Below are 142,327 nucleotides of genomic sequence, written 5' to 3'. Positions count from 1 at the left end.
ACTTTAGACAGCTCGAGAATAGTGAACCCCAGGTACAGAGGCTGTCGCATACGGACTATCGATTGAGCGAACTGAAACAAGACTACGTTAGAGCTTAGAGCCCTGAATTGTTTGAGGTTCGGTTTACGCAAGAATCTCAACACTTGCTCCTCGGAAGTTGCTAAGCGACAGTCGACGAACTTTCGTACATTCATACATGTTTTCCCATATACGGAGTTAATTAAACACTTGTACAGGTTACGTTCGAAGGTATTGGTTGCCTGCTTGCGTAGTTCATGATGGAAGTCAACATAGGATCGCAGGAATGGTTTTTGTTTGAACCTGAGCACCCGGTGAATTTTCTCGAGCCGAAGACCCAACTGTAGGTACAACTTTAGACTGCGGTAATCAAGAAAATACTTCTTCTTGTCAAGCAGTGTAATGAGTAATTTCGGTTCTATATCATGCTGTGGGAGGTTAAATTTTTTCATCAGGTCTTTCTGATAATGCGAAAGCAACTCATACGGGACGCTCATTTTTTCGGGCGCGAGCGGTAAATCTTTATGTCATTCGTGGAGCTCTTGTACGTAGGCCAGGTCTACCTCTAAAAAATAACCAACGTCTGCATAATCTGCAACAAGGGTTACATCTAAACCTGCAACCTCTTCGGGTGACAGCCATTCAAAGTCTCCGAATGGGAGTGGTTCACGCATCACTGTGCCATAGAGTCCATTTATGTCCATGTAATGAATTATGGTCTTTGGTTTTTCAGGATCGTACTGATCTGTCCCTGGGACATTTGCAGTGGCCATTCGCGTTGAACACTGGGTCATACCACCACGCAGGCCCCGTTCAATTAACAGATAGGCATCGGGATCGTGGATTAAATCCAGATTAATCCGGCTCATTTTTAGTGCGCAAGACATGCTTAGTCCCGGGAGTGACACGAAATGAAGTGGTTCAATTTTGTGCGTCTCCAACGCCCATATTCGGAAGTTTTGAAACACGTCTGCCAGAAGCAATGCGTCCGTCTGAAGGTACAAATCCGAGTACTCGCCCAGGCTCTTCAGTTGAAATTTTTCAAACACATTTTGCGCATGGCGGTAATCTTCCTCGCTCACTTCTGATCCGTTCAGTTGGTTAAAGAACTGGTCACGTGATGGCAAACAGGGCTCGTCGTAACGTTCAAAAGAGGTAACGTAGTTATAACAGAAAACCCCTTTACGTACAACCAACCTGAAGTAGTCCTCCTCTACGAAAAACTGACGCAGACACCTGAAGTTAGATTCACCTTTGTCACATAGATTTTTCGTCAATGTGTCGAGACTAGCATTGAGGAAGCTTAACGAGTCTATGAAGCAGAACACACCAATGTCTATAGCCTTAAACTTTTGACAACTGGAGGCTATCACTCTGATATCTGTCTTCCGAAGCAGGTGCAGATGAGCTACTATGAATCCGAGGTCATAATTGGCATTATGTGCAATGATGGGCACTTTCCGTGGTATCCGCAGTTTCAGATTACATCCCTGACACAATGATTGGTGAAATTCTCCACTTACGTGATCATGGTCTCGCACTTTCTGCTTCTTAGTGAATGGTTCTTTACAGATGTTACAGTGAGTGGCTTCAGAATGTTGGAGTTCGTCTCCTGGGGTCATTTGCAAGGGCACAGTCTCGTGCAACATCGCATACAGCTCATCATGCAAATTACGCAATAGTTCCATGAAAACGGAAACGCAGTCTGCACCACGGTAAATATGTTTCTTCAAGACATACGAATCGCATGAGCGTATGACGAGGAGACAGAAGGATGAAGGGATGTGTTCCTCGTAGACATTCCCGCCTCCCGAACACGGTGATAGTACACTCTCAAAGTCGTATACACAGTAGAAGGGAACTTCCGACATCAAATGCTCTCCGGCAAACGACAGTGTCTCACCCTTCTTTGGAAAAATAGTCTTGGACACTTTTTGTTGTTTACACATTAGTAGATGATCGGCGAGTACACCCGGGGTGGTGAAACCCATCGTACACCGTTTGCAGTGAAAATAACCAGGTGGTGTGAACAAAGCATTGAAATTAGTAATGAGTACAAAATGGAAGTCAATCAGCAGTAGATCGACATGCTTCTTGCACTGGTCGTCAACAACCTTAATCGGGTAAACATATTTTTCATCTTTGTCATAACCGTACACGTTAATGCTCACATCGTTCTGCTTCTCAAACATTTCTACATCTTTCGGGAACACTACAGGAAACGTCTCTGGAAATACATATTGAGACAGGTATGACCTGTAGGATGAAGCTCTGCGTCTGTAAGAACCCTTTGCAGGATGTAGACCGGCAAGTACGCAAAATGCGAAACACATGTTCTGTTCACTATCCTCGTGAAGGTCGACACTCAGAAGACACCGACACTTTTTTTTCAATTCATTTGGCGATTCAAAGTCGGTACAACCAATGAGCTGTGGCGCGAGACGACCGACATGAAGAATGCAGGCGTGAATTTGAAATAAGAAAAATCCCGACCCTTGCATTTCAAGCTTTTCTAAATTGTTGGTGACTTCAGTGCCTACTTCAATGACAGCACGTTCTACGTCTCGTTCCGACCACAGCGTATGCACACTCGAAGGAATAAATTGAGTGACAAATATGATCTCATCCTCAGGCGTATGTCGACCGAGTTCCGCCTTCAGCAAAACATAAAAGCGTAACGGAAATCCGAAATGTCGAAGTACACCGGCAAGGTAGCGTCCGTTTTCATGAAAGAATGTGCTGACATCCTGCCCGTCGTCGTCTCTGTCATGTAGATGAAGCTCATAGCGGTTGGTATAGTTGCGGAGCGTACAGAGTGTCTCACAAAATGGGATACAGGGTGTTGCAAGGTTATGAACGTTAGCCAGATGAACTTGAAGTCCCAGCGCTGTTGTGTAGTGCTGCCGATCGGCCGGAGGACAAAGGTGGCATGTCACCATTTCTTTTTATTTTTTTACTCGGATTGACCGAACACGATGTCTGGCGAAAGAAGACGTTTCCCCTCTTTTCCAACTCGCTCTTTCTTCTCCATCCAGAGTCCGCTCGTGTTCCTCATGTCTTCGATGTCTTGAGTGCTTAGTTTATGAAACCGAGCTGGAAGGAACACCTTTACGTGCTCGTGATCCTTCATAATTTCTACGTAGACCGCCTCGCCATACCTCGTTTCAATTTTGTTAACATCAACCACATCATACTTGATGTTTTTAGGAATTGTCGCCATTTTTTGAAACTCTCCACATTTCTTTAACTTGTCAAGTTTATGCAAGATCGACGAAGACATGATGCTTACTTGTACACTGATGCAATGATGACGACGATGATCCTTCGGACACGTTGGACCGACTGAAAACAAAAGGAGCACATGTTAGAACACTGCAAAATATTTCATCATTCTGAACACCATACCTCCTCAGAAGGAGGTTCGAGAGTGAAGGAGCTGAGCGTCAGACAGTTTTTATATAAGAAGTTGCCAGCATGGCAACCTTGAGGAGTCTTCTTTTTTTTTTTACATCGTCAACTCTGCAGTCGAACCTACCTTTGCAGTTTGCTTTTTTTCCCTGCAGTTTGCAAGCACGGACTTGTTTATCTAACGAAACGTATCTTGACCAGACTTCATTCCCTTGCACGAAATGACAGTGATAGCACCTTTTAGGTTCGTGACGCCTGCCTCGGTGTCAATTTCAGGGGCTAGTCAAAGTGGGAAATCCACCTTCGTGGCACGACTAATTAAACACAGAGCTGTCCTCTTTGACAAACCGTTCAAGCAAATATGGTATATCTATCTTTATAAGCAGCCGGTATTCGATACTCTTCCTGAAGTAAATTTCAGTCAAGACATCCCTGCAGATCCGGAGAATTATAGCCACTCATTATTTATATTTGACGACTGTTTAGCCGACCGGCAAAGACTCAAAGAAATCTGCAAATTTTATATTGCTGGGTGTCACCACCTGTCAATCACGGCTGTGTTCATCTCGCAATACCTGTTCGTCAACGACCCTTTGTATCGCACAATACAATTCAATAGCACGGCTCTCGTTTTATTTCGTTCACCACGCACTACAGACCAGCTGCGTATGCTGTCCAGGCAGATTTTCGGGCGAAATGATTTGTTGCCCACGATATATAAAGATGCCTGTCAGAAACCATACTCATACTTAGTTATCGACTTGTCTCAACAGAGCAACGATCACTATAAGGTGTGGACCAACATTTTCCCGGATGATCACAGACAGATCGTATACAGGTCATGAAAAGGCTTAACAAACACATTCGTTTCCTTCGTATGATCGCTGAAGCAAAGACAGGGGAAGATCGTTACAACCTGATTCAACATGCCAGCAGGGAACAGCTACGAACAATCAGGGAGATTTGTATGAACCTCTGCAAAGGAAACATCGACGTACCGGCGAAAGTTAAAAAGCAATTGCAGCCTTTTGCAACACCCATTAGGACACTGGCTTCCAGGCAAGACCGTGCAGATGTGAAGAAAGTTAAACGGATTCTTCATCAGTCCGGCGGGTTTTTGCAATTTTTGTTGCCCCCCTTGTTAGGTCTCGTTTCAAGTTTAGCGGGCAAAAGCATCGCAAAAGCAATCGGCATTTGAATAATGCAGAAATACGAGCTTGTTCCCTATCGGGAAAGCACTATTCCGTCGATATTGAATAAACAGGAGCCTGATGATATCAAGGCCAAGGAGATCATCCAGTACTTGCACAAGCTATTGCATCCTCCCGCGAACACATTAAGACAGCCTAATGCAGCAGGTGAGGAGACAAATCATGTGGCATCGACAAGAGAGCAGACACAGATTCAAGCGGACGAGGAGGAAGATGCCATCGTTAATTTTATGAGCAGCGGCTACAAGATGAGAGCAAGCCAATTACTGCGTTTACTAAAACCCGTGCTCGGCTGGAATAGTAAAACGTTTGAGCTCATTGTCAATGGTGAACAAATACCAAATACCAACGTTGTAGACCTTGTTTATTATTTGGTCACAAGAGCGCGAAATGTGTGGCGACCCGCGTATCTCGAGAGGATCCTACCACTATTGGTCAAGCTAAATATACCGACACTTATCGTACATCCATCTCGACTTGAAAAGGAGACTGCAGAGCCATCAGCCGGTAGTCCTACGTTCACACCTGAGACACCTCGTCGACGCATTTCTCCGGTTGTCACAAGAGCGGCTAACAGACTTCGAGAATGGAACCGGTATTGAGCACGTTGGAAACGCAACAGGAACACTGTGGTTACCTTCGGGACGAAAACATTCTGGCGCATTTTCCCGCACGACACAGGAAGAAGGCCCTCGCCATTCTGCAGATGCTAAAGACCGTATTTGCGATAGATGAAGAGGGAAGGATTATCTGTCATTCTCGCGTTGTTCCAAGTAGTTCCGTCATCGAGCTTATAAAATACGAACTGCACAATCGATCGCCCTCTTGGTACAAAGGTGACGTGGCAGCCGTTATAAATGCCTACTTGTCATTCGACGGACTTCGTGTTCGTGGAAGAAAATTGTGCTAATGGCTGCTTACGTGGACGTATACCATCCTGGTGCTCTAGGTGGTGTTCAACGACTCGCACGAGCGATCGGTGAAAAGCCGGCGAAGGTTGCCAAGTTCCTGGAAACCAGTGATGTGTACTCTCTCTTCAGAGAACTTAAGCGACCACGTCAGTTCCGGAAGACCATCGTTTTGGGTGTGAAGGATATATTCCAAATAGATTTGAAAGACCTTCAGAAACTGTCGAGATACAACAAGGGTTTTCGCTATCTTTTGTTTTGTATCGACGCATTTTCTCGTATGCTTGCTGTAGTGCCTGTGCAGAATAAACGAGCAGCGGAAATTATACGTGGACTGAGACTCGCTTTTAGACGTATTGGGACTCCGAGACTGATTCATTCAGACAGAGGTACAGAGTTCACCAATAAGTCAGTCGGAGCATTTTTAAAATCAAAAGGGATATCTCTCTTCCACTCTAATTCAAATACGAAAGCAAGTATTGCAGAACGATCTATTCGAAGTCTTATGACGCCACTTCATCGTGCTTTTGAATATCAGGGACATAAATCGTACTTGAAAATTTTACAGCCTCTAGTCAAAGCATATAATCATCGTGTTCATAGAACTCTGTCGGCACGACCTGTGGATGTCAACAAAGAAAATGAACATTTATTTAGACAAAAGCTCTATCCTACTCCGAGCAAACCCCCAGAGAAGCCACGTTTTCGCGTTGGCCAGTTTGTCAGAATAGCAAAGTCTAGACACCAGTTAGTCAAAAGTTATCTTGGTTCGTTTACGCGTGAAATTTTTGTGGTGAGAGCAGTCAAGATTGGTTACCCGAATACCTATCTCTTACGTGACCAGCAGGAAGAACCTATTGAAGGTCAATTTTATGCAAGCGAATTAACACGTGTGCAGCCTGGAAAGGGCCACCGCATTATAAAAAGACGCGTTCGGAATGGAAAGGTGCAGTACCTGTTGCAACCTTCTGGAAGTCGTAGAAGGACTTGGGTTCCGGAGAACTACCTGCCACCACCGACGACGAAATGACTGGCGATCACTGGTCCGATGTCGAACAGCCAGCCAACGCTGGCGATTCCTGGTCTCAATCGGGTGATGATGTGTGCGGCATGCGGGACGTTACCCAGGATCATCAACTCCAAGGAAAATGTCGCCGTCCTCATACCTGTTGGAATGACGTGTTAGAATGCGGTTCATCGAAGTCAACGGACGACACAGTGCTCGTCGCAGCATTTAAGATAACCAGAGACATTTTCCTGTTGCAGTCCCTGCCTCTGAACCTTCCCGCGAAAAAGACTGTGTGGGAGTCTTCAAAAACAATGTATGCCCGGGTGCACAGGAAGTGTGAGCACCTATCCGACCTCCCGTTCGACCTGGTCTCCGAATGGGGAAAACAGAGGAGCTCAATATTCAGCTATTACGGTGATCGTGACGTCGACGTAATGCAACTGGTGGCCGAAAGTCTATGTATCATGTACTACGCAATGAAGACTGGCTACCATTACCTGGCTGTGTACATAAACGACATGACAATTGACCTGTTGCAAAATAGGTTGTCACCCAAAGACGCTTACCAATAAATATTGAAATCCATGACGAGTTGTCTCATTTTACTGTAGGTCGTCATGGTAAATAGATGTCCTGAGATGTTCTGCTACACCTTGTCCTTTCTGAGTGCTGTTTCCCTGTTCGTTTTCGTAGCTACAACAGAATTTACAAAACCAACACTGAAACAGGGAAAATGCACTACCGTGACTCAGATTGACCATAACATCTACGTCCACCGATATCCAGCTGCAGTAACTGCCGTACGCCTTTGGCTCAGCAATGGTCATCCGACGAGATACGGAGTAAATCTGTCGCAAAATGATACACGTCAACTATGGCATTGCTTGAAAGAAGCAAATGTCGCGCACAATTATTATAACTTCGAGTGCTCGAAGCTATGTGAAATAAGCTTCGAACCCAGGCAAGTAATAGAACGATGTCCCGGCAATGTGTACAATATTGCAAGACTCATTGGGAATGGAAAGCACAGCGGTTACGGTATCACTCTTTCGAAATCGGCTACCATGTCTCTGCTGTCTCATCTGAGCGAAACAATAAAAAGAATTTAAAACAAATACATGCCCGCATTTCATTTAGCTATAAGATACACTGTAACACAAGAAATGGTTTGAAATACTCACATCACTTGGCTCTTACGTGGCACACTCACTGCTGGAAGCTCGTACGTGGCAGACAGCGTATACCACCAGTCGAAAATTCATCTTGCGAGGGCGATAACGGTTTCTTTTTTTTGTGTGTGTGGTTGGTGTTCCCAAAGAGCGTTTGGAAAAAGCCAGACGGGTGTTTCGCGGTTGTGTTATCATACCAAAAGAAGAAGAAAAAAGAGCGCGTCGGCAAGAGGTATCGCATTTCACATGCTGCTCCTGCGAAAGGAGAAGCTGTCCACGATGCATTCACGTGATCCTTCCTTCCCTTGAAATAAAACAAAAATGAAGGGTCTTATAAGCTAGCTGTCGACGACTGAGACCGATCAGACCTTCATCGACGACGCAACTTTGAAAGGATGTGAGTATACCTCTTGTCTTTATGCCTTTTTTTTGTTATTTTTATTTCGAAACCATCACAGCTGGTAACCGCAATACGTAGTCATGCAATGCTTCTCGATTCGTTGTATGCTGTTGTCGCAATGCGCAACACAAGTTTGGAAATGTGTGTGTATAGAACACCTCTATTTTATTGTGATTGTTGTCACTGGGTTATTTACTTCCAAACGTCGTACTCCTATGCAAATGCATGACACAGTAACAGAGACATATCGGAAAGTGGAAAACGTTAACCGATTCTTTGATAATGCTGCTTGTTGTTGTTGCGTGACACCTGATCGAGATTTGAGTCATCCTAGACTTTGTCCTGATTGAGAAGAGCATTCACAGGATGTTTCGTTTTCCCTTTGTTTTTGCAGATTGCTTCTGTACAAGGATGAAGTCAAGCAAGACTCTGGTAATTTGTAACATATCTTTCGTTAGTTGAATAAAAGAGTAGTAAAATAATGTGCTGAAATAAAAAAGGAATATATACAGTGTTGTCTGGTCTCTGATATACATCATTATTTGAGTGTACTTATCAAATGGGGGGAAAAAATCATGCTGTGACGCGGCATTTATTTTTTTGTCAAATGAAACCGTAAGTACAGACGGACAAAAGCTTGAAACTAGAGGGACATCTGGTAACCATTCAAAAACCTGCGTTGACGTTGTCACAGCGAAACTAGCGTGCTGCGGTTTGAAACCGAAATTACAGTCGGTCAATAGCTTGAAACCAGAGGGCATCTGGCAACACCTAGGAATTCGAAACTGAAACCAGAACTACACGTGGAGCAACCAAGCTTGGCGTCCATTCATTTAAAACCGAAACCGAAACTACAGACGGCCAAAGCTTGAAAACTAGAGGGCGCTTGGTGGGAACCGAAACTACCTGGCGCTCTGACGCGGCAACCAAACTAGGTGACGGACTGACGTCAACCCGATCGGAAAAATACTATTAAATGTCATCAGATGTTATTGCCTGTTATTAAATGTCATTTGTGTGTTATTACATGTCATTTGCGTGTTATTACATGTCATTGTGCGTTATTACATGTCATTGCGTGTTATTAAATGTCATTAAACGTGCATCCAGGTGCCCATCAAACACTATCGACACGTGGGTTCCCATTGTTTACCCGAGTTAACCGTTACCTTATCCTGGCGGCGCATGTTATTGAAACCTGGGAACCCATTGTTCACACTATCGATACATGATTTCCATTGTTTTCTGATATATCTTATCGTGCGTGTGCGTGTCGCATGTAACCTGAGCGGCCCATTGTTATAAGATCTTATATATACCACTACTCACTTCCGATGCATTCTGAGCTCCGTGACATCCGCCCCGCTGGTCATGTCGACGCCAGAATTTACGTCCTAGTAGGACTTGAGTCGCTCTACGATCGGTTAAATCGAACCATGGGTCGGTCTTTAGCGGTTCGGGGGTTGTGGGCAGAGACGCGTTCGTAACTCTGTTTTTCTAAGCTTTGATGCCCTTTTTCGGACGGAAGCCCGCGTCGGACAGTTTTCATCTTTCTAGAGTGTACTCGCCTCAACTCGGTGAACGTGGCAAAATTTACTACAGCTGTCAAAGTCTTCTGGTTCTCGAGCTACCGGTTTCCGTGTTTACACTCCTCCCAATACATGGGACTGCCGGCTGTTTTTTCCCTAAAACCGTTTCCATCGCACCTACAGAGTCGTGTTTGACATAGTTTTGAAGCTCTTGACGTGCTCTTTCCAACCGCTTTAATCCCGTAAGCGCGCGACTCTCCGTTCCCCATATATGGGCTTTGGAGTTGGAGGGTCATGGCACTGGCGCCAGCAAGTCTGGCTGACGCCGCTCGGAGACGCTTCCGTGGGTACCGTTTCTTTAGTGCCGTAATCTCGCTTACCTAACGTCCAATTTACTGGAAATTTTGGATGCGTGTTCTTCGTTCTTTGCTCTACAACTTTTCAATTCGCACCTTCCGTCTATTTACTAGAGGTTTTGGCGTTATTCCCGAAATTCCTTAGGCTGACTCTCCTTCTGCAACCTTCGTCCCTGTTTTTATGTTTGAACCCTGTGGGAGATCTGAATCACCTATTAACGGATTCGTGCATTCCGAACACCGAACGGCTAGAAACTTGCGGGATCTTTTTATCTCTCTCCATTCTCGAGTAAGGACAACATGGCAAAAGCGGCTCGTTATACATGTGGGCTGGGGGCATTTTTTTCGATGTCGGTTGTTTGTTGGCGTAGAAATGTGATTGAAGACTTATTTTGACGGGAAAAACGTCCTCTTTCCGATGGCACTGGTCACCCGTACGCGCGACTTTCTGCTTTCTGGATGTAGCGCGAGGAGAGCATGGTGGAGAGCCGTTACAGCCAGCCGGCGCCCTTGGAATTCCTGCAGCTCATTTGGAAGGGAAATCTTAGAAGCGTTCGGACGCATGTCCAGGGAGCTCTCGTTCGGGAAGCGTCTTTCGTCGTAGTTTTGGTGGTTTTGGTGCCCCGCAGTGCTGTGACTGTATTTCATGCCTTACTACCCTATTGAAAAATACTTCAGAAATTTTACGAAAGAAACCTCTCATACTGCTGAAGGAATTTCTATGAGGTTATGAGACTAAATCTTTCAAAATTTCTCTCAGAGTTTCTTACAGGGATCCTGTAGGATACCAGGGAGGATTTCTCACAGGCAGTGGCAATGCAGCTTTCTTACAGGGCTTCTTACAGGGTGGCCTGTGAGGCTTTCTCACCGGATTTCTTACAGGCCCCCGAGACCCGCAAGAAAGCCTGTGAGAAAGTGTAATGGGCCACCCTGCAAGAAACATCCTTTGAAAGCTGCACTGCCACGTATGATAATTGAAGGATCCCATACTTACTTGCTGAGAAGTATTGAGAGTAAGTCGCATGTCGTCACTGTAAGGAATGTTGCAGAACATTTATGGCCCAGCCAATAAGTTCAGAAAGGCATGACCCAACGCATTGTACACGTACTTGAAATGTCCAATGCGACGACCAAGAAATTTCTTCATGTGGTTATGACAAGTTTATGTTTCGCACATTGGGAACGCGTAGGCTTTCTTGCGTAAAAGCATCATCCAATTTCTCGAGACGAGAATGGGTTACGACCACGAACTCGGATCCAATGCGTTATATTGAATTCCAATGGCAGAGTCGGAGCAAGTGGCAGACTCTGCAGCGGCTTGATCTGGCCTAGAGCAAGTCATCCGAATATGCGACTGGAACACTTTTGCCACACTTGGAGTTTAGCCCTGGCCAATCCCCCTTGGTGGATGACGGTCTCTGCAGAGACGGAGGAAGAAGAAGAAGGTACTCATGTTCCATTATAACGCCATGTTTTGCAACATCAAGGTCCTTCTAATCTCCGAACGTTGCCATTGTAATGTCAGACTTATCGATTCCTTCATGAAACAAAATCACCAACGTACAACGCGAAAGACTAGTCACGGCGAAGACGCGTTGCAAAGCGGCCATGTTGGCAAAGCAGAGGCAGGAAATAGGAAGCACAAGTGACACGTCACATAGAGTTCCGGTTGAATCTGCATTCTGAATCTGAACAGAATCTGCGGTTGAAAACTTGCTCCGAAGGCGCTCCGAATCTGCCATTGGAATTCAACATTAATTCCCGCTGGCTGCCGCTTCTTCCGAGTTTAACCTAGAAGAAACAGCATTTTAAAAAGCACGGTTAAAACAACATGTGTGTGCGTGAGAGATAGGCATAGAAATATGTAACATACCGTTTGCCCAAAGCACAGTTGCTATAACCATCTCACTGCATTATACCTTCTGATCCACAGAATACGTGCGAACACGGGTAAAGACGCATAAAGAATGAGAATGCATAGTACGGACGATTATATACCACACACACACGTGCTATATACCTCAAAAGCGACGAAAATCCTGAATTCCAGGCGATATTTGCTTGAGATGCGTAGCTGCGTCCATGCGCTTCATCGTTTCAAAGCAGACTAACTAACTTGCTGGCAGTTGGAATAAACGCTGTTTCTGAATCACGCTGTTTTCTCAAAGAAATCACAAGACCAGACCCCGAATTATCCCACAGGATATTTTCACATTGGTGTGCCTGTGAGGATATGTATACGAATCTGCATCCTTTGTAGGAAATTCTGAGAGACGAAGACGCTTCTGTAAGAAATTCTGAAGGAATGCTATGTTTCTGAGATTTTCTGAAGTATTTTTCAATAGGGTAGTGGAATCTGGACCTGTTTCTGTGTGTGTACCTTGGAAGACCGAAAGCTGTTGGAGTTCGTGAATTGAAGGTTAGTTGTGTGCCTGTAATGCCATGTTTCGTGCACCTTTTGCTTTGTATTCTTCCTAGCGTGTGGGTTCCTATAATTTTATCCGCTCAGTGCGATTATTACCCTATTGTTACCTATTTCCTTATCCTCCATCTGTAATCTTGTGCTCTTACCCTGTTGGTTAACCTGTATCATCACTTAACATCAGGTTGATATCATGTGTGATGCTTCAGCGGCCCTGCTACAGGGTACCGGTGCTCTAAAGATACAAATCTTCCTTTTTTGGTTATTAATTCATAATAACTCAACTTGGGTCATGCATATTTTCCCCGAGTGTGGAAGGAATATGTACAGAATGTAAATAATTGCGGATATTATAACCCAATGTGCATTGTTTTCACCCTGTTCAGGTAATGCCTTACTGACACCCTTGCTGTAGCCCCAGTTGTCATAGTTAATTGATCTTACTGCTAACAAACAAAACCATTGTCTTTGGACCTCAAGTAACAGCATATGTGGGAAGTCTGGTTAACCTGTGCACGAGTTTTGCCATATTTTATGTGACACATAATGTATTATCCCTTGTTAAATCTAGCTTCCTAACTCACTTTATTGTTTCAGATGCCTGCAAGAAATATATCTTACAGCTATCATCTAGCATGATCTGTAAAGGTGTTGAAGACGCTGTACATCAGGCAAGAGTGTGATTGTTCAACAGACATGTCAGAGGAATGATGAACGATATCAATAAAAAATAGAAGCTGCATGATTTGTTATTTCCTATTATACACAGCACAATAGGGTGCAATAATTATACAGGATCACCACGAGAGACTTGGACCTATTTGCATGTAGGACCCAACGTAGGTCCCATAACCAAATAGGATCCTGTTTATATGTAGGATCGCATTTGCATGTAGGTCCCACAACCAAATAGGATCATGTTTATATGTAGGATCGCATTTGCATGTAGGACCCACAATTAAACAGGATCCTATTTGTATGTAGGTTCCTTCATCATCTAGTACCTGGTGTCATAATATGGAATCAAGTAGGAATTTCCAACAGGGGCACATGTGCTACATACCTCAAAAGCGACGAAAACCCTGAATGCCAGGCGGTATTTGGTTGAGATGCGTAGCTCCGTCCGTGCGCTTCCTAGTTTCAAAGCTGACTAACTAGCTTATTGGCAGTTGGAACAAACGTCTCGACTAATGTACGATAGAATATCGTAATGGGTTATAAAATTGATAGTTTCAATAATAACGACAAAACCGAGCAACCATGACAGTTCTAACACGGAATATTCACAAACATACGAAATCGCACGAACTACTTTCCAACACGGACGACATATCACTCTCTGCGGCCCATCAGTTCTTGCTTTATGTTCATCCGATAGGGAAATATGCTTCAAAATTTCTCGTAAGACTGAAGAGAAGTTTGTGAGAAAGTCAGTCCTGTCCCTGTTGGAAATTCCCACTTGACTACATATGGTATTATGACACCAGGCCCTACATGATGAAGGAACCTACATACAAATAGAATTCTGTTTAATTGTGGGTCCTACATGCAAATGCGATCTTACATATAAACAGGATCCTATTTGATTGTGGGACCTACATGCAAATGCGATCCTACATATAAACAGGATCCTATTTGATTGCGGAACCTACGTTGGGTCCTACATGCAAATAGGTTCCTACATACACGCTAAAATGGCGGAATACCAAGTCTCTCGTGGTGATCCCGTATAATTTGTGCACCCTATTGTGCTGTGTATATTAGGAAATAACAAATCATGCAGCTTCTTTCTTTTTTTTTTATTGATATCGTCCATCATCCCTCTGACATGTCTGTTGAACAATCACACTCTTGCCTGATGTACAGCGTCTTCAACACCTTTACAGATCATGCTAGATGATAGCTCTAAGATATATATCTCTTGGAGGCATCTGAAACAATAAAGCAAATTAGGAAGCTAGATTTAACAAGGGATAATACATTATGTGTCACATAAAATGTACTAAAACCCGTGCACAGGTTAGCCAGACTTCCCACATATGCTGTTACTTGAGGTCAAAAGACAACTGTTTTGTTTGTTAGCAGCAAGATCAATTAACTATGACAACTGGGGCTACAGCAAGGGTGTCAGTAAGTCATTACCTGAACAGGGTGAAAACAATGCACGTTGAGTTATAATATCCGCGATTATTTACGTTCTGTGCATATTTCTTCCACACTCGGGGAAAATGTGCATGACTCAAGCTGAGTTATTATGAATTAATAACCAAAAAAGGAAGATCTGTATCTTTAGAGCACCGGTACCCTGTAGCAGGGCCACTGAAGCATCACACATGATATCTTCAACCTGATGTTAAGTGATGATACAGGTTAACCAACAGGGTAAGAGCACAAGATTACAGATGGAGGATAAGGCAATAGGTAACAATACCGTAATAATCGTACTGAGCGGATAAAGTTATAGGAACCCACAAGCTAGGAAGAATACCAAGCAAAAGGTGCACGAAACATGGCATTACATGCACACAACTAACCTTCAATTCAAGAACTCCAACAGCTTTCGGTCTTCCAAGGTGCACACACAGAAACAGGTCCAGATACCACTAGTAAGGCATGAAATACAGTCACAGCAGTGCGGGGCACCAAAACCACCAAAACTACGAGGAAAGACGCTTCCCGAACGAGAGCTCTCTGGACACGCGTCCGAACGCTTCTAAGATTTCCCTTCCAAATGAGCTGGAGGCGTTCCAAGCTCCAAGGGCGCCGCCTGGCTGTAACGGCTCTCCTCCATGCTCTCCTCGCGCTACATCCAGAAAGCAGAAAGTCGCGCGTACGGGCGATCAGCGCCATTGGAAAGAGGACGTTTTCCCCGTCAAAATAAGTCTTCAATCACATTTCTACGCCAACAAACAACCGACATCGAAAAAAATGCCCCCAGCCCCATGTATAAAGAGCCGCTGTTGCCATGTTGTCCTCACTCGAGAATGGAGAGAGATAGGAAGATCCTGCAAGTTTCTAGCCGTTCGGTGTTCGGAGTGCACGAATCCGTTAATAGGTGATTCAGATCTCCCGCAGGGTTCAAACATAAAAACAGGGACGAAGGTTGCAGAAGGAGAGTCAGCCTAAGGAATTTCGGGAATAACGCCAAAACCTCTAGTAAATAGACGGAAGGTGCGAATTGAAAAGTTGTAGAGCAAAGAACGCAGAACACGCATCCAAAATTTCCAGTAAATTGGACGTTAGGTAAGCGAGATTACGGCACTAAAGGAACGGCACCCACGGAAGCGTCTCCGAGCGGCGTCAGCCAGACTTGCTGGCGCCAGTGCCATGACCCTCCAACTCCAAAGCCCATATCTGGGGAACGGAGACGTCAATAGCTTCAAAACTATGTCAAACACGACTCTGTAGGTGCGATGGAAACGGTTTTAGGAAAAAAACAGCCGGCAGTCCCATGTATTGGGAGGAGTGTAAACACGGAAACCGGTAGCTCGAGAACCAGAAGACTTTGACAGCTGTAGTAAATTTTGCCACGTTCACCGAGTTGAGGCGAGTACACTCTAGAAAGATGAAAACTGTCCGACGCGGGCTTCCATCCGAAAAAGGGCATCAAAGCTTAGAAAAACAGAGTTACGAAGGCGTCTCTGCCCACAACCCCCGAACCGCTAAAGACCGACCCATGGTTCCATTTGACCGATCGTAGAGCGACTCAAGTCCTACTAGGACGGAAATTCTGGCGTCGACCTGACTAGCTGGGCGGATGTTACGGAGCTCCGAATTATCGGAATTGCAGACGGAGGCCTGGAATTTCTAACTATCTCGACTACTTTTAGCATTTCCTGCCAGTCGTGAGCGTGCACGTGAAGGGGAAGGATTGGGGAATTCGTCACAACAAACCGCGTCCTGATAGAACAGGTTTAGTCCTAGATATTAAACCGAGAACCCCATCGACACCGCAATGTCGCTCGATAGGGTTCACCCGCCACCTCGACCGGTTACGCACTGCTGTCGAAGTCCGTGCTTAAATAGCACTCAAAGGAATACACGCATCATTGTATGCTTGATGTTTCGTCGACTAGTAATGGGCATACTCTATGCATGTTCCATAAATGAATGCAACCAGTCCATTCAGTTGTTTTCAACCTAAACAATATATCATGGCAAACATGATTGAATATGACTAGTTCGTTCTGGGCCCCAGTTTTGAAGGATATATATATATGCAATCAAATAACCTTTGTTGCTGTGTTAATATAGCACTTCCATATCTCAAAATAATTCCCCACGTCTTCCCCACATGAAACCAAACAGGTCACGTAAGATCTCCCATAGCTCCTTTTTGATGCCTTGTAGGATCCTACAAGTCTCCTGGTAGCCGGATATAGGCAATGTAGGTATATACAAAATAGGACATAAAGGATCCTACATCAATTTGTATAGGATAAATAGGATCGCATACAACCTATTTGGCTTTTTTTCAACAGGGGTATGAATCACGCTATTTTCTCATAGACATCACAAAGTCAGACCCTGAATTATCCCACAGGATATTTTCTCATTGGTGTGCCTGTGAGGATATGTATATGAATCTGCATCCTCTGTAGGAAATTCTGAGAGACGAAGATGCCTCTGTAAGAAATTATGAGAGAATGCTATGTTTCTATGAGATTTTCTGTAGTGTTTTTCAACCGGGCATGCCCAGGCCTGTTCAGTCATGCTTTCCTTCAACGTGTAGTTCTGTTTTTTTTAACATTCTTGTCTTGACAATAGTGCTGCCCTGAATGGGAGTAGTGCTAGAATTATTTTTAATATTTTTGCGATTCAATTAGTTCAGAGAGTAACCGCAAGGGGGACAGGTGCATGGCTTTATTCTGGAGGAACAAAGCGTCATTATTCAGTTACTGCCTGGCTCCCGGATGAGACGGACGTGTCTCGATTAGCTCGTTGTACGTAGCCATTGATGGTGTTAACTTCTGATGATATTTTTTTTCTGTATTCGTAAGTCTCATTTAGTAAGGCTTTGGGAATGAAATGCTTAATTCCTACAATCATCTCTCATGTGTGCAATACTTTTTCTGTTTCCTGTGCAATCACTATAGTAGAATAAAGGGAATAATTGTGGCACAGTGATTCAATAAATAACAGGTCCCCTGTCTATAGCGTACACGTCCTTGAGCCACGCAGCTGCATGTTTGGGTGATGACGTCATATCGCGACTCTATTGTTTCGGGTGGACCTTGTCCAGAGGAGATGGGTTGGACACTAGTGAGAAAAAAAAAACAGTGTAGCCCTCAGACAATAGGATGACGTCACGACCAATGAACAAACCCTGCAGAGGGCGCAAGGATTCACTTCTCTCTTGGACACTGGGGGGTGTGGACGCATTAATTCTGTTCCTAACAATTGCGTTGGCTGTTAGTGGAAGAGCACAGCTTCGGTGGGGTTCCGTTTGCCTCTGATGGGGTGCGGATGTGTGGTTCGTCACTGGTGAATGGTGTGTGACGTTTGTGGTGCATTTTGTGACGAGCGAATTTACAATGAGGAAATGCAGTGTACGTGTCCGATGACTGTGAGTGTCTTTTTCACTGTGTTCAAGTGTTTTTCTGTGTTTGCTTTCCTCTGTTGCCCAGCGCTCGTGCGATTTTTCCTCGTGTAATAGCGCTCCTGACATGCCCCGACCTGCATGCTTTCCTCTGTTGACGCATCTAGCTTTGTATTTTTTTTTTCATTTTCGGATGAGAAAGATTCATGTTGATCGTTCTTGTCTTGACAATGACGCTAGTGCTGCCCTGAATGGGAACAGTGCTAGAACGATTCTGAATAATTTTGCAATTAAATTAGCTCAGAAAGTAACTGCAAGGGGGACATATGCATGACTTTATAGAGGAGCAAAAAGCATTAAAATTCAGTTCTGTGCCTTGCTCTCGGATGGAATGAACGTATTGTTCTGCGCTCCTGTAACTGCCACTGTGGTGGGCTGATGTGTGGTGTAACTAATGCATTCGCTCGTGATAACTTTGTCCCCATTTTGTTTGCGGCTTTCATGCCCGTGCATGTCGGGCGCTGGTTGCTGTTGTCCAGGCATCCCCGCCATTTTCTATCTTCCGTAAAACGCTGAGGGCAAACGCTGTTGACGGTCCCCGAAGTCATCCTCGTCTCTTCTTTGTTCTCAACCGCACCACCGGCGCAGGCTTCTTAATTGATACAGGCGCCGAAATCAGTGTCATCCCCGCATCCGCTGCCAACCGGAGGAGCCATCCATGTACAAACTCACCACGGGACGTCAACGCTACCTCCATCTCGCACTATGGCGAGAAGCTTGTGATACTGTAGTTTGGTATCCGGCTCGTTTTCTGGTGCATTTTTGTTATTGCCGACGTCCCTCGCCCCATTATTGGGACAGACTTTCTGACCCATTTCGGTCTCCTGGCTGACATGAGCCGGAAAAGGCTCGTCGTCCAAGCTGTTACCTTCATCTAGCATACCTTGAGCCTGCCGTGCGCCGCATCCAGCCACAGTCTGAGTTAGCCGCCATTCGGCAAGAGTTTCCAACATTCACTCAACTTCCGGACTGGAAACAACCTGTGCAGCACGACGTGCTTCATGATATTTAGACCCGCGGTCTGCCAGTGCATGTTCGGCCCCGCAGTGGGAGTGGTGCAGCTTTTTTGTCACCGCCAGCTGTGGCGCTCCCCTGTCCAAGTCCAGGTCATCAAGGACTTTCCCTGGCCATATTCCGGCCGGAAGCTACGCGAGTTCTTGGGGCTCAATAACTTTCACCGGCATTTCATCCCCGGCTGTGCCTCTGTATTCCTTCGCTTGGAGGCATTGTCACGTCCTGTAAACGTCGTGCTGACCTTCTCAAATGGTCGCCGTCCGCCTTAAACGCCTTCAAGTGTGCCAAGTGTCCACTTTCTGTTGCGACGATGCTTTCTCATCCCATCACGACGCTGTTATAAGCCTGAGGTCGACGCTTCGTTGACGGCTGTCGGAGCAGTACTTCATGATTTTTACTAACCACAAGCCACTGACCTTTGCGGTCATGTCCTCTGGGAGCCACTATACGCCCCGAGAGATTCGCCAGCTCGCATTCATTGGTCTCCATTTTTCTCTAGACACCCTGGCAGAATTTTAACATGCTGACACTAAATAAGCACGGCTTCGTCTTGACGTCGGTTCTGCTCTGCGCCTTGAAGACGGGCTTATTCCCAGCGACGCCCAGACACTAGTCTGCGATGTTTCCCTCGGGCAGCCACAACAATTCGTCCCAGCTGCTCTGCGCCGCCAAATTTTTGACGCGTTGCATACCCTTGCTCACCCCGGCATCCGCGCAACCCAAAAACTCATTTCATCGAACTACGTCTAGCCACGTATGAAAGCGCAGGTCAAGCACTGCACCGGCTGCTGTCAGCCTTACCACACGGCTCAGATTCATCGGCATACGGGCACTCCCATCAATACCTTCCTTCCGCCCGACGTGCGGTTTGACAGAATTCACCTTGACCAGGTCGGCTCATTGTCACCATCTCAAGACCACCACTATCTACTCACGGTTCTCCACCGTTATACTCGCTGGCCCGATGCCTGATATCACCTCGCCTACCGTTGCCACCACATTCATGTCCACCCAGTGTCTCGTCGGCAGCCGACGAACACGCACTACACGGCATTGCTTATCACCCGGCGTCCAACGGGCTTGTTGAGCGTTTCCACCGCGTCTGAAAACTGCCTCAAAGCTCATGCCAACCCGCCCGCCTGGGTTGAGGCGTTGCCTATAGTTCTTCTCGGCCTCCGCTCCGACTACAAGGCCGACCTGAAATGCACAACCTCGGAGCTTGTCTTTGGCACGACTCTACGGCTACCCGGTGAATTGCTCACTCCGGCAACGGTTGTCAACATCCCCGACCCGTGTGACTATGTTATCCGCCTCCGCGCAGTTTTCGACACCATCCAGTCCACCCCACCTCACACGGCGCCGTCTTCCAAGGTCTGCGTCAATCAAGATATGCAGACTTGTGCCCACGTCTTCGTCCGTGTTGATGGAGTGCAAAAAACTTCTTCGGCCACCCTACACCGGCCCCCACTTAGTCCTCAGCCGCCCCCTCGTATTTTTCACCTTATCCATCAACGGCAGGCAACGCGAAGTCTGCTTGAATCGTCTCAAGCCCGCTTACATCGACTCCCCTTCCTCTTCCTCTCTTGAAACCACCGAATCCCTCGCGAGTACCCTTACCTCTGTACCTCTCGTGTGCCCCCACCGGGATCGTCTACACCATCTCGACCTCGTCTTTCCGTCCACTGGGCTCCTGTCCTACGCAGCTTCCACTCACACGCTTCGCCTACTCGCTAGAGGTGTGTGTGTGTGGGGGGGGGGGGCACCTGTAGCGGCTCTGCAGCCATCGTTATCCGCTGCCGTCATACGCCGGTGCCGAGCCCCGGCCGACGCGACAAATAAATCATTCTTTTCACTGGTCACCTACCATGAAGGTTCTCAATTTCGTTCATGCCTAATGATAACAATACAACAACCATACATTCAACAATACAACAACAATATCAGTCAACAATACAAACTCTAATGCTAACGCATTATAAATGGCAGCATCTACACATTTAAGTACAGATGTGGTTAAGAACTTAACAGCAAGGCTTGCGTCCAACTGTACCCCTTCTAACAGGAAATATGTTGTCAACCACAGGTTAGACAGCACATCTGTTTTATGAAGATGTGTACTACAAATGAAGTGTGAATTATTAAGTCTTGCAACGTCGCGTCAAACCGATAATTCACAGAGGGATGAGTCTTTTCGATGAAGGACCTCACCTAATTTTGCCTATCGGTGGTGAGCATGCTGACTGTCATCCCCTGCTGGAAAAGGTACTCGAGCACCCTTTCAAGTCCTGCTCTCTTGCTCGAGTCAACTTCACTGGACTAGAAGAACATGATGGAATTTGTCGCACGTGATAACCTTTCGTTACAACTTGCACACACAGCACTCACAGACACAGCCAAGCTTTTAAAGATGAAGAATAATGCTGCCACAGGGACCCTCAAGTTGTTGCTGATTTGAGCTGCTGTGGCTGTTTCGTCTTCTCTGTGCACAAACTCAGGCTTCTTCAAACTCATGTAATTTCGCAACCAACTTCTCTAGGAAACTGTCTGGTTTTAGCTACAACCACGGTCTATTGGGTTCAGATTTGTCGTTCACATGCTCATAGTGTGTGCAAGATCGTGCGGACACTTGCCTGCAACTTTGGTCCTTTGGAGCTTTTCTCTTTGTTGTTGCCGAACAAGACGTGTGCCGAATCCGTTTTCAGCGACTTTTCGGGTCCGAATCGCCCGTCAAGTGTAACACCTCGCGTGTCAGGTGTAACACCTCAGGTGTGCCACCTCCTAACATTCTGACGTAAAGTGCTTCGAGCGGACGCGACTGTTGCCTTGATAAGTTCAGCTCACTCAACCACTGGTTTCGTACACATGAAAGCAAAATCGAAAGTCGCTGGTACGTACCAGCACCGTTCTCTTCGTCTAAATTGGATCATCATCGTTTTCCTTCGGGAGGTCAGTGCACCCAACTTTGCCTAAGGTGTCACTTTGTGAGATCTACGATGTGAGAGAGGCGTGCTCCTCGCAGTACAAGCGGGTACGCCAACAACCAAGATGTTCGTATGAAGTGGTGACCACCACCAACCAAAAAATCAATTTTTTTGCGTAAATGCATGGTAATCGACCAAACTATTTTGGAAGTAGATTCAGAAGGCACCAACGTTTGTGCCTGCTCGTGAACAATGAATTTTCCCCAAAGCTGACCTTTAAATGCGAGACGTGACATACTGATACATTTTCCAGCTCGACTTGACAGCTTCCATGTGCATACGATTCGAGTTGATTCGATTCGTTTATGATCGTATGCCATGAGAGCAAGCTTTTTACTCTCTGTGGTGTACGTATGTACGGTTCCCACAAGTTGAGTTGGACTGATAGATAAAGCGCACATAAAACGCCTGCAAGCGAGGAAGACATGTATTTCACGTAAACAGACAAACTTCTACTGTTTTAACGCCCGCTCATGGGGGGACATGTCTATAATAAAAAAGGAGGGAAGCCTGCTCATGGGTAACGTGAGAAGTCAAGAAGGAAAGGGGGAAACGGGGCAAGGTGTGCAAGCAGGGATGGCTGTGTAAGACAGAAAAAAATATGGCAAAATTAACGCGAATCCTCCGCGCCATTTCACCAACAGCGATAGCCGTCGGGTCGACCCGAGACACTACAACATGAGACTGTGGCGTCCTCCGTGAGGTGCGGCGGATACAATTTAGCGCAGGCTTATACAAACGTCTGGTTGAAGCGCCCTCTATGAAGCGGGGCGGGCGGAAGCACTTTTACGCAAGATTATCCCAATGTGACTCTCAGGCACCCTCTGTTGTGACCCTCAGGCTCCCTTTCGCGGGCGGAAGGGCTTTAGTGGATGCTTAGACCCAGTGCTTCAGACATTCTTCCGCCGACTACAGCATCCCCCCCCCCCTTTATACCTCCACTTTAGAGCCACCGCCGTAACATAGGAAAGCGTGACTGATGTGCCTGGGTCCAGTGGCGGCACCAGGGGAGAAGGGTTTGCACGATCACCCCAGAAAATAGCCTGTAAGCACTTTGCATTTCCCACCCTCCCTTCCCCCAGTATGCGGTGTGACAAAGCTACTGCCCTCTCCTACAAGGCAGTGCCTTGTATGCCAAAGGGAGTCTGGCCATTAGGAGGATCCTAAAAAAGAGGCGTGACCTGTCAATCAAACTTAGGCGCATTTTATTGGTTGCCATTTTTCATGGGAGCTGCCATGACACCAGACTTTCTGCAAGATGGAGGATGGTGCTTGGAACGGCGAAGCGGAGACTTTGTGACAAAAAAGTTTCGCAGGCTACTTTAATTTCATACTGTGAGTGTATATCCTTATGTACGCATGTGCAAAATCAGCTTCAACTTTCGCTCGGGCATCATTATTCACGCGAAAATGGGATGTTTCGACTCTAACGTTAGGCCTAGTTTAGACCGCGATACCAAGAAAATAGCAAGAAGCACAACCCTTATACGCAGGATTTTGCATTATATAATTGCACTGTATTTATAGATACATCTTTGCTCATTTTTGATTTGATCTACTTACATTACGCGATTGAAAAATTCATACCGGCAGTCGTCTGCTACGAAGAAGCGCTGGTACCATTGTCCTGGCCAATCGCTTTTGCCAGCAACCATTTCTGCAATTCTGGGCCTTCCCAACATGGCTCTCTCCATGCAGATGGCGTTGATAAAAGTGGGCGCAAAATCCGTCATTTTGGTCTGTCACCAGTGATATCCGTTTCAATCCGAATCAATCGAGTTCCTCCAAAATGGTGCCACCCAGTAAATAAGGGTGAGATATAAGTACTGGATGGATGTAATAATAGACAACTGTATTTCGACCTGTGATTGGCTAGATACCTCAAAAAGTGGGTGGAGCCTCAGGTATAGGCACGTGCCATTAATGGCCAGACTCCCTTTGGCATGCACGGCCCTTACAAGAATAAAAATTGACTTTGTATTGGCAGATGACTGATTTTCTACTGACTCTATTGACCTCCTACTTCCATTGACATTTTGTTGGAATAAATCAATAAATGTCAATTGACTTTCTGGTGGCAACTGGTTGACAGTGTTTCGATTGACTGGGGTAATCACACGTCAATTGGCTTTTGCTTGACAAATGATTGAAATATTTTTCTTTTCTTTTTTTTTGCAGCAATCACTAAAATCGGTAAAAAAAGAAAAACCTGCTAGGTAAAAGGGCAGCGGGGGCACTCATCAAAGACAGAGAAATAAAATTATACAAAAGAGAGATTTTCACAAGCAAGAAAATTTGCTTTCGAGTACACACATTGCAAAACGTTAACGCAACAAATTATTTTAGGAGACAGAACAAGAACGAGATACCTGATTGGCTGTGCCATGTAAATGTGAAAAATTGTGTTCGACATATATAGCTTGTTTAATGAAATAAACTGCTGCAAGGTGCAAAGGAATATACAAAAATATACAAATACAACCTTCAGATTCAGATGGCACGGCCAAGCACAGAGTTTGGTAAGTGTGACGGAAGAAAGGATTTCACAAGATACAAAAAGAACGACATAGCTTGCTCGACGAAAGAGGCTAGTGCAGGGTGCAGAGGCTTATGCAAAACACAATTCTTCACATTCATATGGCACGGCCGGTAAGTGTGACGGAAGGAATGATTTCATGAGACAGAGAAAGAATGAGATTGCTTGCTTGATGAAAGAAACCGGTGCAGGTGTATGACCTCCTGTTTACTAAGGAAAGGGAGAGTATGTAAATTTTATTGAAATCTTTTACTGACACAAGTTGGTGGGAAGGTACGTTAATGTAGCCATCGCTGGGCTTTTCCTGTATTTATCAAACACACACTTAACAATGAGGTCAAGTCACATCCAGCTGGTAAACTTATTCCACAGTAAAACAATATTTACAAAAGGTTCGTGCAATGGAGCCTTGAAACCACCAGCTCGCATGCTTCTACACCATTTTGTCAGTCAAATTCAAACAGAATTTTGTGCAAGAAATTTTGTATGGTACCAGTAGAGAGAAGCTTTGATCAATGAGCAGGCATGGTGTAGCATGTTCACTTTAACGGCAGAAAAGGCAAGCAGCTAGACAATTAACACTGTGAGCACTCAAACACACTGCCAGGCTGTAATGTGCACAGGTATAACTCGTTACCAACAAGCAGTGCCAAACACTTTCGTACACTGATTGCAGGAACAGAGACGATACTGTCCATTGGCTCCACATGTACAAAACGGTTTTCCAGTTGTGGCAGGTCGACACTGCATAAAACAGAGCACTTCACCGCATGGAGCACGACATCAAGAAACAAAGCTGTAGGACAGCTGCAAAGTGCGACGTTGCATTGGGAGCTGCACCTTGTGAATATTGCCGTTGTTCGACCAAATGCTGCACACGATAGCTGTACATATGAGTTTAAACGCTTTGACTTGTCCAATGTGTTAACACAGAACGTAAACCCTGCAATTGTTACCTTCTTATAAAATGTAGCGCCGTCTCGATTGATTCCTTTAGCATGGACTACGATGCCTGAACCTTGATGACATGAATGAACTTTGAGCTTGTACCCCCTCAACAGTGTAAGCATATGCTTGGCTGTTGGGCCCTCTGGTGATAGGGACGATGAGTGCGTATGCCACAGATGAGGTAGCCTCGAGAAAAGCGAATACTTAAACACTATCTGCATGTGCACGTATCTGGTACCGTTAACTAACCGCAGCAGCTGACCGTTGACATTTTCAAATGGGTAGGCAGAATAGTTCCACAGGGGGCCCCATTCTTTTACAGAGTCCACAATGTGCATGAGGAGGTGGGCATTGTACGTCATGTGCTCTCGGCCATACAAATTCTCATACTCTATCAGAAATGAGGACATTTTTTCCTTTACTGTGGTCAACAAATCTATAGGCACAGAGGTTCCCAACAGCATGTGCATCAGTCTAACAAACTTTAACCAGTTTCTGTAGTATTTCTTTGCGAAAATCCCTTTGAGAACGATGGGTGAAAAGAACAAGAGCCAATTTCGCCATTCGGAGGCTTTCCAGTATTCTCTTTGGTGAATAGAACGTGGCAGCCTTGACATCTCCCAAACAGGTTGGAGACCAGTTAGGAGAGTGTCCACATCATTCGCTCTGTCGGCCATGCTGTATGGGAATGTTTTGTGCTTGAACCACACGCATGCTGTGTACTTTACGAAACCGGAACACACAGCATGCATGTAGTCCACTACAAAAAATGCAGGAAAGCAGAAAAAAGACATCAACATGAGTACACTAGAGCCTTTCACGCCACGATACGGTGCACCATCCCGCTGTACCCTTCGAGCATACTTGGAAAAATATTTCTCTGTCCGCAACTTTGCCGGTGGGGCATGATAGGGGTACACACGAGCTGACCCTCTGCCTTTCTCCACAACACAGCCCTCATGTTCACACCATGTACACCCGAATGCGCCATTAAATTGCACAGTGTTCATGAGAGAACATCGTGCAACTGTATCCACACAACAGGCTGCAGGAAACACACGAGAATGGTGCTCCACACCATTCCTGTCTTCCCACGTCATTCCGTCAGATGAAAGTCGGTTCATTTCATCAACAAATGGTCGAAGAAAGCAGTTCATCTCTGGTTTCGATGGGCCGAACCATAGGCCACCGAGAACGATGTGTTCATTGCGTTGTTTCTGTGGCAGCTCGTTCACCATTATCTGGAGTGGCCAGATGGCGAACTTCGAAGAATTGAATACTGGAGCCCCATCAGTATTCCACGTCACTGAAATATCATTGTCCCGCAAAGGAAGTTCGTTGTAGGCTTTGCTCTCTGTGACGTCGCTTACCTCAAGTGACATACTACATCGCACAGATTTGAAGGTTAAGGTCGGTTGTTGGAGTAGGTGCCGCAGCTGTTGCTCAATATCCAGCATTACAAAGTATGACCCGCACTTAATCAGGGCCTGTGAGCAGTGCTCTGTTTCACAGTTTGGGCAGGTGCATTCAGCGTCGACACTGGAAGAGCTTCCAATGTAAGCGACACAGGATGGGCAGTAGAAATGAAAGCTTGTGGCACATCCGCCACCAGAGAACTCCTTAAAAAAAAGATACTTCGAAAGAGGGAAGTCTGTATTCTTGGGCAGGTGAGCCTCGATAATCTTAAGGAGGCTTTCAGTAGCCTCTTTCGTAGCATGGTGCCGCAAGCTGTGACCCATTATCAATAGAAGGCTTTCTGAACGTGTGATCTTGCATCCTGGATAAAGTTTCTCGTCCTGAAATCAACAGAGCGAAAAACATGCAGAAACAGCAAAATTGTCTGATGCATAACTCACTCCAACCAGTCAAACTATAAGAGGCATTTCAATCTGGCCTATCACACCGACCACAGAAAATACATCCACATACGTGGCAGAAATAATACGTATGGCAGCTGATTTCGACAAAAGCAAAATGGTGCTGACAAGGCAGTATTGCAGAATAAAACCTGAGACAAGGAGTATAGACAAGTTATCTGGTCATGCTGGCAACTCATAGTACACATGGTTTCTTATTACCATATTTGCAACATTGTATGTTAACACTCGCCTTTCTTGAAGAAAATGCTAGCATTAACAGAACAGGTACAGTGAGAAGTGAATTACCATGTCATCATGTAACTGGTTCTCTCTCCATGGTGAGCCCTCCAGGTCTGTACATGTAGTATCGAGCAATCCACATGGCGCAGGTGTTGCAAAACGTACGCTGTCGCTGTCTTCTTCGCTGCTTTCACTTTCAGTTGTTGTCGGGCATGCTTCCGATTCTACGACATTTCGATGCGTGTGAAGATATCCTTCGTCCGCTTCACTATCGGTACTACCGACATCGTCGGATTTTACCGCTCCGGTGTGGGAGACTTGACCGACTATTTGCTGGTCATCCCCGGATGTCTCATCGGAAGAGCTGTTCAGGTCTATCCTCGCTTTCTTTTGAGCCCTGTGGCGACTTCGTCTGGGCACGGTGCAGTTTGAATCCCAGCGAAAACGGCCGTAGTCTCCTCGAGGCATTGTTGACGTTCGGTGCCAAACAGTTTCAATCAATTAAAAACGCGCTGCACGCCTGGAAGTGGCCAATGGACTAAGTCCTGCGATTATTTTCGTCAGCGGCATTCTCCTTTCAACCGTGAAGCTGAATACGCAGTCAACATGAAGTTGTCGCCGTTATCGCGTACATCGCCATGACGCCGGCAGGAAAATGTAAACAAATGCTGTCAATTACGATGACAGTTCAGCCGCACAACCTGCTGTTTGCATTGTAGCATTGTAGCCGTGACCACCTATGGATTAGCATGACGTAAGATACCTGCCTACTGTTCCCCAACGACAGCAGGAAAAAATAAATTGAATCCACAAGAAGAAAAAAAGGAAGAAAAAAAAAGAACAGATACAGGAACCGAAACCATATGGTGCAAACGCCTTTCCGTTCCAGCGAGAAGCAAATACCACAGAATAAAAGTGTCTGTTTGTAATGTATTATAATACCTCAGGTCATCACACGGCACAATGACGAATCTTGCACCACTTGAAGTTTCTTTAACAGACAATGTTCAATACTGTGTGGATCTGTACACAATATACAAGAAAGAAAAAAAAAACACTAGTCGTGTCACGCGACGGAATAAAAGAGAGTGTGCGGGCAACATTGGATGGAGAGCGCGATTTTGGTGCTAAGTTTGGTTGGTTTGGTTTGCTTTCTTGTTCTTTGTTCTGCTGGCGTTGTCGTAAGTGGACGTGTTTCCGTGTGGATCGAGCAATGTCGCATATACTTGTGAAGTGGCTCTCGGAAGACAAATGGGACGTGTACAGCATCCGGAAACTGAAGTATGAAAGCATATCAGCAAAACTGTCGGTGGACCCGTCATTTGTGGATCTATTACATGGGAAAGTGGTGCGCGTGGAGTGGGACGCTGACGAAAAACCGGGCAAGGCGTTCATCGTTGCTGTTGGTATGTTTAACACATGTAACAATTTTGTGCTTTTGCAATAATTCGCTTACGCACGCATTTTAGGAGCGGAGAAGGTGGTAGAGAAAAAGAGGAATTGCATCGTGCGAAGACACATGGACGAAGGCTCGATTGAATCGGTAGGTGTCGTATTCTTGCCCTTCGTGTGGCTGCACGTTTTGTCCTCCGCAGGTTATTCGCATGGCAATTCGTTTCTGATCATCGCAAGGTAGGAGTGGCAACGAATTCACACGCTGTTTGCATGGTCATGCGCTGTGAGACCCTGACGTATCCAATGCCGTAATCCAACGACATTACGAGTGTATTCTCTCGTGTTTTGTATTGAACTCCCAGGCGAAAATTTTTTGAACTGGTACCAGTTGAACTGTGTTATCGAACAGGGACCAGTTCAGCCGGTCCCAGATCAACTGGTACCAGTTGGGACAACTGGTCCCTGTTCGATAACACAGTTCACCCAGTCCCAGTTGAGACTGGGACCGGTTAGAAAAAAGTTGTGCCAACTGGTACCAGTTGAGACTGGGACCGGCCAGAAACAAGTTGGGCCAACTGGTACCAGTTGATCGAACTGGTCCCTGTTCGATAACAGAGTTCGCCCAGTCCCAGTTGCAACTGGACCAGTTCAACTGGGACTGGGTGAGCTGTGTTATCGAACAGGGACCAGTTCGATCAACTGGTACCAGTTGGCCCAACTGGTTTCTTGCCGGTCCCAGTCTCAACTGGTACCAGTTGGCCCAACTGGTTTCTAACCAGTCGCAGTCTCGACTGGAACTGGTTGCAAACCTCATTGTTGAGCTGGTACCGGTTGAAGTGCCTTCACTTAGAGCGGCCTGTTCGGACAGAGGTTAGCTTGTATGTAACTGGTGCCCCTTTGTAGGATTGCTGCTCCCAGCAATGGAAGATCCAAAGAACTGCAATGCAAAATTGTATTTTATTTGTAGTCAAACATTACACATATTTCAATGTACATGTAGTGTAACTATAACGTAATTAAATTATAGCAGTAGATGAACTACAGAGTTACATGGAATAGATAATACTTCATGGTTGATTGGTCCCTTGCTTGACTGCCTTGTGGACATCTTGAATCATTCAACAAAGTATTTGAGATGTTCTTAATAGCACATAATGGATCGACATTTTTCCTTTGAGCCCCAGCAGCTTAAGGTTTCTGGAAAGTTGAAAGGGCACAGGTGAATATGCATTCAATTACAACATCTAATTGTAGTGTGTGCCTGGACAGTCACTCAATCTGAGCGGTCGTGGCCCCGGAAAGTACGCGAATCTCTCAACATTTTCGTTGTGCAGTAGTTGGATCTTTCAACTAAGAGATTCGCCAGCTTTCGGGGGCAATGAGTACTACTCTGGCGCACTACGCTAGTTCGACAACATCCGTGGTGTGAAGGATCTAAAACACGAGAATGAACGAAAAAAAAAAGCAAAAACAAAAACATGAATGAAAAAAGTTGCTGGTAGCGTTAACATAAACCGGATGTTACTCGTAAAACGTCATGCATTTGCAGGTGCCACGAATGTGACGCGGAACAAAGAGAAGAGGTTCTAATGGAAGTAATATTTCTCAATGGTGCACAACGGAACAGCACTTAAGTATATAGTACTCACGATATAAAGCGGTCTCCACAGTTGTAGTCAAGCTGCAATCCTATAACACCCACCCGCCGGCCGCTGGCGCTCATTGTACTGTCGCACTGTCGTAACTTGCAGACAAATCATTTAGATTATAAAACCAACGCCTATGTCACAGATCACGCTAAGAACGTAACGGGCAAAAATCGCTGTACAAGCACGCTGCTAAGCAAGCGACCGTTGCACAGTAAACGCATCATTCAACGCGGGAGCAGGAACGCACAAAATACAAATATAAGAGTTCCAAAATAACTTTCGTTAACACTAACGAACTTTACCAAAAATTGAAATATAATTATTTCTACTAATAAAGTTACTTTCTGATCGTTTTTATAACTTCGTCTTGCAATCTTCATATTAACCTGTCCTGGCACTGAAACCGAAACTTCCTCCCAAATATGTAAACGGGTCCAGTTCGAACTGGCACCACCTCACTTCCAGATGCTGCCAGTCCAGCTTGAACTGGTACCAGTCCACTTTCCAGTTGCCACTGTCACAGCTTGAACTGGTTGCACACATTGCCCACTTGCCACCAGCCCAGCTTGAACTGGTACCAGTTCACTTTCCAGTTGCCACCAGTTTGGTACCAGTTGGTTCCAGTTGACCACCAGTTGGTGCGAACTGGGAACGAACTGGTACCAGTTGGCTTCCCAGCTCAAATTTTCGCCTGGGCTGCCAGCGCTTTTGGAGCTAACGCACATTTTGTTGATGCATGTGGTACATTACTACCTAGGCCTCGTCACTCTGCGGTCATGACAAGGAGTTGAAAAAACTGAGAAAGAACCTGAAACGACAAGAAGAGACGGCCTCTGAACTGCAGAAAGAACTGGCCGAAGCACGTTCTTTATTAGGTAATAGGTCCTAGTGCTCGTACCAGATTACTGGACATTTTCCTTCGAACTGTAGTTCCATTGGATTACGATTCAGCTCTTTGTCCCGATCTGTCCTGTTGCAGATACACTATTTTCATCCGTAAGCAGCTACCACATAGCATGGAGACATTGCTGACCGTTAAAGGTTCTATGTCCTGCTGTGTCGATGTTAAAATTATTTCCATTTTCTCTATAGATGCTGCACAGATGGCAAAAAGTCTGCGGAAGCTTATGTCGGAAGTCGGGACTCCACAAGCCAAAAAGCTAAATAACAAAAATAATAACAAAAAGCAAAATAATCTAAGGTGAAAACTGTTTTAAATCCTGTACCTTATTTATATTGACAGTGCTCAAGTATGAGGTTCCTACTTATGGTCTTCGTACCTTGCAAATCTGTTTGCGGTTCACTGGTGACATGCTTCATATTCCACAGGTCGACATTGGTGGGGGCGTGCTAGTGGAGACCAGCACGCTGGCACGTCTCGGTGCACATGACAGCGGATGCCGGTTTGCCAGGGACCTTTTGCGCGCAGTTTTCTCGGAAGAGGAGCTGCGCGGCAAGTCTCTGACAGGAAGGAAATCCAATGCTCATGCCGGCAAAGATGCCAAGGAAGCCCTCGACCCACTGCGTCTGAATGCAGTAATTGGTATGGTGATTCTTTCATTGTGCGTGCATTCTTTAGACTGCATGCACCTCTCTCTATGACCGCTGAGCGCACCGATCGCTGTTTTTTTCTTGCAGGCTACACACGTACAAAGTATGACGTCGCCCCGAGTGCGATCAAAAATAGTCTAAGCAACATGCTGATAAAAAAGTATCCTCTGAGCTAAGCCCCGTTAGCAATAAAATATTTTATTCTGTACTTTAAACTGTGTTGTTTACGTCTGTTTTATTTGCTAGCTTTTTTATGGACAAAGCAAGTTACGCTTTATTTCAGTTGTTTCACCCTTAATGCAGCTTAAAGGGACTAGGAAACGATTTTTTTCTTCGTTTCGTTCGAAAGAAGAGATTTTTCTGAGTCTAGAACCGAAATTTTACTTTCGTCGCGCGAGCGGATTCCTCGGAAGCGAATTTAAACGGAGCGGCGAAGGGAGGACAGCTGGCGCCGCGCCGTGACGAGCTGCCGAGCGGAGACACAACGGGTAACTTGACGCGACCACGGCCGGCTCAGCAACACGTCATCGTGACGTGTTGCCGAGCCGAGGAATCCCGCCAGGAGCATGCGCCGTAAGATCCCGCGTATGCGTTCATCGGGATTGGAAATCTTCATGACAGCAGCTTTCGCGCGATCGGCAGATTTCGGCAGTGGCGGCAGCCACAGCGCGAGCTCGCGGCATTACTTGCCATTGTGCAACACCGGTGACGTAACGGGGAACCGAAGAGCGGTCCGTACAGTTACACCATCGGCAGGGAAATATGCGCGGGAGAGGAGGAACGCGAAAGAGACATCTCCAGCGCGCGCTCCTCGCAGAGTGGAGCAATTTCGTCCGGAAAAATTTGTGGCATATTAGTTTCTCTGCGGGAAGAACAGTTTCCATCGAAAAAAAGTATGGGGGTTCGGGAAATTTCATAGTCCCTTTAATGGTGCATAACTAACCCGTGAAAAAGTTTCCAAAAATCTTTCCTCTTGCATGTATCGACTTATGCAGTCTTTTGGAACCCCCTTAATTGAACATTAACACAAGTGAGCAACTTCGTTCTGAGAAATTCGTGGAGTAGTAGTTCTTCGGCACTTTTTTCAAAGTTGATACATTTACCCTGCAGGTCAGTACTTTGTGAGTCGTGTTGGAAACTAGCCTGTGGGGTCATCAAACTACAAAGGACTCAGTGCCCCATCTTACCCCGTGAACTGTGGGGTAAATTGCTTATTCTGCAGACGTCCACGCTGCTAGCAAGAACGAAGCAGAATACCGTGTAGACATTCACACTGATGAGCCTATACTTGGGGAGTAACATTTTCAGGTTAAATGCTTTTCTCAGATTCGGGGGGTAAAAATCGGGTGCTATTTTTGAATATGTAATTCGGGGAGAAATCGGGCAATTTTAGTGCCTCGGGGACCACTACTTCATTTACTTTTTTTTTCTTTGTGTGTGGGGGGATGACCTACCACGCTAATCCCAGAAGGCGTAGACAGTTCTTGACACACATGGGTGTATTTTTGCGAACGTAAGCGACCCATTCTTACATGTCCGTACTTGGATATAAACCTTGAGCATGAGGACACGAAATGGACGACACGAACACACAGGCTCAAAACCAGCAACTGAGCATTTATTGGGGTCAACCGTCATCCAGACGCAAAATGGGTCAAAGTCATCGGGCCACAGGATGGACAAAATCCTGCAGCGCCCTCGGAAGGGAGACAGAAGGTCTGCTGATGCATCTGCCATTATTGCCTATGGCCACAGCTTCGAGAAAGACGCGTTTCACGACACACAATAGACGTCTCAGACCAAAGAGGTTGGCATGAATTGCAGGTTGAAACGTGGTAGAAAACATCGGAATTCTTACAACCATCCTTCAAATTGCGTTTGTGTTCCCTTAATCTGTCGTTGACACAGCGGGAAGTTTGACCAATGTAAGCTGCACTGCAGGAAAAGGGAATGGAATAGACTACATTTTTTTTCGATTTAATGTCTGGGGCTCTGTGTTCCGTGAGAAAGTCAGCTGACTCTCCTCTCCACATTAACACCCCTCTCTGTGTCATACATCATGTCTTACATTGGTCAAACTTCCCGCTCTGTCAACGACAGATTAAGGGAACACAAACTCAATTTGAAGGATGGTTGTAAGAATTCCGAGGTTTTCTACCACGTTTCAACCTGCAATTCATGCCAACCTCTTTGGTCTGAGACGTCTATTGTGTGTCGTGAAACGCGTCTTTCGCGAAGCTGTGGCCATAGGCAATAATGGCAGATGCATTAGCAGACCTTCTGTCGCCCTTCCGAGGGCGCCTCGGGATTTTGTCCGTCCTGTGGCCCGATGACTTTGACCAATTTCGCACCTGGATGACGGTTGACCCCAATAAATGCTTAGTTGCTGGTTTTGAGCTTGTGTGTTCGTGTCGTCCATTTCGTGTCCTCATGCTCAAGGTTTATATCCAAGTATGAATGTTTACCAGCTTGCCGCCGTTTTATCACTCTTACACGTGTTTCACGTGGTGACCTTTCTTCCTCTTCAATGGAAACGTCACTTGAGGCTTTCATAAATGAAATTCCAGGAGAAATCAGGTTTAATCGGAATTCGTCGGTGGTTAATTTAGGGGGTAATCATTGGATGGAATCGGGATTAACCTGAAAAAGTCACTCTCTTACTATACAGCTATTGTGTGTGAGGTTTACCTGGCGTGTAATATATGCAGGAAGAGGTCATGTCAAGCATTCCCTGACTGACAAGTTCACGAAACTGGAGAAATTGTATCAACAGCATATGTGTTGTTGTTGGCAATAAATATGTCATGTTCCTTTAGTTCATGTGTACAGTTTTTGCTTGATTTTCAGATTTTGGCCGTGTAGTACCGAGCTCCAGAATTTGTCTAATAATGGGGAAAGGTACACACTCCCTTCAAAAGTCAATAAAATTGAAGCCAAAAGTAAATACAAAAAACACTTCGAAGTCAATAGAATTGAAGCTAGGAATAAGTAGAAAGCACTCTAAAGTCAATATAACTGAAGTTAAAAGTACGTATAAAAGTCAATAGCCATTCAATAGAAAACCACGGGCCAAATTCCAATAGAAAACCAGTCAAAAGTCAATCCCATTGCAATTGGTTGGCTATTGACTTCTTAGTGGTTGTTAGTGACCGATATCAATTGAGAGTCAATTGCCAGCATCTTGAAAATTTTGTAAGGGTATGCACGATCGCCGATGATCTCAGTGCTTCAACGTTTTTTTTTTCGACGTCGCAGTTCGGACAATACATCTCCCATGACCTTACTCTTTGTGGATTGACGTTGTGTGGGTTGATGCTCAGTTGCAGAAGAAGGCCCGCCATGTTATGCTGTGATACTCTGTGAGGTGATACGATGCAGTAATGCTCAGTTTCATAAAATAATTGATTGATAAAATCATTGATAAAATTATTGATCTCATGTAGATGGCTTGGGGTGCTCATATTCACTGCTGTGCAGAGTTGGTGGAAATGCTCAGAGAATGCGTGTAAGGCGAAATAAGGTACGGGACGGGAAAAGGTCCACTTGAGGTCCGTCAAAGTCCTCTGACGTACAAAGAACTTGTTCCGGACGCGCGCGACTGTTATTTAACACTTCTGAGTATATCCCAAGTATGTCAAAAAATGTTTCAGGATGTCGTAAGGATGTTTTCATCGTCCTGAGTGTAACGTTACGTGGACGTCCTTGGAACATCGGTGGTTTACTGGGTTAGGCAGTTGGTAAAACAGAAACAGCAGGAAGGCTCCAGATATGGGTGGGGATACTTTCAGCGTTTCACGAAACTTGTGGTTCCTCGGAGCTGATATCTGCTCACAGTGTCTGCATGAAAACTACTAAAGCCTCAAACAGCACAGCCGCAGGTGGGGACTGTTGCCACTTGCTTTTAGCATGGCTGTCAGCTGCCGACGACGAGTGAATGGCGCATTCACTTGGTCACGCCGCTTGTGATAAGATTCCTTGTATCTCAATAGACGAAGGAATGATATAAGATCCACATTTGTTGCATAGAACGTTGCAGAGGAGATACAGTAACGAACGGGGTAGCGCTTCCCTAAAAAAAAAAAAAAAACTAATAGAAACTTGACACTCGGCGCCAGCAAGCGGGGCGTGTCCAGGGAAGGGTAACGGTAATGGTAACAGAAACAGATCCAGATTCGGGATATTACCGAAATTGGAGATGGTGACAATAACGGAAACGGAAACGCATACCACGGTCTTCCATTACCGGAAACAGAAACGGAAACGAAAATTATCGTCCGGTATTGAAATCGGGTAATGGCTATTCCTGTTGTACGATGAAATTTGAATGACTTTTCATTTTATTTTTGTATTTCGGTCACTCCATTCGGTGTAATGCTCTAAATACTACTACGAGGGCATGTAAACAAAGCGCGATATTGGATCTCGAAGGTGCATTCCTAGCTTACCTCGTCCAATTCCTCATAACTCCATGACATCAACACATGACTATACTCCACCATAGCTCAAGTATGACAGCCTACAATTTTTAGTTTTTTTTTTGTTTCATTTCACCGTGGCTATGGCAGTATTATTTACTACTGAGAGCGTTCGCTTATGAATGCGACATTGGATGAAGGTCACACCCATCTTGTGTGTGTGTGTCACACCCATCTTAAGTTGCTGGATTCAAAGACTCAAGGTGACCGAAGACTGAAGACACGTTCCTACATTTTTTTTTTGTAAATCCTGCAAGATGTGCGCATCCCAACGACGTAAAATTACGCGTGTGTGTACGCGTGACACTGAAGCGGCACTTGGACAAAACAGGTTGCGGTCAGAGCCGGATTGACTCTCCTCCAGCAGCTATGTAACAGCCGTTCCATTACCGGAAACAGTAACTGAAACGTAACGAAAGCGGAATTGAAAGGCTGGCATCAGAAACGGATAACGAGAACGAAAATATAGCAGTAACGAAAATGAAAACGGTAACGAAAATACGTCCGTTATCCTTCCCTGTGCGTGTCACATTTCTTCAGTATAACGCGAACTTAGTACAGTTTTACTCCAGTGCACGGGAATAGAGGAAGATTGCGGATCGGAATACTTCTTCGACATCGACAAGTGTAACGGGACTATTTTGTATTCCCACCTGGATGTGGATGGATGCGGGAATATGTGTCCGCTATTCGCTTACTTGCTGTAGAGGAGAATTCTCAGCTTTTGTCCCTACAGTATCGGTCATCCTGCCTATGCATCACTTTGAAGTCCTCAACTCCCCTCTCCCACTTTCCTTTTTTTCTGGCTATAGTCGTGACGATGCCCACTTGAGTGCGGCCAACAACGGTAAGCTGCCTCGACGCCCCCCCCCCCCCCTGCTTTTGTCCTACCCGCGTCCACTCCCCTTCTAAAAAGGAGATATCAGATTACTGAGCTGCCTTTTTTTGTCGGGAGAGCATCGGCGGAACACCGTTGGAACAGCTGCCCGCTCTTTACCCATAATAAAGAGAGTGAGGAGAGAGAGAGAGAAAGCGTGACGGCACAAAATCGTTTCGTTATTGCGCGTAACACGAGCCCTGGCGTCTAAAAGCAGTTCCATGTATCGATTTGTTCCGTCTCTTGTGTCACTGCCTGTAACGGCTCTGGCGTTACAGTGTAGGAACGGAGCCTCAGACAACCACACCCTGGTACGGTCAAGTACGAATAACCTTTTTTCTCTTTCCTTCTTCCTCGTCCTCACACATCCTACATCACATGCCCAGTTTTAAAAGGTGCCGACCCGGCATCGTATATACAATAATTACAGTGGCTACATTACATATACATATATACATTATAGGAGGCAAGAGGCCTCAGGTAGGGCTTTAGTCTTTCAACATGAACGATGTCGCTCCAGGCACAGTCCTCAGGCTCAATTTCATAATTGACCGGAGACAGACGAGACACTATGCGAAACGGTCCGCGGAAGTTCTTGGAGCCCTTGACACCGGTTGGGGGCGACTTGAGGAGCACCAACTGTCCCTCCTCGAAAGTGATGTCCTGACGTCGCCTGTCAAAGTAGGACTTCTGTTTTTTCTTGAGCCAGTTTGATGTTCTCGGCAGCCAGCCTCCTTGCACAGTTCAGCCTCTCATGAACTACGGTGGCGTATGTCGCGGAGTCTTTCAGCTCGGCGAGCTCCTGTCGGTTAAAGACAACATCGAGGGGCAGCACCGGATCGCGGCCGTACACAAGAAAGAAGGGAGACTGTTTGGTGGATTCTTGGAATCCAGTGTTGTAGCAACATACAACATGGGAGATTATGTCTGCCCACTTCTCTCCCCCCGCTGTTGCCAGCGTCATCATCTGCTTGATTGTCTTGTTGGCCCGTTCACAAAGCCCATTAGCAGCCGGATGATATGCTGTGGTCGGGTTGTGCTTGATCCCTCGATGTCGGAGGAACGATTCAGTTGACCGTGCCATCATCTGGGTTCCACGATCAGTGATTATCACTGCCGGGCAGCCGTGCTTAAGGACCAGACGTCTTTCAATAAAGTTCTGAATCGTGGTTGCCTCGATGTTTCTGACCGGCTTGGCTTCGACGAATTTGGTCAAGTAGTCTATGGCAACGACGACAAACTTGTAACGGCGCGACGGCTGGAACGGACCGATGATGTCCAAGCCCACGGTATGGAATGGAGCGTGCACTGGTATAGGTTGCAATAGACCAGAAGAGAACGTCGACAGCTTGTACCTCTGGCACAAATCGCAATGACGAACAAACGTCTTGACATCGTTGAAGACCTTGGGCCAATAATACTTTGTGCGGATGGCCTCGTACGTTCTTCTGATTCCCATGTGTGCGCCGCAACTACCTCCGTGGAACTCGTGAAGTACGTGGTCGATCAGGACTTGGGGCAGGCATACCAAAAACCGTCGGTGAACAGGACCCTGGGCGACTCTATAAAGCACGTTTTCATGCGGCACGAACTTTTTGAGCGCTCTACGTTGCTGCTTCCGAGTACCACTACGCCGTTCAAGGAGATCACGTACGTGCTGGCAAAAGGGGTCACGCTGTTGCTCCTGAAGTAGCGTGTCTGCTGAAATACTGACATCGGTGGCCTGTAGTACAGTGCCGCTTCCGCCCGATGGAGAGGCCCTAGACAGACAATCTGGTGCGTGGTGTAGTCGGCCGGTCTTATAGATGACATCGAAGTCATACTCCAGTATTGATAGAGACCACCGCAGTAAGCGCTGATTTCCCTCTTTGTATTTCAGCAGCCAGCACAAGGCGTGATGATCCGTAACGATGTCAAATTTTCTTCCGATGAGGTACGGACGTAGGTCTTCCAGCGACCACTTCACGGCGAGGGCTTAGAGTTCCGTTGAACTATAGTTTTCCTCTGCCCCTTTGAGTGCTCTGCTGAGATATACAACGGGACGGTAGTTGTTATCCTCGTCCTTTTGTAGCAGCACTGCACCAAGGCCTGACTTCGAAGCATCGGTGTGCACCTGTATGCCGAATGATGGGTCATCAGAAAACAGCTTGAGGACCGGCTCGCTGCAAAGCGCGTCCTTGAGGTCAGAAAATGCTGTTGATTGTGTGTCAGTCCAGCTAAAGAGTACGCCCCTCTTCATGAGGTCACGTAGGGGAGCTGCGATGGCACTGTACCTCGGTATAAACTTACGGAAGTACGATGTCAAGCCTAGGAACGACTGCAGCTCTTTGACATTAGGAGGAGTCGTGAACCCCCATGAACCGCTGCGACTTTTGCCGGATCAGGTGAGACGCCACGCCTAGTGACAACGTGTCCCAGGTATGAAATCTGGGTGCAGAAGAAGAAACACTTCTGTGACTTGAATTTGAGATCCGCAGTGCGGAACCTCTGGAAAATGGTTGCCAGATGTTCCATGTGGTCTTCAAACGTCTTGCTGTAGACCACACAGTCGTCCATATAGACCAAGGCGTACCGAAACTTCGCGTCGTCAATGACCGTATCGACTGCTCTCTGACAAGAGTATGGTGCTCCTTTCAACCCGAATGGCATTCGCAAATACTCGTAGAGACCCCAAGGAGTTATAAATGCAGTCTTCTCGATGTCTTCTGGTTTCATCGGTATTTGATGAAATCCAGATGCCAGATCCATAACCAAGAAGAATTTGCTGCCAGTCAACGCTTGCAGGGCATCTTCGATCAGGGGAAAAGGGTACACACAGTCCTCCGTCACTGCATTTAGTTGCCGGTAGTCCACGCACATGCGCGTTGTGCCGTCCTTCTTCCTGACAAGCACCAGTGGCGATGCCCATGCGCTACGTGAGGGGCGTACTAGTCTAGCATCAACGAGGTCCTTGATCATAGCCTTCACGAGGTCGCGTTGCGCTGGAGACAGTCGCCGCGAGCGCTGTGCTATTGGAGGGTTGCCCTTCGTCGGAACATCGTGGGTTTGGACACGGCAGTGTCCCACGTCGGTTGAACTCTTTGCGAAGGACGACAGGTGCTCTGTGAGAAAGCGTTCGACTGCTTCTTGCTGCACGTGGGTGAGGTCTGCACCAATGTTGACAGGGATATCACCTACATGGAGCTTTCGGTGGCCAGAAGAAGGAACCTGAGCAGGAGGGCACAATTGCTTGCAGCCACTATCCAGAACACTCGAGCACTGTAGGACTTGTTCCAATTCGGACTCGGTGAGGCTCACGGCTTCTGTACCGTGTACTTCTTCAGCAACCGCTACAGTCGCCTGGGCTGGGACCATTACAGGCTCGAACGAAGAGTTGACTAATATTATGCAAAAACATTTCTCTGCCTCAACCAGCATGGGTTCAGCAGTCAGGCCGTAGCGCTGTGACAGCAGGTTTGTGCCACCAATCATGATGGAACCTTTATCACAGGCGACCTTTACCTTGACTGCCTTGCGACACCTGGGTGGTACAACAATCTGTTTGGGTAGCTGGACCCTCTGTGTGACCTTCTTGTTGGTGACGTGGAAGCTGTTTCTGCCCCAGTCAATGACAGCTTGGGATGTTTCCAAGAAATCATTCCCTAGGAGCACTTTGTCTGCTTCTAGGTGGGGCACAACGAGGAATGGATGCAAATACGTCTGGTTGTCAGCTGAGACCTGGACCGTCACTTGGCCATGCACGATGAGGGGTTGGCCGTTGGCCCCTTGCAGCCTAACCGATGAAGGCGCGACGTGAAGTCCGAGCTCCTCGCTTATGCTGTCGTTCATCAATGACCGTGAGGAACCAGAGTCCAGAAGCGCAAGATGAGGGCATCCATTCAGCTCGACCGGAATGAGTTTAGCCGAACCTGCGTGTGTAGTGCAGTGCACTTTGTTTACTACTGATCCCTCCGCGCAGGTGTCGGAGGCATCAGATAGCCGTTTCCCGATGGCTGCAATGGTCTGCCTGCCATGAACCTTTCCTGCCAGTCTAGAAACTCCTTTGTCAACGGTACAGGACAGCGTGAAGCGAAATGCCCTGTGTCTCTGCATTTTAGGCAGACTCGCTGAACTTCAGGGTGGTTTTTCTCCTTGCTAGATGTTTTGGAGTTGTTGGAGCGGCGAGTGTGACGCATGTGAGTCGCCGGTGACTGGACAGGTTTCGCAGGTGGACTCCACTGCTGACGTTTTGTTGCGGGGCTCGCTAAGACATGAGGGCGACCACTGGATGATTGTGCAGTCGAATCCTGTCGGGCGCAAGACTGTGACACGTGGTACGCAGCTTCTGACTTCTCCCGGGTTTGCCTCTTTGCTTTGTCCTGATCGTTGGAGGCGTGAGAAGCAACAAGTCTATCGAATCGGAGGAATGACTCCAGGAGGTTGTCCAGGGAAGTATATTCCTTGTCGAAGAAGTGCTTCTTTACGCTTGAGAGCAGGGACGCGACGATGGCCTCGCACTTGTCACTTTGAGTTGTTGGATATCCGCACTCGTCCACGAGCTCCAATTTACGGAACGCAAAATCAGTGCAGCTCTCCCCGGTGGACTGCGCCGCGGCAAGCATCATCTGCTTCGAGTTGAATTTGTCACTTAGTCCATAGCGCTTGCGGAAGGCTGTTTTCATGTCATCCCATGAAGTTATCTTGGACGCGTTGACATGGTACCTGATCCACGCGAAGTCCTTCGATGGAAGCTTCGATACTAGGAGCGGAATCACGACATCAGAATGCACGTTGTATGACCGGAACCAGAAGTCTGTCTGGTGGATCCAGGCAAGAACATCGCTTCCCAGCCGAGGAACTGCGTTGGCGGCAACAGAGGATATATCCCGCTTAGAGCAAGGTATTGACGCATCCTTCCGCGGATGCGCGGACGTGGCGTGGTTCCATGTTTTCTTGCGCTTCTGTTTTGCTTTCAGCGCGATCGAACCATCGTCATCTGACGCATCTGAAATGTCAACGGGTGATGATGCTCGCGAAGACTGCGAGGAGCAGACTTCCAAACGGTCCAGTCTCTGGATAACTGGTGCAAGTAGACCGCATACAAGGTCGTGTGTTGCCTGGAGGTCTGGGGTATTCACTTGGATGCTCGGTTGAGTAGGTTCCTTCCGTCCCAACGATTCTTTCAAGGCGGTGAGCTGTGCTTGTAAATCGCCGACTCGGTTCCTGAAGCCATCCAGCTCAGTAACCGCAGACTTGAACGCCGCAGCTTTACCGACGTCGTCCATCTCGTCGAAGTTCGCGATGGAACGTTCCATAGAAGAATGGTCCGCCATCTTGGACGTAGGTTTAAGACGATCGGTTGAGAGCGGAGGGTGAAGAGCGGGTGCCAGGGACCGTCTTCCGTGCATCAAGCGATGAGAGTTCGGGCGCCAAGTTGTAACGGCTCTGGCGTTACAGTGTAGGAACGGAGCCTCAGACAACCACACCCTGGTACGGTCAAGTACGAATAACCTTTTTTCTCTTTCCTTCTTCCTCGTCCTCACACATCCTACATTACATTCTCTTCATCGTCTTCCCACATCCTACGTCACACTGCCTCCCGCAGACGACGTTGTTTTTATCCTTTGCACGGAGAAATACGGGACAGTCTACATATCGAACCATGGAATTCTTCAAGGATCGCTACTGAATAATTAACGCTACCGCTATAAAGGAGGCAGAACAGACAAGGATGTACATGGCGAGCGAAATGATGCACGATGACGTAGGATCACGCAGTGCTGCTGATGAAAGACTTCGCGGTCTCGCAGTAAAAGCAATTCCAAATCTCAAAACTATTTTTTATGATTCTCATTTTGAATCCAACATTAGATATAACAAAACTGTGTTCTGAGCGTGGTTATCGAAACAAGTTTGATATAAATTCCGTTCCGACATGTGCTGGAATTCTTATCTTTAGAAACAGGGGGGGGTCGAGAATTCACCATGATTCGGATTGTTAAGATCGTTCTTTCGCAAGGATCTTACCATTGAGGTGAATAACGCGACCACGTCCAATTTCTTTTTTCAGACAGCAAAATTGACACTGGACAGAAATGAAAATTCTAAAGAAGCACGACATCAAGATACTCTCATTGGTATGCATCGCCCTGGGGGCCTTTCTTTACACTCAGATGTTACTGCTACCACTTAGTAGAAGCAGCCTCTCTGGACAAGCAAGACCACCTGAAACGATTGGCACAGGAGGTCCGTCTACTGGGGAGGCGAAGAAGTTCCTCGTAAACACAAGTTCTTGTTCTATTCCCGATATCGACCCTTTCGATGCAAGTATCAAACGATTTTATGCCAAAAAGGATGGGCGACTTTGTCCCGACATTCCTTCGTTCGTACAGATACTCAATCACTCCATACCAACGATTCAGGAAGCTAGATTGCGGGACGTGTACGGGCTGAGTCGCAACAATATTAGCTGCACATACCGCGAGATCTATCGCAATGAGTCTGTGTCCGTGCCAGACGCAGTGCCGTTCTATAAGGACACGGAACCACTTGTGTTTGACATGCCTTTAATTACGGAATATGGCCACATCAAATGTTTCACCCCTGGTGGTAGGATGTTCCACGAAGAGTTCGTCCTCGTCCCCATACTGAAGCCAACTGCTGAGAAGAGGTTGAAAGGAATCGAGGTCAACTTCAACGAAGCGTTCCCACGGCTCAACGTCTTGGTGCTCGGAATGGACTCGGTGTCCCGTATTAACTTTAACCGACACTTACCCCGATCTGGAAAATTTGTTCGAGATGTTTTGAGGGGGTTCGAGCTCTTCGGTTACAACAAGGTCGGCCGAAACTCCTTTCCCAATCAGACGCCGCTTTTAACCGGGCTCTCCGCGGACGAGGCCAAAAGCATGGCGACGAATAAGTTCTTCGACGACCTGCCCTTCGTATGGAAGGAATACAAGAAGCAAGGGTACAGTACATTGTTTCTCGAAGAAACGCCAAAGTACGGTTTGTACACGTGCGACGGCAAAGGTTTTAAACACTCCCCTACAGACTACTATCCCAGGCATGTCGTACAGGCAGTTGACAGGTCGTATTTGAAGAGGTATAAGTCTGTCACTTACTGCGTGGGACCCAAATTGCCAATGACACTATATTTAGAGTATCTCCTGGGACTCATCGATACGTGGAAAGACCAACCATTCTTTGCGTACGCGTGGATGTCCGAGCTGGCACATAATGACCTCAACACTGCGGGACTCAGCGACTCTCCGTTCCTGGATTTTCTCCGTGCCCTCTACGATCGGGGTGTCCTTAATAACACTGTGGTCGCATTCATGAGCGACCACGGACTACGCTTTGGAAGCTTCCGCAATACGTACGTTGGCTGGTACGAAGACAACTTGCCGTTCGCCTTCCTGCTCTTTCCGGACTGGTTCCTCGAGAGGTATCCACAGTACGCTAAGGCGCTTGAAACGAATCAGAGAAGACTAACGACGCACTACGACATGCATGCTACTCTGCTTCAAATGTGTGGCTTTACCAACATGAAAAGGACGGACACGAAGCGTGGGCTCAGTTTGTTTTACGAAGTTCCCGAGAATCGCACCTGTGCTGCTGCGTCCATACCGGACCACTTGTGCACTTGTCTTCGGACATCAACCCTTCCACGAGATCATCCCCTCGCGCATCGACTTGCTAGCTTTGTCTTGAATGAAGTGAACCGCCTAGTCCAGAAAGAGTTCAGCGAGAAATGTGAGGGCTGGAGTTTAAAGGATGTCGTCTCCGTATATCGTTTACATGTGCGAGATAACAGAGAACATAAAGGAACAACTACCCATTACCGAATTAACATTGCTGCTTTTCCAGGCGGACTTTTCGAAGCTGCTGTCAGCCACACCACTGACAGGAGCGAGTCATCGTTCGCGATGTCACGGGAACCAGATCGGATTGATATGTACGCAGCTCACGCTGATTGTGTACGGGCAAATGTGCTAGCGAAGTACTGTTACTGTAAGCTGTTGTAGAACCCATTTTGGAGTGCAGAACTACCACGAGTGCTGTTAACAGGTAAATAATTTAGCAATCACTTGCGACGGTCAGATTCTTGAGAAAACCTGGGTCCTCATCTGGGTCCTTGTGAACGAACTGCAAAATGTGAAGAGATGGACAACTGCGGCCATCAGCGACGTCACAGTGGTCTGGGTAGGCCGGGATGGGGTGTGGACCAATTTCGGCCACTAGAGCATGATATGAGGTGACAACCACTTTTTAGAATGTGCAAAAAAAAAAGGATAGGAAGAAAGTTATGCAGCACAAGTGTACGAAGTTGGGATAGTTTGTGGAGTAAAGATTTCCATTCGTTGTAAGTAAGCAGCCGTGGTGTCAACATCTTGTCTTCTCTATGTATTGCTGTATTCAACAACATACAGGGTGTCCCAGCTAAATATGAACAGATTTAAAAAAAAAAAATATATATATATGTATATATAACTTTTTTCGGCAATAAGTCAATTGCAATATAGCATATGGTGAAGGGCACTCATTAAGAGGGCACTAGCAAACTTCTAAGGTAATATCCTAATTAAGTATCAATAGTTAACTTTTTAATTATAAATGCTACGAAGTCGTCGCAATGAGAACATTTGGTCCCTTTGGGCACCTGACAGCGTACCCGTTTTCAGAAGAAATATCCGTTCGAGAGATCGTCCGCAAAAAAATCTCCAAGGAACATTTTTTTCTTTTTTCTTCATTGCGCATCTTCGGAGACACGTCTTTCCTTCACCCCAAATGTGAGAGGGTGAAAGGACACACTATCGCCTCTTGCGCCTCGGAAAGAGATTAAAAGAAAACAGAAAATGCAACCTAAGAGAAGGGCACTTCCGATAGCGTCACCCGATAGATCTGTTTTTGTTTTGTTTCCGCAAGTTAAAGCTCATCTATGATGCATGAGGCGGCACTGTGCTCCTTCACCCTCTCACATTGGGAGTAAAGGGAAGACGCGTCTCTGGAGATGCGCGATAAACAAAATAAAGAAAAAAACGGTGTTCCTTCTCGAATTTTGAATTTTCACGAATTCTGAAAACAGCTACGGTACCAGGTGACGGAAGAGACCAAATGTTCTCATTGAGACAACTTCGTAGCTTTGATAATTAAAAAGTTAATATATTGAAAATTAATTAGGACATTGCCTTAGCAGTTTGCTGGTGCTGTCTTAAGGAGTCTTCTATAAGCATATTGCCCAACTGACTTAATCTCGAAAAACCTGATATATATATATATATATTTTAAAAATCTGTTCGCATTTAGCTGGGACTCCTTGTATATACGGTATGTAGCGTCAGCCTTAGATGATGGTCATTTTTGGCAGGCTACATCTACTAAGGGTACAACCTTGTCAGCGCTAGTAAGAACTTGCTAGAAAATATAATATGTATAACACTGTCAGTTGCGAGAGCGTGCCGTTGACGTTCGCTTGAGTTGCGACTTTCGGATCATTGATTGGGAGTTGGTGCGGCTTAAAGGAACGGCCCCGTCCGTTCTAGTCGATTTCGAAACTATAATGTAATTTTATTTCTCCTGGAATACTGACCACAGTGCCTCGATCCCACGCGAAATAGGACCGTACTTCGACTGGTATTCGATGCAATACGTGAGAAGAGCTGACAGCTTTCCGTCTTCGCCGCTGTAAAAAAATATTGCCACATCACAATAACGCAGTATTACTGCGACGGACGTCACTGTAGATACCTATTGGCCGAAGGCCTTGTCTTCGCGAGCAGCCGGCCTCGTGTGCGGTTACAGCAGTTGCGAGCAGTGGCGTCGGCTCGACGATGTCGTTTGACAGCACCGCATGAGGTGCTGTGATTGTTCCTCACGATTATTTCTTTCTTTGCGACAAGCTTTTCCTGTTAGGCAATCTTGAATGTAACGCCAAGGCCCACACATGATTCTAGAGGCATGCTCCGGACTAGGCGACATCTTCTTTATCAGTAATTGCCAACACTCATTCCGCAAAATCTCCGGCACGACAAGACCTGCAAGTTGAATCTGCATGCAAGAAGGTGGTGTTAAAGGAGATATATTACCAATGTAGGAAGTGACAGTCTGTAGTCCTCAGTCGAAGCCTTCCCTGTAGCCTTGTAGAATTGGAGGTGATATCCTGGCTAGGGACAGCCGTAAGCAACGCTCGCCCGGGGCTCATCCTTCCTACGTCTTGCTAGCACTACAGCCGGAACAGCACCGTCTTGTTATGGAGGTCAAAGATTTCGTTACGCTCCTCTACCCAAACGGAACCAAACTTCCCGTGTTGCTCCTGGGGATATCCTTTCCCGGAAATTCGGATCTCTCTGGGAGGCAGACATTTTTCCGACAGACGTCCCCCACATCTCCGAGTGGCCACGGTTTGGACTTCCCTCAAATATCCGTCGTTTGTCCTTACAGGAAGTTACACAGAGATGCCCGGACGTTGCACAGACTTACTTGGGTACGTGATCAGGGCCCTGCATTTTCTGATTATTATTGATACTGTTTTATTGAGTTGCTGCGTAAGTGGACATATTCTTACTAGACCTGTAGGCGTTTTTTTTTCGCCATTTTGGTTCAGGTTCGGCCACTGCATCTTTCTTTCTCTGTTGCTCGTCTAGGGACGTCCATTCATGTAGCTCCCAGAGACGTCCACCTGACATCCATTTCAGGACACGGACGTTGGGATCTGTTTCGGACGCAGCAGGAGATAATGTTCTGTCTGGGTACAGATGCTGCCTGGAAAAGTATGTTTGCGGTCTCGTTCGTGTTGTAAAGTGACTCTGCCCGGGTTGAGATGTTTCCCGATACTACGAACACTCTCTACAGTTGGGAGCTCCCGTCCAGTGGTGTGCTTTCGCCTAAGGAGCACTTTTGAGCACCGCCCCAAGTCCCTCAGTCCAAGACCCTCGTGGCTGTTCTTGGGCACGAATCAATCAACAAATCAACAAAACAATCGGTGTCATTTTCAAATGCGACGTCGTCGATGGTCAATTCGGTGTCGGTGCCAGTAGTATAGATTCGAGCCCACCAAGAGCCACTTTTTTCTAATCAAGTTCTAGGAATTTCTAATCTATTACCCATTTCTTATCCAGGTCAAGCCAGGTCTAATCCAGGCTCCACCCCTTCATGGTGATCCATCCAATTTCTATGTGATTGGCTACACTTCATTGCCACATTTGCTCACTCGTTCATAGACACAAAAATTATCTATTCTATTCAATTCTAAGTCGGCTCATTGGCTTCCAAATCGCTCTTTTTTCTAATCCAGTTCTAGGAATTTCTAATCCACCACCCAATTCTAATCCAGGTCAAGCCACTTCTAAGTCCTCTGGTTGGTTGGTCACAGCTCCACCCCTTCACGCTGATTGACCGATCCAGCCTCCACCACTTCATGGTGATCCATCTAATTTCTATGTGATTGGCTACCCTTCATTGCCACAAGATCTGCTCACTCGCTCGTAGACACCAAAATGATATATTCTATTCAATTCTAATTCGGCTCATAGGCTTCCAAATTGCTCACCTGTCTATTGGTCCGGGGGTGGTCACTTCCATTCATTTCTAAAACCTAGTGATTGGCTAGTGATTGGCCTGTTTGCTGCCTCTCATACATGCTCGATAGACCCATTTGTCATTTCCACTCTCTAGTTACTCGGTCACACGCTTTCAACTGCATATTGCTTCATAACCCACCTCTTTCCATGTAGCAGCGCGCCCCCTACCTTAACGCAGGCTCTTTGGGTTGGAGAGTATCCGGCATGAAAAATTCCAAACTCTACGGCTGGTTAGGCTGGTGTTGTGTGTGTTTTTACTCCTGATCTTCTTTTCTTTTGGTGACGATGCATCATGATTGAGGAAGATTGCATACCATTCCCATTTCCGCACAATACATGGCAAAAAGATATGTCTTTGTGCCCCTTAGTCACAAGCAAAACAGTTTGGGCATATCTCCATTCGGCAGCACCCTCTGTTCGACAAGCGAAAAGGGGTGGGCATTTTACCAGGAAGGCTATGTTCGGAACGTCATGTTGAATCCGATATCCGACGAGCCACAGGTGTGCCTCGTACGCGGAGTGTGACTTCCGTCAATGAAGAAGGGCGTGTACACAGTCTCCGTTTGGCTCAAGAAAGGATCTGGAGAGATCATTGGTGCACACTGTACTTGTGTAGCCGGGTAAGAACCTCTTCTGAATTTGACTAATTCACAAACCTATCAGGGCTTCTGCATGCTTAAAAAAGACGCTCTTCATATGCTCTATACGTCACACGACAAAAATTTTGAAATCATATACGCTTTTAGGTTTCTGTAATGATGATGATGATACATAGTTCTAGTTGTGTTAATTGCTTTTTCACTTTTTTCCTGTCAGTGTAATATATGCGTGAATCTCAATGCTCTTTCAGGCTGAGTGAGACATGCCAGCATGTGGCTGGTATTTTGTTCTTCCTAGCTGAAAACACTTCACCACAAACATCCTGTTCAGATGTCCCATGTGCGTGGATTGTTCCATCAGAAGGTAGGCAGCTTCTACCGTGATTGATTTTTAAAGTAGCCATTTTTCTTTTTAATTTACTTATCAACTTGTCTAGTGTAACCGTCACTGAGGTTGGTTTTATTTGTATCTTGCAAACTATTTCAGCACATGAGTAGCTAAAAAAATAATATAGATATAAGTATACTTTTCCAAACGGTCCTTCATTTTAAATAGTTTATAAATGCATGTATTTTAAATAGTGTTTTGACTGCAATATTTTTAAATGCTTCCCATCCCTTATAGAACTTTAATTAGGAAACCATCTTTATGTATGAATTCCCTTTCTAGATTCTTCCCTTTCTTGGGCGACATTACATTTAGGAGGCCACTCGTCAATAAGCCAGCTAACGAAAAAAAGAAACAAAGAACGTACAACACGTGTGAGTCCGTCCCTGAGCTCACAGCGGCAGAAATAGCTGCTTTCCAAGAGAAGTTAAGCAATTGTGCCCCAAACATCCTGTGGCTTCGCTACACAGAGGAATCACCAAAAGCACCGGACACTGGACTGCCAGAAATTGTTGGTGATGACCAACTAAGAAGTCCCAAAGCTCAAGCACATGTACAGGCATACATCAACAGCTTGCCACGCCTTGAAGAGCGTGAAAGAGATACCAAGCACAATCAACGGTAGGCCAGGCACAGTGCAAGAAATGGCATGATCAAAGGGTAGGACGCATCACAGCTTCAAGATTTTACCACATTATTAGGTGCCAGAGACCATACAGATATGTCAAGGAGATACTCTGCCCCAAACGCAAGACTTGGTGTGATGCCATTAGGTATGGCGTTTATAATGAAGAAACTGCAGTGGAAGCATACCTGACAGTGATGCAACTATATGAGAAACATGTGACAGCAGTGAAGACTGCATATCCATCCAGAATACACATTCATTGGTGCTTCTCCGGACCGAATAGTGTGTGATGGGGATGACCGAGGTCTCCTAGAGGTAAAGTGCCCGTACACGAAACAACAAATGACTCCACAGGACGCTTGTCGGAACAAGAAGTTCTGTTGCGAGCTTGTTGGACCATACGTGCACTTGAAAAGGAATCATCCATACTATTTCCAAGTGCAAGGTCAACTGGCTGTGACAGGGTTGAAGTGGTGTGATTTTGTCATCTGGACAAATAACCAAGAGCCCACACAATCCACCAATGTGGAAAGAATTTACCTTCCTGAAAAATTCTGGAGGGAGGAGGTGTTACCTGCATTGCTACATTTTGCAAAATATGCACTTGTCCCAGAAATTCTAACCCGACGGATAAAGCGACTTGGAAAGCTTTACCTTAACTGCACTTACCAATCATTCAAGAACACCACTCGAATATTCCATTAAATGTAGAGTTTACTTTGCTTCACACATCCTAGTAATTAGTCACATCACAACTGTACTTCAAAGTTTAATAAATCACAATGTTTGTAAATGGCAGCATTTTTTAGCAACAAGGTAGGAGTTATCACAGGAGCTATCACAGCAGAGGTTGATGTTTTGAACTGGCTAAATATTCTATTCAGTTCTGGATTAGAGGGGGACGAAAATTGCTGAAATAACAGCAGACATGGAAAATTTGTTCGGCAATGTCTATCATTGAGATTGGTAGTGGTGTCTGAAGTATGTGGAATTGTTTCACTCTTCCAATCACTCTCTCCACATGAACGCGTGCACCTGCTATTTGTCTTGTCCCAAGTACAGCTTCTCTCTTCATTTGTAGGTCGTGAGGCTGGTGGAACTCTGAGCAGTACACTTTAACACCGGGAGGAAGGTGGGTGAACTTAAACCCTTTGTCCACCATAATAGCATCACCTGGTTCAAGAAGCCAAAGCAGTCCACTTTGCTCCACTATGGCAATGTCAGATACTGATCCTCCCCAGAGCTTGGACACAAAAGCCACGTACCTATCTGGTGTGCATCCGATTATGACTTTGTAGGTGTTGTAATGTTTATAGTTGTAAAAGGTTTGGCGTTGTGCATTGAGAGAACTAGGTCGCTGGATTCTAAGTTCCGTTGCGTCAAGGACAAGACGAGTGTTCGAAAAATTTTTGAATGAAGGGGGTAAATATGCTTGGATTTGATGTACCTTTGGGAAGTGTAAAAGTTTCTTCAGGGTGCTCTGCAGAAGATTGATCCACGTACAGAACACCTTGCTGAACTGTCCTTCAGAAATGCCAACATTATTTGCCATCTCCTTGCCGTACATACCTGTCCTCAGTCGTACCAGTACTATGAAAAACTCTTTACGGAGACTTTTATCGTCTGTTCGTGCCTTTTGATGAGCAACTCCAGTAGTCCATGTTTCGGGCACGTGGTTAACAAGTTTAAAGATGCTCTGGAATATTTCAAAGCACGGGACGCCCGTGTAGTATAGAGTTTCTTTGTCAGACTTTCTAATACGTTCAGCATTGAGCAAACGACTGTTCATGTCTAGAAGCCTTGACTCCAGATAGATGGTTCTTGCTCTCAGTGCATTGATTTCTTTCTGGAATGCAGCAAAATCTTCCTTGGGTTGTTGCTGGATGCACTTCGCCAGATCATTTGCCAGGAAGACAGCCACTTCTTTCTCGGTTTCTACAACAGAAAACAAAAGACTATCCAATTATTTTCCGCTTTATTCCTTAACTGTGTTGTTCCGACAAAGTTTTACGTACCACTATGTGCAATCTGCATTACTTCCATAGCTTCTGAAGTATACCTCTCATCAGACTCCGTGATTCTTTCATCAATTTGGTCAAAGGGACTGTTGACCGTGGCAGCTAAGTTACACAAGAAAAGAAGGTGAAAATTATGTAATAACACCATGGAATGAGATGTCCAATTTACTTACAACTGCAGTCCTCCGTGAGATTTATCGACGCTGGAGTTTCAGTAGATGTACCTGATAGTATGTGAAGCTCATTGTACTGTGTGGTGTTGTGGATAGATGAGGTTATCAAGCATACTAAGAAATGTCAGCAGTAGTTGCCATAATTTATAAGTTACCTGCATTCCAAACGCCGTCTTTTTTGCATAGGCTTTGATGGTGCGGAGTTGCCTAAATTATGAACCTTATGAAATGCACGTGCTGACACTTCAGCAACGACGAAATTGCAACACAACGTTCAGTAAGTATTATAAAATACAGTAAGAGTGAATGGGTGATATACTGGCTTTCGAATGTGAAAAATTTCCTGGGAGTTCACATACACGTGGCCTTCCTTTTCTGCAACCGGCTGTATCTTTCCAGTGCGGCACCGTGGTTGCCCTTAGAGTATAGGTAAAAACCGACGGCACATAATCCAGGTGTGTCTTGTCGTTGTTTGGAAAGCCTGCAGATTTCTTATATAGTTATTCTGCCGCACTTCATGTGACAGTAATCTATACGTATGTGAAAGAAAAGGAATCATGCCCTACCGGTAAGAATATGGTAGAATATAACAGGTAAGGTAGAGAATATGAACATCTGACTTCACTAGAAACCCCAATAACGGGTACATATATTCGAGCATATTCCAAACATAGTACATATTGCTACAGGACGATGCAGTCCAGTGGGGTGGTAGTCTGCTGATGGTGTCTTCTCACTCTGAGAACATTCTAGAAGTAAGTCATAGTTCAAAAACTGGATTACTGCGAATGGCTATTATTGACACATTGCATTGAACATACTTTTCTGTCATCTCAGAAACATATCTTTTCATCCTGTCCATCTCAAAGTTGCAACACAGAACACAAAAGACGAGTGAATACGACAGTTGCAGTTACCCTTGCTGTCCTTGTCCTATGTTGTACCTTTGGGATGAATAGACAACGCCAATTACCCCACAATACTACGTTATAGTATATACAATCCTGTTTTGTGCAAAAGGTACACTTCACAACATTATATCACCCTGATAGCCAGTAAACAGTGCTGCTCCATACTTCACTGTGAATGAACTGAGAATTCTGTTTCATTGAGAAAACCTGTAGGAAAAAAGATTGCAAAAGTATATATAATGCCACGCATAAAATGGTAAATGTTTTCCTGCAACAGCACACAACATACCTCGCTTCTGTCGCTGGCCCTTATTCTGCACGATTCATAAGTATCTTGCAACTATCCTCCATTTGCATGACAAGCCAGCTAAAGGATAAGACGCATAACAAAGTCAGTTACAAGCCTGAGCAGGAGTTCCAGTTCCTAGAGTTCACCCACCAGCTAGCCTGCACTTACGCTACTTTAAATAGCAGTAATAACAGGGAGTAGATCTACACATTCAGGTAAACGATCTACACTACTCACCAGCGTAATTGCACTTTACTCAATGGAATGCGTCGCTCGTATCTGTGCGTTGTAGAATCCCTCCATGTGCGTCGCTCGTAGTTTCTCGCGGTTTAGCTGGTGCAGAAGTTGCAAGACAAACAAACTGTATACATAATACAGCGCTTGACCATAGAGATTAAAACATTTACGGTTTCCTTGCCTGTTTTGAAGAGTTCAAAAATGGGAACTACGGACACCAACCGCCTACCGCAACCGCTCGACGTGAGAATGCAATGTGCCAGGTGAAATGTCTGGAGAAGATTTCTTCCAGTGCCTCATCATCCCCGATATCATGAGGATCAAAAAAGCAGAACACGCATCTAGCCACTGAAAAAAAAAGAAAAAAAGAAGAAACACTAAGAAAACGTGCACCACAGAGCGTGGATGAAAAAAAACTTACTTTTGAAGCCAGCTCGGAAGCAAGCTCCGCACACTCCTGAAGCGATGCGAAGACTGCCATCCGCCGGAAGCTGCCGTTTACGCAATGGTCCAGGGAAAATGGCGGGCGCCCAAACCACGTGATCTCGAGAAGCCACTCACAGCGTCCCCGAGCTGCTGCGCGGGAAAAAAGCTGGGGCCCAGTGCGCATGCGCAGACCGACCTCCTTTCCCAACCTCCTTTCCCTTCTCTCCTCGGGTTTTTTGTCTCTCCTCTCGTCCCCCCTACCCCCCCAGACTCGTCCGTTTGTCTTCGGCGCTTGTTGTCTTGCTGTAGAGCAACGATCATGCTGTCCCGAAGCAGACAATCAAAAAGCAATGGTGTATGACAAATCAACTTTATTTGTCCTCGGGAACTGCCTCGAAAAAGCTACAGTACATATCTTTTTACGTCTTGTAACAGGCTTCACTGGAGCTTTAGGTACTTCGACATCCAAGGGCCGTTCAAAAGCCAATGCTGAGCTATGTGCGCCGTTGTTGCCGATGGTTGCGGGAGAACTAAAACAAAACAAAAAATACATTGATGATCAGTAACTCTGCACGAAAATCACTGCTATGATAGGCAATCTATCTTGATTTCGTATTTGAACACCAAGGCATTTGTCACGAATGTTTGTAGATCACAGTGAATGAACGGCTGAGACGCGCATGAGGGGCAACTAGCATAACCACACATATTTTGATTAACGGCATATCAGAAACGTACAAGTTACGGCAATGCACTGCACAATGAAACGCCGCTATAACGTACCGAGTGACTCGTAAATGCTGTACGTAATACGCTTAACGTGATAAACCTGCATTACTTCCTTCAGTCACAAAAAAGTAATCAAACTTGTCTTACCGTTCACCTGCAGTACGTCGGAAAGAGTGCAGACTTCCTCTCTTACGATTTCTGCGTCCTTTGGAGGTGCAGGCGGATTCCATGTCATGTTCGTCTTCCCGCTGTTGTGATGATGGGGTGGATGTGCCATTCCGTTCTCACATTAGCAGTTCGCCACAATCTAAATCTAAAGCATTCAAAGCCCTCAAACTACCCCGTAGCGTCTGCGTGCACAACGGTTGCAGTCCAAGAGAACACGCATGGCCGGACAGACGCGATGTCTCCTCTGTCGTTCTTCTTTCTCCTCCGTTCGACTGCTTCCGTTGAGCGGTTCCCGCGTTCGGATGCTCGCTCCTCACTCAAATGACTCTCGCCCTATCAGCGCGAAGGAAACTGACGCCAGTTTTTTAGACCAATGAGCATCCAAATATTTATACATATAATGCGCAGCCAATGAGAGGTCTTCCGAGCTGGCACGCCGGTGGCGACAATATTTTCGAGGCGGTGCGTTTCGCTTTAGAGCCGGCGGCTGGACTGCTGCCTCTTTACACATCCTCCCCAGTTATATAGCGGCGACCCCCCTGCATGCCCCAACATGCACGGGTGCGAGGAGTCCTCATAGCCTAAAAATAACTTGCTCTGCATGTTCAAGGTCGCAGCTTGCCCTTGGCTTCACGTAATACTCCGTCAGCCTGCGCCATTGCCGCACCTGAGCGCAAGGTTCGCTCTCATCACATGTCATTCCGATATGCAAGTTGCTTCCATGAGCAGGCACACAACCATCCCTTTTTTGTTCACAGTGGCTGTGGAATTTCAATAATATTACTTAAATGAAACAAATTGCAGTGAAATGCAGATTCATCTCAGACAGGAATTTCTACCCTCAGCGTTAAACCCTCAGATACCAGCATTTCTGCTTGAGTAGCAAAATAGCCATGACTTCGAAAATTAAACACTTGCTAACAAACTACCATCAACTGACAAAACACCCATTTCTGCTATCAGATAATTCTTGCATAATGCTACATACAGTCGCATTGTCCCTGCGTAAAGAAAGCACAGGACAAGGGTACACAAATTCACTTAAGCGATGAGGGAAAAGGCTTAAGACGGAGCTCTCAGGAATAATAGCAGAGTTACCACACATCGCTACGCGGCTAACACAAGATAACAACAAGATACTAGCGGCGGGTAAAGTTTGCAAGACACTGCTAAACAAGCCCCAACATGCCATGATGACGTCATAAAACAGGAAAAAAAAAGACACACGCGCGCACACACACACGCACACAGACAGCAGCTCAGGAATGCATAAGGAGACGTGCTTTATAGGAATCCCTACTCCTGGCTCAGACACCAACATTTCTGCTCAAATACCCATAACTGCAAGATTAAACACTGCTTACTTCATCAATATATCGAGCACACAACAAAATGTAACAAACAAACAAACCCACTTTCCGTGATCGAACACTATTCAGCTTTACCAAGCGGTTTTCTTCTGCTTTAGCAGTGAAAGAAGAAAAGAGCCGTGAAAAATTACACGCACTTTTGCTTGAATAGCTATAACTGCAAAAAAAGAAAAGAAAAAAAGAAACAGAAGCACATGCTAATACACTGAGAAAAAAGCACTCATTTCTACTATCAGATAATTATTGCATAATGCTACATACACAGTCGCGTTGTCCCTGTGTAAAGAAAGCACTGGACAAGAGTACACAAATCGAATTGGAAAAATCACTTCTACTCGCGCAGCATAATAAGATATACGCTGATTTTTTTTACGGGCGAAAATTGCAATAAGAAGCCACTGTTATGCAAGTGTAACAACCCTTATTTTTAAACCAAAATTTCATGCAATACCACATAAATTTATCACTCGAGTCGCACGAAAAGGCATACACAATGTACTTACTGGTTAAGTGGGGTCACAGCTGCACACACAAAACACAGACACAACGAGCGACAGTGAAAAGGAAGAAATTACACGCACTTCTGCTCGAATAGCAAAGTGTCAAGCATGACAAAATACATTTTCTACCACCAGAAAATTATCAAAAAGAATAATATAATATTCGCTAAAATTAAGCTTGTGTGGCAAACACACAACCTGAGGAACACACCCATTCACATCTGCTTTCTGAATTTGTTACACAGGCGTGAGCGATTCGATAAGAATAAAGCACGCTGCTTGGAGAAAGCCTATACATCATGTGTAGCTCACCCTACTCTATTGAAAATGCGATAAACCTTATTTTTCAAAAAAAAAAAAAAAGATCACAGTCGGCATAATATACGGCAATATCGGCAATATCACTGAAGTCAAACACAACGAACTTACTTGTCAAGTTGGGTACCAGCTGCACAAATGCGCAAGCACACTCACACATTTTTAGTGCCTCACAACGAGCAAAAACCCAAAGTCTATTCACAGCAACATAAATTCATATTATTCCTCACGTCAATAATTATCCAACCATCGTCAAAACGGGGAACACACATATGCGAATGCGAAACAATAGGCCTTCCCGCCGGATGTAATACGATATCGCCAGTCGACCGTCCCAAAGCAAAAAAGAAAAAGAAACACAGCATCTCAGGAATGCATGTTCCCTATACATCCAAGAAGAAAAACAGCGTGCGGCAATTATAATACAGAATGGGATTCATTTCTTTGTACTTTTGTTTGCTTGCATATAAATATTTCACAAGAAATACTACAGAGTGTAAAAGGAGAACAGCATTCGCTACACGCTGTAGCTCTTATCATTTTTAAACCAAACCAGTTTTCATATGTTCATAACAACACTACCATTCATTAAATAAGGGAGTCACTAATGATTCAAATAAGATAAAATATCATTCCATCATCGTTGATTGCAAACTTCACGCAAGAATAAGCAACTGCTGCGCGTCGCATTTTTCTTATAAGAAACACAAAATAGACTCAATCTCATCGTGTTAAACACCAACAGCAACGAAGACTAGGCAATTTTGTATTTATTTTTGTCGTTTCTAGCAGCGCATTACTTTGTGCGAGTCATCAAAAATTAAAAATTTCTGATCTGCTGCTGTTAAAGTGATAAAACAGTGTGCCCGCACGGGGCACACTGCCCAGGGCCCCAGGCCCAGACCAGGCACGGGGCCCAGGCAAAAATCTAGGATTGTTCCAGACTGGCACCACAGGTGTTCCCGTTGGGTTCAGGACGGTTCCAGCCAGTTCCAGAGTGGCATACTTAGGTCCCATTGTGGATCCTTGGGTAGCATGAGTGGTTCCAATGTGCCACCAGGCTGGGCCCCAGCTTGCCATCCCACTTGAAGTCAGGTCCCATTGTGGAAGCTTGGGTAGCATGAGTGGTTCCAGTGTGCCTCCACGCTGGGCCCCGTCCAGCCATTCCATTTGAAGTCAGGTCCCATTGTGATATTTAGAGTGGGATGCCTGGTCCACTGTGTGTCCATCCTGGGAGCACAACCTACCAACCCACTTGAAGCCAGGTTCCGCTGGGGGGGTCTGGCTCCAGTGTTGCACCGTCCCACTTGATATTGGAAACCACTTTGAAGCCTTGAGGCCAGTACCACTGAGTCACTGTAATTTTGACACCTGCCCTAGAACTACGCGAATTTTCACTGGGATGAATTGAAGACGCTCTGTGTTCCTTGCAGGCAGTGATGGGCAAAGTACCTCAAAATTATACTTAAAGTAAAGTACCAAGTACAGTACCATCATTAGTACTTCAAGTACAGTACAAAGTACCTAATTCCAAATGTACTTCAAGTAAAGTACAAAGTACTAGGCAAAGTATACTTCAAGTACTCATCAAGTACATTGCGAATTTAATTTGTATCACTTTGCATTGCACTCTTTAGTATCTGTGTCTTGCTTTTTTGGCAAAACTTTAGCGAGCATTCTTGACACATGCTGTAAAGCCATAAAGTCCTAGGTTAAGTGCTAACCCGTGAATATGAAATTAATCAGATGATAGAATTTGCAGTTACATGTAGAGAGGTAATCAGTCACCTGTGCTGTGATTATGTATTATACGCTGACTGATCCAAGATCACCCGCCTAGTATGGTGTGCCAGTACTAATCTTCTGCTATAACAGGCTAGGAAATTTCAAGGAAAATAAATGTACAGGCCAACGGAGATTATATATTTCTGGGCATTTCATGCTGCTTTTTGAAATACAACATGTTTACAAAAAGAACATGAAGAAAGTAAAAAAGGATGAAGCACAATGTAAGCCATCATTTTTATATGACTGTGATCTGCAGCAATGTAATCCATGTGACCAATTAAAAAAAACGCAAAATGTAAAAATGAAAGCATGTGTGTCTTTCAGAGTGTTCATCGTGTAATGCAATCACACATTGTGATATAAAATGATTATTAATTGCCAATGAAGGAAACAATATAAAAAAAGCATAGAACCCCGCATTGAGAGAACTGAAATTACAATTGACCAAGTCATTGTGCTGCCGGTTGCAGTGTCATAATGTGTGCGTGTCTTTGCATTCCATTCGTTTTACATAATCATAGAAGCGTTGATACTTTTTCAACAATTCAAGCCTCTCAACAATAAATTTGCTTCAACAAATATGCTCTTTAACAGCACAAAAATCCTTTTTGGTAAAATGTCAGACTGGAACTCTTGGTACTGCATCCCACTAAAAGCGCTAAAATGACGGCAAGACGACGAAAACACACAGATAGCGCTATCTGTGTGTTTTCGTTTTCTTGTTATCATTTTAGCACTTTTAGTAGGGTGCATTTTTGATACTCTGTTGTGATTTTTTGCCTGGAGTCCAAGTTTGGGTACTTGAGTACTTGATGGGAAAGTACTTGGAAAAAGGTACTTTAAGTACGGTACAAAGTACATGATTTAAAATGTACTTAAAGTAAAGTACAAGTTCACAGAAATGTACTTAAAGTACTACTTGAGTACTTGGTACTTCAAGTACTGCCCATCACTGCTTGCAGGTACATACAGCTGCTCAAATAGTATGCGCTGTTTGTATAGTAAATGTGTTCACTGGGCGTTTTTGCAAGACAAATGATAATCTTAATTTACATTTCATAATATATCAATCATTTATGGTCCTACCGCAATTCGCCCAAGTTACTTTTTTGTCGGTAAATATACCAGAAATATTCGCGCGCAGCGTACCGAAATATAATTTTCACTTGAGTTTGAAACCGAAACTTTACGGGCTTCATCGTTGGCAAGAGCAGCAGACTAAGCACCATCTGCAGCAGTGTGGGTTTTGAAAGGTCGCTGCGGTAGGCGGTTGGAGTCGGTAGTTCCCGTTTTTCAACTCTTCAAAATAGGCAAGGAAATGTAAATGTTTTTATCTCTATGGTCAAGCGCTGTATTATTTATATAGTTTGTTTGTCTTGCAACTTCTGCACCAGCTAAATCGCGAGAAACTACGAGCACGCACATAGGATTCCACGACGCACACATACGAGCGAGGCATTCCATTGAGTAAAGTGCAATTACGCTGCTGAGTAGTGATTGATATATATGAACGTTTGTCTGAATGTGTAGATCTACTCCCTGTTATTACTGCTATTTAAAGTAGCGTAAGTGCACGCTAGCTGGTGGGGGAACTCTAGGAACTGGAAGTCCTGCTCAGGCTTGTAACTGACTTTGTTATTTGTCTTATCTTTTAGCTAGCTTGTCATGCAAATGGAGGATAGTTGCAAGATACTTATGAATCGTGCAGAATAAGGCCCAGCAACTGAAGCAAGGTATGTTGCGTGATTGTTGCAGGACAACATTTACCATTTTATGCGTGGCATTATGTATACTTTTGCAACATATTTTTCTACCGGCTTTCTCAATGAAACAGAATCCCAGTTCATTCACAGTGAAGTATGGAGCAGCACTGTTTACTGGCTATCAGGGTGATATAATGTTGTGAAGTGTACCTTTTTTACAAAACAGGATTGTAGATACTATAACGTAGCAATGTGGGGTAATTGGCGTTGTCTATTCATCCCCAAGGTACAACATAGGACAAGGACAACAAGTGTAATGGCAACTGTCCTATTCGCTCGTCGTTTGTGTCCTGTGTTGCAACTTTGAGATGAACAGATATTTTTCTGAGATGCCAAAAAAGTATGTTCAATGCAATGTGTCGATAATAGCCATTCCCAGTAATCCAGTTCTTGAACTATGAGTTACTTCTAGAATGTTCTCAGAGTGAGAAGACCACCACCACCCACTGGACTGCATCGTCCTGTAACCATATGTACTGTGTTTAGAATATGCTCGAATACATGTACCCGTTTTTGGGGTTTCTAGTAAAGTGAGATGTTCATATACATTTTGTTCTTTCACTGAGATTGTAGTGGTGTTAGTAGTCAAAGCTGCAGCTTCTGCTTCAGGGTGGCTCCGGAGATGGAATGAAATCAAACATGTTCCTGTTGAATTCACTTGGAAGCTGATAACGAGTCAGCTGGAAGCTTATTTTAGCTCTACAATCTGCTTGCGAGTGGGCCTAGACTGGTCCCACTTCCTGACTGATTCGAGATCTCAAGCAGTCCCCATTCCAGAGTGGTTCCCTACGGGATCACTTGGGAATGGGGACCAGCATGAGGCCTGTCTCAAAAACCACTTTGAACTGGTTCCACTCTAGATTTTTGCCTGTGGAGTGTGCGGAGCTCACTTCAAAAGTAAGTATTTTTCATCCACCCTCTGTGGTGCACGGTTTCTTAGTTGTTTCTTCTTTTTTTTTTCAGTGCCTAGATGCGTGTTCTGCTTTTTTGATCCTCATGATATCGGGGATGATGAGGCATTGGAAGAGAATTCACTATCTTATCCAGACATTTCGCCTGGCACATTGCATGCTCACGTCGAGCGATCACATGCTTATGTCGACATTTCCTTCCTGCCTTTCTTCCAAACTGATGGCGCATTTCGAGGAATCGTCAAAGCATTCGTGCTATTGGCATCTGTTCACGATCAGGGAGTAGAGTACTTGCGACAATATTTAATGATCCACCTCCACAATATAATTGCTATTTTGTGAGCGCAAAGAATACCCTTGAAGTCTTGCATTTGTTCAGACGTTCTATTGATGAAAGAATATCGAGGGGATATAACCGCACACATCGATCACTTTATGGCGCTTGCTCGCGAAGTCCACAGCGACGGAGCTATCGCGAATACTTTGATGGACGTGATTCAGGAGTCCACCGGGCGCATTGAAAATTACCAGCGCGAGGGTAGTGGGTTTGTGTCCACTGACGTCCAAAAAGTTCCAATGTGTATTTCCACTGTGAAAACTAAAAAAATTGGGTGCAATGGGGTACTTCTCACTACCCAAGCAGCACGCCAATATTGGTCCAATATTGGACCCATATGGGTTGCCAAGATTGCCAATATTGGCCCAATATGGGCTGCCAATATTGGACCAATATGGGGAGTGCAACCAGGCTCCATATTGGTCCAATATGGGCTGCCCATATTGGCAAGCCCATTTTGCGCCAATATTGCAAATATTTCTGTGATAACACCTACGGGGAGCCCGTGTAATAATAAAGCATTATGCTGTATAATATTCACTACTTTTGTATGATTTTTGCTTTTTTATTTCTGCGGATCTAATTGATCCACGTTCACATCACTGAAAAAAAAAAAGAATGAAAAAAAGGAAAGAAACACGGCATTGCCCAAACACACACACACAAAAAACGAAGAACAGGTGCTACGCCCGCGCTGAAGATCACAAGCAGTCCCACAGAACTGCCAATACCTAAGATCCCTCAGAAGCCTTCACTGGGATTGCAATATTCTGTGGACTAACAATTTCCACACCCGCTCCGAGAAAACAAAGCAGCGAAACACTTTCGTGGCGGTGACGGACACACCCCACAGCAATTTACACTGCTTGCAGCAACTTGAAATCACCTAACTTTACAGAACAGCCATTCCTTCTTATCAAACATTGTGTTTTTTACTTGACCTGCCGCAATTTCGTTACCATTACAGCACCCAGCGACATTTTAGCCCTATGAAACGTCCGTTCGGGCTGTCGCGCATGCGCATTAGTTGTAGGACGCGTGATTACGCTCAAAGAACTCGCTTGCTCACAGTCGGCTCGACCAATTGGCATTGGCATCGCGAAGGAAGATGGCGGCGACTTTCAAGACGTGGAATGTTGAGGTGTCGAACTCTAGCGAACTTTACGTTGGGAATGCCAAGTACGTTGACTGTTTCGAACAATGTGTATCATCTGCGGGAAGTTGTTGAATGTAACGATGTAGTGAATAGGGTATTTCACACGCTTCAACGTTCAATCTTGCCGTGCTGCTTGGGCATTTGTACAACACGGCTACGTACCCTGTTCAGTCAATATGGGGTGTACGCGTGCAATATGGGGCCCATATTCCCAAGATTTTCCCAATATTGGCTCAAAGTGGGCAATATGGGGCCCATATTGCCAGGATTTTCCCCATATTGGCTGAAACTGGGCAATATGGGGCCCATATTGCCCATTTTCAGCCAATATGGGGAAAATCTTGGCGAAACGGGTCCCATATTGGACCCGTATCGCCAATGACCAGCCAATATGGGTCCAATATTATGTGCTGCTTGGGTAATTTGGCTACTCGTAGGAATGTCCTAACGAATGTCCCTTTACCAGAGCGTAAAGAGGGCGACTGCTTTAAATACAATACGCTCGCCCTCTTGCAACCGCAGGAAAGGAACCGATGAAAAAAAATATGAAAATTAAGCAACAGAGTACTGGTGGCCTAGTCACTTCCCTGTTTCATTCGCTGATCTGGACGAGTTCGAAGAGAAAAATAGGATATCCGTGTACGTGTACGCGTACGTCGATCAGGAAGTCCACGTGTCACGACCCTCAAAACTGGAAAGCGAAAAGAAAAAGCACTTATTGGAGGTTGATGAGCATTTTTCGGAATTAAGTCCCTCGAGCGTTTGTTGACGAGAAAGAACATGCGTTTGGTATGCGAACGTTGCACTCGCTCTTTTAATGAGGAAAAGAGCATGGCGAAACATCGACGCCTTTGCGTGGACGTGAACGAAATTCTATTGGAATTTTGTGAACCCGGAGAAAATTTTGTAGAATTTACTAAAATACAGTACACGCAGCAGTACAACTACGTTGTCGTGCTGGACACGGAGAGCGTACTTGCGCCCAGTGCTGATGGCATATATATCGCGACGTTGTGTAATTACACAACGTCGCGATATAATTTGTCTCACCCGCACTACAATGCTTTGGATGGTCGTGATGCCGGACACGAGGTAGATCTTCGGTAAACTCCTGTTTACAGTACACGCAGTGGCCCAGCAAACCAGATACATCCAGCAAATGTCCGTAAGATATCCTGCCCGGGACATTTGGATATCCAGTGGAGTTTGCCACAGATCCGTTTTACATCCATGCGATATCCCAGCGACTAGCATTTCTGCCATGTTTGTAGATCCACTGAAAGTCCCTGCGACGTCTGTCACGAATATTTGGGTATATAAGGGAGATTACGAATATCGTACATATTTTGCTTTTAAAAATTTTGTGCATCAGATATTTGGTGTTCGTAGAGTGCGTAGAGAACAATGCAACTGTGTACCAGGAAATAATATTTGTGTGTTTTAACCCATTTGATGCTATTGTTCCCATTGGGGGAACAAAGCATTACCTTAGCCTAACAGGATTCATCACAGCACAGCAACACTGTGGGACCTGCAGCATAAGTGCCGAACCCTGCCCACCTTACTTGGACCAGTTGGGAAAACCCGCAGTAACCTCTATTTGCGAGCTAGATGGAACATATACTGAAATACAAATCGTTACACACACGTTCGTTAGGGGTAGCGTGGCGTAAACCATTTGTAACGGTGATGAGGATGTATCTTCACAATTCCTGTGTTTCTGCATGAACTCACAGTATACCCAACAACATTTCCGACATCCCTTCCTATCAACTACTGTGTTTTTAATTCAGGTTACCATCTCTATAAGGACAAACAAATCTTTCCTGAATCTCCCATAGATATCCCTAGGATCTGCAGGCTGCCTGTCACGGGACATTCAAACATCCAGAGCGCGATATCCTTCCAACGTACCAGGGACAACTTGTGTTTACTGGAGTAAGCCCAACACGCATTGAAATTGTGCGATATCCCATAGATATCCTACAGATGTCGAGATATTCACGACGTTCGCGACCTTGTAGGGATGTTCCAGGGATATTAATGGTTTGCTGGGATAGCAGCTCTGTGATCAGCGCATTGCTCATCGTTCAGCACCATAACGGCAGGGCAAGCGTTCAGGGCGATCATCTCATCCCGCATTTCAATCAATGCTTTCACGCACTGCCTCACAGCATCTTCCCCATGGTGCGTCCTGATGCGCAACACCATTGAGTCGTGAGTACGCACGAGCACGGCACAGAAGCTAGAGGTGATGTGACGCTGCATATACAGCCTGACCTGAAGAGTCTTTTCACTAGGGCCCCTGTAACGTCGCGTGCACGAAGAGAGAAAAATTGCATATCATGGTACACAATTTGTCCTACTGCTGCAGGAATTTCACGTTCTTAGGTGGAAGTGACCTCCCTTCATTGTGGCCAGCTCCATGGAAAAAATTCGTTCATTGGAAATTGGCACCTTCCTGTTTAGAGATACCATGCAATGTCTAAATTCGTCGCTGGGGGAGCTCGTGGAAACCGTCAAATTCATGGGGGGTGCAGAGGCATTCCAATGCTTGAAGCAGCTATTTGTAAAAGACTACGAAATTTAGCTTCCTTTCGCGGTGTACAATGAATTGGCCTAGCCAGAAAAATCCTGTTTTCGAAACGATCTCACTGGGGAGGATATAAGTGAGGAGGACTACCAGTATGCGTTGCTCGTATTTGAACATTTTTGATGCTTAAATTTGAGGGATTATAATTGTACTTGAAATGGATGTACTTGTAATTGTACATTGTACTTGAAAATAAATGCCCTATTACATGCGGACGTGATGCAGCACTTCCGACTGTGCTACAGCGCACATGAATTAGAATTGCTTCATTGTGTTTTTCTGTCATCCTATTCGTGGCAATGCGCTCTAAATTACACGCAGGCAAAATTGGAGTTAATCATCGACGAAGACATGTACAGAACCATCGAATCGGGCGTTAGAGGCGGGCTCTGTCAGACGAGCAGGCGTCGTTTGCGGGCTAACAATCCTCTGTGTAGTGTCTGTGATCCCGATAAAGAGGAGGTGTACCATATCATACGTAGATTGCAACAATCTCTATGGATTCAGTATGATAAAGCATCTCCCCGTTGGTGATTTCGAATGGGTAGAGGATTTTAGCTCCGTGGATTTTATGCGTCACCCCTTAGATTCAGATGTGGGGTATGTGTACGTATGTGATATGGAGTATCCAAAATCTATCCACACTCCAACGAGGTACTATCCCCTGGCTCCCGAGAAGGCAGCAGTCCCAAAGGAATGGCTCTCGCCATTCCAGCGAGGGCTTCTCGAAAAATTAATGTATCAGCCTGCTAACAGCGAAAAGCTGTTGCTTACATGCAAGGACAAAGTCGAGTACGTTGTTCATTATGCGTTGCTCCTACTCTATTGTAGATTTTGCATGAGGGTGACGAAAAATTCACCAAATTCTCAAATTTCGCCAGGCACCATTCTTGCGTCCCTACATCGAGGACAATGTTGCCAGAAGCGTTGCCTCGGTTACGACATTCGAATAAAACTTCTACAAACTCTCAAATAATACAGTCTTTGGGAGAACACTTTTAAGTAAATTTAACATGTGTGATATTCGAGTGGCCTTCGATGAGGAGACGTCCGGTCGCCTCGGGAGTCGGGCAGAATGCGTGAGGATTAAAATTTTGTCCCCGGCTTGTGTCATGTATGAAATGCACAAAAGAAAAGTGCGATGCGATTTCCCGCTGCAGATTGGGTTTACGATTTTAGAACTCAGTATATTAACCATGTACTCATTCTACCATGACACCCTGCTGAGCAAGCTCACTTGTCCGGTGCCCCAAGAACACAATGACCTCCTGTGTACGTCCGGGGAAAGTCATCAGCGGACAGGGATAACATCCCCAGGACTTCCCCAGCAGGTCCTCAATTTGTTAGAAATGTGACAAAGTGAGACTCCCCGTCATATCCTCAGGACCTCCTATGGGATCTACCAAATGACGCGGCTAGTACAATTCTGGGAGCAAGTAGATACCTTAGTGAATTATTTATTTTGGGAAGTGCGGACACATTTGCAGCACCCAGTCAGCGTGGGTATGTTTTTTATATATTTTCAAACTCTGTCACCAGCTACTATTTGAGGTTTCTCATCTGTATTTGTTCAGCGTATTTCTCATCAAAAACAATGGGTGTCACAGTTTAAAAAGCAAAAAAAAAGAGATATATAAAAGGCCCGTAGGCCTCAAGACCACCGAAATCACTTAGAAAGGCATATGGTGCAGCAGCTTTTCCTTTCCAAGACAGAACAGATACAACTTATTGCTTGTCTTGCGAACTTCAGCAGATTCGGGAGTCCTCTTCGCATCTCAGTCAAAACAAAGGGTGAGGTATCTAAGTTTAACGTGATTTTGCACATAACCAACAATGAACTGAGAAATTGCTTGGAGTATTAAATCCCTATCAAGGTAGTGTCCGTGTTTCTTACTGCTTTGGTTTGAGGCATGTATCGTAAGTGAAGCTTGCGCAATGAAACGCTATTATTTTTTGTCTCTTCGGAAATAAAGTGCTCCGTGCAACCTCCTGCCAGGGACCCTTTGCGGACACTCACGCAACAAGACCGCTGTGAAAGGTCTAGCAAACTGTATTTTACTGCACGTCAAACGCAGCACATGGACGGATTCCTTTAAAATCCGAAGCTCAGTATTTGCACCCCTATATCTGTCTTTATTTAATATTTTTGTTTGTATTTTTTAAATCTATGCATGAGCACTCCTTCTTTGATATTTTATTGGGTAATGAGAAATAAATCGGGAACTTGACAACTGCTAGCAGGTATTAAAATGCACAACGCAGTATTAAAGTAATTTACTTCTCCTGTGGTCGTCCTCCGGTAGACAACGGCAGGATGTACGCAAATGACAGTCACTGGAAGCTCCTATGATGACAGCCCGTGGACCTCCTCCGTTCATTCCATCACGGACGAGGACGTGCTGACCCTTTGAGGACATCCTGAGGACCGCGTGTGTTCTTGGGGTGATTACCTGCTACTTTGACATGGATTCTTTGATCCTCGGCCTATACTGCAAGGACTACAAAGATCAGTTACGAGCGATCGCCGATGACCACTTAGATCTGTCTTCCTTTGATCGGGATCATCAACTGTACAGTGAAAAGAATCGTGGAAGACTTGGGGCATTCAAAAGCGAAACTGGTAATGTACCTATTGAGGAAGTAGTATGTTTGAAAGCTAAAATGTATTCCGTCAAATTAGCTGGAGGAAAGCAAATTGCAAGAGCTAAAGGGGTCAAAAAGAATATTGTACGCAAGCACCTCCTCCATGAGACATACTACGATACCTTGTTCAATCACACGAGCGTATCGAACGAACAAGTATCAATCGTTGGAAAGAAGCAGTGTATGTACACCATCAGAAATGTCAAAAGAAGTCTGATGGCATACGATGACGAGAGATACCTCTGGAATGACATCGACTCCTATTTTATGGAAGCTACGAATATGGTAAGTTTAAGTGGGTGATATAAATAGTGAAGCTCATAATGTTCTTTTTTGCTTCAGAAGATGTGCAGGAAGAGAATTAATGCTTCTGTCACATACTGTTCTCTCCTGCGGTTTGCCTCTGGGCCATGGACAGAGAAGGACGAATGTCCGGGTGATCCACATAGTACCTATGTGAAGGACACTATGGATGTTAGCGGATATGTATGGCGTGCATGGAGGTGCCCTAGGGAAAACTACAATATCTCCGAGACTGCCATGATGCACTCAATAAGCATTGAAAACTATTTACTATGTTTTTGTGTCCCAACCATTGCCGAGAGTTGCCCAGGCTAAAAAACAAGGCCTCCCGAACCAATAAGCAATTTGGGGGGAACTGTGAGCTGGCCTAGAAATGAATGGGATTGATCAATGATTGGCTGTCTATGATGCAGCTGGAATTATGAAACAATATGCAGTTGAAAGCGTGTGACCGAGTAACTAGAGAGTGGAAATGACAAATGGGTCTATCGAGCATGTATGAGAGGCAGCCAATAGGCCAATCACTAGCCAATCACTAGGTTTTAGAAATGAATGGAAGTGACCACTCCTAGACCAATAGACAGGTGAGCAATTTGGAAGCCTATGAGCTGAATTAGTATTGAATAGAATAGATCATTTTGGTGTCTACGAGCGAGTGAGCAGATGTTGTGGCAGGGTAGCCAATCACATAGAAATTAGATAGATCGCCATGAAGGGATGGAGCCTGGATCGGTCAATCAGCGTGAAGGGGTGGAGCTATGACCAACAGAGGATTTAGAAGTGGCTTGACCTGGATTAGAATCGGGTGGTGGATTAAAAATTCCTAGAACTGGGTTAGAAAAAAGAGCGATTTGGAAGCCTATGAGCCGACTTAGAATTGAAAAGAATAGATAATTTTGGTGTCTGAGCGAGTGAGCAAATGTGGCAATGAAGGGTAGCCAATCACATAGAAATTGGATGGATCACCATGACAGGGTGGACAATGAATTAGACCTCGCTTGGCCTGGATTAGAAATGGGTGGTGGATTAGAAATTCCTAGAACTGGATTAGAAAAAGTGGCTGTTGTGGGGCTCGAATCTATACTACTGGTGCGACACAATCATTTCCCACTTCCTTATAGCCTTTGATGCACTGCAAGCAATGAAAGAAGATTATAGCCGTGAAATCGAGTGTACTCGTGTGAGCGTTGCTCGCTACTAGGAGTACATTGTGAATGTGTTTTGCGAACTCGAACTTGGTTTGGCTGCAGTGTGCTGACGAATGGGACATTTTGGGCTCAGTGCACACAATGAATATTTATGTCTGGCGTTTGGGTCAATACGATGCACCAAACACATATGTATTTTGTCCAAACTTTTTTTCTGTTGTTGTGGAATACGGGATGTTGAGCGTCAGACATCATAATCAGTGGAAGGCGATGGTACCCAAAGAACACACGCGGTCCTCAGGACGTCCCCACAGTGTCATCGTGTCCTCGTCCTTCGTGTTTATCCTCGGGACGTCCTGAGGATAACACTTTCGAACTGTCCGTGAAGAGTCATTCAGGTACGTCCTGTGCCCGTACCTGTGGGTAGCTAGCGGGACGAGAAATATTACTTTGTTTAGTTTACCTGTTCAGACTTTCTAAACACATTTGTTTTCTTTTTGGGCCGATCCTGGGACCGGATTGAGATTTTTCTTAAATGAAGGGTGGTCCAGGGTAAAATTTTCTGCATCTAAAAAGGATGTCTGTTTGTGATAAAATGGAGCGCATTACTCGTGGAATGGAGAGAAACGCGCGATTCTGTCGCCCTGCTTTGGCTTTCCAAGCTCCTACCTGAACGTCTCAAACCAAAAGGAGTAAGAAACGTAGACTTTGCATTGATGTGGACCTAATACTTCAATCAATTCCTCACTTTGAGTATTCTTTCTTTGGGTAATCGAAAGAAACATGGATAGCTCACCCTTCGTTTTGTGTCACAGGCGAGCCGGACTCTCGAATGTACGGAGGATCCCGTTATAAGCAATAAACACTGTCTGTTTTGGCTTCGGAAGAGAATTCTCTCTGCTCTGGTCTCCCTTCAAATCCACGTATTGATCTTACGATCTTTCGCGGTGGAGGGAGGCGAAAGGGAGCCGGTCCTTCATATTTCGAGAAGGGCCCCTTGATAACGCGGTCCGCCCCCGGGTGGGCCGTGTCTTGGAATGCGCGGCCCGTAAAACGGTCGTCGGGGCAGCATCGCTCGCGGTGTTGTTTCCGGGAAGATTTTCCTAAAGAGAATTCTAGTACCTTTCGGAGTGGGTTTCTCAGACTTCGTGGCGCGCGTCTTTTATATTTCTCTCTGCTTTCTCTTTAAACCGCAGAGCTCGTTGTCCGTTATGAATTGTACAAGTTAATCAAGATGTATGGAAAAAGAGAAGTTATCAGGACTGCGTCTGGTTTCGTATAAATTATATGCAGAAAAATGAGGTACGGGTGGGTGCAGGTGAAGTCGTCCTCACAAGGTCCTGCGAGTGTTCCAGGTTGACACCCTGATGATGTGGAAGTGATATGACCGGGAGTCCCACTTTAACACGGAGGTAACACTGGGAGGACCAGCTGATAACTTCCTGAGGATGTCATCGTCGTCCGGGGTTGGCATCCTGGCGACGATAGCAGGACGTTTCTGTGTTGTTGGGGTAGCCAGGACCGGTCGAACGACGGCCCAAACTGAGAGACTCCTAATTGGCTGAATGGTAGACATCGTAGTTCATTTTCATTGGTTGCATGCTCACTGTTTCCTGAACTATCTAAAACCATCGTTCTATGGAAAATTGTGTGTGTGGGTGGTATACGTTTATTAGGAAAATGGAAAGAAAAGGTTAGCCAGGCAAAGAGCAGGCTTGGTATTCTGAAAAAAAGGGAAAAGCAAAAATAAAATGAAGGAAAGAGAGGAAGGAAGTAAAGAAAAAGGAAAAAAGGGAAGCGAGAAAGAAAAGGATGGAACAAGGAAAACTGGGAATCGAGGGTGTGGGAGCTTTGTTGGGTGTATCCCGGAATTCCGCCTATGATAAACAGCTGAAAATGTCACTCCTTACACCACCATTCAACAGTTGGGAACAAAAAACCTCGTGAAGGGGAGCTGTCTTCCCGGCACATGAACCTGCCTTACTTTCTTCCTCCCTATGACTTCGGATTTTCCCTCTTGGCTTCCAGCGGCTATGTCAGAAGTTTGCTCGATTTCTGCAGCCTTCCTTTTTCAGGTCCACTCCTGTTCCTGCGAACAGTCCTTCTCTCTTTGTCCCTATGTCCATTTGTCTTTGTCAGAAACGTTTTTCTCCTCTTCTTGAAGTACCGTCGATGGGTTTCCTTTCGGTAGACTTTCTAGAGATTTTCTAGAGACATTCTAGAGAGACTTTTGCTAGATTTCGGGGATGTTTTATTTTCGTTTTGTATGGTGGCCTCTCTATCTTGAATGTCTATTACCATATCCTCGCTACTTTTCCTCGACGTACCCTTTGTCATCGAAGCATAGGAGGGGACACAGTCTTCAGTTGCATGACTGTAGCCCTTACTACTGCTGCAGGAGTCTGTGCGACACGGAGTGCATATATGACCGACCTGTTTACAACGTAGGCACAGGGGAGGCCTCTCAGGGACCGACACCAGCACTGTCTCACCCATTATCTTCAGTTGGTATGGGACGTTTTCCGAGGTTACATCGTCTTGAAGCTCCAGTGTAATGGAATGTGTCGTCGTCTCCACCCCCTCCAGACCCGCACAGTTCCACGAACAATGACAAGCAACGACGAATCGCCTAGCCAGTCACGTTCGGCAGTTTCAACGTAATCTCATTGGAATTTTGGGTCCATCATGGGACACCGTCTTCCTCTGACTACCAGTTCGCCAAGTTGCCAGAATTTCTCTTTTGCCGTCTCCGAGTGGAAGGAAACCACCCACACATGATTCAAGAGGTACGAACAATCCCGCAATGTCCGCCTTGTTTACTGCCACTCCAAGAGGGGCTATGAAGTCTTGACCTTTATACGGCATCGAATAGGGTCCCTCATTCAATTGCAATGAATATTAAGGAACACGCTCCATGCATGTGTCCCGGGAGAGGTTTGAACTCACGACCTCCAGATTCTGAGACTGAGGCGCTACCAACTGCGCTACCGAGGCGGTGGTACGATTATTTATGTAGTATTGTAAGCCATTAACGCGAGGCGCTAAGTGGGTTTAGCAACTACGTGAAGTCTCATTCAGTTGCAATGAATATCAAGAATGAACAAAAGGGAACACCGCCATTACATGGTCCATGCATGTGCCACGGGTGAGGTTTGAACTCACGACCTTCACATTATCAGACTGACGTGCTGCCTACTGCGCTACCGATGCGGCGGTATGACTAATTATGCAGTTTCGTAAACCATTAACGCGTGGTGCTAAGTGGGTTTAGCAGCCACGTGACGTCTCATTTAGTTGCAATGAATATCAAGAATGAACAAAAAGGGAACACCGCCATTACATGCTCCATGCATGTGCCACAGGTGAGGTTTGAATTCACCACCTTCAGATTATGAGACTGACGCGCTGCCTACTGCGCTACCGAGGCGATGGTACGATGAGTTATGCAGTTTCGTGAGCCATTCACGCACGGCGCTAAATGAGAAATTACGTGATGTCTCATTCAATTGCAATGAATATGAAGCATCAACAAAAGCGAACACCGCCATTACACGCTCCCTGGATGTGCCCCGGGTGAGGTTCGAACTCACGACCTTCAGATTATGAGACTGATGCGCTGCCTACTGCGCTACAGAGGCTTTTTTTTTTTCAAAATTCTTTATTTGTGTATTTACATATATTTACATATGTACATGATACCGAATTTCTTTTCGGCGTTTATGCCTTCATGGCCCTGAAATGCAGTTTGCTATTCACAGGCATACGCCCTTGTCAGTCTTTCAGCAGAGGTAGAAAAACAGCTGTCACTTTTAGGTTTGAGCACGCAATGCCGAAGGGTACTTCTGTTCCATCGTACGCTGTCAGGTGTGCTTGCTCGCCGTCATGACCCATATATGTAGCAAGTTTGTTTTCTTTTCCTGGCCCTTCTCTTTTCTTCACGGACCATGCGCAGCTTGTTGAACTTCTCTATCTGTTTAACTGTATGTTCCCACCCTTCCGGTGCCCTCTGCGGTTGGTCTTTCAGGATTTCCGCTAGCCTTCGAATCTTGATGAAAAAACTGTCCCAGGCCTCAATGATATTTGCGTGCTTCTGTTCTAGCGCAGTCCTTGTGCTCCAGATTGCCTGTAGACCTAATATCAGAAGAATTCGTTCTGACTCGTCTTCCCTCTCAGGCATCAACGTTTTTAGTTCCAGTCAGGCAGGCCTCATAGACTTTCCTAGTGCATCGCCGAGATCTCCCCAGAAGAAGAAGGCAATCTTGCATCCCAGGAAAACGTGTTGCAGCGTCTCTTCTTCGTCGCATAGCCCGCATTGACTTCCGCGAGGTAGCGAAAAATTCTTTTTCACCAGCCAGCTATTTACCGGGAGCGTCTCCGTGTAGAATCTTGTAAAGAAGTTCTTGGAGAAAGTGCTGACGGGCATTTTTCTAACCTTCAGAAGGATGTTGTTGGCTTCGGTGCCTTCGTGCATCCTATACAGTGGAGTCGGAAAAAGGTTCTTCACGGAGTCCCAGTAGAGTTTCTTCCTTGTAACGCTCATTAGATATTCCCACGAGAAGTGTTGTGTAAAGAAGGTTATGGCTTCTCTAACTTCTTTGTAGAACGCCAGCTCTGGTGATGAATTCACTACTTCTTTCGATGTCACGGCCCATTGTAGAAGATAAGAGCTGCCAAGGGTTTGCATTGCGGTTCTGAGTACAGCATTCTTCTCGTCGCGGAAAACCATGAACCGATGAACCATAATCTTTATGGTGATGTTGATTAGACCAAAACCTCCATTCTTCACTGGCAGGTGCAGGTTGGTGCGGCGCATTCGCTCCATTGAGGAACTCCACACAAAAGTTGCGAATAACCTGTGAATCTTTTGGATAGTTTGCGCATGACTTGGTGTCACTTGAGCTTTATATAACACTACTGGATACAGAACGGTGTTGCAAACAAAAGCTCTGTTGAGGTATGTCAATGTTCTTCCACGCCAGAGTTGTAGTTTGCCGTTGAGAAGCTGCGTCGTGTTGAGCCATCGGTCCTTTCTCATCTTGGACAAGTCCATGTCAACTCCTAGATAGCGCTTCAGACTTTCAGTCCAGTCTGTTTCCAAGTACTTGGTTGGCCTCTCCTACCAACAACCTAGCCATGCCCCTGACGACTTGTTTAAATTGAGCTGCGCTCCCGACACCTTTACGAAGTCCGTTCCATGCTTCATCATCATACTGAGGTCTTTGCGAGATGAAGCCAGTAGAGCTACGTCGTCCGCATACGCCATCATCTTAACTGCTATGTCCGCCAGCTTAAAGCCTTGTATGCGTTCATCTTGGACTATGCTCCTGCACAAAGGCTCGAGATAGAGCGCGAATAGCACCGGGGATAGCGGGCAGCCTTGTCTCACTGAGGATTCAACTGGGGAAGTCGGAAAACGGACGCCAAAGGGAGAATATGGAGCGACGTCATTGACGAACTCGATGTGTGCTTGCTGAACGATGGCTCCTCCACATTTATGCGTAGGGACTTCACCACGGATGTTCTCGATTTCTCTATCTGCTCGAAAGATGTCTTCAGAAAGGCGTCATGGTCTACGGATTGTGACGGGAGAGGAAGTGACCACCTTCCGATATACATAGCGATCCGTGGATGCACCATACAACGTGGCAATAGGTCCGTTCGTCTGGTTAACTGGAAGGTGTTCCGGGAGCGATGTGAGGTGTCATCACAGCGGGAGATGACCGCAGACCACTTCTCGGAGGTGTTGACAACTTCTCTTCGTGAGTCCTCCAGACACGTACCTGTTGCAGCAGGACATACGGGCTCTAGTCCCCAGGTGGAACAGCTACGTGCTTGCCGTAGAAGAGCTGAGCGAAGAGCTCGACGCACAGGTTTACTTTCCGATATTGTCGCAGCGCGTCATTCACTTAGAGCTGTGCAACACAGGTTGAGAGCCCTTGATCGACAGCGTTGGCGCCGGTTTTGTGAGACGCTGTCGCCCTTCAGCAGACCCGCCAGAATTTGGCAAGTTGCGCGTAGCCTGCGCGATGGCCTTCCACGCACCAATCCACTGGGGTCACTTGCTCTGATCCTCAACAAGTCTGAGGTCGACGTAGCTCTGGACTGCTGCGGAACTGTGGCGGCGGCTGCGGAAGCTGCGGGAACTGCAACGTTTCATACCTACATGGTTGAACTTCGCGAGGATCTTGATCGTATAACGCTCCCGTCGAACGCACAGCTGGATGCGGATTTTTCTCTGCCAGAGCTTAAAACTGCCCTTCGTTTTTCCCGACCCAAATCGTCTCCTGGTGTAGACGGGATCACCTATCCAGCTCTTCGAAATCTTGGCGCTGGGGGCCTTCGAGCTTTGCTGTTTATATGCAACAGCTCATGGAGATCTGGCCAGGTACCCGCAAGCTGGAAGGAAGCCATGATGGTCCCATTGCTGAAGCCTGGCAAGCATCCGTCGCACCTGTCCTCTTTCCGTCCAGTTAGCCTTACCAGTTGTGTCGGTAAGGTGATGGAGCGGATGGTTCTACACAGGCTGGAATGATGGTTGGAAAGGAATCACGTTTTCCCTGTTGAGATGGCGGGCTTCCGTCGGCACCGTAGCTCAGTTGACTCCCTTATGGACCTTGTGACTGCTGTTGAAGTCGCCAAGAGCTGCAAGAGGATTGTCGAGGCTGTTTTCCTTGATGTCAAACGTGCCTATGATACGGTCAGTCACACTTATGTATTGCACACCCTCCTACGGGCTAGAGTGTCTCACAGGCTTTTTGTCTGGGTGGCTGGGTGGCTTCTTGTCCAACAGAACCATTTTCGTCCGCACTCGGGATGGGGACACGCAAAAAACAGTTTTGACCCAAGGCGTTCCTCAAGGAAGTGTATTAAGCCCCATCCTCTTCAATTTGGTTATGGCGGATATCAAGCGTTGCGTTCATCGCAAAGTTCAGCTCTCTGTATACGCAGACGATGTGTGCGTTTGGACCACAGGTAAATCAAGGCCAGCGATTCAACGCCGCCTTCAACACTCGTTGGATGCTGTTCAGCATTCCCAGTAAACCATCGATGTCCCACGGACGTCCTGAAAAGATCCCGAAGTCCTGATCCGCGAGAAATGTCCCAATGATGTAAATAAGACGTCATTCGAAACGTCCTAGCGTTGTCTAGCCAGGATATATTTTAATGATATCACTGGGACTTCGAAATGGCGTCCCGATCGGATGTTGATTTAGAAGTAGAATACAAACATGCTTTCGATGCTCATTATATTTTTGTATCCTTATGATAACGTTCAACAGCGTGCAGCAAGAAACTAAAACAGTGACACTAATTTTTATCCGTGTTACCGAAGTGGCAACACACAAAAATTATTCATCTGAATTTACAAAGAAACTCCCGACATGGTCCGAGCTTAGCAGATGTACCACAGTATCTAGCTTCTGTTTCCTTTTACTGTAGTGCTAATAAAGGTAGTTGGGAAGGCCGAGAAGACCTTGATATCTCTTGCAATATCTCCATGTACAACGGAACACACACAACTACATCTCCAGATGTGCTTCCCTGCAGGAACGAGAAGACATAACATCATTGAATTGTCGCCACAATTCCAACGAGATCCAAAGACAAATCAGACAATCAATTTGTTCATTATGTAGCCGTCAGGTACAAGTTCCTCACTGACACAATCAGGGTTTTTGAAGAGAAGCTATACCTTCGCGACATCATGTTCCACTATGTTGTGTGGCGAAGACCGCACCCACGGGATAAAGAAGCAATTCAATGAATTGGCTTAATGGGTATAAATGCTAAACGCTGATTTCCACTTGATTTAATGTAATCCAACATGTTTTGTACACACTGCACCAGTTCAAAGAATGCGAAACCAATTGAAGGAATTGGCCTAGAGTATCAATAAAACAACAACTTTATTTCTAAGGTTAATAATGAGGAGTTTCGTCGCTAGAGTGGATACCCGAGCCCGCTGGCATAAAAGGCGATGAAATGTGCCCCTTCACCATAAGGATCTAAGTCCTGACGTGTCTAAAAAGACCAAAAAAGCTCTCATCACAGAGTGTTGATGGGCTGGATTTCACCAGGGGCCAAGCAATTTTCATAGAGATAGAAAGGGTGAAATTCCAAATGACTAAGGATCTGAGAGAGCGCGGTTAGGGAAGGTTGGTAGCATGGACAAATAAGAAGAATGTGCCCAGGTCCCCTCCGGCACCGTAGTGACATCATCGGTCAGAATAGATCAGATATGCATAGAGATTCCAACTGAGCACTGCACATGCCACTTGAGGTGGCGGTTGATACCGCGGCGTCTTTTAGCCATCCAGTGATGGTTTAACCCCATCAGAGTGACATCGCGGTGTTTCGCGATGGGTTCCCGTGTCCAATATCTTGGCCTGCAGCGGCAATATCGGGATGCTGTTTCCTTGTGACGAATTTCCCTTCCATCCCCCTACGCGTGCACCTTGCGGCTTGTGAGAAATCCTGGCGGTTGTCCAGATATTTGAAAATTCTAGGCAACCGCCGGTGCTTCTGACACCTTCAAAGTCTTGTAAATCCCGCCCGGATTGTCGGATCGAGACCAAAATTCAGGTCCGAACGGGCCTGGAATAGCTGTGTGATCGCGCAAATCACACAGGAACTGATCTGTAGTGGTTTCGAACTCGTAGGCGGAGACGCGTTAGTAAAATTCGTTTTTCCGAACTTCAGTGCCCTTCTTGGAAAGAAGTTCGCCTCGAACAGGGTTCATACTTGGAGAACCCACTGTTCTCGACACGGAGCACGTGATAAAGTTCACCGCGTCTCTCTAAATTTAGCAGTTCTCGAGTTAGAGGATTCCGCGTTCACAATCCTCCCAATACATGGGACCAGCGGCTTCCCCGCCCCCCCCAAAAAAAAGCCTTCCCGTTGCTGCCATATGGTCATGTTTGCCTTCGTTATGAAGGTCTCAATGTACTCTTTCCAACAGCGTTTGTCCCGCAGGCGCGCGATGTTCCGTTCTCCCGATATCGACTTAAGAGCATGACGAGCTGCGAGGCTGGCTAGAGCCACCCTGAAACGCTTCCCACTTTTCGGTGTCGTAAGTCGATTACCCAATGTCCGATTTAGTCGAAATTTGGTGTGCGCGTGCTCTGTTCCCTGCTCTACAACTTTCCGATTGAGACCAGCCGTCGATTTCCAGTGGTTAAGACGTCATTCTCGAAATTCCTGACACCGACCCCCGTTCACCGATTTTTGTCCCTGTCTTCAGGCTCGAAGCCCACGGCGGATCCGACTTCCTTTTAATGGGCACACGCACTCGACATGGGCAACGCGTAGAAACTTGCCGCATCTTTCTATCCCTCTCGGTTCTCGAGTTAGAACACCGTGGCAACGGCGGTTCTCTGATACATGGCCTGGGGCATTTTTTTTCGATATCGGGTTCTTGCTGGCGTAGGAAGGTGATTGAGATGTGTTTTTGAAGAGGTAAACGTCCTCTTTCCGATAGCGTTGGTCCCGTCTTCGCGCGACTTTCCGTTCCCTTGCTATATTCCGAGGAGCGCCTGGGCCATGGCCTGGCGGGCAAGTGGCCTTCCTGCCGTTTCTGCGCTGCGGGCGGCGTCCATTTCGCTTGCAAGCTTCGTTGCGTTCGCACGCCTTTTTCTGGCTCCCGTTGTCTCGCGTTCCGTCGTTGCTCTGGTGCCCTGGACTGCTGTGAATGTGTTTTTATGCCCTACTAGTGTTGCCTGGGGGTGCTTTTATGTGTGCACCCTGGAAGATAGGTCCAGAAGCCTTGCGATTTCTTTGATTAAAGGTTAGTTCTATGTTTGTATACGATTCGTGCAACTTTTGTTTGGTATCATTCCTAGCGTGTGGGTTCTATTACTTTATGCTAGCAGTGTGATTATTACCCTTTTGATTCCTATTACTCTATGCTTTATCTTTCAGCTAAGTGTACTCGTGACCCTACCAGCACTTTTCAAGGTGAAGATGCAACATCGTCGGTGGCCCCGTCACTAATGTCTAATCTATGAATTTCAGATACTTTCGACGTATTCATTGCGGTGAACAACGCGGTTGGGACAGCACACTCACGACGTGGGAAGGTCACAGAAATGTTGAAAGACATCAGGTAAGTTACGCTAAAGTGCGTTTCAGAGCTCTTCAGTGACTTGTGTTTACTGCGAAGCAGATTGGACATACGCTTCACCCGTGCAACTTCGTCATGTGCTCCACGGCAGCACAAGGTTTTACGGCTGTACCACTGTATGTAAAAAATGCTGAGTGATTTTAATAAAGAATTTGCAGAGAAGTACAATGTGTCGCACCTTGTTGACTCTTTTACAGATGTGTGGAAACGTCGTAGCGGATGAATGTGAATTATGGATCTCCAAGTGGCGTCGCCCGCGTCATTTTCAAGATTTACCCGTTTTGAAGGTACGTAGTGAATGTGCGAGGCATTCACGTTCCTACTACGTGGTTATCCATGCGTTTCCCGTCTTCGCAGGCAGTAGGGCTGTTGATAGGCAGAATGCTAGGCTACTGCAGACTGCAACCATAGGCGATGTGTCTAAAGGTATGCGTATACGTCGATGCGTACTTCACAGTGACATTTTGCTGTAGCAGTGTTTTTGAAACTACATTTCTTGCAGGTTAAGCTCACATGACGCGGCAGGGAAGGGAGTCCGTGGCGGGTGAATATAGCCGAAGTTGGATAGCTTTAATTTTTGCGCACGAAAGGCAAGCTGGACACATTGCAAATCTCCAGTTGTACGAAACACAGTGCAGCATGGTCGTCGGTTATGCCAGTGCTTCAACATATGTTTCAGCGTCGCACTTCGGACATTGCGGGCATATACCTTTGAGTTTTTCCCTTTGTGGACCGATGCTGTGTGTGTTCATGGTCATCATGTTTTCAAAGACATGTAAGTTCTCAATAATAATGCGAAAAAAAGGCTGGTCATGTTACGCTGTGATATAATACCTGGTGAGGTAATACGATGCTATGACGCTCAGTTTCATACGAAATAAAGTGTTTGATCTAATGTTGCTTGTTTGAGCCACTCATACGCAATGCTGTGCGGTGTTGATGTAATGTTCAGAGAACGCCAGTAAGCCTGGCTAAGGCACGGGAAAAAGGTCCACTAGAGGTCCGTAAAAGGTCGTCATTGACGTACCATGGACTTCCTTGGGACGTGCGCGGATGTTATTTTGGCAGTTCTGAGTACGTCCCAAGTATGTCAAAATTATGTTTCAGGATGTCCTCAGGATGTCTTCATCGTCCTGAGGGTAACATCATGTAGACGTCCTTGGGACATCGGTGGTTTACTGGGTTACTTCACCAAGGCTGGCATGGACATCTCGGCTGAGAAGACAGTTGTGCTCCCGTTCACGCGGAAACGCATGCGCGCCTTCCCTCTTTCGCTAGGCAATAATACACTCAGCCAAGTGAAGTGCCACAAATTCCTGGGTGTTATCTTGGATGCCAATCTCTCGTGGAGCGCCCATATCAGGTACCTGGAAGCGAAAGTTCAACGCTGGACCAATGTGATTTCTCACTTCGCTGGCGCTGCATGGGGGATTGATCAGGAAGCGCTCCTATCGATTCATGGGGCATTGGTTCGGGGAACCATTCTCTACAGCCTCCCGGTCTTACATGGCATCTCAAGAACATCTGAACAGAGACTTCGGTGTATGTTGGCCAGAAGCTTGAGGATCTGCCTCGGTGTACCCCGCGCCGCTGAAACGCGCATGGTGGTGGCAGAGGCCCGCGAGCTGCCAGTAGAGGTCTTACGTCTCAGAGAAACTGTGCGCCATTATCTACGTCTCGTCGCGGAACACCGTCGTCACCCCTTGGTTTCGAAGCTCAACAGGCGGAGGCAGAGCAACATTTCTCACTGCATCGCTGCTGTAAAGCCCTTGCTACCGGCTTTTGTTGGAAGCGCAGTCGTCCCCAGGTCCCCTCCGTGGGTCTTTTCGATACCTTCGATCTCCAATACCATTCCTGGGCTCAAGAGCAAGAGGGATCACGTTGCAGCACCCGTGTTGAAACAACTTGCGTTAGACATGATGCAGTGCCGTTATCCTTCGCACACTGCAGTATTCACAGATGGGTCGACCAACTTACACGGCTCCACTGCGGCCTTTACAATCCCGACTATGTCGTCGTGCCACGCATACCGTCTCTCGCACCGCACCTCATCTACGTCTGCAGAGTTGCATGCCATTTTGTTCTTCCTCAAGCACATTGCATCAGCCGCTATCAGCAGCTGGGTGATATACTGCGACTCCAAGGCAGCTCTCCAGTGTATAGCGAACATGGGCATTCGTGGATCACTTGCGCCTGTGGTGGTGGACATAATGGAGGAACTAAGCCGTCTTGAGATCAGCGGGCACTCTATCTACTTCCAGTGGGTTCCTGCCCACTGCGGCATCCGCGGCAATGAAGAGGCTGACGAGGCTGCAGCAGCTGCGTATCATTCCCGATCAAGCGTGCGGATTACCCTCCCCAAAGGCGACAGGCGAACCTTCCTAAATGATGTGGTGAGGCCTCTCGCACATGCGCAATGGTCTCGAGACGTTCCATCAAGAGTTCTGATGCGTGAAGTGGACCCTGACTTTGGCTTCACCATGCCTTCTCGTGTGCCTCGCCATTTTGCGTCGCTGATACACAGGCTTCGTCTTGGGGTTGCATTCACCCCCCATTTCAAGCATCTGATCGGCCGCTCTGAGTCGATGCTCTGCTCTTGTTGTGCTGTTTTGGCGGACACCAAGCATGTGCTCCTCGACTGCCATCTATACACCTCCCAAAGAGCAGCTCTACAGTGTCGCCTGCAGTCGATCACGTCCGCACCACTCATATTGGCAACCATTCTCGGCCCTGGGTCTAACCAGACTGACCATCGTCAAGTTCTTGAGTATTTCAAGATTTTTCTGCGGGACACTGGTCTCCTGTCTACCCTACGATCTGCCTGCGTACCTGTGTGCTGTGTGTGTAGTATTTTTGTGTGCTGTGGTTTTGCCTACAGTTCTGATGTCATACTGACTCCACTGACTATCCCTATTTAGCATCATTCATCACCTCATCATCAGGACACATCACATCCTGCCCCATTGTGCCTTGGGGTAGTGGGCCGCACCTCAAGTGGCGAATTTCCCAATTCATTGTCATTAACTTATTTGTTGTTGTTGAGGATTCAACTTTAATGCAGTCAGTCAACATTCCATTTATCACTAGTTGTGTACTGATGTCTCTGTAGCATATTCTCGTCCATCTATATAGGTAATCTCCAATCTTGCATCTTTTTAGCACACTGAACAAGTACGGGTGACTCACCCGATCAAACGCTTTGCTTAGATCGAGTTGAAGAATCGCGAGTGGAAGACCAAAGACTTCCGCAGCTTCGATCGTGTTTCGCATGATGTGCAATAGCGATGATATTTTCCTTCCTTTAATACCATATCCTTGGTGTTCCCCAATTATTTCCTGCAGACTGCGGCTTAGGCGGCTTGCGAGTATTTTCCCTAGGATTTTATAATCTGTGCACAACAATGAAATGGGTCTGTACTGCCCAACATCTGGTATGTCTGAACTTGTAGCGCCTTTTTTCGGAATAAGTACTGTGAAGGCTCTTCTCATGGACGTTGGCAATAAACCGCTCTTCTCGATATCTTTATAGACAAGTTGCAGAATTGGGCTGATCTCTGTCGCGAACTTCTTGTAGAAGGCTGCGCCTATGCCGTCCGGGCCCGGGGATTTGTTTCTAGACATCGTTCTTATCTGTTTTTCTATCTCAGCTGTCGTGATAGGACTGTTCTCGTTCTCTCTCGTTTGTTCACCTACTTCTTGAATGTTTATCCTGTTGATGCCCTGTTGTATGCTCTCTGATGAATGCTTCTTTCCTAGAAGGTCATTGTACATATCCAGGAAAGCCCCCTCAATCTGGTCTTGCTCGTGCACGACTTTGTCGTTTACTTTGAGGCTGGCAATTATATTGCTGTTTCTCTTTTCCCGTTCGAGCCGTTGAAACACTTTCGATGGTTCTTTGTCCCTTTCAATTGCATTCACTCTGCTTCGAATAAGTGCCCCTCTGTATTTGTTCCTGTACCACTCTCGGAGTCTGTCTCTGCACTCACGGATGTCATCTAGATGCCTGCCTCTGTCATTTTCCTCTGCTTCAATCAGAATTAAAAGTGTATTCTTTAGCACGTTGCATTCACGCTTCCTTTTCTCTGATGCCTCTTGTGTATAAGCGACTGCCTCCTTCTTCACTAGAGTCCGTATTCACCAGCCGACTTGAACCATTGGTTTAGTGACGTCGGGTTTAAATCGATCACGTGATCTCTCCGGCTATGCAGAGCGGTTGACCAAAGGGTGACCACAACGCATGCGCACTATTGACATTGGCACGAGATGGTTGAGGGCAGGGAGAACGTAGCAGACGACAGGATTGTGAAGAGGAAGGCTCCCGTTTGTTTTTTTGATTAGGATGTTAACGGAAGAAAAGTTCAGGCGGCGCTGGCGCTGCTGCAGGTGGTTGCGGATCGGGGTGTCGGTAATCGTCGGTTATGCGTTATGCCTACCTCTGGATTTGTGAATGACAAGCTCTTGATAAGTTGATATGGTCGCTAAAAAGAGAGCGTTTGCCATGTTATTTGAAAGGCAGCAGTAGGTATCGTTGTGGTTTTGTCGGTGTTCGGTCTTCGATTGTGGATGCGTATAATAACGCCATCCGCATCGACCATCGCTTTTTTATCGTCTGTTGTGCGGCCTGTGTGGTGAACTGCAACGATCAAGATAGCCTCTCGATTGATGGGGCATTCCAGCAGAGTCTTTTATACGCTTTCGAGCCTGATATCATGTTAGCAACGTGTGTACAAGTGCTTGATCACTGTAGGCTATGTAAACAGAAAGAACACTGATGCAAGGGTGACCTTATCCTGCAGGTGACTCCCATACGCATAACTCGACGCGGTACTTTCAACGTGTCACAAATCTGCAACGCGTTAGACCATCTCTTTGCTGGCTGTGTGTCTTTCGAGTGTGACTCCTACGGAAAACGTACTCATGGTGCTGCCTTGTTTACGTCCTCGTCGTGTGTGTGTGTGTGTTTTCTTTGTTTGTTTAGCGCTGTTTTCGTCAGTTACCCAGGGCGTCCCTGCTTGTGAGCATGGAAGTTGCCAGTGTCGTGACCCCCTGTTAGTGTGGTGCTGTGCTTACCTCTGACCTCCTTTATTTCTGCATTTCGGCATATAAGATTATTGTACAAATCATTAAGCACTAAATTGATTGTTGTGTTCAGCCAACAAAGATACATCATTACGTTGCGACTGTCTCTTGCTCTGACGAAATTTCACACAATGGGAACATACCTAATGTATATATTTGTCCTTACTTGTCATCTGCTATGATGCACTTGACATCACAGACGTAATAATTGCTAAAATAAACGGCCACACTTTAATGCCATTACACTGCATCCGAGCCACTCAGAATTTGTAGTTTATTGAGACCGTGTACACAAAATACAGATGTTAAAATGAACCAAATACCTCGTAAAGAAGGATATCTTATACCAGTTTCAATAGTGGTGTTTCAAGGATGGAGCAAACAGGAAATGACCAAAGAAAACACACACAACAACAGCTGCAACATCAGCCACAAACAAGCCTGTGCTGCCATTTTGTTCAATAATTGTGTTGAGCTTATTTGTTCAAAGCCATATATTATTCAGGAAACACTTTTACACACCTGGTTGGGGACTTATCTATTTTTCCATGCTCATTCTTTACAAACTTCTCTCTCGACTCCATACTGGCATTGTAAGCAATTTCACTGGCATTATCATCGCACCATTACATGCCAAACCATCACCACCACTAATGCCTAAAAACTCCCCACAGCTCATGCCATGCTATAATACGGCTGCCAACATTACATCTTGCACTAAACAAGCGTATGAAGGCAGGGTAGTTGGTACGAATTCATTCCACAGCAAAGAGGTGTGGACAGAAGGACGACGACTGCATCATTTACTACGATCTTTGAAATCACTCCTTATTCAGGCTTTTTTTTTAATTTACGAAAGAATTTGCATAGCGTTGCAGTTACAGTTATCACTTCACTCTTACACAGATCACTCAACTTTTACTGTGAAATGACATAAGAGGCCTGTGTGATGCCATGAGAAAGATAATCACCATTGTACAATTGTGTAAACTTATTTAGGGAATTTTTACTTCAGCAGCTCTTCACCGCTTTCTTGACATTTTTTCTAGTTTTCCAGTCATGCAATAGTTCTCAGACTATTCCCAGTTTTTCATGCTTTACTGGATTGCAGACATCCTGAAATACAGACGATGATTCAAGCAACTCAGCAACTGGGCGTTTGAGGCTTACATGTTTGTATCATCCGTATTTATGGCCTGCTTCGACTAATTTTCGTTTACACAGATGATAAAGCTATGAAAAATTATTGCACAGGCTGCATTTCTGCACTGTGTGGTTATGCAGTTTGACTGTGCACCTTTGTACTGAGAGATTGTGCTATTTCTTGAGAAACAACACAGTGGAATACTACAGCAAGGCACACCTAGAGATGCTCATTCTAGCATAAAATCTCAGTGCTACAGCAAACAGCAGCACTGATTATTGTCTGCTCGCTTTCTATATTGATCTGTATCATACCGTAAGGGGAAGTCTGCAGTGGAAAATTGGACGCAATGCAAATAAGCTTATACAAAGAAAAGGATGCAACTTGCAATCATGTGCATCTTAGCTACAATGTGCTGTATTACTTTTATTAAAATTTACATGATTGTATATCTTTCTTCTGCAATTTCAGTTATTTTTTTAGCCACATTGGTAGTTGTCACTTTGCAGAAGCCGACATATTGATCCAGTTGTGTCAGCACAAATCTATGCAACTGAACAGTTTAATGTAGTGAGCATGGTGTACTGTATCATCAAGGACAAAGCCTGGGACACAATGCTGAATTCGTGGTAAAATAATGTAGATGCCTCTGCATGACTAACCACCTAACTTCAGTAATGAGTGGTGAACATGCAGAGTCTTCATGCAACTTCTGGTAATCAATAAATGTCATATGGGAGATGGTTTGCAAGATACCAGCACCCAAAGCAACAGTTTCACAGATTCTGGCCATGCGCATTACGTTGGCACACAAGAAGAGCATGTAACTACTTCGGTCCGCTTTACTGAACTTTAGCACCCCTAAGAGTGCCATAGAAAATGTGGGGGGAGGGGGGGGTTCTAAAAAGAAACAGTAGTAGTGTGAATTTCCCATTAAAAAGAAATGAAAAATTCCACACACACAACCACAAGATTTCTGAACCTATGGTGAAGCTAGCTCTTACACAGACATGTTTTTTGTGGGGCATGACATGGTGTGCCTAAGCTAATGCCAGTCACATATTTGAATAGCAATAAATTTGTATAGCAATTATTTTCTTCACATATGGCATTGAAGAACGGCTTACCTGAAACAAAATAAATAATCAGGTTTGACACATATACAATCATACGTCACAGGCATTTGGTGCCAGCCATGCAGTGAAAGCAGTGTGCACGAGACGCCACATATTCTCCTGGTGATGATGGGAAGGCTTTCCAACAGTAAATGTATGTACGTGGTATCTTGTATTGCAACAGCATTCAAGCACTTTTTCGAATGACAGATCCATAGATGTTAGAATCATTTGTCATGATGCTGATGACACATTCTTAGTTACACCAGAACTTTGTGACCGTAGTATGCCCATATTCTGTTTATTCTCCACTCACTGCTGTACATTTATGGGTGGAGTGCGAGTCAAGGAAGAGGAGAGCTGGTGTGAAATGAGAGTACCAATGTACAGGACATGTCATACAGCAAAAACCGTGGACACTTAGCATGCACCTGAGCTGGTGCAAGGAGAACAAGTTGTAACATAATTGAAGGTAAAGTGATGTACTACACCTATGGGCATATTAGCAGGATATTGGTTTGGTTCACTATTTTGTAACTCAGCTATTCAAAACACGTTGAAGACATGCACAACACAGCCAAATTAGAGGGTAGTGTTTCGGGTGTGTTGTATGTTGTGTGTTGTTACTGTCAATAAATTTTCCTATTACAATTAGAGGTATTGCGGCATTTGCGATGAATAGAAGCATGATTGCAATGTGGATGCAGGTGCATATGATAAATCATGTGGCATGATTCCATAGGGATGTGTTTTTCGATTCTTAAGATTTACCTCAACAGGATCAACGTGGCTCCAACCAAAGTTAGCTCGAAAGAGGGGTCCCGACGTTTCGGAGCCGAACCGGCTCCTTCTTCAGGGGTGCCGAACTAACAGGGCTAACTTTGGTTGGAGCCACGTTGATCCTGTTCAGTTTCTACCCAACCAGGCACACTTGTGTCAAACATGTTCACGTTTAAGATTTACCTGTACAGGTTATGAGGCTACACAAAAAGAGCGCACAGCAGTGCAGAGCTGCAGTGCGTCGAGTAATTTTGACAGTCCTGCTCATAAAATGATGCAGAACAGCATGCGTACATTTTTGCTTGAAAGAAAAGCCTTGAGCTTCAGGAGACACAAAAGGGACACAATTTTTTGTTTAGCGCTGTATTCACACTGAACAGATGAGCACATGGATAAACTCTGTGGCCATATGACAGCTATCAACGACGTAAAAGGAGGAGAGCTAGTGTAACATGGGTGCTTGTTTACCCTGCTTTACTACTGTCGTCTATATCCACACTGAACACATGAGCACAGAAATAAACTATGCGGCCATATGGCAGCTGTCAGTAACGTAAAAGAACGATAGCTACTGTTAACATGGGTGCATGTTCTTCCATGTGCTCGTCTGCTCAGTGTGGATATAAACGGCTGCAGTGGCTGGACAAATCTGTACCCATGTCAACGCAAGCTAGCTTTCTTTTAAGTAGTTGACAACTGTCATGTGGCCATGTACAATTTATCCATGCGCTCATGCTGCAGTATGGAGGAACGACATTTCCATTTTGATGTTGCATGAACCAGCTGACTCCTATTATAATTGTCAATACTATCTATTGATGAGTCTGTAGCCTATGTTTTGTTATATTCATCTGGAAGGTGCTATATGCAGTAATTGCAGTTGATCTAATTTTCAACTTTAAGTGTAGTTCAATGGGAGCAAGAGAGCTTCAAAGTTTCTGTACACATTGCCCTTTATTCCTGTACAATTCAAACGTACTGCAGTACGACACCTCAGATATATTGGTGGAGTCAGCATGTGGAATGTAGCAAGGATTTTTTTTTCCTTGTGCGCCATTGCTCACTTATGTTCTCATGTGACCTTGACAACTAATTGAGCAGGATATGCAGAGTGCACGCTTCTATGAAAAAAGTCATCCTTGTGGAACTACATAATAGCCTTTATTGTCGGAATATAAACAAAAAGCTCACGAATACAAAGTTGTTGTGATGAATGAGTCCATAGCAGAAATTTTCAAGAGAGGATCTCCAGAATATATGTGCTTATACAATGCAGAAAAGCTGTCAGTGATTGGTCATGGTTATGTACCTGCAATAGTAATGACGCTTCCAAAAGGTTTGCAGCCTCCTTTAGCACATTGCTGTGTAGTGTCTTTTGCAGAAGCAGCCCTACAAAAGCACATCTGCTGTTACCAAATGATAAATCAATATAGAAGTAAGCAGCTGTCCCTTTGAATGTTTTCTAATGTAGCAGTGGCAACACGATACCTGAATAACATATTTTTATTGGTCTGTTCTGCTGTGGCATGCTGAAATAAGTAAAACACACATTTCAGTTTCATCTATGCTTGCATGTGAATCCAGGGGAAATGGGGACCTCCTTAGCTTTTGCTCCGGTATTTTCATAATCGGGGAACGTAAAATCTGCTCAGATTTCGTGTTCAGTGTAGTGCAACAACATGCAATATCTCCATGCCTTTATAGTACCCACACAACAGCCGCAAGACGCTAATGTACTTTATGATCAGTCCTATCAGTGATCAGTCTCTGGAGATTAGACACGCTGCGAAGAGATTATAGATAATGGGATGGTTGATAAGCATGCCAGTGGATAACGCCCTCAATTTCTCCATCGGGGCTCGCAACAAACATTTAGCACGTTATTGCTCTTACTGTACAATGACAGGGGTGCTTACAGTGTGTATCACAGGATATGACGCTCATAATAAGCGCCAGCACTACTTATGCTTTGTTTTTGAAGGTGCACATTGACGTTCGGCCATCCGCACGCTCTCTCGGTCCCTTGGATTGGTATATGGATTTTGTCCAGTGGCACATGTCGATGTCACTGTCTTTGACCACACTTTGACGGTGCTTTTTACGTTTGTCATGCAAAAGTTCGCAATAGCGCCTTCTAAAAACAACAGCAGCATTTCGTACCCCCGGTCAAGCGTTACGCCGTTTTTGTTTACTAACCGTGCATTTAAAACGATTCTGCTTAATTTTTACCAGTTAACTTCGAATTAGTGCAACATCACCTACCGCAACCAATCTACGATAGTTTTTTCAACACACACGTCCACAGTAGTTGCAACGTATACTTAGACCGATGTTAAACTAGCCCCTCCCCTAGTTTAAAATACGTCCCATTCAAATGCATGGGGCTTAAACCACCAGTTTAAGTAGCTTGGGTGGATGATCGAAATGGAACATTTGAGGCAAATATTCGTCCCATTGTGATCAAATCTGTCTCCTGGGCGCTTCTAGTAACTATATTAATCGAAACTTACCCAAGATTTGATGAAAAATTCTTCGTGAACCGGGGATTAGGCCTACCGGCTACCATCGCTTCTGGCAGACTCTGGTGAAATACGCATGCGCTGTGCAGGAAGCTCGCTATGTGCGCCGCCATAGGCTTCACAGCAGCAGGTGGTAGAGCATGGGGTGGTGATCCAGGATTGGCGAACGAAAGTCTCACGTGATTGATTTAAACCCGACGTCACTACACCAATAGTTTAAGTAAGTTGGTGAATACGGACTTAGCTGTTTAAATCTTTCCCATGAACATGCGTCCGGGTTATTCTTGGTCCAGTATTTGGATGCCACGACACGGAACTTTTCTATAAAATCTCCCTCTTCTAGTATGCTTTCGTTCATTTTCCAGGGAAGGGCTTTTCGTTGCTTCCGTGTTCTTGGAGATCCAATGTTCATTGTTGCAATGACCAATGCGTGATCTGAATAAGCAACTGGCTTTATCTTGTAACTTCCACCAGATAGCGATATTTCCCCCGGTACATATATCCGGTCGAGCCGTGCATGAGAGGTTCTTTGCCAGTGAGTGAACCGACATTCTTTATTTTTGACAGCTGAACCGACGTCCACCAGATCCAGTTCGTTAACTAGACTTCTGAGTTGCTTCACGCTGGTGTCACATCGAAATGGATAACTGCAGTCATTGGCCTCTAACACGCAATTAAAGTCTCCCGCAAGGAAGGTCTTTCCCGGTATGTCCAGGACTTCCCTCATCCCTTCGAAGGAAGCCCTCCGGTCGGACGCCACATTTGGCGCATAAACTGCTAGCACTCTGATAAGCTCCTGGCCAACAACACAATCAACAAAACAGAGTCGTCCCGACGAATCTTCGCCGATATCTGGAATTACCCGAATATGTGGCTTACGTCTGATAAAGATTCCCGTGCCTGCACTGTTTCCAATAGCTTTCGCATGAAAAAACTGATAGTGTGGTTTGAAAAATCTCCTCAGCTCTTCTTCTTGTTCTGTTTTTGTTATCTTTGTCTCCTGTACACAAAGCACGTCGATGTTTTCTTCCAATGCTACTTCCAACAGCCATAATCTTCTTTCCCGGGCCACCAAGCTACAGCAGTTTAGTGTGCCAAAAGTAATCCAAGGCATGAGGAAAAAGAAGACGACTATTTTCGCGGCGTTGCTTGTCATCATTGTTCCCTTTTTTGTTGGGCTGTGTCCCTGGGATCATCAGGAATCTTCGGTGCAAACTTTCTTTTTTTCCTGTGGAAGGCTCTCCAGCCACCTTCTTGGTCCCCGTCAGCGCCAGCATCATCCTGCTCACTTTCCGTTTCTTTGTCCATAAATTCTGCATTCCCTTCCCGTGTTACGTCGCCGTCCCTCTGTTTCTTTGCCTGTTCCACGGATGGGTCCTCAGAGTCCTCGTCATTTTTACGTTCAGCGGTAGTTGTTCTTTCTCTTACTTGTTCTTGCAGGGATTCCGTCATGTCAGTCATTTCAGCTTCATCCAATGTATTTTCCGATATGTCTACATCCCCGGTGACTCTGGTCATTTGCGCATACGATTTAATGCATTCTTCTTTCCTGTGTCCATATCTTTTGCAGTCCTCACAGCGCGGTGCCTTGCAGTGCTTCCTGATATGGCCCTTTTGCCGACACCGAAGGCATAATGCTGTGCGGCCCGCAATGGAAACAAGAATTCTGCATCCCCACAGAGCCATCAAGTGAGGTATATGTGATCCACTGTAATGTCTTCTGCAAGCGTCAGCTTTACCTGTCTTGTAGTGGTCTCCACCTTATCATTTCCCCTTAGCTTCTCTCTCGTTATGTCTGTTATTTTCCCGTACACTTTCAGCTCATTTCGGACAAGCTCATCCGGTACATGAAAGGGGATCCAATGAAGCTTTACAGTTACTTCACGGTCATTAGGGTCGAGAATGACACAACGCTTGCCTTTAATTTTCAGCTCCTTTGTGTTCCGAAGCAGCTGTTTTGCAGAGGCCGACTGTAGAGTGACAAGCCAAACATGGTTCATCTGGAAGACACCCACCGCGACTACATATTCATAACTGCCACAGAGTTTCAAAGCTTCGCTTACATCTTCTTCTTTGTAGGGACGGCCATCAGGGTCGCAGTGTAGCACAAGTGTGTTCGTCATGAAATATCCTACCGGAATCTTGGGCAAAAGCAACCTGTATTCTTGCGAAGAAACATTTTCACCCATTCCTCCCCAGCTAGGCTTAGCTGGTGTAATCTGCTCCGAGGAGCGCATCATTCCACAACCGTTCTCGCTGAAAGCCGGAAGTAGAGTGACTGCGCTACCGAGGCGGTGGCAGGATCAGTTATGCAGTTTCGTGAGGCATTCATGCACGGCGCTAAATGAGAAATTACGTGATGTCTCATTCAATTGCAATGAATATGAAGCATCAACAAAAGCGAACACCGCCATTACACGCTCCCTGCATGTGCCCCGGATGAGGTTCGAACTCACGACCTTCAGATTATGAGACTGACGCGCTGCCTACTGCGCTACCGAGGCGGTGGCAGGATCAGTTATGCAGTTTCGTGAGCCATTCATGCACGGCGCTAAATGAGAAATTACGTGATGTCTCATTCAATTGCAATGAATATGAAGCATCAACAAAAGCGAACACCGCCATTACACGCTCCCTGCATGTGCCCCTGGTGAGGTTCGAACTCACGACCTTCAGATTATGAGACTGTCGCGCTGCCTACTGCGCTACCGACGCGGTGGCAGGATCAGTTCTGCAGTTTCTTGAGCCATTCATGCACGGCGCTAAATGAGAAATTACGTGATGTCTCATTCAATTGCAATGAATATGAAGCATCAACAAAAGCGAACACCGCCATTACACGCTCCCTGCATGTGCCCCGGGTGAGGTTCGAACTCACGACCTTCAGATTATGAGACTGACGCGCTGCCTACTGCGCTACCGAGGCGGTTGCAGGATCAGTTATGCAGTTCCTTGAGCCATTCATGCACGGCGCTAAATGAGAAATTACGTGATGTCTCATTCAATTGCAATGAATATGAAGCATCAACAAAAGCGAACACCGCCATTACACGCTCCCTGCATGTGCCCCGGGTGAGGTTCGAACTCACGACCTTCAGATTATGAGACTGACGCGCTGCCTACTGCGCTACCGAGGCTTTTTTTGTTTTTTTTAATTATTATTTTTACAGTTTTGTAATAAAAGCACTAAGAGCGTGGAGGCACCCCGCCGTCCACTTTGGCCGAAGCCTTCAGACTTGTACAGTGTTGTTTGTCCGGTGGCGGTATTTCCCCGCTGTGCTATTCGTGACCCTTTAGTTCGCTGAGCGCGGATCCGCATCACTCAGCTTTCCTTGCAGCCCTTGGGGTTGTCTTCTCTTTCTTCATTGTTTCGAAGAGTAACTTCAAAGCGTCTGTGAGAGTGTCTGCAGCATCTGTGCGAGCGACCAAAGTAGCCTCTATCCAAGCAAGGGTACCCATGAAGCAGTTCCATGGCGTTTTTGGATTCACTTTGCAGTTTGCGATGGCCATGCGAAAGCGCCATATCCCATGGAGTCCACTTACCACTAGGATAGCTGCAGCGTCGTTCTCAGAATAGGCGTCGAACATCAAGTACTTCAGGGACATCCAGTCGATGTTTACATTGAGCTTCGTATGCAGTCGAAAGTCATCCCAGAAGTCCCTTGCTATTTTGCACGTTACGAATACATGAAAGAGAGTCTCCTCTGCTCCGCACAGCTCGCAATTCAAAGACCACGGCACGAAGAACCCTTTTTTCTGAAGCCACACTTTGACTGGCAATACCTCGCAATGAAATCTGATGAACAGATCCTTGGTGCACGTTGGAACGGGGAACCTTCGAAGCCTCCGAAGGACGCTCTCAGCCAGTGGCGAAAGGCCGGGGTGCCGGTAGAGGGGGTCTGGTAGGACAGTCTCTATAGTGTCCCAGTAGAGATTCTTCTTTTTCACTGTGCAGAGATACTCCCAGGAAAATCGCTGCTCGAAGAATCTGACTGCAGCAGCAACCTCTCGGTAGAAAGCTCTTACCTTTTTCTTTCCTAGGTAGCATCCCGCTAGCACCGTCCACCTAGATAGGTGATCTCCGCCGAGCGCTTGTAAGCCACTTCTTAGGAATGGGTCGGAGTTGTCTCTAAAGTAGAGGAAGCGTTGGACCTTCATCTTAATCTCCAGATTGACTAGCCCAAGTCCCCCTCTCTTCAAACTCCAGAAGAGGTTGGTTCTTCGCATCTTCTCCATGGGGGAATTCCAGACGAAGGTGGCGCAGGTTCTGTGAAACTTGTTTATCATCCCGTTGTTATATCTACTGCATTGTGCTGTGTACAGTACAACCGGATACAAACTTGAATTGCAGATGTAAGCTCTGTTGAATAAGGAGAGATAACGGCCATACCAAGGTATCAAGGCTCCCCTGAGGCTGCTAACTTTTGTTCTCCAAAGCTGCTCCGTTGGCGTTCGTAGGTCGAATGGGATACCCAAGTATTTGTCTAAGCTTGTAGTCCACTGAATACCGAGGAACACGGAGGGTGTTTCATTCCACGGCCCCAGCCATGCTCCAATGGTCTTCTTGAGGTTTACCTCTGCACCGGATAACGTTGCGAACTCCTTGATGGATTCCATAGTCTCATGTATTCCCTCTCTCGATGTGCACACCACCGCAACGTCATCAGCATAAGCCAACAGCCTGACGGTCTCTGCTCCAATCTGCAATCCTGTGATGCGATTGTTAGCCTAAATATTCCGGCACAGCGGCTCCAGAGAGAGTGGGCAACCCTGACGTACTGAAGTATGAATGTTTATCGGAGCGCTGACCTTTTTATTTATGACAAGTCTGGTGCAAATGTCCGTGTAGCACACTCTTATCCAGTTTCCTAGGTACTCTCCCACCCTTAGCTTCTTTAAAACTTTCCAGAGGAATTGATGACTGACGCGATCGAAAGCCTGTTTCAGGTCCACTTGGAGGATGCCAAGTTTCACAGCCAGAGCTTCCGCTGCTTCACATGCTGTCCTCATGATGTGCAAGTTTCTTGCAATTGATCTCATTTTCATTCCGTATGCTTGGTGTAATCCTACAACCGTGGTTAAGCAGGCTTCCAGTCGATTCGTTAGGGTTTTCGCCAAGATTTTGTAATCTGTACATACCAGACTGATCGGACGGAAGTCATTCACCGTGGGCGCTTCACCCTTTTTGACAGTCCTCTTCGGAATGAGCACGGTATAGCTTTGTCGCATAGATGGTGGCAAGAGCTTGCGGGCTGAAATATCGTCGAACACTCTTTTCAGGATAGGTGATAGCTGCGTTGAGAACTTCTTGTAAAAGAGAGATCCAATACCATCGGGCCCCGATGATTTGTTCCGGCCCAGTTTCTTGATTGCCTTTTCTATTTCTTCCACCGATATTGGTGAGTTCATTACCTCTGATAAGTCCTCTTTGACCGCAGGCAAGTTTTCCAAGTATCGTAGCGTTTCCCGCGAGTCTGCTGGGGGTTGGGAAGTGAAGAGCTGGGTGTACGTCTTGTGGAATGATTCTTGGATTTCCTGTTGGGTTCCTACGGTTGTCTCCCCCACTTTCACTGACGTTATCTGGTTTTCGCATGCCCTTTCCTTTTCTCGCAACAGGAACACCTTGCTAGGCTGTTCCTCTCTCGACAATGCATTCAGCCTGCTTCTAATCTCTGCTCCTTTGTAGCGTCTTTCCATGATGCAAAGTATATCTTTCTTCACCCGCTGTATATCTTCTTTGTGACCACCAGGATTGATGCTCTCCTCTGAAACAAGTGTGAGAAGATCCTGCATTAAGCACCTGATTTCTGCCCGCTCTTTGTGCTTTTTCACTTCACTGAAAGATACAGCCTTCTTCTTGAGGGTTCCTTTAAACATTTCCCACGTAACAGCATTAACTTCATTGGTGGTCCCATATTCTTCTATAAGTTGCTCTAGTTGTTGCGTGAAGTCCTCGTCTTCTAAAATGCTTTCATTGAGTTTCCAAGTGCTTGACCCTGTAACTTTTGAGGGGGTTCTTCGTCTGTTGAAATTCACCTCCACGCTTACCAGTCCGTGATCAGAAAAGGCAACTTGGGTGACGAGATAGTTTTCGGCCATTGCTATCCAATCTGCCGACAAGTAGATCCTATCCAGTCTCGCGTATGATGCACCTTGCCAATGAGTATAACGAAGAGTATTGTCGGACTGTTCTTCCGCTACGTCAACCAGGCTGAAGTCTCTCAACATTCCCTTCAACTCTGCCACACTGGGATCGCTCCGGAAAGTATAGCTGCAGTCCTTTTTGCCCGTCACGACATTGAAGTCCCCACAAAGAATAACCTTTGCTGGAGTGTCCACAAAACTTCTCAGGTCACGGAAGAACAATTTACGATCCTCGCTACTATTTGAAGCGTAGATGCATAGAAGTCTAATTAGGTTTCTGTGTATGAGGAGGTCGACACACGTAAGCCGTCCTCCTTGGTCTAAAACAAGATCAACTACGGTAAAGCTTCACCGCTTCCTTATTAAAATCGCCGTTCCAGCACTGCGCCCGCAGCCTGCAGAGTGGTAGCACCAGAACTTCTGCTTGAAAAAATTGATAAGTTCGTTCTCCTGGTCCACTGTCGAAATCTTTGTTTCTTGAATGCATACAATATCGAGCCTATGCTCATCTACTGTTTCCATCAGCCATTGTTTCCTGTTTCGCCGGATTAAGCTGTATGTGTTTAAAGTTCCTACTTTAAGCTTTTTCTTCATCATTGAAGGCTTTCAAAAGGACAGCAAGCGTTCTGTTATGTGTCGGTAAAGTGCACATCGTCAAGCTGTGATGCCCCGATCTCTTCCAGCGCAAATTGCGGTCTCATAGCATCAGCCTTCTTCCAGCGGCTTTCTGATCTCGCGTCTCGCCTCTGTTCTTTTAAATAGTCTTTTCCTATCGTGTTCTGTTTGTCGCGTCTTTTACGCTTGACCACTTTTCCCGCCACTTCGACTATATCCATATCGCTGTCATCCTTCTGGCTGCTATCATCATCTTTGCGAACTATCGCTGTTTCTGTGCTGATTGGGGTGTTATCTTGTGTGACGTCCTTTTTCCCTTCCTTGTCTTGTGCATTAATCTCTTCGCTATTTCCTGTTTCTTCATGGTCCATCAAATGTTCCACATTGATTTCATTCACCTTCGGTTTTGTCTTGCTTGCGTAAGATTGCAGGCAGTCATCTGCATCGTGTCCGAAAGTCCTACATTTTCTGCACCACGTGGCCCTGCACTGACTGCGAATGTGCCCGATTTCTTTGCACCGCAGGCAGAGTGGCGGTTTTCCAGGCACTGCTAGCAGAATAGGGTCGCCTCGTATATAGATCATGTATGGTATGCGGTCAACAGTGTAGTTTTCATTCAAGCGCAGCTTTACAGTTCTGGTCATGGTTTCTATTCCTGCAAACTCCTCGCATTTCCACTTCTCCCGAACTATATCCATAACCTCGCCGTAGTCCGACAAAGCCACGTTGAATTCCTCGTTCGGTATCTGAGTGGATATCCAATGTAGTTTTATGGATACGTCCTTCGAATGTGGGTCCAGGACGATACACCTTTTCTCTTTTACTGTTATTTCTTTCTTTCTGAGAAGACGTTGTTTCTCTGCCTCGTTGTCAAACGTGATAGCCCACACATGATTATATCTGTAAGCTCCTATTGCACGGATCGTCTTCCGTTGAACCACTTCCTTCAACGGTGCGTCAAAATCCAATATCTTGTTAGGCTTAGCAGTCGGGTCTGCGTGCAATAGAAGAGTTGTAGCAGAAAAATTACCTGCGTTTATGGTGGGCACGATTATCCTGTAGTCTTTTTCGGTACCACTAGGCCTAAGTTCATCCCGGCTCGAAGCCGTTGTCACCGCCCGGAGCGAGCTCATCCTGGGTCCGTACCTCTCGGTGCCCGGAACCAGAATGACTGCGCTACCGAGGCGGTGGCAGGATCAGTTATGCAGTTTCGTGAGCCATTCATGCACGGCGCTAAATGAGAAATTACGTGATGTCTCATTCAATTGCAATGAATATGAAGCATCAACAAAAGCGAACACCGCCATTACACGCTCCCTGTATGTGCCCCGGGTGAGGTTCGAACTCACGACCTTCAGATTATGAGACTGACGCGCTGCCTACTGCGCTACCGAGGCGGTGGCAGGATCAGTTATGCAGTTTCGTGAGCTATTCATGCACGGCGCTAAATGAGAAATTACGTGATGTCTCATTCAATTGCAATGAATATGAAGCATCAACAAAAGCGAACACCGCCATTACACGCTCCCTGCATGTGCCCCGGGTGAGGTTCGAACTCACGACCTTCAGATTATGAGACTGACGCGCTGCCTACTGCGCTACCGAGGCGGTGGCAGGATCAGTTATGCAGTTTCGTGAGCCATTCATGCACGGCGCTAAATGAGAAATTACGTGATGTCTCATTCAATTGCAATGAATATGAAGCATCAACAAAAGCGAACACCGCCATTACACGCTCCCTGCATGTGCCCCTGGTGAGGTTCGAACTCACGACCTTCAGATTATGAGACTGTCGCGCTGCCTACTGCGCTACCGAGGCGGTGGCAGGATCAGTTCTGCAGTTTCTTGAGCCATTCATGCACGGCGCTAAATGAGAAATTACGTGATGTCTCATTCAATTGCAATGATTGCAATGGATATGAAGCATCAACAAAAGCGAACACCGCCATTACACGCTCCCTGCATGTGCCCCGGGTGAGGTTCGAACTCACGACCTTCAGATTATGAGACTGACGCGCTGCATACTGCGCTACCGAGGCGGTTGCAGGATCAGTTATGCAGTTTCTTGAGCCATTCATGCACGGCGCTAAATGAGAAATTACGTGATGTCTCATTCAATTGCAATGAATATGAAGCATCAACAAAAGCGAAAACTGCCATTACACGCTCCCTGCATGTGACCCGGGTGAGGTTCGAACTCACGACCTTCAGATTATGAGACTGACGCGCTGCCTACTGCGCTACCGAGGCGGTGGCAGGATCAGTTATGCAGTTTCGTGAGCCATTCATGCACGGCGCTAAATGAGAAATTACGTGACGTCTCATTCAATTGCAATGAATATGAAGCATCAACAAAAGCGAACACCGCCATTACACGCTTCCTGCATGTGCCCCGGGTGAGGTTCGAACTCACGACCTTCAGATTATGAGACTGACGCGCTGCCTACTGCGCTACCGAGGCGGTTGCAGGATCAGTTATGCAGTTTCGTGAGCCATTCATGCACGGCGCTAAATGAGAAATTACGTGATGTCTCATTCAATTGCAATGAATATGAAGCATCAACAAAAGCGAACACCGCCATTACACGCTCCCTGCATGTGCCCCGGGTGACGTTCGAACTCACCACCTTCAGATTATGAGACTGACGCGCTGCCTACTGCGCTACCGAGGCGGTTTTTTTTCTTTTCCACCTTTATTTTTCAGAGCTTACTACTCTGAGTCACGTCGACTCAATACCTCACAATATCATACACTATACGACAAAATCACAGAGAGAGAATACGATGTTTCTCCTCTATACCGGACACGTTAATAACACAATTTCTACAAAACATTCAGCCTTTCGCAGACTGTATCTAACCACTCAGGCACTTCTAAGAGCTGAGTACAAGCTAACTTTACCTGCAGTAGTTCGGCTTTGAAATATTTCATAGGAGGACACAAGGGCTCTTCGTTCCTATCGGCCATACGAAGCTTCGACAAACAGTACATGGCAACAAGAAGAACGATATCGTATCTCACATTTTCACCGGGGCGTAATGGGAGGAAGCGGATAGTGTGAGGATTAAGCGAAAGACGGCGCTTAAGGACTTTGAACTGTAAGTCATCCCAAAAGAATAAAGCTTCTGTGCAGTCCAGAAAAAGGTGATCGACAGCCTCGGGCGTGTTGCAAAATCTGGAATTCACGGACCACGGAACATAGAATCCCTTTTGTTGAAGCCTAGCTTTCACGGGCAGTGTGGACGTGTGTAATTTAAAGAAAAATGACTTGATGTTGGGCTTGACCGGCATCTTCCTGACTCTGCACAATACATCCGTGCCGTGCCATCCGGAGGGTATTTGACGGTAGATGGGCACAGGAAAGAGTACATCGAGAAGATGAGCTACCAACGTTTTCTTGGCGACAGAAAAGAGGTACTCTAAGCTGAATCTAGCCTTCAAGAAGTTTAGGCTCTCGACAACCTCTTTGTAGAACCCGCTTAAGCGTAGACTTTCTTCGTGAAACCCAACATATATATCGGGAATGTAGTTGTACGCAAGGGCCCGCTTGATGGTTTCCAGAATCGGGTGTGAACTCTGCCTATAAAAAAACAGTCTCATGACGAGTTGCTTGATGTAGAGATGCTGTAAGCCTAGTCCGCCGTCCTTGACTTTCTTGAACAGGTTTTGTCTTCGCATCCTTTCGAACGTTGAACACCATATTGTGGTGGCAAATATGCGATGACAACGATGTATAATTTTGCGGGAGCATTGCAGAACTTGCAAGAGGTAAATCAGCTTAGCGGCCAGAAAAACATTGCACACAGAAGCTCGTTGAAACATTGAGATATCTTGTTTTTTCCAGGTCGAAGCATGTGTCCTAATGTTTTGTAATCGCTCCGACCACAAGGAGGTCGTGTTACAACTTTTGTCTAACGGGACCCCAAGGTAGCAAGGACCACGGGTTTGCCACTGAACGCCACAAAAGAATTCCGGGGCTGTTCCCCATTGACCGCACCATATCCCCAGAGATTTGTCCTTGTTTAGACGTGCCCCAGAGACTTGACCAAACACATGAAGTTCGTGAATAACTTTGACGACACTTGGCTTGTCTGTCACGAGAAAAGAAATGCAAGGTCATCCGCGTACGCCACGACCTTCACCACAGCATCGCGAAGCTCGAAACCACGTATGTCATCACGAGAGATGATACGCTGGCATAACAGGCTCAAGGTATAGATCAAATAGTAGGGACGACATGGGACAGCCTTGTCGTACTGAAGCTCGAAGGGGCACTGGCGCGGTAAGAGTGCCGTAAGAGTGCTACCGAGGCGGTGGCAGGATCAGTTATGCAGTTTCGTAAGCCATTCATGCACGGCGCTAAATGAGAAATTACGTGATGTCTCATTCAATTGCAATGAATATGAAGCATCAACAAAAGCGAACACCGCCATTACATGCTCCCTGCATGTGCCCCGGGTGAGGTTCGAACTCACGACCTTCAGATTATGAGACTGACGCGCTGCCTACTGCGCTACCGAGGCGGTGGCAGGATCAGTTATGCAGTTTCGTGAGCTATTCATGCACGGCGCTAAATGAGAAATTACGTGATGTCTCATTCAATTGCAATGAATATGAAGCATCAACAAAAGCGAACACCGCCATTACACGCTCCCTGCATGTGCCCCGGGTGAAGTTCGAACTCACCACCTTCAGATTATGAGACTGACGCGCTGCCTACTGCGCTACCGAGGCGGTTGTACGATCAGTTATGCAGTTTCGTGAGCCATTCATGCACGGCGCTAAATGAGAAATTACGTGATGTCTCATTCAATTGCAATGAATATGAAGCATCAACAAAAGCGAACACCGCCATTACACGCTCCCTGCATGTGCCCCGGGTGAGGTTCGAACTCACCACCTTCAGATTATGAGACTGACGCGCTGCCTACTTCGCTACCGAGGCGGTGGCCGGATCAGTTATGCAGTTTCGTGAGCCATTCATGCACGGCGCTAAATGAGAAATTACAGGATGCCTCATTCAATTGCAATGAATATGAAGCATCAACAAAAGCGAACACCGCCATTACACGCTCCCTGCACGTGCCCCGGGTGAGGTTCGAACTCACCACCTTCAGATGATGAGACTGACGCGCTGCCTACTGCGCTACCGAGGCGGTGGCAGGACCAGTTATGCAGTTTCGTGAGCCATTCATGCACGGCGCTAAATTAGAAATTTCGTGATGTCTCATTCAATTGCAATGAATATGACGTATCAACAAAAGCGAACCCATTACACGCTCCCTGCATGTGCCCCGGGTGAGGTTCGAACTCACCACCTTCAGATTATGAGACTGACGCGCTGCCTACTGCGCTACCGAGGCGGTTGTACGATCAGTTATGCAGTTTCGTGAGCCATTCATGCACGGCGCTAAATGAGAAATTACGTGATGTCTCATTCAATTGCAATGAATATGAAGCATCAACAAAAGCGAACACCGCCATTACACGCTCCCTGCATGTGCCCCGGGTGAGGTTCGAACTCACGACCTTCAGATTATGAGACTGACGCGCTGTCTACTGCGCTACCGAGGCGGTGGCAGGATCAGTTATGCAGTTTCGTGAGCCATTCGTGCACGGCGCTAAATGAGAAATTACGTGATGTCTCATTCAATTGCACTGAATATGAAGCATCAACTAAAGCGAACACCGCCATTACACGCTCCCTGCATGTGCCCCGGGTGAGGTTCGAACTCACCACCTTCAGATTATGAGACTGACGCGCTGCCTACTGCGCTACCGAGGCGGTGATATGATCAGTTATGCAGTTTCGTGAGCCATTCATGCACGGCGCTAAATGAGAAATTACGTGATGTCTCATTCAATTGCAATGAATATGAAGCATCAACAAAAGCGAACACCGCCATTACACGCTCCCTGCATGTGCCCCGGGTGAGGTTCGAACTCACGACCTTCAGATTATGAGACTGACGCGCTGCCTACTGCGCTACCGAGGCGGTTATACGATCAGTTATGCAGTTTCGTGAGCCATTCATGCACGGCGCTAAATGAGAAATTACGTGATGTCTCATTCAATTGCAATGAATATGAAGCATCAACAAAAGCGAACACCGCCATTACACGCTCCCTGCATGTGCCCCGGGTGAGGTTCGAACTCACCACCTTCAGATTATGAGACTGACGCGCTGCCTACTGCGCTACCGAGGCGGTGGCAGGATCAGTTATGCAGTTTCGTGAGCCATTCATGCACGGCGCTAAATGAGAAATTACGGGATGTCTCATTCAATTGCAATGAATATGAAGCATCAACAAAAGCGAACACCGCCATTACACGCTCCCTGCATGTGCCCCGGGTGAGGTTCGAACTCACCACCTTCAGATTATGAGACTGACGCGCTGCCTACTGCGCTACCGAGGCGGTGGCAGGATCAGTTATGCAGTTTCGTGAGCCATTCATGCACGGCGCTAAATTAGAAATTTCGTGATGCCTCATTCAATTGCAATGAATATGACGTATCAACAAAAGCGAACACCGCCATTACACGCTCCCTGCATGTACCCCGGGTGAGGTTCGAACTCACCACCTTCAGATTATGAGACTGACGCGCTGCCTACTGCGCTACCGAGGCGGTGGCAGGATCAGTTATGCAGTTTCGTGAGCCATTCATGCACGGCGCTAAATGAGAAATTACGTGATGTCTCATTCAATTCCAATGAATATGAAGCATCAACAAAAGCGAACACCGCCATTACACGCTCCCTGCATGTGCCCCGGGTGAGGTTCGAACTCACGACCTTCAGATTATGAGACTGACGCGCAGCCTACTGCGCTACCGAGGCAGTGGTGCGATCAGTTATGCAGTTTCGTGAGCCGTTCACGCACGGCGCTAAATGAGTTGAGAAATTAGGTGATGTCTCCTTCAACTGCAATTAATATCAAGGATGAAGCAAAGCGAACACCGCCATTACACGCTCCATGCATGTGCCCCGGGTGAGGTTCGAACTCACGACGTTCAAATAAGAGGCTGACGCGCTGTCTACTGCGCTACCGAGGCGGAGGTGCGATCAGTTATGCAGTTTCGTGAGCCGTTCACGCACGGCGCTAAATGAGTTGAGAAATTAGGTGATGTCTCCTTCAACTGCAATGAATATCAAGGATGAACAAAAGCGAACACCGCCATTACACGCTCCATGCATGTGCCCCGGGTGAGGTTCGAACTCACGACGTTCAAATAAGAGGCTGACGCACTGTCTACTGCGCTACCGAGGCGGAGGTGCGATCAGTTATGCAGTTTCGTGAGCCGTTCACGCACGGCGCTAAATGAGTTGAGAAATTAGGTGATGTCTCCTTCAACTGCAATGAATATCAAGGATGAACAAAAGCGAACACCGCCATTACACGCTCCATGCATGTGCCCCGGGTGAGGTTCGAACTCACGACGTTCAAATAAGAGGCTGACGCGCTGTCTACTGCGCTACCGAGGCGGAGGTGCGATCAGTTATGCAGTTTCGTGAGCCGTTCACGCACGGCGCTAAATGAGTTGAGAAATTAGGTGATGTCTCGTTCAATTGCAATGAATATCAAGGATGAACAAAAGCGAACACCACCATTACACGCTCCATGCATGTGCCCCGGGTGAGGTTCGAACTCACGACGTTCAAATTAAGAGGCCGACGCGCTGTCTACTGCGCTACCGAGGCGGTGGTGCGATCAGTTATGCAGTTTCGTGAGCCGTTCACGCACGGCGCTAAATGAGTTGAGAAATTAGGTGATGTCTCGTTCAATTGCAATGAATATCAAGGATGAACAAAAGCGAACACCGCCATTACACGCTCCATGCATGTGCCCCGGGTGAGGTTCGAACTCACGACGTTCAAATTAAGAGGCCGACGCGCTGTCTACTGCGCTACCGAGGCGGTGGTGCGATCAGTTATGCAGTTTCGTGAGCCGTTCACGCACGGCGCTAAATGAGTTGAGAAATTAGGTGATGTCTCGTTCAATTGCAATGAATATCAAGGATGAACAAAAGCGAACACCGCCATTACACGCTCCATGCATGTGCCCCGGGTGAGGTTCGAACTCACGACGTTCAAATTAAGAGGCTGACGCGCTGTCTACTGCGCTACCGAGGCGGTGGTGCGATCAGTTATGCAGTTTCGTGAGCCGTTCACGCACGGCGCTAAATGAGTTGAGAAATTAGGTGATGTCTCCTTCAATTGCAATGAATATCAAGGATGAACAAAAGCGAGCACCGCCATTACACGCTCCATGCATGTGCCCCGGGTGAGGTTCGAACTCACGACGTTCAAATTAAGAGGCTGACGCGCTGTCTACTGCGCTACCAAGGCGGTGGTGCGATCAGTTATGCAGTTTCGTGAGCCGTTCACGCACGGCGCTAAATGAGTTGAGAAATTAGGTGATGTCTCCTTCAATTGCAATGAATATCAAGGATGAACAAAATTGAACAGCACCATTACACGCTTCATGTATGTGCCCCGGGTGAGGTTCGAACTGATGACCTTCAGATTATGAGACTGATGCGCTGCCTACCGCGCTCCCGAGGCGGTGGTACGATCACTTATGCAGGATGCACAAAACGGTACAGGGGCGCATAACTGATCGTACCACCGCATCGGGAGAGCACCTTTTATTAACAAAACACACAAGTGCACACAACTACAGGTACGTCACACGGTCGCAACGCCGTGGGATATTACAAAACGTCTAAAGAGGAAACTGAAGAACTTTTGAATTTGTACATACGATTTTACAAGTACGTAAGGGCATCAGACAATGTTTCTAACCAATCTGGCACCTCTAAACATCGCATAAGGCACAGCTTAAGTTGGGATATTTCTATCTTAAAGTATTTCATAGGAGGCATTAACGGTTCTTCGTTCCTGTCAGCCATACGAAGTTTCCACAGACAGTACTGTAAGAAGCTTGTAATCTTAAGATAGTAGCAGTCTGTAGTATCACGTATCACAAGCTAGCTCGTTATCAGCATGTTACCCTCGCCACTTGTTTACCGGCTCCGCACAGGCGCCTTCTTAAGCGCATGTCGGATTGGGAGACATTTATTCTTGTCAGTCGATGTACTTCACTCCGGAATAAAGGCTGTTCTGGATTCACCTCGACTTGCTACATGGTGGCAGCGGTGCAAACTTCGACGAAACAACAAAAGACCACAGAGAACGGAACCAAAGACTCCACTCCTGTGAGGGATATCAAGTAAGATGATGCCAAATGACGTCTACGGATAAGCAAGAATCAGGGGCACCGACTGCGCTCGAACAAGAGTCACAAGAACCGATGGCACGGCACAGCATGTCAAGCCTGCTACCGCCACCAAAAGCACTGGACACAACACAAGACCTCTGGAACTCGTGGAAGTTATGGCGAAGGGAGTTTGAACTTTTTGCTGTGGCTACGGGGTTGAAAGCTCAACCAAAGGAGGTACAGGCAGCAACTTTCTTGGTCATCATCGGTGAAGATGGAAGGAAGATATATACTACGCTGCACTTTGATAGTGAAGAGGAACGTACAGATGTCGCAAAGCTGATAGAAAAATTCGAAGCACATTGCAAGCCCACAGTAAACCTCACCTATCAAGAATTCCTTTTCGGTTCGAGAGACCAGAAGGAAGGGGAGCGCTTCGACGAGTGGATAACAGAGCTTCGGGTGTTAGCAGCCACCTGTGAATTTGGCAGCCTTGAAACTCGCATGCTAAGAAGCCGCATTATTTTGGGCACACAAGACAAAGCCCTTCAGCAAAAACTTATCAATGAAAACCCACCTTACGAGAAGGTCGTCGAAATCTGCAGGCAGCGTGAACGCAGTCATCAACAACTACAAGAAATTCAAAGCGACAAGAAAGTAAAAGAAGAAAAGACAGAAGTGAACGCCGTCCAGGACAATAGGAGTGGAAGGATACCGTGCTCCAAGTGTGGCTACAGTATGCACAGAGGAGGCCAATGTCCAGCGGTAGGGAAAGTCTGCAAGAAGTGCGGAAAGAAAAATCATTTTTCGTCAGTCTGCAGAACGAAGAATCCTGGGCGACCGCCGAGACAAAGAAGGCAACATCAGAAAGAATTAAGACATCTGGAATATGAAGATAAAGCCGACTATTTCCTTCAGTCGCTATCATCGAAAAGAATTGATGAGACCGAGATATGGTCCGCCAAGGTCACCATCGAGGGAACAAACGTGTCCTGCAGGTTGGATACCGGAGCGAACTGTTCTGTGATATCGTCAGCCCTGCTCAAGAAAATAACAGACAAGAAGGCATCCAAATGCAGCGTGCCGCTGAGCACGTTCTTCGGACACAGTGAAAAAGCTGAAGGCAGAATACAACTGCATATCTCATTTCAAGGAAAAGACCTTAGCACGGAGTTCTTCGTTGTGGATCGCCAGGTTCCTACAACATTGAGTGGAACGGTATCTGAACATCTGGGACTGGTGAGTAGAATGGTGCACTCCACCCGCGTTCATGAGGACAACCAGTTTGGATTGTACGAAGCTGCACGGCCTTATGAGGACGTTTTTAAGGGCCTAGGCAAGCTCAAAGGAATAGTCTACCACATGAGACTGAAACCAAACGTCAATGGCGTTGTGAAGCCCGCGCGAAGAATACCCGTTGCATTAAAAGACAAAGTAAAAGACACGCTTGACCGTATGGAAGCAGACGGCGTGATATGCAAGGTCACTGAGCCTACAGAATGGACCAGTAACATGGTCGTCGTAGCAAAGAAGGAAAAGGTTCGAATTTGCCTGGATCCTGCGTACCTCAACCAAGCTCTGCTCAGGGAGCACTTTCCAATGGCAACGTTAGAAGACGTTGTCCCACGTTTGAGTGGGGCAAAGTATTTTTCGACGGTTGATGCCTCCTCTGGATTCTGGCAAATCCCTCTAGACAAGGACAGCTCATTTTTGTGCACCATGAGCACTCCGTTCGGAAGATACAGATTTCTGCGGATGCCATTTGGAATTTGTACAGCGCCAGAGATCTTCCAGCGAGCCATGAGCAAGATACTCCAGGATCTAGAGGGCGTCGAGGTCGTCATGGACGATGTTCTGGTTTGGGGCAGAACAAAAGCTGAACACGACGAACGCTTGCGGAAACTTTTAGAACGTGAACCTTGAAACTTAGAAACTTGAAGAAGTGCCACTTCTGTCAGCAACAAGTCAAATACCTGGGACAAATTCTGACACCGGACGGACTATCATTGGATCCCCGGCGCGTGGAAGACATCCGGGCTGTGCCGCAGCCGAGCAACGTGAAAGAATTGCGAACCTTTCTTGGGATGATTAATTTCGTATCCAGGTTTATTCCAAACGCAGCGCACAGGACCGCACCTTTACGTGAGCTACTGAAGACTGACGTAGCATGGGAATGGACCAACAGACAGGAAGAAAGCTTCCAATCACTGCGAGACGCACTGACAAAGGCCCCGGTATTAGCTTATTTTAAATCCGGCGAGCCACTGATCCTTTCGGTTGATGCCAGCCAGTACGGTGTTGGAGCGGTACTCCTCCAGAAGCAACGTCCTATTGCGTACTCGTCTCGTTCCCTAACCGAAGCGCAACAAAAGTACGCACACATCGAAAAGGAGATGTTGGCGATCGTGCATGGTTGTTCAAGATTCCACGATTACCTCTTCGGGCAAGTGACCGTAACAGTCGAATCTGACCACAAACCACTAGAAGCCATATTTAGAAAGTCGCTGCATGAGTGTCCACTTCGTCTCCAGAGAATGAGATTGACGCTACAAAAATATCCAATTGAAGTCGTCTACAAGCCTGGAGCACAGCTTTTTATAGCGGACGCGCTTTCCCGTTTCCCAGCACAAGAAGAGCTACAAGAGGAAGCACAAGATTTCCACGTCATTGTTTTGGAAAACATGTCCATATCGGAAGAGAAATTAACAAATATTCTTCGTGCTACAGAGCAAGATTCCCAACTGCAACAGCTACGGCGTTACGCAGAATCGTCCTGGCCAGAGGAAAGAAAAGAAGTCGCCGAGGAACTACGAGAATACTGGCAGTACAAAGAAGAAATTCATGGTCAAGACGGCTTCCTGTTCAAGTCAAACAGGATAATCATTCCTCGATCCATGCGTCGCGAAGTTCTTCGCTTGCTACACGCAGCACATTGCGGAGAAGATAAGATGAAAGAACGCGCTCGTGACGTCATGTTTTGGCCGGGCATGTCAGCAGCTATCAGACAACAAGCCCAGAACTGTGGCAGCTGCAAAGAGCATAAGCCGCGCAACGCAAGACTTCCCATGATGAGTCACGAGATTCCTACCCTGCCTTGGGAAACGCTGGGAGCTGATCTTTTCTACCACGCTGGAAGTGAGTACATTGTCGTCGTTGATTATTACTCGTTCTACTTCGAGATACAGCAACTAAAGACAACGACGGCGAAAGAAATTATCTCGTTTTCGACAGAAACCTTCAGCACGCACGGCATTCCTAGCAAGCTTATCACCGATAATGGGCCACCTTTCAGCAGCAACACGTTCAAGGAGGGGATGAAGACGCTTCAAGTGACTCATGTAACGTCGAGCCCGCATTATCCCCGTGCCAACGGAATGGCTGAACGTGCCGTTGGGGAAGCAAAGAAGCTACTTAGAAACTACGCTTATAACAGTGTTGAGTTCAGATGCGCACTCCTGGAATGGAGAAACACGCCCAGGGACAGAATCCTTAAGTCTCCAGTGCAGAGACTGATGGGACGTCGGACAAGAAGCCTGCTGCCAGTTCACTCGGAACATCTGAAGCCCAACATTGTGCCACCACAAGAGGTTGTCAGTCGCCTGCGCGACATCCGGCGTCGCCAACGATGTTTCTACAACCATGGCACCAGGCAGCTACCAGACCTTCATCCAGATGACCCTGTATCGGTCTTCAACTATCAAAATCGCACATGGGCACCAGCGATAGTCCTGGGAACTGCAGGTACACCAAGATCCTACCACGTGAGGACTGACGATGGTCGGGAGTACCGTCGTACTCGAGAACATCTTCGTGAGCAACCGCAGACAAGCAGAAGCGAACAAAGCCAAGAGCCGCAGCCCGTTCTAGCAGCACCCAGGAGAAGCTCCCGGAAGCGCCGGAGCCCGCAACGATACCCAAGACCTGAGAACTGAATTTAAGATTGCTTTATTGTTCATGGCTTGATTGACAAAGAAATTGTTTTCTGTAGTAGAAGGGGAGATGTAAGAAGCTTGTAATCTTAAGATAGTAGCAGTCTGTAGTATCACGTATCACAAGCTAGCTCGTTATCAGCATGTTACCCTCGCCACTTGTTTACCGGCTCCGCACAGGCGCCTTCTTAAGCGCATGTCGGATTGGGAGACATTTATTCTTGTCAGTCGATGTACTTCACTCCGGAATAAAGGCTGTTCTGGATTCACCTCGACTTGTTACAAGTACAAGGCTATAAGCATGACAATATCGTACCTGACTGTTTCCCTCGGGTGTAATGGGAGAAACCGTATGGTGTGCGGGTTAAGCCGAAGTCGAGTTTTGAAAACTTTATACTGGAGATCGTCCCAGAAGAACTGGGCTTCTGTGCAGTCTAAGAAAAGGTGATCATGCGTTTCAGGAACTTTGCAGAACCTTCAGTCTGCCGACCAGGGCACGTATATGCCCTTCTGCGCGAGCCATGCCTTGACAGGTAGTGTTGACGTATGAAATTTGTAAAAGAATGTCTTCATGTTTGGTTTGATTGGCATCCTTTGGACTCGAACCAAAACATCCCTGCCTGGCCAAGTGGGTGGAATATCAGAGCAGTAGGCAGCGCATCAGTCTCTTAATTTGAAGGTCATGAGTTCGAACCTCACCCGGGCACATACATGGAGCGTGTAATGGCGGTGTTCGCTTTTGTTCATCCTTGCATAACCGGTCCGTGAGCCATTCACGCGCGGCGCTAAATGAGTTGAGAAATTACGTGATGTCAATTGCAATGAATATCATGGATGAACAAAAGCGAACACCGCCATTACACGCTTCATGCATGCGCCCCGAGTGAGGTTCGAACTCACGACCTTCAGATTATGAGACTGACGCGCTGCCTACTGCGCTACCGTGGTGGTGGCACGATAGGTTATGCAGTTTTGTTAGCCATTCAGGCACGGCGCTAAATGAGTTGAGAAATTACGTGATGTCTCACGACCTTCAGATTATGAGACTGACGCGCTGCCTACTGCGCTACCGAGGCGATGGTACGATCAGTTATGCAGTTTCGTGAGTCATTCATGCACGGCGCTAAATGAGAAATTACGTGATGTCTCATTCAATTGCAATGAATATGAAGCATCAACAAAGGCGAACACCACCATTACACGCTCCCTGCATGTGTCCCGGGTGAGGTTCGAACTCACCACCTTCAGATTATGAGACTGACGCGCGCCTACCTGCCTACTGCGCTACCGAAGCGGTATTTTTTTTTCACCTTTATTTTTCAGAGCTTACTACTCTGAGTCACGTCGACTCAATACCTCACAATACCATGCACAATACGACAAAATCACAGAGAGAGAATACGATGTTTCTCCTCTATACCGGACACGTTAATAACACAATTTCTACAAAACATTCAGCCTTTCGCAGACTGTATCTAACCACTCAGGCACTTCTAAGAGCTGAGTACAAGCTAACTTTACCTGCAGTAGTTCGGCTTTGAAATATTTCATAGGAGGACACAAGGGCTCTTCGTTCCTATCGGCCATACGAAGCTTCCACAAACATGGCAACAAGAAGAACGATATCGTATCTCACATTTTCACCGGGGCGTAATGGGAGGAAGCGGATAGTGTGAGGATTAAGCGAAATACGGCGCTTAAGGACTTTGAACTGTAAGTCATCCCAAAAGAATAAAGCTTCTGTGCAGTCCAGAAAAAGGTGATCGACAGTCTCGGGCGTGTTGCAAAATCTGCAATTCACGGACCACGGAACATAGAATCCCTTCTGTTGAAGCCAAGCTTTCACGGGCAGTGTGGACGTGTGTAATTTAAAGAAAAATGACTTCATGTTGGGCTTGACCGGCATCTTCCTGACTCTGCACAATACATCCGTGCCGTGCCATCCGGAGGGGATTTGACGGTAGATGGGCACAGGAAAGAGTACATCGAGAAGATGAGCTACCAACGTTCTCTTGGCGACAGAAAAGAGGCACTCTAAGCTGAATCTAGCCTTCAAGAAGTTTAGGCTCTTGACAACCTCTTTGTAGAACCCGCTTAAGCGTAGACTTTCTTCGTGAAACCCAACATATATATCGGGAATGTAGTTGTACGCAAGGGCCCGCTTGATGGTTTCCAGAATCGGGTGTGAACTCTGCCTATAAAAAAACAGTCTCATGACGAGTTGCTTGATGTAGAGATGCTGTAAGCCTAGTCCGCCGTCCTTGACTTTCTTGAACAGGTTTTGTCTTCGCATCCTTTCGAACGTTGAACACCATATTGTGGTGGCAAATATGCGATGACAACGATGTGTAATTTTGCGGGAGCATTGCAGAACTTGCAAGAGGTAAATCAGCTTAGCGGCCAGAAAAACATTGCACACAGAAGCTCGTTGAAACATTGAGAGATCTTGTTTTTTCCAGGTCGAAGCATGTGTCCTAATGTTTTGTAATCGCTCCGACCACAAGGAGGTCGTGTTACAACTTTTGTCTAACGGGACCCCAAGGTAGCAAGGACCACGGGTTTGCCACTGAACGCCACAAAAGAATTCCGAGGCTGTTCCCCATTGACCGCACCATATCCCCAGAGTCCTTGTCCTTGTCCTTGTTTAGACGTGCCCCAGAGACTTGACCAAACACATGAAGTTCGTCCTTGTTTAGACGTGCCCCAGAGACTTGACCAAACACATGAAGTTCGTGAATAACTTGGACGACACTTGGCTTGTCTGTCGCGAGAAACGCAAGGTCATCCGCGTACGCCACGACCTTCACCACAGCATCGCGAAGCTCGAAACCACGTATGTCATCACGAGAGATGATACGCTGGCATAACGGCTCAAGGTATAGATCAAATAGTAGGGACGACATGGGACAGCCTTGTCGTACTGAAGCTCGAAGGGGCACTGGCGCGGTAAGAGTGCCGTTAATTACCAGGCTCGTTGCAACCTGTTCATAGCACAACTTGATTCGGCTTACGAACTTGTCTCCCATGTTGACGTAATGCAAGAGCGAAAACAAATAATCGTGACACACCCGATCAAAAGCCTTAGAGAGGCCCACTTGCAGCAGGGCTACATGACTTCCTTCAAGTCGACACCAGTCTAGAACTGAGCGGACAACATGGATGTTTGTTTGTATGGTCCTGTTCCTGATTGCGCATGTCTGATGATCGCCAACATGTTGTGTCACCACAAGCTGGAGCCTGGCAGCAAGTACTTTGGCATACACCTTATAGTCCACATTACAGAGTGTGATAGGCCGATAATCGGTCACCTTTGGTAACCGTGTCTCCGCCACTTTTTTGGGTATGAGCACAGTATGGGACCTTCGAAAACTGTGCGAGAAGATCCCGTTAGTCTCAGCTTCCGCGTAGACGCATTGTAGAATGGGCACCAGCAGGTCCACGTACCGCTTGTAGAACTCAGCTCCCAAGCCATCAGGTCCAGGAGAGCGGTAAAAATTCAAACTCTGTATTGCAGAATGGATTTCCGCCTCTGTAATTTCAGCGTCCAGGACATCTTTCTCTTGCTCGTTTAACTTGGGCATATGAGAGAGAAACGACTGGATCAAATCGTCGTCCACCGTGGCAGTTGGCCTCCCAAACAGGTTCTCATAGTAGTCAACAAATATTTGTTTCATGCGTTCAAGGTCTGTGACAACATGTCCTTGGTCCACCAACCGCGTGATGAGTCGAGAGCCGGTGTGCTTACGCTCTCCTGCAGCATGACTTTTAGACGCGGTCATATCCGGCAAAAACCTCTTCGTTCTCGATCGTACCCTCGCGCCTTCATACCGATTGTTGCTGAAAAGTTCAAGACGGAGACGAATCTCATTTAAATCTTCCAAGAACGTCCCAGGGTTATCTGCTTCCAGTCTTGTGAGTTCTTGTTGTGCTTCCTTTAACATGTTCTCTTCATACATTTCTAGGTAGGCTAGCACGTTACTTCTCTCTATTGCAAAGGCTCTCACGTCTTGTTTGAATGTTCACACGACGTTCAAATTAAGAGGCTGACGCGCTGTCTACTGCGCTACCGAGGCGGTGGTACGATCAGTTATGCAGTTTCGTGAGCCGTTCACGCACGGCGCTAAATGAGTTGAGAGATTAGGTGATGTCTCCTTCAATTGCAATGAATATCAAGGATGAACAAAAGCGAACACCGCCATTACACGCTCCATGCATGTGCCCCGGGTGAGGTTCGAACTCACGTCTTTCAAATTAAGAGGCTGACGCGCTGTCTACTGCGCTACCGAGGCGGTGGTACGATCAGTTATGCAGTTTCGTGAGCCATTCATGCACGGCGCTAAATGAGAAATTACGTGATGTCTTATTCAATTGCAATGAATATGGAGCATCAACAAAAGCGAACACCGCCATTACACGCTCCATGCATGTGCCCCGGGTGAGGTTCGAACTCACGACCTTCAGATTATGAGACTAACGCGCTGCCTACTGCGCTACCGAGGCGGTGGTACGATCTGTTATGCAGTTTCGTGAGCCATTCATGCACGGCGCTAAATGAGAAATTACGTGATGTCTCATTCAATTGCAATCAATATGGAGCATCAACAAAAGCGAACACCGCCATTACACGCTCCATGCATGTGCCCCGGCTGAGGTTCGAACTCACGACGTTCAAATTAAGAGGCTGACGCGCTGTCTACTGCGCTACCGAGGCGGTGGTGCGATCAGTTATGCAGTTTCGTGAGCCGTTCACGCACGGCGCTAAATGAGTTGAGAAATTAGGTGATGTCTCCTTCAATTGCAATGAATATCAAGGATGAACAAAAGAGAACACCGCCATTACACGCTCCATGCATGTGCCCCAGGTGAGGTTCGAACTCACGACCTTCAGATTATGAGACTGACGCGCTGCCTACTGCGCTACCGAGGCGGTGGTACGACCAGGTATGCAGTTCCGTGAGCTATTCACGCACGGTGCCAAATGAGTTTAGAAATAACGTGATGTCTCATTCAATTGCAATGAATATCAAGGATGAACAAAAGCGAACACCGCCATTACACGATCCATGCATGTGCCTCGGGTGGGGTTCGAACTCATGTCCTTCAGATTATGAGACTCACGCGCTGCCTACTGCGCTACCGAGGCGGTTGTACGATCGGTTATGCAGTTTCGTGAGCCATTCACGCACGGCGCTAAATGAGTTGAGAAATTAGGTGATGTCTCCTTCAATGCACCTTTTCAGAAAAGGAGCAAGGAGCATGCGCGAGATGGTGGTGCGCCCTGTCGGAACTCAGACGAACTGGTGGTTGGCAAGAGTTCTATTTCTTTATATTGTTCTTCCCGCTGAGGTGGAAATGTTTTCGATGTGTTAAATTTCTGCGGCATAGTACCACTCTGCACAGAATGACAATCACATGCTCATTTCGAGGCTGTAGCGAAAGGTACAGGAAAGGCAGCAAGTTGGGCTTCTTTCGGTACCCGTGTAAACGACAGAACAAGGAGCAGCATAATGCCTGGATCGGAGCATCAAACAGGAAAAAGGCGGACGGGACACAATGGCTGCCTTCAAAGAACGACAGAGTTTGCGGACGGCATTTCACGTCAGGCATGTTGGCTGTTACGATGAAGTGAACGAGCGCGATCAGCGCAACGGGGTTGCTCGTGAGTAATAATCAGAACGTCCCCGCACAGGCAAGCCATCCAAGTCACCGCTTCATCCCGACTACATTCCAAGACGAGATGCGCACACGTCAGCCTCGAAGGCGGCGGTGGATCGCTTCATGCGGACGGCTGTCAGAATATGCAAGTCGCTCAATGAGGGTAAGCCCATTGCTTGCGTAACTAATAGGCTTCCGAGCACCTAAACCTCTATCTCCTAAATCTTCCGTATCGCATACCGCAGAGCATGCCTCCGTCAGTAGTGCTACTGTTTCCAGCACAGGACCCCCAATGACAGTACCTGACCCAACAATAGATTCAGCAGAACCGGATAGCATGCCTACAGTGACGCAAATTACTTGTACGGATACAGATGCTGCTGCCATTCTTCTTTCGCTCTCTGAGAAACGTACTGGTTCACCCAAAGGGGACCTGCAACGTACGCAGTGGACGAGTTATTGTTTCTTTGGGTGTCAACGCATTATTTGCATCATAGACATGTATGCTGCTTCTTTCAGGGCAAGGAGCATCATCTGTTCCTGAACATGATAATGCACTAACAGCTACTGGTCTGCACCATGAAGACGGAGAGAGAACTGAGCACGACATTGTTGTGAATCTCCTCAAAGAAAACACGTTGTTGAAGAAGTGGGTAGCAGAACTGGAGCAGCAAAATAAAGACCTCAGTTACCGGCAACTCCATGTGGACACTCTTGACGATCGCAGCTTCAAGTACTACACTGGGCTTAAAGACAGAACACAGTTTGAGAATTTATTTAACCATTTAAAACCTCATGCCCGTAACATGGTGTATTGGTCTTCTGCACGGAAAGGTTTCGATGATGAGCGAGGGAGGCCGAAGAAAACAGAGCTGCATGAGGAACTTTTCATTGTGCTCGTGCGGCTCAGGGCGGGCATGCCCACTTGAGAAATGTCAAGAAACTTTGGACTGTCGGAGGGACGTCTGAGTGAAATGTTTACCACGTGGATAAATCTGCTGGATCGGGCACTAAGGGCAGCAACAAAAATCCCATCGAGACGTGAGGTTCAACAACACCTGCCTGCTTCGTTTAAGGGCTTTGAAGACACCCGTTTTGTAATAGACTGCACTGAGGTACGCATCCAGAGGCCATCCGGACTCAATGCACAACGCTTGACATTTTCGTCTTACAAGCACTACAATACCTTCAAAGTGCTTGTCGCTGCCACACCAGATGGCTACCTCTGTTTTGTATCAGACTTGTGGGGTGGGCAAGCAAGTGACACATTCATTACAGAGCAAAGTAAGTTTTTTCAGCTTTTGCAGCCAGGTGACGCCATCATGACTGACAAAGGCTTTAAAGTTCATTCACTGCCAGAGGGTGTTAAAGTATACATGCCACCATTTAAGAGAACTGCGCAGATGCCTGCCGCAGATGTGTCTTCCACTCGTCGAATAGCCAGCGCACGTATTCATATTGAGAGGGTAATTAGACGCGTAAAAGAATTTCACATTTTGGACAAGCCATTCCCCATTAATATGACAGACATTGCACCCCAAATGTTCAGAGTATGTTGTTTTCTCAGCAACTTCCAGTCCCCCCTAATTGCAAAGGCAGGTCCATAACATTTGTAGGGCCAACTTGATTTTGAGGCGCATTGCTCGCCCATTGTATTTATTCTGGCTTGCACATTTTTAGACAGTTAAAGGGTATCCCAGTTGCGTCCCTTTTCTTTGTCATCCTCCTCTCCCATTCAACATCCCCAGTTGCTTTGCATGATTGCATTGATAAATTTTGGAGATAAATTGAGAATGTGGAAGGACCACACTGTTCATATGTCACGATAGTGATGTTCGCAAATGCATGTAATGTAAAATTCTTTGCTTTGATTAATGTTTTCCCATAAATAAAGACTGCACTGCTTATGATCACAGTTGTCTCCAATGTACCCCGCCAACTGCCACCACTTGCACCGCACAATGCATGCAAGTATGCGTCGAAGAACGACAAGACTTGTTCATTGCATGTAAATATGATTATCATTTAAAGAAATATGCACAAAAGGGTTACAAATATGACATGATATGCACACTTAACAATCACTCAGAAATTTACATAAATAACCAACAGGAAAGTTCTGGACTTTTTGCTCTTCTTGGAAACGTGCAGAAAACGCCTCGAAACCCATCATCATACATCTAAAACAATATGCACTGCTACAAACTCCCAGGCCCTAATCATCAATATATAAAACTATTATTGCTCGCGTATGTACATAAATATGAAGGGGTCTCTCTTTTTGGAAACAACGGTTCACAAAGTGAGTGATAAAATGAAAACGTGCAGCATTTTTATTGTACTTGTCATACTTGTACACGTTACTCGAAACAGCTAATTGATTACCGTTACTAGTATTAGAAATCACTATTCCAAAATTGGTGAAAAAAGTGACTCATTACCTCGACCGGTACTTTCGTAATAATAAGTTGTATGGCTAATTCAAATTTGTGAAATTACACATACCTTGACCCGCTCTGAGAGATTGGAGCTGGTCGCCTTTGAATGGGAATAGGAGCTTACTCACAAAATTACTAAAACAAAACAAAGTAATTGATTACTAGTAAAGCAATTACTTGTAATGTGTTACGTACAAGCCTGGCACTTGTGCAGCAAACATGTAATACTTTTCATGTAATGCACAAATAGTAGAACAAGAGAGAACTGATGTTCTGAGGCTGGAACAACACAGACAGGACAAACACATACAAAGCTTCAACTTATTTGAATGTGGGTTACTGTCCTACAGCTGGCTAACCTTTTCAGTGACTTTCATCTTTCATCGCACAAATAGTCTGTTTTCTTCTGCTCTTCTACTGCTGTTCGACAAGTGTTCTGCTCTCAATAGAACTGCGTATCACGTAAAGAAAACACATTACCTAACCCTTTTGATTTTCATTTTCTGTCCGCTAAAAGATGACACAACAAAGAACCCCTTCTTTGCCTTCTGATATGGTACATAGCCAGGAAAACATTCATATAGCTTGCCCCCGTTCCTAACACGCATCGTAAGCATTTCGGGCACAAGTGCATGCCTGTAAAAATACAGAAGACCAGGCAGAACTTCCTCCTCCCAGAATGCTGCATCTGGGTATATTCGTTCAACACTTATTGACCGTGCAAGGCATGATGCACATTGTTCGCTACTCATACAAAGGTTACATGTAACATTTGTCCATATGACAAAATCACACCAAGGGTATGAAGTGACTGCCAGCTGTCCTTGGACCTGAAAATAATAAGCATGCCCACGTTTGAGGGTAACACCATCTTTTGTGAGGCTGCTGCAAAAACCATTATCTGCGCATGCATCCTCTGGCGTCTGACCCTTGTGCTTAAAGGGGCATTTCACTTCAACAATCCCAACAGTGTCTCCATACTTTACGACTCGATCAGGAGACGCAGCCAAGAACGGGTACTGTGGGTGAACATGGAGGCCGGTCTCCTCACAATGTATGTCCTCCAAGTGCAAAGCACACATAATAGAGCGGTATGCTGTCACTGCATCCGCTTCGTGCTGTATCCCGTATAACTGTGCCGCACATGAAGGTTGATAACTTGCAGGATACAAGATGCTCCTCAGTAGCCCCTCAGGAATCCGGCATTTCACTACACGCCTGAAAATGGATGATGTCAGACGGCCCCTCCTCTGCTTCCTCCATTCAGTGTTCCTTGACTGTCCTTGTGTCTTTTTCACAATAGTGGCTACCTGTTCTGGTGACAGACACTTGTTTCCTGAAACACAGTATTAAAAAATGGAATATGTCAGATGGCCCGGCCCCTCCTCTAATATGTGACACTGAATATAGGTCCTGTCAGGGAGCTTCTATTGTACCTTGAATATGTGCTTCAAACAGTGCACTATTTCTGTCGCTCCAGAGCGAGGAGCCACTTTGGATGATTGGCTGAGTTCGATTTGTCGGTGGAGGTGTGGTGGGTGTGTGCTCCTGCATCTCCGCAACATCTACCTCGTCACTTCTGTTTCCTGGTCTATTGTATCGCAGCCAAAGGCAGTCAGGAAACGAAGCCTGGAAACAAATTTGTCAAAAGAACAAATGTACAAAAGCGTGTAAATGACAGTTACAACATTATAAACAAATGTGTCATTGCAGTTTCATGCACTTCAGTGCACCATCCTCTTCAGTAGCAGTGCAGTGACTGGCAATAGTGTCGGCCCAGCTACTGATAGTACTGTTGATAGTGTGTTAGGGACTACTACCCATTACTACCGTTGTGTGACATGTGGGGTATCTAGAGAACACGTTCTAACCTGGGTACTGCGAGAAAGCCCATCTGTATCGTCTAGAGCTGCTGTCGGACATGGACTGTAACATCGTTTCTTCTTTGGACGTGGTGTCGGATTCTCCATGTTGACCTTTCTGAACGTGATGTCCTGGAGGGGAATGGTTGGGCCAACTTTTTTGGCTGCGTGGAAAATGTACAAATCACAAATCGCTGGCACTCTGACAAAATACAAGCATGGACAAAATCAAGCTGAAACCCATATTTCATATCTGTGATGGAATACTCATATACATTATTCATGAATTTATAAACAAATCTGCCCTGATACAAGTATGATACTATTTTACTGTACCAAGTAACGGTTACGTACCATCCGGTGGCACGACCCAAGTACATAGGACGTCCGTGCAGGAAATATTTTCCTGTTCCTGGAGGCTGAACAACAGGCCAGCTACATGTTGGCAGTTTCCAACAAGACTGAAATGTAAGAACGATACGCCTCTAACGTTCTCAGTACGTAAAAAAGGTTATTGTTTCTGGCCCTTCAAACTTCCAAGGGGGCTTGGAACTAATACATGGATTGACAGAACGGTGATGAATACGCTCTCAAATTTATTAGTGGTCCATATCACTCTCACGTTAAAAGCCAGAGGAATATCAGCTACGTACCCAACAGTACATCCGCAGTAGCCACCGAGTACGTCGTTTGTAGTCTTGTCAACGGCTGCGTAGACTTCATAAAACCCCTTCTTCATTGAAGGCAAACATACCGCCTTGAAGAGACGCACATTACCGCTACTGTCCAGCTCGTTCACAAGTGTGTGACGAACATAACCTTCCGTATTAAAACGAAATCCCCTCTGCGTTTGTCGGGAACATGGGAGGTCCGCGGAACGCAAGTAGCGCAGTATTTGGTCACTACTTGGGCACAAAGAGGTTCTGATCTTGTTCCACCCTGTGGTGACCGATGAGTACCCGCCAGAAACGAAATTGCTTCCTGGGGGATCCATGAACTTCACGAACCAAAGCTAACGAGACCAAGACGCACAACTGGCACAACCACACACGAGCAAAACGAAACCATGTGCTTGCCAACCAGCGCTTCGCGCGTTTGCCGTTCGGCGGCGCCACCGATTCCTGAAAACGTGCATTGCAATGAATATGTGGTGACGACAACGACGACATCCAGCCGTGCCATCTATCGCGCGCTCCCTTTCCTTTTCTTCGGTCCGCGCTTCTCGGCTCTCTGGCCGTCAGTCCACCGGCAGCACCCTGCCAGAATAAACACTCTTCTCTTCTGGTCTCTGGTTGTCCTGTCCTACAGTTGGTGACCGGGACTGGAACACCTATCCTTGTCGCTGCCGCATTCACCATGGAAGCTCCCGGCTCTGGCGATCCCGCACCTCCACGCCTGGGCGCAGTTGCCGTCAAGCTTCCCCCGTACTGGCCGTCCGATCCTGCTCTATGGTTCGCCCATATCGAGTCCCAGTTTGCCACCCGTGGGGTCAGCTGCCAACTGACGAAATTCCACTACGTGGTCTCAGCGCTTTCCCCAGCCGAAGCGGCTGAAGTTCGCGATATCATTATGACCCCACCCGCATCACGACCTTTTGACAGGCTGAAAGAAGAGCTCGTCCGGCGCACAACGGCTTCTGAGCAACGGCGCTTGCAACAACTGATCATCTCAGAAGAATTGGGCGACCGCAAGCCGTCCCAACTCTTGCGCCGGATGCAGCAACTTTTGGGGAACAGTGCGTCATCGGTCGATGCTTCCATCGTGCGCGAGCTCTTCCTCCAGCGTCTTCCATCGAACGTTCGCATGATCCTGTCCAGCTCAGCCAGTATCCCTCTCGACGAATTGGCGCAGCTAGCAGACAAGATTATGGACAACATGAGCCTTCCCATCGCCACTCCGGCGTTGTCCGCCGTGGTTGCGCAGCCCGAAGAGCAATCCGAATTGGCTAGACTTCGAGCAGACGTCGCCAAACTTACGGAACTCGTCATCTCTAGCCATCGAATTCCTCGTTCCCGAAGCCCCAGCCCTGCACCCCCGCGCACTAGATCCTCATCGTTCCGTCGCTGGCGTCGCAGTCCGAGACCTCGCGATCCAGACAGTACCCTTTGTTGGTACCACGAGACCTTCGGCGACCGTGCTCACAAGTGCACCCCTCCCTGCTCTTTTCCGGGAAACCGTCTTGCCAACAACTGATGGCGACCGGCTCTGTTGGCACTTCCCTCTGTCGTCCTCCTTCTCTCTTCTTCATTATGGACCGCCGCACAGGCGTCCGGTACCTCATCGACACCGGCGCCGAGATTAGCGTCATTCCCCCAACAAGCTGCGACAAGAAGCGCCAATCCGCTTCCTCTTCCCTCGAAGCTGCCAACGGAACCCCCATCCCCATTTACGGCGAACGCTTGAACACCGTCGACATTGGACTTCGGCGAAGCTTCCCCTGGGTGTTCGTCGTTGCTCACGTCAAACATGCCATTATTGGCGCCGACTTTTTGGCGCACTTCGGCCTTCTTGTGGACATGAGCAGACGTCGACTTCTGGACACCCGCACTAGCCTCACGGTACAGGGCATTCCTTCCGCGCCTGCACATCTGAGCCCCATGATCATACGCTCCGGCCCTCAGTCCCGTTTTGAGGCCATCATCCGTAGCTTCCCGAACTTGTCGCCTTCTCCAAATACCGAACGCCCTGTCAAGCATGACGTCCTACATTATGTTGCCACCACAGGACTACCTGTACATGCTCGAGCCCGCCGCCTTGCCCCAGAAAAACTTCTCGTTGCCAGTCAAGAATTTCAACATATGCTCGACCGTGGCCTCATTCGACCTTCCTCCAGCAGTTGGGCGTCACCGCTTCATCTCGTCCCAAAAGAAGACCGGAGATTGGCGCCCGTGTGGTGATTATCGCGCCCTCAACAAAGTCACCATACCTGACCGCTACCCTCTCCCCAATCTCCGGGACTTCGCGGCCAACCTTCATGGGGCAACATGTTTCTCCAAGATCAATCTTGTTCGAGCATACCATCAGATCCCTGTGGCTCCGGAGGACATCCCAAAAACGGCGATAATCACCCCTTTTGGACTATTTGAGTTTGTCCGCATGCCGTTCGGGCTCCGTAATGCGGCACAGTCCTTCCAACGCTTTGTCGACCAAGTGCTTCGCGGGCTAGATTTCTGTTTCGCCTACTTGGACGACATCCTCATTGCAAGCTCTTCTGAAGCGGCACACGAGATGCACCTCCATCTGCTCTGTAAGCGCCTCGATGCTCACGGAATAGTCATCAACACGGCCAAGTGCGAGTTCGCCGTCCCCGAACTCGAATTTCTCGGGCATCAAGTGGACCAGCATGGCATCCGTCCCTTTCGAGCAAGGTTGAGGCCATACAGAAGTTCCCCGAGCCAACCAACTTTCGGCAGTTGCGCGCATTTTTAGGGCTGGTAAATTTCTACCGCCGCTTTCTCCCTGGATGTGCGCAAGCCTCGCAGCCCCTCAACGACCTCCTACGTCACAAGCGCAACTCGACACCGTCGTTCACCTGGACGGATTCCGCCGCGGCTGCTTTCGTCGAACTCAAGGAAAAACTCTCGCGCGCAACTCTCCTGGTCCACCCCAAGCCCGATGCTCCCACCAGCATCATGGTGGACGCCTCGAGCACCGCGGTGGGCGCAGTCCTTCAGCAACACCTTGAAGGCGATTGGGCGCCGCTCGAGTTCTTCTCAAAGCCATTGTCACCTCGAGAAGCTCGGTACAGCACATTTGGCAGAGAACTCCTGGGCATCTACCTTGCAATCAAGCAGTTCCGGTACTTCCTGGAAGGCCGCTGCTTCTTCGTGCTTACCGACCACAAGCCGCTGACCTTCGCCCTGTCAACAACCGGCACATCTTACTCTCCCCGCGAGCTCCGGCAACTCGCGGTTATATCCGAATTCACCACGGATATTCGTCATCTTCCAGGACGGGACAACGTTGTCGCAGATGCCCTTTCTCGTGCGAGTCTCAACGAACTCCACGTCCCTGGACTCCTCCGAATAGATTTCTCTGCCATGGGCGTTCAGCAGGACACTCAAGAGCTCGCAGACCTGTTCTCAACAGTAGTAATGGAACAACCCAAGATTTACACAGAAAATCCACGGCAAGTATTGCACATTTTACTTTAAATTATTTTAAAATTACTTTAAAATTTTTTAAAGAATTTAAATTTTTAAAATTTCTAAATTTGGCAAAATCTGACTCAGTGCAATACTTGTCGTGGATTTTCAATGTAAAACTCGGGTTGTAGAAAATAAAAAACTAGATAGAAAGGAAGCAGACAGTGGGAAATGATTTATTTGAAAATCAACGACGCCATCTTGAAGAAATCACGCCGGTGCGGGCGACTGGAGCACGACGGTTGCAGAGGCAGGTGGCCACGTAGTTGCAAGGCATCACACCAGATGCCGCCACCGTCATAGCTCTAGACGAGAAAGACAGAACAAGATACTAGCGGCAGGTAAAAATGGCAGCACTGCTAAACAAGTCTAGGCATGCGAGAGAAAAGGTCTAACCGCTACTGCTAAACAGAAAACAGTACACATCGGGGAAAAAGGCTCACGGGGGCGATCGCTTAGGCCTAACCACAACACTATGCAGCTAACACAAGGCGGGAACCACACATCGCTAAACATGCGTCAACAGGCTTGCTCACCGCAAAACAAGTCTAAACATGCGAGAAAAGGCTTAACACGAGCGCGCTTAGGCATAACCTCAACACTACGCAGCTAACACAAGGCGGGAACCCCACATCGCTAAACATGCGTCAACAGGCTTGGACACCGCAAAACAAGTCTAAACATGCGAGAAAAGGCTTAACACGAGCGCGGTCACCGCTAAACACGGCAAACATACGAGAAAAGGAGCGCGTCAAATCACTCACCTTTTCCCCCGCGGCAACTTCCAGGCAGAAACTGAGCGACCGCGGAGAACACACGTCTGCTCTCTACGAGATCCAGCCAGAAAGTGAGCGAGCGCGCGGAGCGAACGTCCGTCTTCCGCGACGGTCCGAGAGAAACTGAGAGAGGCGACGTGCAGCGGCAGCTATGGATGCGCGCGCCAGGGGAATGAACGTGTAGCATATTTCTATTGTCGGGAAAAACTCACGTGACCTCAGACGTCGGGCCAATCGTTGGGCCTCGGTAGAGAAGTTTTTTGCTTTGTTTTATTTTGTCTCCATGGGTGACGCGTGACGTAAAGCGACGCTGCCGAGGGGTTCTCTTCCCTTTCCCCTCTGTTCTCTCCCCGCTTTGGCGGTTCTGGATTTTCGTTCGCATCCAGTGAAATAAATAAAACGCGGAAGCGTTGGCTCTTTCTGTTGCACAAGGTGCTTTATTTTTCGGGATTGGTATTTCCAAATCACACATATGCAGTCTTCTGTATCTGCGCCAAACACGAACTTGACATGAACATTGTTTCTGAAGTTCGAGTAATATGCCGAAGCAACTTCACATTCACTGTTAGCTGATGTCTCAAGTGGAAGACTTCACAGTAGATCAGTAAATTCACTGCACAGGCACACACATTCACAAATCCAGCATGATAGGAAACATGTCCATATCCCTTTGCTGCTTGTATAGTGTCACATGTCAAGGCCGACACGTCACAAAGGAACCTGTGCAGCTGCTAAGCCAAAAGATGATGTTCCAACCACTCAGAGTGGCATATCCATTCTATTGCGTCCATGCCGATGCTGTTCTGAAGCAGATATGAGTTGAGCAGTACCTAGTTCATACCTGAGCAAGAAAGACCAGAACAGGGATCAGAAAACGTAAAAACTAAAAATTCTACCGGCCGAAATGCTGAGTGTATGCCACAGGTGCGGTGCTATGCCATGGTACGCTAAGCGGCAGAATGGAATAGGAACTTACTTACCTGCCATCGAGTGGAAAAACACAGTATTGATCCTCCTTGAATCGTTGTCGCGCCAAGCTAGCAAGCGAAGCAGACCTGCGCCTTCCACTTATCTATCACTGAATTTACTTGCAGAAGTATCCAAGAGGATTCGAGTTTTACAGAGTCGGTATCGACGGGCACTAAAAGCCATCCAAAGCGGTACCGGCAAAGATGCTTTGCGTGCGTCCCTGCTGCACCATATTTCGAAACTTTACGGCGAACTGCTCCGGCACCCCAGACACGGCGGTGCCCGCTTTCCCGCGCCACGAAAAGGTTATAATTTCAAACCGACCAATGAGCGCTCGCATACCAGGGGAGCGGCCGCAGGAGCCAATGGGATGCTCTCGGTAGAGAACTCGCGCTTCGACGTAAAAATTTTGACGTTTCATGACGTTTGATGACGCGAAAGGCTCGCAGCGCCTCACTTTAGTCCGCAAAGGAACTCGCGAGTTTCATCCCCTTGCGCGCGCCCCCTGCTCCACCCGTCCGCGCATGCGCGCGCGCGCGCTGCTAGCTCCCTCTGCGCCGGGCGCGGGTGTTTTCGGTTTCGGCTCTCTGCTGCGCGCGCGCTCCTAGCGGCGACGGGTGGCTTTTCAGTTTCGCTTTCATTCTCCGTTCTTTGCGCGCGCGCGCGTTTATCTCTATAAAGGCAGCGCGCACCGCGCTCGCGTCATCATTCTGTCCGATACGTGGAAAACGCCATGTGTGGTTTATTCTCCTGCGTTTCTCGTCGTCGCAAGGAAAAGACAAAAAACGAAGAACTTCGCGAATTTATACGCGGCATCGTGGAGGAAGCCTTTCAAGTCCACCGCCTGGAATGGTTGCAAGCGCATCAAGAAATGTGTCAGGACAAGATGAAGACGCTCGACCGCATCTTAGCGGCGGACAGACTGGCGAAAAAGAAGTCCAACTTTAGCCTGGATAATCTGTATTGGGAACGCAGTTCCGATGTAGAGGACGACGACGACGACAACGTGTAAATAAAAGCGATGCATTTCTCTTCGAGTCTCAGTCTCTTCTTTCTCTTCGTGAAACGTGTACGCACGCAACATGTCTTCCCCCGAACCTTTTCGTTTCCGTCATCCTTTTCGCTGTATCTTAAGCGGCCCCTCCATGTGCGGCAAATCTACTTTCGTTGCTAACGTGCTGAGGAACCTGAACGACGTGGTGGACAAGCCTCCGTCACAAATATTCTACGTGCAGAAATATGCTTCGCCGAGCATGCAGGACGAATTCGGGGACTCCGTAAAATTTACCAAGGAGCTACCGCGAGAGTGGGACACGTCGCGCGCTACGCTGATCGTCGTCGACGATCACATGACCGACGCCGGTTCCTTGAAGGAGGTGACCGATCTTTTCATTCGGGGTTCTCACCACGCCAACGCGTCGATCTTCTTACTCGTTCAAAACATCTTTTTCGACAGTAGCCATTTTAGAACAATATCCTACAACGCCAGTTACGTCGTCCTGTGGCGCACCGTGCGCAGCGTGCACCAGATGGAACATTTCGGCCAACAGCTATTTGGCAGAAAAAGATTGGAGTATTTTCTGGACGCATATAAACAAGCAATGTCGTCGCCCCACGCATATTTACTCGTGGATCTTCACAACTATACGCACGAGGATCACAGGTTGCGTAGCAATATCTTTCCGGGAGAACGTCAATATATCTACGCTCCGAAATGAATCTCCGCCCTCACCTCACTTTACTCAAAGTACTCTCCACTCTACCCCCTCCACGCCGCCGCGACGTCTTGAGACGTTCGTCCTCGTCCGACATGAAACACCTCTCCGAAATTTGCCTCAATGTATTGAACGGAAAGGTGGCTCTAGCTCCAGATACGTTCGCGCGTTTGAAGAAGCACAAACGCTTTTTACGACGGCTCGCCTACAAAAAGATTCACAAGAATCCGCAACGTTTGAAGCGCTATCTGTCTCAGCAGCGAGGACAGGGCGTTCTTTCGTCGGTGGTTCCTCTCCTGCTTTCCGCCGTGTTGAACCTTTTCGCCAATGGCCAAGAGAATTGAAGTGACCACCTCCTCCATCGGAAACATTCTTTCCTCGAAGGAGAGTGACGACGTCAAAGTGAAACTCATACTACAAGCACTGTATCGCATACTCAAGCAGTACGGATTTGACCCCTACGACAATAGAAACAAGGCGTCCGACGCTACAAATGACTTTGACTATTCGCTCCTCTCTCCAGAGGTGGACGAAGAGGAAGCGGAAAGGGTCGTCTCGGAATTAAAGAAGGTTCTTTCCTGGGATCGCGAGGGTTGTGTCTCCGTGTCGGGCAAGCCCATCAGACACTCCTTCGTTTACGAACTCGTCAATTATTTGTTGCAACGTAAGACGGGAAAGAAACCTTCCTGGTTCCCCAAAGTCTCGAAACTATTGCGTCTGATTTCTCTACCCAAATCTCGCGAGCCTCAACAGCAGCAGCAGCAGCAGCAGCAGGCCTCCATTGCGTGGACGACTTATGGAGGGATATGAGAAACCAGAGGGTGGTTTGGGGGGTGTGGAACGCTATAGAAAAGCGCATCACTTGAGCAAAAAGAAGGCTCTCGCCATTCTCAGAAAGCTGGATGCCTACACGCTCCACCATCCGGTCAGAAGAAAGTTTAATAGGAGACGCATCATCGCGCTCAAGATCAACGACGTGTGGCAAATGGACCTCGCCGATTTTTCAAAATACAAGAGATTCAACGGTGGCTACCGCTACATTCTCGTGGCAATTGATTCCCTCTCCCGCTTTCTGCGCACCCTCCCGCTAAAGACGAAGCGCCCCGCCGAAATGAAAAGGGCCATGATAAGACTTTTTCGGGGAGGTAACGTACCTACACGCATCTTTTGCGACAGAGGCGGGGAATTCTACAACAAGACCGTCAAGGAGTATCTCTCACGAAAGAAGGTATACATCTATTCTACCTTCTCTCCAGTAATCAAAGCATCGCAGGCAGAGCGCGTCATACGCACTTTACGCGACAGAATATTCCGTTATTTTAGAGTAACGGGAAAATACCACTTCGTTTCCGCGCTTCCCAAGATCGTGCGCGACTACAACACCACCAAACACAGGACTTTGGGCATCAGCCCGTCCGAAGTCACGCCCGAAAACGAATTGGAGCTGTTCAATAAGATAAATGGGAAGCCCGTCGTACCCTCCGTGAAAAAGAAGCTCAAACTGGGGGATAAAGTGAGGGTCCTACTTCACAGAAAAGGTTTTCATAAGAGCTCGGAAGGGAGTTGGTCGCCTCAGATTTTCACCGTCTCCCGCCTGAGAGACACCTCTCCTCCCGTCGTACACCTGGAAGATTACCGGGGTAAGGAAGTGGACGGATCTTTCTACCCGGAGGAGGTACTCGTCGTAACCCGAGACGCCAATCAGCCTTGGCCAGTAACGAAAGTGCTGAGAAAGAAGCAACTGAACGGTCAGAGCTTCTCCTTGGTTCGCTGGTTCGGTTACGACAAAGAACACGACAGTTGGGTTCCGAGCAGCGACGTGGTCAAGATTGGGAAATGATGTCAGACATCTACGTCCACCTGCTCTCGAACGCCAGCATGGATAAGTTTCCCTCGAATAAACTCAACGCCTTCACGGTAGCTTTCGATAGTCCGCTTCAGCTCTCGAATCGGTATAAAGTCGGTCTGATGGATCTCAGCATAAGTAACGATTTTTTAAATATCGGGTACGAAAGGCAAGATGCGAAAATCGAGGTTTCTTTCGAGGACACGGTCGAAGCCGGCAGAGCTTTTCGTATCACCTCGGATCTCGAGAGGGATTTGGGAAAAGCCCTTTCGGAATTCAACGTTTCTTTCGCGTACAATAAATCGCGATACGACTTCGTCTTACCCGTGGACGTGAAAGCCGTGGAATTGGACCCTCGGCTCGCACAGGCGCTCGACGCCTCGCTAGCGTCCCGCGAAGCAGGTCGTGCGGTGAAACCCCCCAAATTGAGCGAACGCGAAGCCACCTCCATCTTATTGGAGCACGTCGCACCCGTCGCTTTCGGCGACGTCACTCTGAATTCGGAAACCACGTCCCTACGGAACACACTCAACAAGTATTTCCAGACGCACAAGCTGGACGCCTCGCTCGAATTCGCGGATAACGTCTACTCTCTGAAAACGCCGAAAGGGTTGCACGTGGCGGAACCCTTTGTCAAGCTGCTACATCTCACAGCCGTCGAGGGACACGAAGAAACGCTACGCGTCTCTCTCCCCGTAGCGCGCCAATTTTCTTTCACGATCAAGACGAAAATTCCTCGATCTTTGCAAGTACATCTGCCTCCCTGCTATTATGCGACGCCGCAAGCACTTCTAAATGCGATTAATCAGCGCGTAGGCGAACGCGCGCGCTTCAGCTTCGACGGAACCGAACAGAAATGTAAAAAGTTCGGCTTTCCGAGGGCACCTCCACCCTAAGACTTTCCGAGTACCTGGCCGTGCTTTTGGGCTTCGAATCGCGTACCGTGTTCACGGGGGATGAGGATGCTACGAGCTCCGTCGAGGTACTCCTGGAACCCCCGTTTCACAACATAATCGTGTACACGGATATCGTGGAACCCACGTACGTGGGGAGTAGGAAAAAACCTATATTAAAAATACTACCCTTTTATTACGAGAAAGACAAGCACGTCGTCACCTACACGTTAGATAACATCCAGTATTTTAACCTGTCTCAATTCGAAATTCCCTCAGTGACGATAGTTCTCGCGGACGAAACGGGAAGACGTTTGCCGTTGCGGTCCAAAGGCAGAACCAATCTAACGTTGCATTTCAAATATGTACCGTAATTCCCCCAAAATAATTCCCGTGTACACGGGACCCCTTTTCCAACGAGGGGGCGGTGTGTTGAGCAACATATCCAAGTTTATCGTTCCCATCTGGCAGCAAATAAAACCGATCGCCAAGAGAACGTTGAAGCGCTTGGCGCGGAATTTGGCCGATGGCGAAGGAATATCGCGCGCAGTAAAAAAGACGGCCATAGCAACAGGGAGAGACGTGCTGGATTCCATGGAGGGCTCTGGAAACAACAATGGGAAGAAACGCCGCAAACGACAACAAAAGGCGCCGACACACGACGCACCTGCAGATATCTTTGGTACGCCGTGAAGGTCACACATCCGCTGCGCGCGCTCCGTCATGACGTCAACGAAAGGAAAAATACAGACGCCGATCTGTCTAACGAGTGATGTGATGATATTCGAACCCCCTTCCATTCAATACGGCGTGGAAGATACTTCGTACCAACTTTTTTATCCGGTCAACGGAGTAAATAATTCCGTGATCGAGTTTTGTATTCAAAATTTGCAAAGGGCACACTTGGATCTCTACGGCAGTTTCGTGTCTTTGACCGTGCGCATTGTTCGCGACGACGGGGAAGAAATGGACGAGAAAGATGTCGTTTTCCCAATAAACCACCTGTTGAGCGGCATGTTTAAGACGGTCACCGTTTACGCGAACAACAAACTCGTCAGTTCCAACGAGTTGTACGCCTACAGGAGTATTTTGGACGTCGTGCTTCATTCCACGCCCATGGCTCAAGAAACAGTGCACGCGGCTGGACTTTATGTCGAGGACGACGAACATTTAAAGGACGATTACGACGTCTCTTCTCGCGGTCCGAAACAACGTTACGAAGCGACGAAGGGTGGAAAATACTTTAACCTGGTCGGTCAGATCAATACCGACCTGTTTCAACAGCCGCGCCTGATGGTACCTGCCGTCGAAATTCGCGTCGTTTTCCTGTTAAACAACGACGAATTTAAACTCGTATCGGTCCCCAGAGACAAGAAAACGTACAATTTCGAGGTGGACATTAAAGAAATGACGTTACACTTGAAAAAGGTGACGCTGGCACCTTCCCTGTTTTTGGAATACGAGCGGCGGCTTCAGACCACGCCGGCCATCTATGTGTTACGCGGATTGGAAACCAAGGTGCGGAGCTTGAGTGCCGGGAGCTTGGACGCTCACTTTGAAAACGTTTACCCCGAAAGGGTGCCTTCCAAATTATGCGTCGCCCTGCTCGCCACGTCCGACTTTCTCGGCGACATCCAATCGAACCCCTACAAATTCCGTCATTACGACCTGTCTCATTCGATGCTCTCCGTGGACGGTCAGCAAGTGCGAGCCGAGTACGACTTTCAGAACGACCTCGTCAAAATTCCCTACTTTAACTTCTTGCAGGAACTGGGAGAGAAACATTTCAAATATAGCTACGAGCGATTTAAAACGAACGGGTTCCTTCTCTACTTTAACTTGGACGTGGACAAGTGTTCTTCTCCTTCGCATTTGAACGAGTGTCGAAAAGGAAACGTTCGCCTGCAATTACGCTTCGCTAAAGCCCTTCCACACGCGGTCACCGTCCTCTTGATTTCCGAGTGTCCCAAGCTCATGTACGTCGACAAGGACCGTACGGTCACCTTCCCATAAGAAAAGATGTACGAGAGCGACATCTTGGAACTCGTGTCCCTGAACCCCCTCGCTTCCTCCATGCTGAGAGGCATTTGCGCTTCCGACGAAGCCTTCGTTTTACGCAAGCCCGGTTATTTAATCATCAATACGGAAGAGCGAAGAAGGCGCGGGCAGCACTGGGTGCTCTACCTGAAAAACTACGACGGGTCTGCCGTGTTTTTCGACAGCTACGGACTTCCCCCCATCGAAGCAAACCTTCGAAGGACTTTACCTGTAGTGGACGAGTATAACGACAAGTGTATTCAATCACTCTTTTCGCCTTACTGCGGGCTTTTTTGTATCTACGTAGCCACGCGCATGTCGAAACGCTACAGCTTGAAAAGTTGTGTATCCATGTTTTCCTGTAACCTCGAAGAGAATGACAAAACAATAAAACGTCTCCTCGTGAGCGAACTCGTTTTGTAAAAAATAGACTATTTATTTATTCACGACATACACAAGACCCTTGCGAGACGATCTTCCAACGTGCTGACCCGACGCTCACCGCCGTCGTCGCCGGTCTGCACCGTGACGTCGAGGGATGTGTGGAGAAGCCAGTAGCGACGGACGATAGGTCGGTTGAAACCCGCGTTGATGAGACACGGGTCGACTGTCTCTCCTCGTCTATACTTTTCCAACAGCTCGAGCGTGTAATCTACGAAACGCTTCATTTTCTTTGCAATCTTCCCACTGACGGCGAACAGACGTAAGGGTATCGTCTTGAGAATCGAGCGAAAGTCTCCCTCGCAGCTATCGCCGTGAATATAATCGCGTAATCGCAGCAAGTCCCGATACATTCGCGTTTGCACAAAGGTGGCAAACCTCTGCTCGGGCGTCATCATGACTGAGACGGAATGAGAGTAGACAACCTTTTTTTTTTTTTTTATTTCTCGTTACACACGAATTAGGCTCCAGCTTTGGTTTCGTAGCCGGGATGGCAGCCCAAATACGGACGAAGGCTTGAGTCTAACCAATGGCTGGGGTTTCTCGACCAGAGTCCACCACACCGACAGGTAGTCAGTTGATCGCCGATTCGCAAAAAGAAGGTCTTTGGAGGAGGCTTGAAGGTTAGGACCAGGGTTAGATCTCCCGTCAGTAGCCATTCGTAATGTGCAACGAAAGGAGTGTGAGAAACGCGTGTTTTTTTTTTAACTCAAACACACACACACACACACACGTACAATCTTCTTCAGTCACAGAGTGACACTGATGGTCCATCTTCTCCATCTTCCTTCAATAGTCGAAGTCCTTCGCAACGTACGTCGAACGGTACCGTCCGACAGCCGAGAAACGGGCGAATCAATCGGTCCGTCCAATGCTTTTGCTCTGGAAAAAAATGTGAACGATTATAGAACGTATTAAAAAGTAACGAGGAAGCGTACCTTTGGACCACAATCCACCACAATTGGTGCAGAAGAAGCGGGCCCTGCCAATCTCCCGAAATATGTGAGGCGGGAAAAAACCGACTTCACGCGCAGCAGAAGTGTTGTACACTGGAAACGAAACTCTTCAAACATTTCGACGATAATGATGGCGTCATGGGTATTACTTACGAGGATCTACCAAGCTGATCATGATGGAATGACGATCGACCATTCGCTTCGACATTTATAGTAAAGCTTTGCCTCTCACTCTCTATGACGTCATTGAACGTGTTTGGGCATGTTAAGACGTGTTTGAACATGTTCGGACATGGGTGGCCAAGTCGCCCCGGGACACACTCGTTCCTCTCACCCTCGCTATGACGTCATTGAACGTGTCTGAACATGTTTGGACGTGTTTGGACGTGTTTAGACACAGGCGTCGAAGTCGTCCCTGGACACACTCGTTCCTCTCTCTCTCTCTATGACGTCATTGAACGTGTTTGAACATGTTTGAACATGTTTGAACGTGTTTGAACATGTTGTGACGTGTGTAGACACGAACCCCGCAATACGAAAAACGTCACGCAGTACAAATTAGATTGGTGGTTAGTGTGTCGCACCCAGTGTAGAAGGATCCTGGGTTCGAATCCCACTCTGAGACGGTTACACAGGATGTGACAGCGGGTCGTCTCTCTCTCTCTCTCTCTCTCCGTCTTTGTAGTCCTTGGACGTGTCTGGTCTCGAACCCCCTGTGTCTCCCCTCCTCCTCCTCCTCGCACGATATTGGAGGAACAAAGGGCGGCATCTTGTCACAGAAGCAAAGTGGCGGATTTACGTAATCGATGGATATGACGTGAATGGGGTTAGTGCGAGCGTGAGAACCCTGTACTATAAGATGGTCATCCCCTGTACCCCCCCTTGTCCACTATTCTCGAATCAAGAGCGACGAGAAAATGCTGCATACGTTCCAGACGATTTTGGACCTTCTGGTCCACATTCGCCCGCCGTTTGGTAAGTTTTTCTCTATCTCTTCTTGTTTAGAAATAGTTATTTTCTAATACCTAACGTTCCTCTGTAGGTTTCACTGTGACACACATTGTGCAGCTATTTTTCCAGCTGATCCCCGGTGCGGGGGGAGATGTGCCCCGCTTGGATATGGAGACGTTTTTGCAAGCGTTCGCCATCGTAGGCGAAGAAGACATTGAGACGGCCACCACAGAAGTGCTCATGGCGTGCTACGGCAGGGAGTGGCGAGAAATCGCTGTGCAGCGGGGACTAGAGGGAGAGCTCTTTTTCAGAGTGCCCCGAAGCTTAGAGGAGCATACTTTACCGCTAGAAGGTACTGCTCCTTTAAGCTTCGGGGAAGCGGAGCACCTCCTCTACTCCCTGGTGCACCAGTGGAACAGAGCGAGTGCAGCGGGTTGGAGAGAACTCGCTGAACGCTGGATGGCGAGTCAAATACCGTGAGTGTTTTTCGATTGTGGTTTTTGTTCGTAGAATCCTTATTCTGGCCCTTTATTACTAGATTGGATCCCTGGGTTCTTATAGAAGACCATGAAGCACCCATGTAAACACGCCAGCCAATAAACGCATATCGTCTTTCGCATCACGCGACTCTCTCTCTCTCTCTGCCCCAATACAATAGAAGAATAGGAAACCACAGATCCTGCGTATAAAAGCGAGCGTGGGATAGGCCGCAGTTAAAGATGACGATGTCGACGATGTCACCACCACCACAACGTTCGGTCTGCTTGCGCAGGAGGTAAGTGCATTTGTATGTGTTTAGATCGATGTTTGATTAATGCCTCCTTTTCTCTATTTGCTAGGTGCACACAGGAGAATTATTTCAAATTGGGGGGAGGGACTTCATTCCTAACATGAGGTCCGATTAGGCTCCGCTAAGTTCAAAATTAGGGGGAGCATCGCCCGCATTATTCAAAATTCGGGAGGGACGAGAGTTCATGTCAAACATGAATTCTGATTAGGCTTAATGGGGAATTGTGGGGCGTCCCCCGCTCCAGTCAAAATTGGGGGTGGGTAAGGGAGTTCATGGCGAACATGAATTCTGATTAGGCGTAATGGGGAACATTTGGGGGGTACATTTTAATCTGGCCTTATTCAAAATTGAGCTCCTTCTTTCATTTTTCGTTATATTATTCCAAAACGTGGGGGAGAATTCGTGCATAACACGAATTTCATTAGAGACCATGTTGATTATGCAAAATTAAGCAGTTCTTAAAGGGAGAATTATTTCAAATTGGGGTTAAATTAAAACCTTCTTTCATTTTTCGTTTGGTTGTCATCGTCGACATCCTATGCGTTATTGCAAAGGCGTCGAATAAGACATGGCGCGGTGTCCAAAGTACAGACGCCATCAGCGCAATGAGAGGGGGAGGAGGAGACGGTCTGGTTCTACGACGGTTGATCGAAAGCCCACGAGGGGCATTCATCCAGTTTCGTGGAGCAAAATGTAAGTCGAGTGGTTCTGCTGTGAGAGGGGCATTCATCCTCGACGCGAGGCATTTCGTGGAGCAAAATGTAAGTTGACCGTCTCTGCTGTGAGAGTGTATTCTATGTATGACATTGTTTTTCAGGAACCAATAGCCGCTGTCGTCGCACATCACGCAGCACAGGAAACGCCGTCCAGCAACCTCCCCGTTAGGCCCAACTGCCTTCCTGTATAGCAGTAGGACACCTCCTTGTACAGCATTGTGTAAGGAAGACCGTGAGCGCCTTTGTGAATCGAGTGAGCGTGGAACAAAGAGCAGGCATCTATCGACCAAGTCCTTTGTATGTATTCAATAAAGATGTTTCAGTGAAAGAACACGTAGAGTCTCGTCAAAGTTATTCGGTCTGTTTAATGCGTTGCATGTCAATAACCAATCGGTATTTCAATAAATCAGTGACAAAATTGACGATGTAGACTGCTTGCAAATGTCGCTGCTTCCGCAGGGCGTGCTTAATATGAGCGATGGCACGAGCGAGAAGGTCCACGATGTCAGCAGCGATGTAGTTGAATTCTGCGTTGGCCAAGCTCACAAATTCGCTTATCAGTCCCAGGGGTCCGTCAGGAACCGTTATGCAGACGTTCTTGTAACGGGCGTAGATCCGACGCACCATCTCCTGCAGCGGCCCCGGCGAGATCTCTCCTATATTGCCAAAGCCTACCATGTCTATCACGTAGCGAAAAGCAGTGATGACGAGCTCGTTGCGGGGACTTTCGCCGTTGAAACATTCCTTCTCCACTTCTTCCCAAGAAGCGTGGGTACGGGAACAATTTTGTAAAGAGTGGTAGCTGAACATCTTCACGTAGTGATGACGCGAGCGCGGTGCGCGCTGCCTTTATAGAGATAAACGCGCGCGCAAAGAAACGAGACTAAAACCGGAAGTCAGAAGCCACCCGTCGCCGCTAGGAGCGCGCGCGCAGCAGAGAGCCGAAACCGAAAACACCCGCAGCCGGCGCAGAGGGAGCTAGCAGCGCGCGCGCGCGCATGCGCGGACGGGTGGAGCAGAGGGCGCGCGCGCATCCATAGCAGCCGCTGCGCGTCGCCTCTCTCAGTTTCTCTCGGACCGTCGCGGAAGACGGACATGCGCTCCGCGCGCTCGCTCACTTTCTGGCTGGATCTCGTAGAGAGCAGACGTGTGTTCTCCGCGGTCGCTCAGTTTCTGCCTGGAAGTTGCCGCGGGGGAAAATGTGAGTGATTTGACGCGCTCCTTTTCTCGTATGTTTGCCGTGTTTAGCGGTGACCGCGCTCGTGTTAAGCCTTTTCTCGCCGTACGCGAATGTTTAGACTTGTTTAGCGGTGTCCAAGCCTGTTGACGCACGTTTAACATCGTGTGGTTCCCGCCTTGTGTTAGCCGCGTAGTGTTGTGACGCTGTGGTTAGGCCTTGTCGATTGCCTTTCCCCCCGATGTGTAGTGTTTTCTCCGTGCTGTTTAGCAGTAGCGGTTAGGCCTTTTCCCCGCGCTCTGGCATGCTTAGACTTGTCGAGCAGTGTTGCCATTTTTACGTGTCGCTAGTACTTTATTGTTCTCTGTGTTTCTCGTATAGAGTTACGATGCTGGCGCCATCTGGTGTGATGCCTTGGAACTACCGTGCCACCTGCCTCTGCAACCGTCGTGCTCCAGTCGCCCGCCCCGGGGTGATTTCTTCAAGATGGCGTCGTTGATTTTCAAATAAATCATTTCCCACTGTCTGCTTCCTTTCTATCTAGTTTTTTATTTCCTACAACCCGAGTTTTACATAGAAAATCCACGACAAGTATTGCACTGAGTCAGATTTTACCAAATTTAAAAATTTTAAAAATTTAAATTTTTTTAAAAAATTTTAAAGTAATTTTAAATAATTTAAAGTAAAATGTGCAATACTTGCCGTGGATTTTCTGTGTAAATCTTGGGTTGTTCCATTACTACTCTCAACGTCCTCCCTCCGCTTCGAAGAGCGTTCCGTTCTTTTTTGCAACGTCCGCCTCCTCTGCGACGTTTCCACTGGCTCACCTCGGCCTCTCGTGCCGAGCACTTTCCGTCGTCCCATCTTCGACGCCCTACACGGACTCTCCCATCCCGGCGTGCGGGCCACTCAGAAGCTGATTACCACGCGCTTTGTCTGGCCCAAGATGAACGCTAAAATCCGGGCCTGGACGCGGTCCTGTATCCATTGCCAGCGGATCAAAATACACGGACACACAGTAACGCCGACTGCCCCCATTCCCCTGCCATCTTCACGATTCGATCACGTACATCTCGATCTCGTCGGCCCCCTTCCACCATCTGACGGAGCAACCTACTTGCTAATTTGCGTCGATCGCTATACGCGTTGGCCCGAGCCGTTCCCCATCCCACACATCACTGCATCTGTCGTCGCACAAGCCTTCGTTACCGGATGGATATCGCGGTTTGGCGTGCCTACGACCATCACTACTGACCGCGGTCGTCAGTTTGAGTCGCGCCTTTTCCAGGACCTCTTAGCCACTTTGGGTATAACACGAACCCGCACGACGGCGTACCACCCGGCATCTAACGGCATGGTGGAAGGTTTCCATCGGCAGTTGAAAGCCTCGCTACGGGCCCATGGCTCCACCCGTTGGACAGACTCCCTGCCGATCGTCCTCCTCGGCGTACGGTCAGCCCTAAGGTCGGACCTTCAGTGCTCGTCGGCAGAGCTGGTTTACCGCTCCACCCTTCGCTTGCCTGGCGAATTTTTCCGCACATCGTCCTCATCGGTTACCACCAGTGTCCCAGACATCCAGCAGTTTGCTCAGACGCTCCGCGACACCATGTGCAAGCTGCGTCCCGTTCCTCCCCGCACACCGCCAGGCTCCCACGTCTTCATCAGCCAGGACCTGTCTTCGTCCTCCCATGTGTTCGTGCGGCGTGACGCGGTGCGTAAACCTCTCGACCCCCGCTACGATGGTCCTTTCAAAGTGGTACAGCGCAGCCAGAAGACTTTCGTTGTTGACATCAAGGGGCGCCATGAAGTCATCGCAGTCGACAGGCTGAAGCCAGCCTACCTCACCGTCGCCTCAGTTTCTGTCGTACCGTTTCCAGCTCCCCCACCCCCACCGGACCCTCAAGCCCTGCCTTCCATGAACTGCAAGCCGTCCTGTGTCCGCTGGTCACCTAACCTCGTTGCCTTCCGGCACATCCCAGCTCCCACCGGTCTAAGGGGGGGAGCCATGTGGTGACGACAACGACGACATCCAGCCGTGCCATCTATCGCGCGCTCCCTTTCCTTATCTTCGGTCCGCGCTTCTCGGCTCTCTGGCCGTCAGTCCACCGGCAGCACCCTGCCAGAATAAACACTCTTCTCTTCTGGTCTCTGGTTGTCCTGTCCTACAAATATCAAAGATAAACAAAATTGAACAGCCCCATTACACGCTCCATGTATGTGCCCCGGGTGAGGTTCGAACTCATGACCTTCAGAGTATGAGACTGATGCGTTGCCTACTGCGCCTTTTATTATTAGTATTTACATTTCATATTTACAAATGCACATCACACAGACACTTGTGTGCTACTTAACACTCCCCGAGTCGTTGCTGACTTGCATCGAGCAGAGGACTGTACGTTTCCAGCACCTTAAAGGGCTGGGCTTTTGTCATATCATTGTCACCTGCCTGTCAATCCTCTATAACGGCAGCCAAACCAAGACATATTCAGTGCAGCAACAATTTTCTCAGTTTCGCACCATTCCTTAGACCATCGGCACTCGTCTTTCTGCACAACACTTACAGCCCAAAGCACGGTCGTCTTGAAATACCACCAGAGCGGCTTCCGTTGCGGGTCATACATCACAGATGCCGTTCTCCCTTTCCACAGTGCGTGCATAGCGGAAAGCAATAGTACCTGGCGCAGCGTGTTCTCCTTGCTATTCCCCCTCTCCAGACCCTTTAGCGCACCCCAAGTCACTTCAAACTGCATCCCTAGTGATGCCATTAGATCCGCCCAAAATAGCCTGGCGTTCTTACAGTCCAAGAAGACATGCACTAAGTATTCAACAGCTCCACAGGCGTGACAGTCTTCTACCACATCGAAACCCTTCGTTTGCTGCCACGCTTTGACTGGAAGAACTTCCACGTGGAATTTCACGAAGAAGTCCTTTGTCGCTGTTGGAAGCGGTAACTTCCTAACCCTACGGAAGACGTCCTTATACCGTCTGTGCGGAAACGCAGTCCTGTACATAGGAGGTGGGAACACCTTGGTCAAGCTATCCCAGTAAAGCCGCTTCCGGGACACTGCTTGAAGATAATCCCAAGTAAATTGGGCTTCCAAAAATTTGATTGCCTGTGCCACTTCCTTGTAGAACGCTAAACCTTTCGTCCCTTTCATCTGCGGTGCCGTTGTGACTATCCATGCAGCAAGGTGTCCACTTCCGATTGACTGAAATGCGCTGGTTAGGAAGCCATCCCTGGAGTCCCTAAACAAGCAGAACCTCTGAACGTGGGTCTTGAGCGCTACGTTCACCAGGCCGAAACCTCCTGCCTCTTGCAACCAATATAGATTGGACCGCCTCATTTTCTCGAAACTGGAGCACCATACAAAAGTAGCTGTTGTTCTTTGAAATTTGTCTTTCACGCTATTTTGCACTGGAATTACTCTTGCCCAGTAGAGGAAGCCGGGGTACGCTACCGCGTTGCATAGATACGTTCTATTGAAGAGAGACAACTTCCTCCCGCTATGCGCATCAAGTTTCGAACAAAATGAGGTCACCTTTCTTTCCCATACCGCGGCCAGCTCTTTCTCGACGACCATCGGCACTCCGAGGTATTTTGACGGTGTTGCCGTCCATGTCACGCCCAGGAACTCCTTTGGTTTGCAAGCCCAATCTCCCAGCCATGCGCCCGACGACTTTTCCAAATTGATCTTTGCTCCAGAGTACTGACAGAAAGCGTCCAGTTTGCTTAGAACAACGGGGATGTCCTCTTCTCTCGTACATATGAAACTGATGTCATCAGCA

The 142,327-nt window shown here is 46.9% G+C and overlaps 4 protein-coding genes, 3 long non-coding RNA genes and 29 other non-coding genes across 36 annotated transcripts; 5 read left to right on the top strand and 31 right to left on the bottom strand.

Moving 5' to 3' along the window:
• Positions 1-2,497: 2,497 nt before the first annotated feature.
• LOC135378851 (uncharacterized) lies at positions 2,498-7,328 on the bottom strand. The gene is made up of 3 exons (XR_010418588.1): positions 7,121-7,328; positions 6,501-6,711; positions 2,498-3,360 (listed from the first exon to the last, which is right to left on the bottom strand). It is a non-coding gene; the product is annotated as an uncharacterized LOC135378851 (long non-coding RNA).
• A 36,271-nt stretch (positions 7,329-43,599) lies between these two features.
• On the top strand, positions 43,600-45,896 carry LOC135373551 (uncharacterized). The gene has a single exon (XM_064606677.1). It carries the CDS (start codon positions 43,629-43,631, stop codon positions 45,555-45,557), a length of 1,929 nt encoding a protein of 642 aa, XP_064462747.1. The 5' UTR covers positions 43,600-43,628; the 3' UTR covers positions 45,558-45,896.
• A 5,711-nt stretch (positions 45,897-51,607) lies between these two features.
• LOC135391290 (uncharacterized) lies at positions 51,608-52,294 on the bottom strand. Its single transcript, XM_064621504.1, has one exon. The coding sequence runs from the start codon at positions 52,292-52,294 to the stop codon at positions 51,608-51,610; it is 687 nt and encodes a 228-aa protein (XP_064477574.1).
• Positions 52,295-73,429: 21,135 nt separating this feature from the next.
• Positions 73,430-73,502, bottom strand: Trnal-cag (transfer RNA leucine (anticodon CAG)). Its single transcript has one exon. It is a non-coding gene; the product is annotated as a tRNA-Leu (tRNA).
• Positions 73,503-73,862: 360 nt separating this feature from the next.
• Trnam-cau (transfer RNA methionine (anticodon CAU)) lies at positions 73,863-73,935 on the bottom strand. Its single transcript has one exon. It is a non-coding gene; the product is annotated as a tRNA-Met (tRNA).
• A 138-nt stretch (positions 73,936-74,073) lies between these two features.
• Positions 74,074-74,146, bottom strand: Trnam-cau (transfer RNA methionine (anticodon CAU)). The gene has a single exon. It is a non-coding gene; the product is annotated as a tRNA-Met (tRNA).
• Positions 74,147-80,410: 6,264 nt separating this feature from the next.
• LOC135373540 (uncharacterized) lies at positions 80,411-80,863 on the top strand. The gene is made up of 3 exons (XR_010416500.1): positions 80,411-80,462; positions 80,520-80,610; positions 80,826-80,863. It is a non-coding gene; the product is annotated as an uncharacterized LOC135373540 (long non-coding RNA).
• Positions 80,864-93,696: 12,833 nt separating this feature from the next.
• On the bottom strand, positions 93,697-93,769 carry Trnam-cau (transfer RNA methionine (anticodon CAU)). Its single transcript has one exon. It is a non-coding gene; the product is annotated as a tRNA-Met (tRNA).
• Positions 93,770-94,118: 349 nt separating this feature from the next.
• Trnam-cau (transfer RNA methionine (anticodon CAU)) lies at positions 94,119-94,191 on the bottom strand. Its single transcript has one exon. It is a non-coding gene; the product is annotated as a tRNA-Met (tRNA).
• A 138-nt stretch (positions 94,192-94,329) lies between these two features.
• Trnam-cau (transfer RNA methionine (anticodon CAU)) lies at positions 94,330-94,402 on the bottom strand. Its single transcript has one exon. It is a non-coding gene; the product is annotated as a tRNA-Met (tRNA).
• A 4,946-nt stretch (positions 94,403-99,348) lies between these two features.
• Trnam-cau (transfer RNA methionine (anticodon CAU)) lies at positions 99,349-99,421 on the bottom strand. The gene has a single exon. It is a non-coding gene; the product is annotated as a tRNA-Met (tRNA).
• Positions 99,422-99,559: 138 nt separating this feature from the next.
• Positions 99,560-99,632, bottom strand: Trnam-cau (transfer RNA methionine (anticodon CAU)). Its single transcript has one exon. It is a non-coding gene; the product is annotated as a tRNA-Met (tRNA).
• Positions 99,633-99,770: 138 nt separating this feature from the next.
• Positions 99,771-99,843, bottom strand: Trnam-cau (transfer RNA methionine (anticodon CAU)). The gene has a single exon. It is a non-coding gene; the product is annotated as a tRNA-Met (tRNA).
• A 147-nt stretch (positions 99,844-99,990) lies between these two features.
• Trnam-cau (transfer RNA methionine (anticodon CAU)) lies at positions 99,991-100,063 on the bottom strand. The gene has a single exon. It is a non-coding gene; the product is annotated as a tRNA-Met (tRNA).
• A 138-nt stretch (positions 100,064-100,201) lies between these two features.
• On the bottom strand, positions 100,202-100,274 carry Trnam-cau (transfer RNA methionine (anticodon CAU)). Its single transcript has one exon. It is a non-coding gene; the product is annotated as a tRNA-Met (tRNA).
• A 138-nt stretch (positions 100,275-100,412) lies between these two features.
• Trnam-cau (transfer RNA methionine (anticodon CAU)) lies at positions 100,413-100,485 on the bottom strand. Its single transcript has one exon. It is a non-coding gene; the product is annotated as a tRNA-Met (tRNA).
• Positions 100,486-100,623: 138 nt separating this feature from the next.
• On the bottom strand, positions 100,624-100,696 carry Trnam-cau (transfer RNA methionine (anticodon CAU)). The gene has a single exon. It is a non-coding gene; the product is annotated as a tRNA-Met (tRNA).
• A 1,779-nt stretch (positions 100,697-102,475) lies between these two features.
• Trnam-cau (transfer RNA methionine (anticodon CAU)) lies at positions 102,476-102,548 on the bottom strand. Its single transcript has one exon. It is a non-coding gene; the product is annotated as a tRNA-Met (tRNA).
• Positions 102,549-102,686: 138 nt separating this feature from the next.
• On the bottom strand, positions 102,687-102,759 carry Trnam-cau (transfer RNA methionine (anticodon CAU)). Its single transcript has one exon. It is a non-coding gene; the product is annotated as a tRNA-Met (tRNA).
• Positions 102,760-102,897: 138 nt separating this feature from the next.
• Positions 102,898-102,970, bottom strand: Trnam-cau (transfer RNA methionine (anticodon CAU)). The gene has a single exon. It is a non-coding gene; the product is annotated as a tRNA-Met (tRNA).
• Positions 102,971-103,108: 138 nt separating this feature from the next.
• Trnam-cau (transfer RNA methionine (anticodon CAU)) lies at positions 103,109-103,181 on the bottom strand. The gene has a single exon. It is a non-coding gene; the product is annotated as a tRNA-Met (tRNA).
• A 134-nt stretch (positions 103,182-103,315) lies between these two features.
• Trnam-cau (transfer RNA methionine (anticodon CAU)) lies at positions 103,316-103,388 on the bottom strand. The gene has a single exon. It is a non-coding gene; the product is annotated as a tRNA-Met (tRNA).
• Positions 103,389-103,526: 138 nt separating this feature from the next.
• Trnam-cau (transfer RNA methionine (anticodon CAU)) lies at positions 103,527-103,599 on the bottom strand. The gene has a single exon. It is a non-coding gene; the product is annotated as a tRNA-Met (tRNA).
• Positions 103,600-103,737: 138 nt separating this feature from the next.
• On the bottom strand, positions 103,738-103,810 carry Trnam-cau (transfer RNA methionine (anticodon CAU)). Its single transcript has one exon. It is a non-coding gene; the product is annotated as a tRNA-Met (tRNA).
• Positions 103,811-103,948: 138 nt separating this feature from the next.
• Positions 103,949-104,021, bottom strand: Trnam-cau (transfer RNA methionine (anticodon CAU)). Its single transcript has one exon. It is a non-coding gene; the product is annotated as a tRNA-Met (tRNA).
• Positions 104,022-104,159: 138 nt separating this feature from the next.
• On the bottom strand, positions 104,160-104,232 carry Trnam-cau (transfer RNA methionine (anticodon CAU)). The gene has a single exon. It is a non-coding gene; the product is annotated as a tRNA-Met (tRNA).
• Positions 104,233-104,370: 138 nt separating this feature from the next.
• Trnam-cau (transfer RNA methionine (anticodon CAU)) lies at positions 104,371-104,443 on the bottom strand. Its single transcript has one exon. It is a non-coding gene; the product is annotated as a tRNA-Met (tRNA).
• A 138-nt stretch (positions 104,444-104,581) lies between these two features.
• On the bottom strand, positions 104,582-104,654 carry Trnam-cau (transfer RNA methionine (anticodon CAU)). Its single transcript has one exon. It is a non-coding gene; the product is annotated as a tRNA-Met (tRNA).
• Positions 104,655-104,792: 138 nt separating this feature from the next.
• Positions 104,793-104,865, bottom strand: Trnam-cau (transfer RNA methionine (anticodon CAU)). The gene has a single exon. It is a non-coding gene; the product is annotated as a tRNA-Met (tRNA).
• A 2,407-nt stretch (positions 104,866-107,272) lies between these two features.
• Positions 107,273-109,168, top strand: LOC135391275 (uncharacterized). The gene has a single exon (XM_064621465.1). The coding sequence runs from the start codon at positions 107,273-107,275 to the stop codon at positions 109,166-109,168; it is 1,896 nt and encodes a 631-aa protein (XP_064477535.1).
• Positions 109,169-112,049: 2,881 nt separating this feature from the next.
• Positions 112,050-112,122, bottom strand: Trnam-cau (transfer RNA methionine (anticodon CAU)). The gene has a single exon. It is a non-coding gene; the product is annotated as a tRNA-Met (tRNA).
• A 3,479-nt stretch (positions 112,123-115,601) lies between these two features.
• Positions 115,602-115,674, bottom strand: Trnam-cau (transfer RNA methionine (anticodon CAU)). The gene has a single exon. It is a non-coding gene; the product is annotated as a tRNA-Met (tRNA).
• A 354-nt stretch (positions 115,675-116,028) lies between these two features.
• Positions 116,029-116,101, bottom strand: Trnam-cau (transfer RNA methionine (anticodon CAU)). Its single transcript has one exon. It is a non-coding gene; the product is annotated as a tRNA-Met (tRNA).
• Positions 116,102-116,244: 143 nt separating this feature from the next.
• On the bottom strand, positions 116,245-116,317 carry Trnam-cau (transfer RNA methionine (anticodon CAU)). Its single transcript has one exon. It is a non-coding gene; the product is annotated as a tRNA-Met (tRNA).
• A 91-nt stretch (positions 116,318-116,408) lies between these two features.
• On the top strand, positions 116,409-118,739 carry LOC135373514 (uncharacterized). Its single transcript, XR_010416499.1, has 2 exons — positions 116,409-116,992; positions 117,349-118,739. It is a non-coding gene; the product is annotated as an uncharacterized LOC135373514 (long non-coding RNA).
• A 3,746-nt stretch (positions 118,740-122,485) lies between these two features.
• Positions 122,486-123,322, top strand: LOC135391259 (uncharacterized). The gene has a single exon (XM_064621443.1). It carries the CDS (start codon positions 122,486-122,488, stop codon positions 123,320-123,322), a length of 837 nt encoding a protein of 278 aa, XP_064477513.1.
• The last annotated feature ends 19,005 nt before the right edge of the window (positions 123,323-142,327 follow it).

This window comes from Ornithodoros turicata, chromosome 1 (genome assembly GCF_037126465.1).
Source record: "Ornithodoros turicata isolate Travis chromosome 1, ASM3712646v1, whole genome shotgun sequence".
Classification (NCBI taxonomy): domain Eukaryota; kingdom Metazoa; phylum Arthropoda; class Arachnida; order Ixodida; family Argasidae; genus Ornithodoros; species Ornithodoros turicata.
The sequence above is the reverse complement of the archived record's forward strand: the minus strand, read 5'-3'. Positions and strand labels throughout refer to the sequence as shown.

Excerpts from the sequence above, each read along its gene's own strand:
- LOC135373551 (XM_064606677.1), top strand. The coding sequence starts at position 43,629 with ATGAAAATTCTAAAGAAGCACGACATCAAGATACTCTCATTGGTATGC.
- LOC135391290 (XM_064621504.1), bottom strand. The coding sequence starts at position 52,294 with ATGTACGGCAAGGAGATGGCAAATAATGTTGGCATTTCTGAAGGACAG.
- LOC135391275 (XM_064621465.1), top strand. The coding sequence starts at position 107,273 with ATGACGTCTACGGATAAGCAAGAATCAGGGGCACCGACTGCGCTCGAA.
- LOC135391259 (XM_064621443.1), top strand. The coding sequence starts at position 122,486 with ATGGAAGCTCCCGGCTCTGGCGATCCCGCACCTCCACGCCTGGGCGCA.